A 113657-nucleotide genomic window follows, 5' to 3' on the forward strand; every position below is an offset into this window, starting at 1 on the left:
TATCTTAGCTAGTTAACATTCATAGTCCAGGCACGTCCTAAAAAAATCGAGCTGAACTTTCCAGTCATCAAGCTACATCCACAGGATGCAGGAACAATCACTTCATTAGCCTTTTGCAACAGCTTAGCTTTCAATAAGCTTCATGCTCTGAATAATCAAGACAGAAGTCAAAGCTCACTTCATCAGTTTAAAAACAACATACAAAAGTTTGCATACAGTGAGATTACCTCTAACTGGGTTTCTTCAAGCTGCAGTTTGCATCTTGGTTGCACATATACCACAATTCTTTATTTCTAGTATCCATGGTGGGAAAAGTAACTCTTCCTCCTCTCATATTCAAGATACAATTGTGCCTAGCACCATCTAAGTTCTTTTCTTAGCCACAAATTGTAATTATTCTCATGGAATGGGAAAGGAGAGAGGAAAATGAGCAAAGACATGTGGATTAATTCCACTTGTGGGTTTTAAACTGCTCTATTTTCAAAGTAAATAGGTATGGAACCACCTACAGTGCTAACGTGAAGTGCCCAGCACATTGATAGCTGCTTGCCAGGAATCACTTCTCACCAACACCTCACTGACATGTCAGCCCTAGGTGACATCACCTGCTTCAGAAGGGGCAGGAAGAACACAGTAAAAACCCAGTGGTCACACAACTTCAGTGAAGAAGTGGAGGACACTGAGGTGGCTAGTTTTGGCAGCTGATACTACAGACAACATTAGGTGGATTAATGAAACTAAAGAGCTTCATACCATTACCTAAAGCAAAACTGTCTATGGTAATACTTTAAAATAAGGCTTTTGTGGTATGGGGTTTAATGAAAAAAAAACAGGTACCTTCATGTAACAATTAAAGTGGATGGGCCTCAGATGACTACAGGAAGGAATCTTTGATGAACTACCTCACTGCATGTCTCAAAAAAAAGCTCAGGTGAAGGTTGGTGCAGGGCAGAGGAGTTGTTATCTCTGAGTGCTTTTACCTTCTCTGTGCTTCTGGTAGAATTTATCCTTTTGACATCTCCAGACAAGTTCCATCAGAGGATGCTTAAGACTCATGTAACTTCCTTATGGAGATGTAATATCATGGAATGTTAACACATCAAAGTGTGACTATATACAAAAAACCCAAAACCCACAAAACAAAACTAACACTCCTTACATTAATGATGTCTCTAAAGCAGGACAAACCACAGCCTTCTCCAGTTCCTACTGCTCTAAACAGCAATATTAAGGACTGTTAGAGCACCCCACTAAAAATTCATAAATACCTATAGGTGGCACAATTGTTTCTGCTGTTGAGAGAGTATTTTGCAGGGCAGAAGAGATGTTTGATCCTGAGAGTTGTCTCACATCCATGCCTGGGATAAAGCACTGGAGAACTCTTTGGCACAGTGCTCCACAGTTCTCCAAAAAGAGGCCTGAGAGAAGGAACAACAGCACTGAACAGTTTTGGGAAAGTGATAAAGGCATTCCCACTATCATCAGACTCCCCATCAAACCACATTGCCATCATTACTGTGGCTCTAGTTCTGTCATCTCTTTGAAAAATGAAGGAGCCTTGTACATCAGTCTTTCCAGTCCTACAGCCAGGATTACATCTAATGGATGTCTTTTTTAATTTCCCATGCCTCACTGACAGGATGAGAACAATTATTGTGTCTTGTTGATGTCCAAGTCAAACACTCAATTAACAGGCAGACTCAAATAACCCCATGTCTGGAAGAAAGTCCATTACATATTCCTCTTATATTTCCCACACAAGATACTGAGACTTGAACCAGAATATTCAGAGTATGCAGTAAATGAGTCAGAAGCAAATCTGAGGCTCAGAGCACCAAGACAGCAATGGTCAACTGCTTCTACACCAAAACACAAGGGCTCCCTGTGTTGTGGATATTACACCAGCTGGTTAAGTTGTGCTGTCAGCTGCACCCTGCCAAAGGCACTGCCTGTTTGCCATGCAGAATAATCTGACCTGTCCATGATGTCCACATTGCACAGTGGTAGCACCACACTGGCAGAGGCAGAGAGGTGCTCTCAAGTAGGTGGCTTCCAAAACCAACCACAGAGCAGACCAGGTGTGCTGAACTGAACTGGGAGCTCTAAAGTGCCAATCCCTGAGCATTATTGAAGAGTCATCTCCAGTTACTGGCCTGGCAAAGGCAAAAAAACTCTTCTATGAGTTTTTTTGCCCCTAGCTGACCAAGTGCTGAGGGCTGAGGGTGGGAATCTTGGGAAACCAAAGAAAACAATTTAACAATGTCAGTGATCATTTAAGATCACTCCAGATCTATTTTTCACAAATCTGACTTCAGGAGCCAACAGGGTTAATGGATTATACTTAAATGGTTTCTAAAGCCTGCAGAAGGCTGGAAGATCCAATTGGATTGAAGTGTCCAGGAACAAAGCATATCTTAAGAGACTGATCTCTACCCATTCTACCACTCTACCCAGGAGACCCAGCCCTGGCAAGTCCATAGCCAGAAAAAAACCCAGACCATATGGATCTGGTTTCTACAAAAGCCATGACTCAGAAGATGTAATTCCCTCCAAGTTACATTCCAGCACTGTTGCACAGGATTGAAATGCATTTTTGTCAAGGCAAAAGTACAAGGCAGAATAGTGGAAATGGCACATGATGCCTTGTGGCAGCCCAGAGCTGTGGAAAGGAATGAGAACCATGAAGTGTTTCCTCATACCAGGGACCTGACTGAGCGGGGTTGAGGTGGCACTGACCAATTTCTGTACCAAACAAGACAGGCAGGGCTAAGCATGTCTACAACATTTAACAAAGTCGTACAACAGCCTCTTGATGGAAGTTGGGTGTACCTGCCCCTGCTGCCAGGTTCAACTTCAGTTCTAATTGAAGTAGTTTAATGTGCTTTGTCTGAACTACTTCACATAAATACACACATACGCACAATCGGTAATTGAATAATTCTCTGTTTTCATGAATAATTCACATTCAAGATCACAAAAAACCAGGCCAGATCAGAATAACGATTGGCTTTGACTACAAAGGGTAATTCTGAGAGCTACTACATTCAAGCATGACCTAAGTATGGGTAATACAGTCGGTTCCTGTGGTTTTCAGCATCTGGGAATGTGAGAGAGGATTTTGGGGTTTGAGATTTGTTTCCAGTTCATTCACCATGTAAGTACAGCCACATTTAAATGGGAACTATATGTGAAACTTGATCTCACTGCCTCAAGCATACATTTCTTTCATCATTTCACACAGGGAGAGGTTCTTTACTCTGGGTAATGGAAATGACACTCCCACTCCCAGCACCTCCCTGACTCAAAAGAGTACAGGAGAAAGCACAAGCGAAGGGTCATTGCTGTTCAACAAGCCATCACTTACAGTATCACAGCAATCATCTGCAGCTGTGATATCCCAAGACTCTGGAACACTTACCACCAGAACTGGTCATTTAAGCTGTGTCTATCTAACCGGCCTAGACTGAAAACGTTATTTTGCTAATCTGGTTAGCTACCTGAAAACATTTTCAGACCAAAAAGATCCACTAGAGACTCAGATACCCCAATTAATCAATTCACGAACATCAAAACCAGGAGAGAAAACAGCAGCTAGAAAATTCTTCCTGTTTTTACTGAACTTGAAACCAGGTTTTTGTTCTGAAACAATCCAGATCTCCTCATTGGGCAGCCAAGACAACTGCAAAACTTACTCTCAAGTTCTTTGGTCTGAATATTTCCAATGCTGAAGTCGCCACAGCAATAAAGGCTGGGCTTCTTTCCCACTTCCTGTGGACTGGACATGGACCCAACAGTTTTTCTTGGATCACTTCACAAGATAGGTGCCTCTCTTTTCCGAAGTTAAGCTTGTATGAAATACATATTTCTAGAATTTAGAGGAAGTAGTGGTGAAGTCTCTTGAAACACTGGTTTAACCTCTGTTCTATTGCAAGTTCACTCTCAGTATATGAACTACACACAGCCAATTGGTTATAGTCCCAGGGGCAGGAGAATGACAGAGCAGACAGTATCTGCAAAGTAAAGATTTATTATTGACTTTGAAATGCACAGTGAAAGGCACAGAAAAGCTCTAGAAAAGGAAGTTTTGACTAGGTACTGGTGGGGAGGTGGGGGAATTCTTCACCACAAGAGGTGTCAGACACAGACAGGTTGGCCAGAAGGTTGTATCCTTTAAGACACAGAGGAGCTGACTGGGTGAGGTCCTGAGCAATTTGATCTAACTTTGAAGTCACCCCTGCTTTTGCAAAGGTTTAGACCAGGTGACCTGCCAAGGTCTGTTCCAACCCAAGAGAACAGCAAAAGTGGGAATGTTCAAAATGTGTGACTGAATCAGTATCATTACATACTGAGGAAGAAATCCCAAGTTATATAAGACAGCAAAATAACCAACCCTAGATGACTAAACAGCATACATAGAAAGAAAGCAAAAATCTATAAATTTGACTTAATGCAAAATTGAACAAGGAATTACTTCTGTAGTCCTGTATAATAAGATGAATATTCAGAAGACTAAAATGCCTCTGAGGATCACTTCCTGAAAACATTTACTTAATGCACTATTGGAATGCCTAACGAATAACACAGAAATAATGCACATCTCCAAGGCAATATATATATATGTACTCATCACTATCCTAAAAACCACAATCCAACCTTTGAAAATAAAAAAAAAAGGAGACTCGGAGAAAGGGGATGAAAATGAGACAGGACTTAACAAGAGGTAGAGGCCAAAAAGCTTTTCTAAAGAGTACAACAATGAAAAACATCAGTTATCAGAACTCCTAATGACATAAGATGCATTTAAAACTGAAGGAAATTCTGTCTTAGTATTTACTCCATGGGCAAGGAAACCAGTCATGATTGTTTCAGAGGCAGGTTACTGTCTATGCCCTGAACCAGTGCTATGACAATTACTTGGTTTGTTGTCAGAAGGAGCAGTTTGCTTTCATCTCAGAATTCAATTCTGATATGGAGCAGCATCACAAACCTGAATGGCCTGGCAAGGTAAGGGTCAGCTTACACTGCATGAAATGCAAGCAAAATGCTACAAAAACATCCTCCAAGATTCATAAAGAAAATAAATGAACAATGTAGTGTATTAGTTTTCATCTCAATGTCATAATTTCTAGTCTTTAGATAACCTATTAGTTATGTGTCGGTTTTGTTTTCTGCTTTAGAAACTTACTATATAACTACTTACTTATATAAGTACTATTTTGTTCAAAATACCAAACACCATGCTCATCACCTTCACATACCATAACTATGCCTAGCTGAACAATTCTCAATCATCAGTGGTTAGAGTAAGATGCAAACCTGAGAACTATTTACTTTAAAATGACTGTAAGAAATGCTATAATAGAACTGAGAGCAAACAGCACTCTGACACTGTGCAAGTTTTAAACTTTGCACATTCCTCTCTTACCCTAAATCTCTACTGTTTACAATTTAGTTCAAATCAGATACAAGGCTCCTAAAGCTACCAAAATTTATTCTGTAGCACTTGTTTTCCCAGATTCCTTCATTTGAAAGCATGAAGGAACAGTTAACGTAGTGAAGGAAAGCTTTGAGTTACTATTTCTTAGTTAATCTTCTGAAGCATATTTGCATCTCCTTACTTACCTTGAAGGGGAAAAATAGCAGAATAAATCTGCCAGTGTTCTGCTCATCTCTCTGAATGCGCTACATTACTTGAACAAACACAAGAAAGAATTAGAAAGTATCATCCTAATTTTGTTTCTAACTTGTAACACAGATTCTCTCTTTTGCTTACAGTAATACCTCAGATGAGAACTATTGCTGTGATAAAATGAAGAGCAACTGCCAAGCCCCTTTGAATGGAACTATCATAAAAATAACACTATTAAAATACAACTTAATACTGATAAAACAAACTGACAGTTTGAGACAACAGTAATAGTCATATGTACACACAGATAACTTTTTTGACTTTCAGTATCTGAAGAGACTCAAGATGACCTAATCAGACCTGGCACAGTGTAGTTATCTAAAGTTTGTATCATAATGTGTAATTTACTTCAACTCAGTTAAAAGGCACTGGTATTTCTCAATAAATGTCTTCAGACCAGCAAATGAAAAGAGATGGAGAACAGAACACTGCCTTTAGAGCATGCATAGGAAATTTATGCTAAATACACTGAGCACAGAACAGACAAAGGTCAATAAGAGAGCTTACCAATTCTCTTCAAAATATAGCTGATTTTTTTTCACTACCATGCAACTATTTGCTGTCAAGGTTAAATAAGACAGCAGTGGGGTTTTTTTCCCCTCCTACATCTGATCTGAACAGCAATAAATGCTGAGGAACTAAAGTGAGATTTCTACTGGAAACTATTAATAAATCTCATAATACGGGTGTGTAACACAATAAGGAAAAGGCAATGCTTTGGGTTTTTTTCAGAACAGGTTAAATAAAAATACATACAGAGGTTCTTAAAATTCTATCTGAAGACTCAAGTACAAGAGGACAGACTAGATGGAAAGGAATTAAGTATGTCAGTAACTGATAGAGCCAACTAATGTTCCTACTCAAAGCTGGTGTATGGAAGCACTATGCCTGTAAGTGGGGGACCACTGCTGGGTGACTACAGCTGAGCAGAGTTCTAAGGAAGATCACTTTTCAGCAGCTCTGGGAGCTCTGGTGACATGAGCTTCTGTGGTAAGAGAGGCTCTAGGATAACTCTGTGTGTTCTATGGCTATGCTTGAGAAGTGCTTAATATGACAGAACATTTGAAATGCCCACTGGTGCAGGGATTTTTTGCAGAAGTCCTGTGCTGCCCACCAACACAGCACAGCTGCTGGGCACATGCCATGGAGACATGGACAGGCTAAGCACAGCCCACTGCCCCTAAGTAGCCCCAGCTACCCACTATGGGACTGGCTGAGCTGAGGGGTTTGGAGCCAAACCCTCAGGGCTGCAGCCACTCTTGGGACTGCTGCTTCCCCTCCCCATACTTAGCAGGGAAGAACTGGCAATGTATAGGCTGGAAATCTGACTGCTCCTTCAGCTTGCTGGCAACTTGATACATGCATTTCAAGTTGTGCAATTATTTGTACTGCAGTTCTATGTGACCAACATGTAAAATGACTTGTTGAACTAAGAAGGGTAGAATCACAGTAACACTGAGGCCTGCCTACAAGTTTAGTTACCTCCCAAGGCATGGTACTTCAGTTTTGTTAACAGGATATCACAACAGGGATCATAAAAGTGGAAAATACAAAGTGAAAATTTTTGCGTGTTCAGTGATGTGCTGTGTGCATATAAAATCTGAAACAAATTAAGAAATTTTTAACATGTACAGGACTTTTGTACTGCATTTCTGATGCTCCTGCTTCTCACTCCATGAAAGCTTACCCAACTCTGATTTAGAGCTTCTTTGCTGGAAATGTTTTTAAAAGAATGTTTTGTGTTGGGGAAATTGTTTCTGAAGTAAAAGATACCACATTCTTAGGCACCACCACACACACATGCCCTAAAAATTGCTAGTTTGCTAAGATTAAAAAAAAAAAAGGTTGGCACTGTCACCCACCTTGTCCTCTTCATTGACCATAAGAAAGGAATAAATCTTCCACATAACCATTAAGATGAACTTTTTCCTTTTTTTTTTAAGTCATCTTGGAATACTTCAATATATTTCTCATAAATTACTTTCATAAATCCACTTCAATCTCATAAGATTTGCAGGGCTATCCAGACAAAGGGGTCAATAAAAGATAGTTAGATATTTGGATGTTTTATCTAATATGAAACCCACATTGTCTCATCCTATGTATTTTTAAAGTAGCAATGTAATAGTACAACTTTTTAACCTTTCCCCTGTATTCTGTACGAAAACTCTTGTGTACTGCTGCAGAAATAATGGAGATAACACTGACAACAGCAACTTGGGATAGTAAATCTAAAATGGCCTTAACAGCCAAATATAATTTCACACAACTTTTGCATGAGTCTAGGTTTAATTTGATTTACAGGACAGTTGGCCAAACAATGACATTTATCAAAAAATATCCTCTCCATTACGCAAATCTCATTTTTCTTTCCAAAAGAAAATTCAATGTATACTCTGAGCAGTCAGTGGCTCATTTTCAAGATCAGCCCACACAGATTTTTCTTAACAAAACAAAGCAATCCAGTTAAAAAATGCAGACCAATGTAATGACATAGTCATATTGCTTTTGGCTATGTTAACTTTAAAAACCATGCCAATTTCACTATTTTTCTTTAGGTTTTATTAGAAAAAAGCAGCAGATCAACATTACAATTCAGAGTCTAATCTAAATATGCACTTGACAATGAAGCACATCTGAATATGAAGTGAAAAAGGATTCCAGAAAATCTTCAGTTTTGCCAATCTTCTACCCAAATCATATATCTTTTCTTCTGGCTTTCTGATGACTGAAATCAAACAAGGAACAAAAGATTTATTGCTATGAAAACAAAACTGCAGTACAGTAGTAGAAGTCTTGGGCGCTAAAGCATACTGAAGTTAACTTAATCTCAAAGTGTACTTAAATCTTTTGTTTGGCCATGAAAGTCCATAAGCTGACTGACCCAAGTATAAATTGAAATGGCAGGTCTGGGAAAAAAAAGAGTTAGACAGCATGTTAACCTCCAGTTTTCAGACAGTAATAAAAAGATACAATTGCAACAGCCAAGAAATTAAAATTAAAAGGAAAGTGAATCTGACATTCAAGAGCTCAATTTATTCTTATGCTCATTTTGTTTGCGCCCAAAATAATTTTAGACTCACCAGGACAAAAAAAAGTATTTATGGACTATCACACAATTGAAAAAGAGAAACAATTGCCTTTTGACTTGGTTATTTTCCCCCACTGAGGTATAAAATCTACATATAAATTTGATACTTCACTATAACAAATTGTACTTTTCATAGTTCTGATTTAGTTTCATTAAACCCTGTTCACTTTTTGCTTTTAAACCACAGAATTCTTATGCCATGATACTGAATCTGGTTTGCAGCTCTCTCTTTCATTTATTTGTGGATCTATATTTAGTAGTCTGGTTACCACTGCTAACCAGGAAAAAAAGAATTCTTGAAACTTTCTTCATTACAACAGCACTTTCAGCAGATGTTACTGATGTGCAAGCAAACTAAAACGATATGTAGCTCTTCAGAGAGACTATTTCATTGATTATGTTTCCACTGTCCAAATGTTCTCTAAATTATTTGCTGGAAGAAACTCTTTCGATCTTGTAAACATCAGTGGGCACAGTTTCACTGCTATGTGTGGTAGTTTCACATCCTTATACAGGAAGGCTGGTTCACAGATACTGAGAAGCTGCAGGAGTTCTAACAGCTGAGGAGCTGTGGATTCTGCCGAGCAGAAGTTTCTCCTGTTGCTACTTAACAGCGTAGCCAAAGTATCAGCCGAGGTAGCCCAGTCAATCCTTGCTCTTCTCCTGAACCTCTCAGAATATTTCTGGAAGGGTGACGTTGCGGAGCAGCCACTGCTGGGAGCGGCTGCCGGTGCAGTCTCTGATGCTGGGTACCTGGCTGTCCTCTTCCGTGGCTTTGTCCAGGCACTGGTTACTGTTCACATGCAACAGGGTTAATTTCTTGAAGAGAAAATAAAAAGAAATTAGCTTTATAAAAGTCACCAGACATAAGGTAACCAAAAAATTTCTAGTTGGCATCAAAACTTTTCCATAGGCAAGTAAAACCTAGACAAGACCCCGTGGTTACTGACTACAGAGCAGATCCCTATGCTAAAAACACTTCAATATGCTATATGACATTGTAGACACTAAAAGCAGTGCTTTATGAAAACCAAAACAGTCTTAACTTGTAAATTATGTTCTTTGTCAAGCAACATCCACCATTCTTTAAAGACAGGGCTACAGATATTTGAAGAGTTAGAAATTACAGGTTGGTAAGATATACAACTTCAGTTATTAGTTATAATAGTAGCTTTTATCAGATCAGAATGAACACATTGAATATCTTTTCAAAAGTACTTTTTTTTTCCTCAGCTGGGGACACAATACTGACCTTCACTATGTTCTTTCAGCACTTTTTGGGCTCTTTTTTAGAAGTATGTTCTTTAATGAAAAGTACGAGCAACTTCACATAAGCGTATATCTTTTGCAATACCTACTAATCCCCCTTATGCAATCTTTGGTAAACCACTCCATCTACACCTCAGCACTATCCTCATGGAGAAGAGATCCTCAGAAGCTGCATTTCCTGCCACTGTTCTACAGATACTCCTCAGTGCACCAACTTGCCTACACTACCACAGGCATTACTACCTGTATTTCTTCTCTCATTCAGCAGCTCAGCCAGGACACTAGAATGATTGAAAAGTCGTGGCCTTACGTGCACACTCAGCTAAGGGTAATTAAAAAAATCAAATTCAAAAACCTGAGCACATCAATCTCCTGCACTCATAGGGGTGCTGAAGAATGAAGGAGGGAGTTGAACAGAGGAAGAAAGAAAAAAAAACCACAGAAAAAAAATCACTAGCTATGTGGGCAGGAGTTCTTTTTAAGTGCCCTATAACTTTTTTTGTGCTTTATTAGCCAGCTTTCAGTTATGCTCTGAAGATTATGCCTGGATTTTCTACTGACAAAATAAAGAGAATAAACAAATATAACCAAATTTATGGCTGAGGATCAACATAGGAGAACTCTGTGACAATCACTGCAAGACAGATTATTGTGTTTAAGTGTCTAAAGATGCATTTTTATTATCACTGATAAGGTAGAAACCTAATGAAAAGCACTTGCTCTTTGGTAAATCACTGTAGGTGGTAATATTATTTATATTATCTGCTTAAATCAGGCAAACTAACTACATTAAAACCAAGACTGAATGGTTCCCAAGATTAACTTAATCCTGCAAGCCTTCAACTTTCTTCAGTGTCCTATCAACAATTGCCAGCAATGTGCAGAAATCCTAGCAGAGATCCATTGTCTTCCACATTAACTGCCATCCTAATCACAAAATCATCATTCTCACATATTTGCTCTTGGTCTAAAAGGATGCAGGCTTTGTTAATACCTCAGCTACTGAAGTCTACAGCAAGTGTATTTAGTCAGAAATAACCCCCACCTTGCTTTTTAATTAGTGAAATGATTTTTAGTAGCTAAATATCTGAAAGTTCTTTTTAAAAATAGTCACTGCAAATATTGGCAAGATTCTTCATCCACAAATTGTCTCAGAACTGTCTTTTGGAATAACTAATATTAAATTAACAATATGAGAGCTACTTTTTTCCTAACTATCCATCAAGTCAGAGCATTACTCAATCACAAAATCATTTCTAGAGCTGGCAAATCAAATTAATGATGAATTGATCACTGGAAAATGATTTCTAGATCTGGCAGTTCCATATGAACTTCAAAGTAAATTTGAACTTTATGTAGAAGAAAGAACATGATTTAAGTAAAGGTGTTTTAAGCATCTATACCTTAGACATAACATGATTAGAAACGTAAAATCACCTTTACCGGTTTCCAATGCTCATTTTTTACTTGGAAATGCATTTCCTTTTAACTTTGTGCAAGACAAAATACTGAGTGCTAAATTTGTCACCACATCATTACTCTTACCTTTTATTGCTCCAATAGATACCTGCAATACTTCTCCATTTTTGATCTGATTGTTACACAACACTACACTATCAGATAATATTTCTCCACAGCGTCGCAAAGCATTTGCAAAATGTTCTTCCAAAAGCTCCTTCAAACTCACCAGGTAATTAAATTAACACAGATGTCCACTGTGTGACTACATAGTGAATTAGTAACAGAGGAACCACAATCCTGACTTTGTTTCTGATTTTGTCTGTCCAATAGTGGTCCACACTGGAATATGTCGCTCTGCAGGCTCATGTAAAAGCCAAAGTTGGCTCATTTTACAGTCAAAAGTCCTTAGAAGACTTACCACTGGATCATATTCCCAAAGCTGATTTCCTTTTAGATGGTGGCACTTGAGCATCGTGACTGGGCCGTTAAGTTTGGATACATCTAAACACAAATCATCTGTTCGAATTTCTTTGTTGGCAGTATATGAGAAAACCTAGAGAGAGAATGAATGAGAGGAATTGAAAAAGAACTGCTTCAACCAAAAGATTCCCGGAGTGAGGGGAAAGGGTAACATTTGTGCATTACTTCATTTATTCCCACTATTTTTTTAATTTGCTTTCTGTTCCCTTTATTATAGTGAGGCATGGAAAGATTTTTAAAAATTTTGGGGGGAACAGATATAAACACAATCACAAGCTGTTCAGTCAAAACAGACTTTTTTTGAATTGAAGAATGCTTGCTGTGAAGGAACAGGAGAATCCCCAAACAGAGGTAATCTCTGTTTATGTGAAAACAATTAATCAGAATCATTAAGAAAGTAGAACAAAAAACCAGATGAAACATAAATCCCACAACTGACACACAGAAAAAGATATATTAAAAATATATTTCAGGCACAGGCATGTTTGCTTTTGTTTTTTTTTAAAGTAACAATGCCAATCAGGAATTCTAACCAGAATGCATTTCCAAAGAACCTACAGGTGGGGAAGTCTAGCTCATAGCAGTCTTTTCCTCCCATGATTTTGTTTTTGACTTTAAAGTTGATCTAAAATGTATTGCAATCAGGCCTGAAAAACATACAAGCAGAAATCAACACCAAATCTTCTCATGCATTTCCTCTTACAGGTATTTTCTTCATGAGGTTTTCCTTAGTATATTTTGAATATAACTATTTATAGATAACTATTAAGATAACTATTTCATCAAAAATAACTATTTTTGATGAAAACATCCAAGAATTGTCACAATAAGCAGTAGTGTCTCAAATAACTCAATACATTAAGAAAATTCCTTTTTAAAAATTGTCACCTGATTGCCACCCATTCCATGGCAGTTAAAAATTCCAACTTTCTCATTTTCTTTTCTTGCCATGTTATCCAGACATTGATTTGTCTCCACATTTCTTATCTAGGAGGGAAAAAAGAGCACATCACCAAAGGCTGATATTTTTAGAAGATAACTAGGTCCTTATCAAACCACAGTGGGCACCAGTTCTCTCCATGCACCAGAGGTTATGTGAAATAAATGACCCATATTAGCAATGAGGCATCACTGTCCAAACTCTCAAGCAAATGTTCAAGCTATCAGGTTACAGAACCATGATTGTTTCTTTGCTTTCTTCGGGGGATCCTTCCACTTTGGAGGCACTTTTTGCTCAAAGATTCAGCTACAACAGAATGGACACAATCGAGTCTGCAGCCCAAAACCTTCAAAAGTATCAATCCCTATATCACTATATAGTAAGCAGGCATGAATATCAAGTCTCTTGATAGTCATGAAGAAGCACACTCTGCTAAAAATGTTTCTTTTAAAATCAACAGTACCAAATAACTCTACAGAAAACTTGATATTTAGTTCAACATGACTTGTAGAGGAGAGGGTGCCTACTTATTTAGGACAGCATCATCTGTTAAAATGGTTAAAGAAAAAAGAGAAATGCTCAGCAAGGCTTAGGATCACAAGAATTTGCTGGTCGCTGGTGAGGGTTCTGGGGGAAAAGTTCAGAACAGCTTTTAGGCAAAGACCTTGCTTGACCTAGTATAGCTTTCAAGCAAAACTTCACTTGTACTCTATACAGAGAACGTTATACAGAAAGTTACGCACAACTACATTTCTGAAGGAATATTTCTAAACCCATTTATATGACATTTTGTAATGTAGTAGAAAAAAAAGGAAAAAATTCAAATTACAGTACTGCATACCAAAGTTCAGTTGTCTGCCCCACTGAGAAGCCAGATTTGTCACTCTACGTGGAACAGAAACACAGGTGCAAGATACTTGAACTTTGCTGGAGACAACTTGCATGCACTACTCAGTTCAAAACACAAGTTACTGCACAATGTACTTTACATAGGGAAGATGAATATGAAAGATGAAATCTTACCTCTCCCAGAGAAAAGTAATGGCGTGGGATTTGGGAATCAGGATAAACATTCTCCAGGTACCAGGAGAAAGGCTTGCACTGGAGCTTGCGCCTGAGGCCAAGTCGTGATGATATGTCCCCATAATCAACTTTAGTAACTCCTGAAAAAAACCAAGTTGTATTCAATGTCTGCCAATAAATACCATTTAACAATAAGAAAATCTATCAGTATAATTTACTACTTCCATGAAAGACTTTCTCTTTAAAAAGTCATCTCTATTCAAAGGGAGTTTTGCTTAATATAGCATTATGAACATGTCTGTCGAGACCCATGACTTATTTTTCCACAACAGCTGGAATCACTCCATCTGGGCTGTGCATGACAATTTCTTACCTGTGGTTTGTGGAACAATTTGAGTGTAGTTGCTAACTAAGTTAATAGAGGAGCAAGGCTGAAACCTTTTTAGTAACTAATGCCATTCTATCCCCAGTGGTAACTGGAGTGCGTTATCTATGCAGCATAACACAGCAGTCTCCTTCTGTGGAGCAAGCAGAATTCCAATTTAATTTATTTCTGTAAGCCAGGTACCACCTGCTGGACTCTTCATCATCTATCTAACTGCATAAGGAAGCAGGCAGAAAGCAGCCTTCAAACACAGCACTAAACCTTAAATAATTCAGCATTTGTTCAATATAACCGCAACATTTGCAGGAAGTATGCTCACCATTATGACTATTATCATTTTTTTGTGGTAGTTCGCTTGCCTTTTTATTCCTTTGCTCCTCATTTATCAAAGTGCTCCTTCTTCCTGTACCTTCCCACTCCTTTATGGTTGCTTTAATTCCCTCTGAAAATTAATTTGTGCAAGTCCCATCCACAGAAGGGTTGAGGATAGTGTGCATGAAGAGTAGATATTTTTGCTTCACCCAAATGCAGCACTTTTGTAATTAATATTCCAATAATAATAATAATCGTAATAATAATAATAATTAGTAGGATAATTTCTACTTTTCAAGTATTATGTCTTTTTTTTTTTGTTTCCCACACCATGCTCCATATCACACAGGTCAAATGCAGTACACTACCAAAAAACCCAAAGCAAAAAAATAGAATAAAAATTGGCCCCAGCAATTTAAATTCCTCTAACAGACTACAAATATGGCTCAGCTGGCCACCACACTACAGACCTCCAGCTGCACACATTTTTCAGAAATCTCGCCACCTGGAGGACTGCGAGTTACCTTGAAAATTCTTGACCTTGGAAAGAGTTTGAGACATTTCTAAGCTGGCATACTGTGTGTTAAATGGACTTGCCAGCAGATGGTGTCTTTCTACTCAATTGAGACAGATAATTGGATCAAACTTTAGCTAACTGTCTGTAAATGCCAATGAAAAACATAATATTTCAGAAAGAAAAAAATGTTAGCCAGGTTTTTAGAATTTTTTTTTTTAATGAAAGACTTTATTTTAATAAATATATTGGAAAGCTATACTGGTAAGAGAATGAAAGCAAAGGAAATCTTGTTTGTATAGAATCCCAGAAAACTTCTGTCTGGGCTTTCAAGTCATAGAAGAAATCCCAGAACCGAAAAATACAAGACAAATTTTAAAAAACCAAAAAAACAAAAAACCAAGCCACAGAATGCTGCTCTATCTTCATGACAGCAAATATTTGCTCTACAAGAAAGCAATACTCTCTCAAAAGCTAATTCAGGAACAGAAAGGTTCCAACCACAGCTAAGAACCGGATTCTTCGTTTTTCAGTGATAAAAAAGCAGCTGATGGATGAAAGAGTTATCATGCCCTCTCACAACAACTTTACAAACAACATCCAACAACACTCAAAACGTACTCAGGTTGCTACACTGACCTCCCAAAACCAGCACTGTTAAGGCTTTGTCACATCACTGGCAATAAGAATTAAAGTCACATCTATAAATAATTAAATGTAAAGTGAGACTTAATAGCATACAAGCAAGCTGTTTCTTAAAGTAGTTTTAAATGTCACCACACAACAAAAAGTGTCAGCTGATTTTTCTCTTACATTGTATTCCATTAAACCATTTTTATTCAGAAAGGTTTTCAAAAAAATCCTCTCTGAAGTCAGATGTGCACCAAACCATACACAAAGACTACAATTAGCAGCAGGTTAGCAGATGGACTGAAGAGCAGAACAGTTAGAGTTGCCCTTGGGGTGTCCTCCAGTAAGGCTGAATTATTCTGTTTCCAAGATTTTTGGTACCTTATCAATAGTACGCTAGGCCACCTTAAGTATTTCTCTCCAGTGCAGTGCCAGTTACTTATGGGGAATTTCTTTTGGGGAAAAAACATTGGAAGAAAGCAAGGAAAACTGCAGCAAAGTATAGAGCATACTAAAAATTAGGTACAGGTTTAAATCATTATTTCCTCCACATACCAGTAAAATTTATATGTATACCACAACAGTGACATATAAGCTTCTAGGGGCTTTGGACATTTGTTCAAAGGCTCAGCTAAAAAACAAAAACCAAACTGCAAAATGTAAATTAGATCAGATTTCCTCTGAGGAGACAATTATGCCAGATTCCAAAGGAATCGTGAGGAAGACAGTCATGGCCACTTGTTTTTTCAAACCTTTTGTCCATTAAAAAAAAATATTAGGAAAGACTCATATAACCACAGAATAGTTTGGGTTGTAACGGACCTCAGGATCATCTCATTCCAATCCCTCTACCATGGGCAGGGACACCTTCTTCTACACCAGACTGCTCAAAGATGCATCTAACCTGACCTTGAACATTTTCAGAGATGGGGTATCCACATCACACAAATCAGGAGTAGTATTTAAGAGATCTTGCTACTGTCATCTTTATTTGACCATAACTATATTTTTCCACAACCTCCCTGTCCCTAACTCTAGTTACATCTAAAAGTTTGGGTCTCCCTGATGATTCTATTTATCACACAGCTTGCTGTTAGCTGTGGGACAATCACATGGGTTTTTTTCCACACACATCCTTAAAGACATAATCTAAATATTTTAATATTTTTAAAAATATAATACATAAAATATTGGTAATGCAAAAAAACATCTACTTCAAATCATCCAGCCACACCAGCACCAGCCATGTTGCAACAGTTGTGCCATCCTCAAACTTTAAAGAGCTGAAGATTTCCTTGCCCAAGTTTAATGTGTGGCAATATATTTATGCTAAACTCCTTTGAAAAAAAATAGCATGTTGTTATCATCATGATTATAAATTGCTCAGTCATTTGCAAAAGCAGAGTATGAAAACTATTTCATCTAAATCTAGCCTTCTGATAAAAATAATATAACTTGTTTTTATTTAGTATTATGAAACTCTATAAGCAATAATAATTTAAAACCAATTTGTATAGCTACATTCTTTGCATTCTCAATCAATGCTAATAGGGACTGGTATCTGAACACAAAACCACATAGAAACATTTAGTTTATACTTTGAACACAGGCTTAGCTACACTGCAAGATGTGGACTCAGTCCCTCCTCTGTCCTCCCTATCAACCATAAATAATTTTTTCCATTTCCAGTCTCTACATACTGAACCTTGACCTGCTGTGCCTGGCTAGAGGCCAGGGCATGCAGTGATGAGATATGAGGTCTACAGACCCAGTTTTCAGGATAATGAACCCTGTCCCTGTCTAGGTGACTCCTGCTTAGGTAATTCCACAGTGCTGTCTATCCAGGCTTTATGCCAGCCCACTTAGTCCCAGGACAATACACCTCCCGGGTACATCCCAAAATATATCTCAGAATACACCCTTTGGGGCAAAGCTGACCAGCCTAATACTTCTGAGCTGCTGCTGCTGCCAAAGGGGCAGCTTTCCCTTGCTCACCTTCAGACTCCTGCTGTACCTCCCATGCTGACAGATGCTAACTTAACCCCGGGGAGCCAGCCCACAGGAGAAACACGCCTGAGAAACCCAAAAAGTCCCAGAAGCAGCTGATGCAGATGAAGGATTAGCAGGTGAGGGGAGATGAAGCCCTATTACCTTCCCTACACCTGCCATGAAAAGCAAGGTAGTCCCCTCACAGCAAGCTGTGAGACAGACATCAACATCTCGTGAAGCCTCCTCATCCTGGACAATACAGCCCTAAGCTTTTAGGCTGGAGAAAGTGATGAATGACCAGCACTAGAAATAAAGTGGCAGAGTCCACAGAAAGAATGACTGGAGCCAGGAAACAGATTATTCACATGCTGGATTTGTTTTCTGAAAGCTGAAGAGCAAATAGTCTGGGAAACAGGGCCCTGGTGTAAGACATGACTGCAAGGAAAGCCAGGAGCTCACGAGAAACGCCTGCAGCCAGTGCCTGTACTGCTGGGGAGAGGAGCTGCTGCCTGCAAAGGGACAGGCTTCATTCTGGCCAAGCAGCAGCTGCAACAAGTTCCTGCCCAGCCTCCATCTGTACCTAACCACTCCTAAGCAGACAGGTGGCTTCTAAAATTCACACGAGCTTAGTACAGACAAGTAGCAGTTTCTATTGGATCATACTTATAAAAGAAGGAAAGGATTTCAGGCTTACTTTTCAAGAGGGCAGCTTTCCATTTAACTACATTGTATCAATAGTAAAAAGTCTCTTGAGTTCCTATCATTCAAGCAGCAAGACATTTTTTTCCCAACACAGATTACATGAAGTGGGAAAGCTACCTGAGAATCTTACATTTGCTTTCCTGAATGAATCCCTCTGTGATTCACTATCTTAGGGGAAGAGGAAAGAAAATATAAAGGAGGAAACAAGTGTGTCTTGTTAGCTAGGCTCAGTGATGCTTGTCAGTATATTATCTCCTCCAAAATCCAATTTTTTGCATCCATATTAACTAGTGAGAAAAATCCTAGGTGCACAGAGGATTGCTTGTTTTCCTCATTCATCTGCACCAAAGGCTTGCAAACCAGCATCAGCCTAAGTATCCTCAGCTTGCTCCTTGCAAGGGCTTGTGACACTGTCACAGTAATACTGAAAGTACACATTTGTACCAGCAAACAGTTTCACAGGCTGCACACTGTGTTCTGCCTGAAGATTACTACACCAGCACTCTGTAAGAACTATACATTTAAATTTTTATATTAGAAGGATATCTGGAAAAGCTAAGTGAGCCAAGCTAGCAGAGATTCACTAAACAACTAGGAGAGTTCCTAAACAACTAAGGGACTTACTGAGACCTGTACTGATGCTATTTGCTGTCAATGGGCAAAGTCACACTCTGCAACACTCAGCTAAAATTGGAGATTTCAGAATAACAAGAATAAGCTGCTTGTGAACTTCCCAAAATGGTAATCCTTGTTAGTTGATATCTACTGGCTCTCACAACTTGTGTGGATTTGGGAGGGTGAGAGGCATGAGTAGATCCGAGTACATTTGTGTGTTCCTTCTCTGAACAACAGGTTTTCATCAGAGCTAAAGAATAACCCACAGTACTGGGCATTCTCCTCACAGCCTCAGGCAACAAATCAATTTCAGAATAACCCAACTTGTTCAGATACAATATTATCCTGTTCTCAAGACACTTGAAAATTCTGGCATCGAACCAGTGCACGGTCACGGGGACACAAACGGGAGCGTGTGACAGGGGGCAGGTGCAGATGTTCTCAGAGCAGCTTGGCCAGAGCACATCCCTATCCAACAATCACTCAGGCCATTAGCATACAAATTATGCAGACATGCATCTTTTGAAAGGAAACAAAATATACAGTGCAATTACAGATAACTGCTTAACTTACTTTCACCGTTTCAGAATTTTTACTGTCTTTGGGGAATGCATGCATATTCTACAGTACTGCAGTGCTATGAAAGTCATCTCAAAAAAACCCAATCCTACAAAATTCAGAGAGTGTAACTTCTTTTGTAGCTTACACTTACCTCACAAAATGAAAGGCATACAGAGGTGATATACAAAGTAACAGAGCCTCATCACAGCTTATCAGTAACTTGCATTTTTAAAGGAACCTGATTATTTTTTATAATTAGGTCTTCCTGTAACTTGGTACCTTTTAAAATCTAGTTTGACATGGATGCATAAGAGCAATCTTTACCAAAAAAGACTGCACCTATTTATACACAACTTTTCTGAATATTTCTACATGTTCATGTTTGAATTCATAATGCTGTATTAATTACACAACAGGGCAATAACAATAAGTTCTTAGCTTCTGATTTGCACCTAAAAAGCTTTGAATAGTAGCAAGACTCTTTTTTAAATTAGAAGTCTTACACAGCCTCATTTGAGTAAAGCATTCTTTTAAGACAAAACCACCATGAAGCTGCGCTGTCAGTTGCTTCCACAAGTGTCTGTAAAACCCATTATCTAAAATTTGACACTGTTCAGACTCATACTACATTGTGTTACAGCTTTTAAATGTCAACAGTAATGCAGGTTTAATAAGCAGGTCATAAGGAAATACTACTTTTAAAGAAATTTCTTTGGAAAAGCAGATGTGGTATATAAAAATACCACTTAATACATAAAGTCTAATGGCTCAAGTATTTAGAAAGGTTGGCTTTTGCTACCTGAAGTTTGTCTTTTTATGTAACAACAAAAATAACCTGTAGTTGAAAGTAATACTTCAATATTTCCCAGGCTTCCTTTCCTTTCCTGAATTTTTTGCAGAAAATCTGATTTTACGGGAAATTTTCCCACATATTTTACATCCTCTTGTTTTGCTAACAGCCACATAAAGAAGCAATAATAAATATCGTCACAGTCAATTATATTGGCAACTTGCCCCTATACTCTAGATAGTGAAATACAAATTCACTTTTGCCACTCCTCCTTCTGGGTTTCACTTAAATCACTTCTGATGTATTCAGCATGGAATGCCTACAACATGGGAGCCAGAGCCCAAAATTCAGCACATTGCAATATGACTTTGGATGGCTAATTTTCAGCACTACAACTGAGCTCTTTGATGTTCCACTGAGCTTCAATTCTATTGCACAGGAAGCTCATTCATAAATCATGTTCATGTTAAAAAACAAGCAAACAAAAACCCCTTCAGGGCATATCTCTGGCTAACAAAATTATTTTTCAATTAAGACCTTACTTTTTGTACACCTTAAGTGAGTTCTGTCTTAACAAACTTCAAAGCAATAACATTCTTATACAAATACTCATGTTATTTCCCAGTAGTAGCAATATTTTAATTCTAAATAAGCATTTCTCATAACCAAAGACCTGCTCACCTGGGGAAATAATGTAGAAAAAGTTTTTGAATTCATCCATCCAGACTTCTGCGAGCCGCCTGTTATTTTTGTTGATTATCTGCCCTGTACCCCCTGGGAAAGTGTACGGTGTTGCTTTCCTGAACACATGCCCAACATGCGAACAAGTTACAATTTCCAAAGTGCCACCACACTGCCAGATCTGGAAGCAACAGAACAATTATTGTTAAAAAAAGCTCCAAAACATTAATCACTTGCCTCTGTTCAAGGTGGGGAAACAACATTAGCTGAGGTCTAGAACAAATGCACACTGCATGGAAGAGAACTGCATGTTTTTTCCTGCTAGACTGCTAAAGATGCTCACAAACCCAAGCAAGGCAGCATATGAAAGTACTTCAACCCATGGAGCAATACCACATCAGCCAGAGATTACTTTAAAGAACGGGGCAAGCTGACCCCTTCCTGACAAAGGAAGGAAAAGGCTCACATGAATCACAGGAACTACCAGGTGTCTAAACTAGTCCATTATAAAATAGAATCTCCACGAAAAAAAACCCACACACTTCCCAAGTCTCTGAAAATACTTTCAGTTTTATCTTGGATCTTGAAAAATAGCAGATTCAGAAAGCTGAAGTACTTCAGAATTCCCACCTATGTACTTTCTGCTGACAAATAAAATTCAAGGAAATGGTGCCATTTGGTAGGAACGAAAATGAGAATACCACCGGTTAGGTCCACAACCAAACAAATCCATGAAATCATGAAGTTAGTAAAGAGCAAGAAGACAGGGTTTGTAACAGAGGTGCTCACATGTCATTGGCACATTAAACGATGCACTGACAACATCACCCTTAACTGCTGCTCTCAACAGCTTTTCTACCTGAATTCCTTTCAACACACAAACATTCATTCTTCAGAATAACAATCTTAATCTTTTAATCACAAAGCTATACCAACAATTCATCATGCACTTTTTTACTGGCAGATACAGTCTTTTTGTATCTCTGCGGGAGGAATTTAACAGGGAAGGGGTGTGCCAGCTGCAACAGAAGAGGACACTGGTGCAGGTGGCAGATCTGTGTTTTACAGAACTCCAGGTGCACTGTCCTGATTAATAAACTAATGATTAATAAAGCCCAGCAGAGTTTTACCTACCCTGAAGGAAATTTCTAAGTTTTCTCCACCCCAAATATCCATTCCAGCATCATATGTTCCAATTTCCTGAAAGTAATCTCTGTCTATTGAAAAAAGGCCTCCTGCCATTGTAGGTGTCCTGGGGGGAGAAAAAAAAAATCACATTGGTCACTGTAAAAACATGCTGAGATACATTTCACACTTACACTGACAAAGTAGCTGTTTATTTCCCAAGTTCCTAGCATATTCCTTCTCAGTAAGCTTCCCTTCAAACTCTGCTACTGTTGGTGTAGCTGCTAGCTCAAATTTTTTCAGAGATGGAATTAGGTAGCTGCAATTCTCCTTATCTTCTCACTTCAAACTGGTGTCAGGATAGAGAAACAGTCCCTAGAAAGCTGCTGTCATTCCTGAGAAAGACTTCTGCCTCCAATGCCGGTAACTCATAAAAAGGAAACCAGTTTCACACAGGAAAATTTTACTTCAGGCTACTGTTCCTGAAAGAGTTTTGGGAGGCCATTAATCAGCCTGCTTGCTTTCACTTTTATTGCTTCATACAAGAAAATTGTACGGTCAAGGTTGCATCCAGATTTTCCTTACAGATTCCTTATTGCTACAAAAAAATAAAACTCTGCTAGTAGTTTCTCAGAGCTTTAGAAACATCTCCCAAATTTCAACTTTTTTAGACAACAAACATACAAAAAGTAAATTACATGTTAAGCCAATGACATAACTATGTCATTTTGTAGTTCAGTTATTTACACTTTTAGCATAAATGATTTTATATTACTAGCTGTTATCCTGAAATGTCTAGGGCTTTTTCTGAAAGACACTTTAAATACAAGCTAGGTCACAAGCTAACTAAAAACTTATGTCTTTACCCCTGCTAAAAGGAAACAGAGGGAAGAGAATAAAGAGGTCTGAGAAGACCTCTTAATTTCTTAAACTAAAGACAAACAAAAACAACAAAAACCAGCAAAGGCTGGATCCTGAGCTTTATTGTAAGTAAATAATGCCCAGCATTCAGAAAAGTAAGGACAGAAAATATAAGTTTGCAACTGTCAGAAGTTACACATTACACACAAGCTATCTTCCTCATTACTTTTGTTATAAACCTACATGACATCCAAGTATAAATTTACCTCCCATCCCACCTTTTAAGACTTAAAGTTTGCATATAAATGCACATACACCAATATATATACATGCATATACCACAAAAAAAAATCAATGCATGTTTACAAAATATAGTTTGCTTTGTTATAATAAAAGATAAAAACAAGGTTGAATTAAAAAAAAAGAAAAAAAGCTGTATTAAAATCTTGTGCATCATTATAAGTGTTACCTGAAAACCAGTAATTCTCCAGTAATTAACATAGAACTGAAAAATATTTTCAAAGTGACAAAGTGATTGATTCCTTTACTTCTACCAAAAGTTAGTGACAACCAATCCATGCAAGAACTGCTATGTTGTTCCTTCAATCAGACAAAAAAGATGCTACAACGTTTGACTAAGTACTTAACAACCTGAAGTGCTTACTTTTGAGTTTATAATAAAAACCAGATATCAGACAAAGATCTGAAACAATTTAATAATTTCTCATTACCTAACAGGGAGGGTTCGGTCTCCTTTCCGTCGGTCCATCTCTCTTTGAGGAACAGGGTACCAACGAAAATTCAATTTCCAGTTGAATCCACCATAGGTCATGTCAGAACCTGCCATATATTCGAAGGTGTCATCACTGATTACATCAATGATGGGACACACTACTGTCCTCCTAGGAAAAGGAAAGAAGCAAAATTATTAAATTTTAAACTAATACAATCTATTACTCAAAAAGGTAAAGAAGATGTTTGGTTTTTTTTAATTATTGTTTTTACACATACAGTTGAAATTTTTATACCATCTCTCAACAACATTATTCAATAAATTATTAACAGGAAACATACTAAAATTCTGTCTTGATAATTGTAAATCTGATACAATTTTGGCTGTGCCAGATCTTTTTTTTAAGCATATTTGCATTATTACCAGTAATAAATATTCATCCTCCGCAGACAGAAATAAGGATCCCAACTTTATCATTGCTACATAGTGATTAGATAGAAAACAAGAGGTTCTTGTTTCTAGTTGAGTGGTAAAAGTAACTTGCATATTTTGAAATTAAAACATGGATATTAACTCTGGGTAAGTATTTTTATACATCCTCAGGACTAAGAGATGACAGTAATTGTTAACAATATACAACTACTGCATCACAGTTGACACAAAGTGTCCTTGTCATCTGCTGTCCTGACACTATTAACATACATATTCACAGAAACCAATTCTAATCATCTTAAAGACACTTAAGTAACCATGCTCAAAGCAGGCCTCTTCTCATGGGAAGCTCTGTAAAAAGATTCAGAGGCTGCTTGTATGAAACTGAATTCAAAGGACTTAAGTGGAGATATTTGCACAAATTGTAACAATGTATGTATTGTAGTCTCACAAAACCTGATTAATGACAACAAAGTTTACTTTGTCTTTGCACAGTGCTGAACAAAGATTCTTCATTATTTGTAGCTTACTCATCATGTAACACTACGTTTTGTAACATCAAATTTCAAGTGCGATTTTTATCTATAACAATAAAAAACTAGGGATCTTCAGCACCATATTTTATTCTATTTAATGTGTAGACTACTAACAGCCTAGTGCACAACTACAGCTACTGTTCAGATGTAGGGATATTTTATAAAGCAGACAATTCTCTCACCTTCATCCCCAATACAATTTCCATCATGTATATAAGTGTAGATCAGCATGATTCTAGTAATTATTCTAACTTTAGAATATACATTCCAGAAGACCAAGACACAGCCCAGATTTCCACAATCAAAACCATTATGTAATAAAGAAATCACAATGAGAGCCTGAAAACAGTTCTTGTTCACAATGGTAGTGCTACATGAAATCAGGGCTTGATTCCTTTCTTGAGAATATCTACCCAATTCATGAAGGAATAGGCCAAGCTGCAGACTGAAGACCCCAATTTTCCCTAATTCCTCAATTTCATTCATTGCTCCCACTATTTAACACATTATTCCATGCATCCCAATATAGACTTCACTTGAAACAGAGTTTTACTTTTAAAAGTTTAACTGAATTAGCCTTTTATCCTTACACCAATGACAATTTATTCAGCTCTTCAGAAAGTAGATATTTGCTTGTAGGCTATTTTGTAATACTTGGAAAATTTCGTAAGTGAAAAAACCAAAGATGAGTGAATAGATGGATAATTACCTGTCAGCTTTGATCCTTGCCAGCAGAGGTTCAAGCCAGCCTACTGTACATTCACAATGAGCATCTAAGAAGGTGATGACCTGGCCTTTAGAAGCAGCAGCCCCCTTTAATCTTGCTCTAATCAATCCAGAACGCTGTTCCATTCGAATCACATGAACAGGTACTTTTAATTTTTTCACATAACTCTCCAGTGGTCTTTTCAAGAAGTCTGTAAAGAATGATCAAAACTGTTAGTTATGTAGTTCAGCTTTTTTTTTTTTTATGGAGAGACTTGAATCAAGATACATTTCCCCTGTTCTTGTCTATCCTTTTTCTACTTTCTCAGCTAGTTTCTTCTACATTTCACAATACTCCTTTCCACATCTCCCAAGTGTTTCACTCCATAGCACAGAAAGTTCTTGCTCTTCTTTATTTCTTAATTATGGAAAACCCAAAAAGGAAGAGAGGGTTGGACACTTAGACAAAACCAAGATGGGATTCACAAGTATTTACAGCAGAGATGTGACACTTATTTTCAACAACATGCATAAGTGCTCTTGGACTTCTCTACCAAGGAAATACAGAAATGTTTTGACTAGCTGAATATAATGAATTGCCTCCTACAGTAATGCAGATAATTTCTTTGTGAGAAGTTTAAAACACAATCAAACTGATTTTTCTATTGTGCTTTCTCTAGGATTTTCTGGTTAATATTTTTTATATAAGATTATCACTGTAACAGCTAAAAAAATATATAGTGAGCTACACATAAATGAGAATCTGTAACACCAACAAATCTCAACGTAGCACAAATTATGAAGAACAAGTTATTCAAAATACAGCAGTCAGTTACTATACACCCAGAGACTCAAAATTACTTGTACTGCAAAGAGCTATTGGGTTGTGATGATTGATATCAAAGGAAGAACAAAGAAGTGAAGGAGAATGCAATGGACAGTCACAGAAACAGATTTCTGCAATAACTCGCAGTTTCAAAATGTGTAAAAAAGGCCAAATAGTCTTACTGCTCAGCTATGGAATATTAGATTGTACACTCAAAGCACATGGGAGTTGAAAATTGTACCACAACAATGCATGGCCTGCAGTAGGATTTCACATAAGGTAAAAAGTACCTCATACAAAAATAAGTGTGACACTGGAGGGGTCGGGGGGAAGCTCAGCATGAACTCTTAGTGACTCTTTTACAAACCTCAAGAAGGAGGGTTGACTTGAAGGTGATTACCATTCCTTACCACTTCTCCAGATGAATGAGTTCTAATTGCCTTCTCATGTTTTTCTGTGCATTGTTGGACTGCCACTAAAACCCACAGAAACAAATTCTGACGTGTCTTGAAAGCTAAACTGCGCTAAAAGTACATATGAGTTTAAAACATCTAAATATTTGTCTCCAGAGAAACTCAAAGCAACTTAATTCTTACTTTGCATATGAACAGAGACTCAAATTATTACATATTTCTTAGTACCAACCAAGTGTGCATGTCAGAACATTTTGCAAGGCTTTTGAGGTGGAGCACAGAGATCATGACTGAGTCTGCAGCGAATATAGTCTCATCTCTTTACAGTGTATCTTTCCAAAGCCACTAATTTAAAAGAACTATTATCATGGCTATGTTTATAGCTTTAATGTACACATGATGTACACAGAGAGAGTGTGCAGCATATCTCTCTGTGCTCATGAGCAAGTCACACAAATCAATATTTCTCTGCACATCTCAGATGTAATACTGATAAGCTTTTAAAGTAGTTCCATTCACTTTAAACTTAAATGAATTAATATGGCCTGTGACATTGGTTCTTGAATGTAGTTACATTAACAGAATGGCAAAATTCTGGCAGAGGGAAGAGAGAAAGATTGCACTAATACAACTGCACTGTCAAGAACTTGCATAAAACACAAACTTACATATAGAAAGTCATGCTCAATATATTGCATATGAAAATCTTGAGCCCTACCTACATTTTATGGGTAAAGTATTTAAAATGTCAATTTATCAAGTACTTTTAACTTCTTTTTCTCTAAGAAAGAATCAGAGATGTGTGCAGTGTTTTCACTACAGAGGGAAAAAGGTCAAGAACAGTCCTTCTCTCATGTTTAACCATGTCCATAAGAACATTCTTATGAACTATCACCTTGTTCAAAACTGCAGAAGGGACTATTCCCAGGAATAAAACATTGTGACAGACCTCCTGTAACTGTATCCTTAAAATACCACTAGAACTCCAGCAAAATATGTAGAAAAGATAAAGCTTGATCCCTCATCCCTATAAAAGCATAGTAAATAATTCAGGCATCCAGATTTCTGAAGTTCCTCTGCTACCAGCAGTTAGGGTAAAACGTTCAAATCTAAGCAGCTATTTTCCCTCCAGAACACCGTCTCTAAGAGCAATACACATCCCTTACAAATTGCTCCCTTTGTTCAAGTAGCAGGAAACTAGCTTTTTTGATTAGTCATGCATCCAGAAACTAGTAATAGTTTTTTATAAGGAAGACTTGATTTTTTCCCTTAGAGAAAAAAACCCCAAATATTTGCATAATCTTTTAATGAATGTAATACAGTTTGGCCTACAGGAAACATCAGGATAAAGCCATGAAGATGACTTTTTATACAAACCTATTGGTCATACTAAATTCTATACTGAACACTAAGATGAGAAGTTTTATGCATTACCAAGTCAGCTGCTTATAAATGACCCAGGATTAGAGCTGACTAATTTTTTAGCATTGCTTCATATACTTCATAACAGAGTGAGGTTTGATAATATTTTTTTAAAAACCAAACACCTCTACAGTACTTCTAATTTAGAACATTAAGAATTCACGTAGTTTCATAGGTATAACTATAACTCTTTGTGGTGGATATTCTTTTCAAGCCTTTTCTCTGTCAAAAGGGAGCATAGTTTTACCTAGGACTGAGCATCTTTTGTGGAAGTAGCAGAACTAAGGAAGACAAAAGAGCAAATATATTCAGTTCAAGTCAACTAAGTGTATTAGTTGAAAAATATTTTGCCAATTCTATTATCAAGTCACACTGATATAAATATAAATGAAAAATTAGGTTTCAACCCTTTTTTTAAATTAAACTACAATAAAACACAGGTTTATCATTTTAATAAGCATGCAAACATGTTTTCTTAAGAAGTATGAATATTGTAGTAAGTACTGTTGGCAGGATTTAGTTGCAGTCACATTGCTTTGACCTGCATCTCTGTAGCTAAGTTCTGTGGATGTGGTCTCTCCCAGTGCCACGCTTGGCTACTGGGTGCTGACCTAGTCAGAAGTAGCAGCTAATCATGATTTCTCCTGTTAACTGTTTCAAACTAGTTACCAAAGATCAATACTTCAAAATTCAAATCGCAGTTCTGATCAGTAACTAGAGAACAATTTTACAGATATGTCTTGTTTCTCCAGTGTTTTTCTTTTGGGTGTAAATAAATGCATGCTATTATGCAAATTCATTCTTCTAAGAGCATGACACTAGCAGGTACAAAGTGTGCTTCAGGCAGACTGAAAGCTTACTTTATTCCAATTAAAATGACTCTGATGTTAGAATTCAACATACAATACTCAGGCTGAACATTGTATTTTTCTGGAAAAGTACGCTGGTTTAATTCAACACAAACAGAATGCTTAAGTAGCAAACACAAACCCTTCACATCTTCAGGCATCGTACCCTTCTGTTTTGTTTAAAGTAAAAGCATGCTTGATGGAACCATAACAAGCTCTTGGAAAACAGAAATAACCTCTCTCAGTAATTGTTGAAAATAACAACAAATAGAAGATGCCTAAGTGATCTGAAATGAAGATCACAGGCTTCAAAAAGAAATGCTGGAACAGGTTCAGTAACAGCACCAAAGAAAGTATGAAATGCTCTATCTTTCAGCATGGAATTAAGTTAATATGTTTTCACTACCAAACCCAGAAAGAGATAATTTATCTAGAGAAAGCCACTTGCTTTTTTAAGTGGACTAAAATTCTATGATTCATAGTGAGGACATCTTATTGCTACATTGAAATTGATTTTTTTCTAAAACAGAAACTGAAGAGGCAAAACATAAGTAATATGATGTCTACATATTCTAATATTAGCTTGCTCTTTATTTCTAGGTCACACTGAAAGCTGACCGGTCACAAATAATAATTAGCACTGATTTGAATTAGTGCTAAGAACTATTTTGATAAATAAAATGTAGAATTTTTACATAAAGGTTAAAAACTACAACAAATCAAGAAGTATAATTACAAATTACCCACAAGTGCAAAAAGCAAAAATTTGATGTTGTGCCTTTGTAAAAGCAAAAGTTGATCGTGCCTCTCATTTAATCTGGAACACGTTTCTGTGGCACTTTGCATAGGCATTTCGCCTCTGCTGCTGGAATGTAATTGTATATAATGCTTCTGTTCTTTCTTCCAAATTGTACTGGAATTAGCTGAAGCACTTAGAGTTGGGTAAAAAAGGAAAAGAAAAGCAAGTGAGGGTGCCCAAGAGAGGAAAGGAGCAGAGACAAGTGAAGACACAGCCCAAGTGTGTGTGCTGTGCTTCCCCAGGAAAGCAGAGCGGTGCGAGATCAGCTTGGTGGGATCTGTCCATGCTCCACAGGCAGCTGCACCCCACACGGACCCAGCCAACCAGCCAGACATCATGCACACACACAGAACCTGGGGGCAGCTCAGTATGTTTGCTACCACCTTAGTGGTAGAGCAAGAATCCCCTTCTAATGCTCTTCAGCTACAAAAGCTCCCCTTAACCATGGTAAGTTCTTAACTATCCTAAAACCTCCCCTTACACTGTAAGCCATGTATCATGGGGTTACTTGGGGCAAATCCAGCTCCTCTCTTCATACACACAGACCTTGGGCAGATCTTGTCACCTGGACAACAGTCAGACATCTTACCATGAAGCTGGAATTACCATAGGCAGCAAAACATGAATTTTGCATCACTAGAATGAGAAGCAACAGGCTGAGATGTCAGCATGCTGTAAAACCCTTCTATGTCTTACACATGGGAATTCCTTCTGATACAGGCAACAGCCTACAACTGATGACTGTCAACTTTTTCTCTAGTGGCCAACTACATTGGTTCCAGTAGAAAACTTTCAAAATGGAGGAAAAAAAAGGTGGATCAATATAAAAATATAGACATGTTTTATTTAGTAAACCTGTATTACCCTCTCTCACCTCCATTTGCCAACACAAGAAAAAAAAGTACTTCATAACCCATACCATCAAGAAATATTAAGTAAAGAACAAGACAAATATCAACTATTAACCAAAATTAAATGTTAAGTATTATATAGAATATTATTTTTATTTTGAATATACTGCAATTAAAAATACTATGAAGATTAAAATCTAAATAATATTATTATATTTTACAAAAAAATCAGCTTCAAGTTTTGCTTATTACGCATGGCAAGTGTCATTCTGTAGTATGGAGTTTTCATCTGGAGCACTACTTATTAAGAAATGGAACCTCCTGCAGCACAGAAACTGAATTTTAACTTCCCATGAACTGAATAATCAAAATTGATCCCTTTGAAGACCAAGTCTAACGGTGGCAATGACAGTAAATTTAAATGTGTGCAACAAACAGAGCTGCCTTTGCTATTATTCACCAGGTGATTCAAGTATTAAATGCCCTCAAGCTGTATGAATGTGATCAAATTCTAAATGCAAAACACTAAAACTGTAGCAAAACACAAAGTCCATGCTGCCAACAGAAAAGTAAGCAGACAGATGAAGTTACACCAGCTATCAGTGCAGAATGATCCATCTGTATTTCAAAATAAGCATTGCTCCCTCTGCCTTCCCCTGCCCCAGGTGCTGTGTTTTGCTAAGGAGGGCTAAGCCCACATCAAGGATGTCGGAACCCAGGAAATTCCTCTGGCTGCCCTGGAGGACTTGAGACCCTGACAGGGGGCTCAGAGACCTTGGCACAGTGACCAAGACCCCTGTGCCTTTGATCTTGACTCATGGAAAAAAATCACCAACCTTATATGAGGAATTACAAGCCATGAACGTTTAATTACAATGATAGTGAATTTATCATAGGGTGAGAATGTAGAATTTTGCGGTTTTTAGAATGGGGGTTCAAGAGGCAAGATGGAGGAATCTGGGTGTGTCCAGTCTTTCTCCTTCTTCTTCTTGGCCTCAATCTGCTGCTGTGATGGTGGCATTTTGGATTGGTTTACAGTAGAAACACATGGTCTAACATGGGTGATAGGTATTAGGTATTATATTGGGAAATATAATAGTATTTACCATATTATTATGGTAAATAATGTACACGTAGTTTTTAGTATAAAAACATAACACTGCCCCAAAGGCAGCCAGTGTGCCTCAACTCAACCTGCCAGACAGACCTGCGGTGGGTCGGAGTAAGAAATAGATAAGAAATAATAAACTGTAAGCAAGCACAGGCCCTGCAATGGCCCCGTGGTGAACAGAGACCTAAGGATAGGAAATGCCAAGTCATCGTGAATAGCTAGAAGCCCCTCTCTTCCACCTTTGGACTCCTGCTTATCTCTCTGTAAGCCTATAGGTCACTTCTCCTTTAACCCCTGCTACTGGACAATTTCTGATCCCCTTGTATCCTATATAGTAGGCTGTTTTATCCTAGTCTGGTTAGAAGAGCTGTCACTGGAACCTTCAGAGACCACCCAATAAAGACATCACTGGAATGCCAAACTGCCTTCTCCTCTCTCCCCTGCGTCTGCCTGCCTAGGCACCTAGCAAGCTAAGAGCTGAAATCACAATGAGCTGATAATCACTAAAGAGCTGATATCACTTAAGCATGCTAGGTTGCCAGAGGCTGAGAACTGCTTGAGTATTCCAGCAGTCTATCCCATAAGAGGACTGAGCTATCTGGACCCGTGCAGCCTGCTTGGGGGCAAACTTGAACCCAGCAGGAGGCTGCATAAATAAACAACCTTGAGAACGAGAACAAAAGAATCCTGACTCCTTCAACTGCCAGGCTGGGAAAAGAGACTTGTACGCATCTCGGAGTCACTCTGCCCAGCAGAGATCTTGAGACAAGCCAGCCTCAGTTTTGGAAGCACAAGGAGCAGCAGGTTGGGCACGGGCGCCGTCCTTACCTCTCTCGCTGGCATCGTCGACGAGCACGATCTCCTCGAGCATGTGCCGCGGGGAGCGGTTGATGACGCTGTGCACCGTGCGCAGCAGCGTGCTCCACGCCTCATTGTGGAACACAATCACCACGCTTCGTCGTGGGAAGGTTGTCTGCGTACACCTTCGTTTTACACCTGCAAACCAAGGTAAAGCAGGTATTTGGTAAAGGTCAAGCCTTCTGTTAGAGCTGCAAGTCTGAGGTTTGCCTCTTGAGGATCGCTAGTAACATCCCAGATATATCAATTTTATGCAGTGTGTGACAAAGGAGCACACAGTGTACAATTTACACCTGCTCAAAATGCTCAAGTTAAAAGAGAATTATATTCACTTTCCAAAGTTAGCATGGAAAATCATAGGTTTACCTCTCCTAACAGCATATATAGGGCATTTATGTAAACTATGGACATACACTTCAAGTAACCCCACATGGCCACCCCGCACCCCAAATTTTTACATTCTGCAATGCTATTTTGAAACAAATGATGTTTTCATTATCTTCTAGAAAAATCAATACACTGTACACAAAGTACTGATCACACTTCTGAAAAAATTCCAATTCTGCTCTAAAAAATAACCACACAACTACAAGTGTTCTCTGAACAGATCTGCTCCTCCTGCACATTTAAAATGACAATGTTACTTATGTAAGGTTTGATGTTATTAATCTTTTAAGAATCCAAATTAAGGAGACTATATGCAGATCTCAAACAAAAGAAAAACACCGAGATGGAAAAAGAAATATATTCAACAGAGCTCCATTCCAACAAAAAAGCTTTTATTAGATCCCAAATTGTTGAGTCAGTTCACTGTAATGTAACCTGATCTAAATGCTACAATATATTAACGAGCATTCATGACTATCATTCTAACAGCAGCACTGTCCAAGGGCTTGAGAAGCACAGAGTGCATATCCTCTACCCTAAATATCCAAAAGCAGTGCTTAAGGAGCAGCCTGCCAACACAACAGACCACGGTGTCAGCATCCAGTACCATGCCAAACAGTGACACAAGGAATGTCAGCCAGAACTAGGCTCCCAACATCAATATTTTACTAGCTGGATAACTCATTTAGCCAGAGCTCTTCTCACAGCAAACCAGCATTTCAGCTCTGAGGTGGTGACAAAAGCACAGCATGCACAGACTTTTCAGAAAGGATCAGTAAGTACAGGTGCAAATGAAGAAATACCTGGAAGGGCTTCTGTGAAACCATTTCTGGGAATTGAAGCAGTTGGATCAGGCACTATCTGCCTTCAATATTAAGCCTACTTATTATACAACGATGCCAAATTTAATTATTCATCACACTGAACTGAACATTATAAAATCTTTATGGAAAGCTCCCATATATCCCTATGTTATCCTGATTTATTTCACATGTTAAAAAAAACCAAACTTGCAAAGCATGCCAGCTGAAAAAGCTACTTCTTTGGTATACCTTGAAAAATAAAATAGCTTTTCACAAAAACACAATGAATTTCAGATGAAAAATTCAATCATAAGCCAAATAATTTTATTGCCATGTTTGCCATTTGTTCAGTCTACTTTGATACTTTAAACCCAAAATGTTTTATTCCTTCTGCTGCACTGCTCCCTAGACCAGAAAACAAGTTTCTGATTGTAGACCTTCATCTACAATAGTAATACAAATCTACCAATTGCTCCTCTATTTTTTGGAAGAATATTTGTAAAAAAGTTGAGAGAAGCCTGTTAGCAGTTCTCTATGAAAAGAAGTAACAATGTGTCATTCACCAGGAATATCATGCTGAGATAGCCACAGGATCTACTATTGTAGTATGAAATCTCTCATCTTCAGCCTTAGCTTTTATCATGGTTTTACAGAAGATTTTATTTTACTGAGCTCAAATCAATGAGCTGCTATAAACATCAGCCAAGTGATCAGGGCCTACAATGTTTATACAGCATTGCACTGTCTGAAGCATAACTATATCAAAACATTTGAAATCTGTCGTTGAGGGGAAGCTTTTTAGCTCTAACAGGAAAGCTTAGCTATATCTGTACAAATTGCTATGAATACACACAAATAAAGCCTCCTGTTTTGAATTTGGAAAACACTGCTAACTCCTTCTGCCCCAGGAATATATTGCTGCAGAACATAAGACAAATAAAACAGAACACTTGATGCCCATGATTAGACATAAGCGTTCTAAGGAAACCTCATGTTTTATTCTATTAACAAACATTTAAATTAAGAATTCTTTTGTCTTTCATTTGAAAACAAATTACCCCAGAAAGGAGTACTATAGAATTTTAAATAAAGCATTAGATTCAACCAAGTTATGCAACATTAGAAGCAGAATAAAACCATGAGGGGCATGACACACAGGCTATGAATTAAGGACAATTTGAATTTTAATGAGCTACTAATACATTATGTTCCTTTTGTTGGATCATGCCTCAAACTGTTTTAAAATTGAGTGCATAACATTAGGAAGGCATACCATCCCCAGTAATTTAACGAAGACTCCAAACAGCAGCTGAGAATGTCTACTTCTCATGGAATGCATCATCCTTCCTTTAATCTACAGCATTCACTGTAGATTATGCAAGCTCTCAACTAATGTGACTCCATATATTATTTAGATTGTGGAAACTTCCCAAAAACATCATATATTTTAAATACAGAGACAGAAAAAAAATAGCCCAGATTGTTAAAATACAGAGTAATGGCATTTGTCTTCCCAAGTCACTTTACAGGTGATGGAGCCCTGCTTCCCTGGAGATGGCTGAACACCTGCCTGCCCAAGGGCAGTGGTGCATGAATTCTTGCACCACTTTTGTTGCCACACATGTGGCTTCTGCTTTCCTGATTAAACTGAATATCTCAACCCATAGTTTTTCACTTCTACCCTTTTGATTCTCTCCCTCAGCACACTGTGGGGGCAGTGAGCAAGTGGCCGCATGGGGCTTAGTTGCCAGTCGGGGTCAAATCACAACAGAAATAAAGTGGAAAATTACATAGGAAATAGAATTAAAAGTATCAAAGATTTTTAATGCCCCATCAAAATCAGATGCGAGAAAAAAAAATTAATTTTAGTACCAGGCTTTTTAAAGCTGATTTACAAAAACACCACTATAAAGACATGACTCTGCCTCTGCAGACCTTTGTAAGGTGCTCACACTTACTCTTCACAGAATTTTATCTTTTTGCAATCTTGCATCACACATTCAGAATATTGAGTACTGCATTCTGGTCTGAGGTCTTCAACATAAGAAGGACATGCACTTGTTGAAGCAAGTCCAGAGGAAAGCCACAAAGATGTCTGAGGGCACCTCTCCTACGCTGACAGGCAGGAAGAGCTGGGGTTGTTCAGCCTGGAGAAGAGAAGGTTCTGGATAGACCTTATAGCACCTTCCAGAACCTAGAGCAGGTAAAAATGAACAGGAGAGGGGCTTCTTACAAGAGTCTGTAATGACATGACAAGGGAGAATGGCTTTAAACTGAAATAGGGCCAGTTTAGATTAGATATTAGGAATAAATCCTTTACTGTGAGGGTGATGAGACACTGGAACAAGTTGCCCAGGTTGTGGGTGACCCTGGGAAGTGTTCACAGCCAGGCTGGATGGGACTTTCAGCAATCCAGTCTAGGAGAAAGTGTCCAGAGCAGAGGGACTGGAACTCGATGATCTTTAAGGTTCCTTTCAACCCAAACCGTACTGTTCCATGATTCTATGAGAATAGTTTGGCCCAGTTCATTACAACTACATACTTAGTCCACACCTCCTCAAGAACACAGGGCAGTGTTAGAAGCCAGAGTACTTTATAACTTGAAATCAAATTTAATGGACTAAAAGCAAAGAAAGGTGGACAGATCCTAGCATTTATCTGTAACACTGCTAAAGAAGAACAATGACAGCAAAATAAATACAAGTTGTGCCTGACAACCTGTAGCCAGAATCCAAAGTTTTAAGTCCATTACAAAAGCTTTTTAAATGAAAGGCTAAAAGCTACTATTTTTGTTTGGCTTGTCCATTATTGTGACTCTTTGTGAAGGTAATCTTAATCTTTCCCAGAAGCTTTGCAGGTTTTACATGGGAAGATGTTCAGACAAAAAACTGGAGAGAATTTTATTCAGTGGACTAAGTATAACCACTTGAAAACTACCTGATGCTACTTCAAATGCATCTGAAGAGCCTCTGAATAAACTGCTTTCCTACATTCTCTTTCAACCCAGAGTACAAATAGTCCACAGGAGACATTACAAAAATAACCAGAAGAGACAACAAGCACGGCAATTATGTCCAAATAAAATTAAGCCATTAAATCTAAGAGTTTAATTGTTGCTTCAGCACAAACTTGCAGGCAAAGAAGACAACTTTTCATTTTGTACTTTCTACAACAGCACAACCATGCATGCTCAATCCTTCTCCACATCTGACAGAACTGGAAGCTTCTCTTCTCTCATACAGTGAGGGAATAAGGGAACAAATGTACTTCATCACTGCAAGGGCAGAAGAAATCTATGAGATGATCCTACAAGATGCTTCAATTGAATTCATCAGAAGGTGAAATTCTTCTGATACCTATCTGATCTCCTCAGTGTCCAATCAGAGATAGAAAAGCTACTCACTCTGGCCACAGTCAGGCATGCAGAGACTCCAGAAACTTGGGACAACACCTGTGCTGTCCTCATGCTGCCTCTCTCATTTACTGTTGGGTCTTTGACAAATATTCCAAATATGACATTAGAAAAACCCTGCAACTGTGCAGCCATCTTATTACAGAATAGCACTTGGCATTTTATCAATAATTTAAAATTGCATTCATGGATCAATTTACTTAGAAATTATTCCTGAAACCCAAGATTGAGTGCTACGTGTGTAATGTTGGCAAGTCTTGAAAGGCAGATATTTACAATGTTAGTAGTGATCTCTGCACACCCTTCAAAGGCATACTAAATCATTCCTGAAAGAGAAAAATAAGGATTTACTATTTGGATAGTTCTTAAATACCTTTTCATAGACTGAAAAAAAAAATCACATCCCAAACAAAGCTACAAGCAGGGAAGAGATCTTATAGGAAATCAGTTACACACTACCATAATGCTTATGCAGCAAGATACAATGAAGAAAACCTCATTCACTGAGGCAAAATATGAAATAAATTTTAGATAATTTTCTAGGAAGATGAAGCCATAACTATAATCTGCATTAGAAATAAATGCTAAATTTCTAAAGTACAACAGGGCAGATTTCTACCCCTTCCGATGCTGCCAACATGTTATTCTCCAAAGAGGAGAAACAAGAGAATAAGATGCACATTGGAACTTTTTTTTTAATATGGATGGTTCAAAGCAAGGCCACTGATACTTACCTAATAATGAAAATTAACAGAGTCAGACACTACCTGAGCTATGACTTGCTCTACTTCTTTCCAGTTTTATTCCCTATTCCACCAGCCTTTCAAAGGAACAAGCCATGAGCAATAATTTACAATGGCTCAAAAACATTAACAGCAGTAAAACATGTATGCAGTCCTTGTTTTCTAGCCCAGTGCACACAGCCCAGAGCACTCTGATAAAGGACAGAGATGGAACACAAGTAGAAGTGTCTCCTGTGCACTGAGCAGCTCAGTTGGGAAATCCCAGTGGAGCTCAGATTGGTGCTTGTATGTGCAGCATGATAACACAGTGCCAATGCATTTTTGAAAGCTGAACTAGCAACAGATTGGGGCAGGAAGGGAAGCACATTTAGTCATCTTACAAATTTAATACAATCTTTCATCTTGGATACTACAAACAACAGTTATAAGTAAAAACTGCAGTTATAAATAAACTGCATCTCAGGACTTAAATTTGACAATGACACATAGGAATAATCCAAGTCTTGCTGAAAATCAGGTTAGAGCTGAAGTATTGAGGAAATACTACACAGCACAGCCTCTGTAATAAATTTGTTTAATATTACTGATGCAGTACAAACAACTCACATTTCAGTATTAAAATACTTTGAGAGTCTCTGGAAAGTAAGCATCAGTATCCTTTGACTTGAAAGTACACATTTATTTTCCTTTGAGGTTACAAAAGTTAATTCCAGATCGATAGAAAACAAAATCAGAAAATCTGAACTCCCCTCATGAAACTTCAGGTTTAATTACTGATAGCTGATGAATATCACTGCAGTGCTATAAAATGTCAGTATTCCATTGCTTACCTGTTCATATGCTTTAAGTTATAGCCTGCAATAAAGTTAATGTTACAGAGCTGAGGCACAGCTATGCCCAACAAGAAACCTCCTCTCTACTTAAATACAGGTGAAAACAAGTTTTGAAATAAGACTCTGAGAGTCACCCTGAAGCTGCTGAGACTGACCTATATTTCCATCAAGGGAGAAGGCCCTGTAGCAGGGTGTCAGAGAAAAAGTCAAAACAACACATCAAGAACCACCAGGACTCAAGTCGTGGTGTTTTTCTGGTAAACACTGACTTAGCCTAGTCTTTCCTGGATCACAGAATAACACAATGTTGGAAAGGACCCACAAAGATCAAGGAGTATAAGCAGCAGCCTCATAATATCATTTAAGAGGGGGAGCTAATAAATCTGCTTTTTCTATAAATTTTAAGAATACTCCAAAGTCCTAAATTGAAGACAATCAAGCTGGATAAATATCTGATTTTCATATAGAAGCAATACAGCTAAAAGGACTAAAAGTAATTCTTCTGAGAGATATAGGATCACTAGCTGTTGTAACATGCCAAACCACATTTCACTACTCAGATTTTGCATACCACCACGCCTTTAACTTGCAACTGAACAAAGAGAAAGCACTGCAGATAAGGTTGCAACAAAACTTCACACTACCCTGAATCTGCTTCTTCCAATCAAATCAGAACAATTCCTTTTAGGAAGAGAATTCTTTTCTGTAATTCAGAATTCTTTTCTGTAATTCATATCACAACTTCAATTATTCCTTCTGAACAGGTGCCCTGGATGCAGGCAAATCCCTTATCCTTATTTAAACATTTTAACACAGCCTGCTTAATATCTGCCTTCAATAGTATTACATAATTTACCTGACATCAAGAGTATGAAATTTTCCTTTCTTCTGATCTCAAAGATTTGGATATAAGAAAGGTCGCATTATCTCATGAGTCAAGTAGAAATCTTCTTAAACCCTGAAAACAAAATCCAAAATGGTTCTTAAAACCATTGTGGTTACAGAATTCAAGCAGAACTTCACAAAAATAATACTATTTTCCTTATCCTGAAAGCGATCACAGAAAAGCTTCTCTTGACAGAAGTAAAACCAATTCTGTCCTCAGAGAGTGAAATTGAACCTAGATCTCTAGACCAATTATTTTCCATACCTGACCTAACAATCTGAATAAATTTCAGGATATGGTAGCTCATCCAAAATGGATGAGCACGAATAAGAAGATGGCAATTAAGAATGAGACTGCCAAGTGTTTGTGCACATATACATCCATCCATCTATCTATCCATCTATCTATCTATCCATCTATCCATCCATCTATCCATCCATCTATCTATCTATCTATCTATCTATCTATCTATCTATCTATCTATCTATCTATCTATCTATCTATCTATCTATCTATCTATCTGTGAGTATAGTGTAACTCCCTCCCACCACAAAAAGACAAAAAAAACCAAAGCAGTTTACAGGAAGTAAGCTGATTTTTAATGCTATTTTTTTCCCCTCTAAGCTTTCTCTAGGGAAAAGGTTTATAGGGAATTTCTTTCAGCTAACTCACTAAATCAATATGAGCAAGAACAATTCCAAACATTGATTCTGCAAGGGGCCAGTAACAAGCTATAGGCACCACAAAAGCCAGATGAAAAAACATTCCTGCTTGAAATAATGGTAAAGTCTTTAATACCTCACATGCATTCAGACTTCCATGACATTGCTGAAAGTTACACTGATGGTGATGAGGTCAGCAGATTTCTTTACAGATGCCAGGTTAATTAACAGCCTGGATTTCTAGCTTAAGTCAAAAGCTCCTGAGTCTTCCACCACTTATGTTGACAACATTACTCTTTTTTTATTGTCTTTACATTACTACGACCTGAGCTAAATGATTACCCAAAGTTCACAAAGTATATCACAATTTATGGAGCTTAAATCCCCATGGCCTTATGGGGATTTTAATGCTCAGGTTCTATAAGAAAGCTTTTCTCCCCACCACATTCCACATAATCCAGTGCAACTGTGGGCTGCTGCCAAAAGCAATAAACCCACCTTTTGTCATTACAGTTTTGTCCCATCCCCCTCTTTCCACCAGATCTGGCAGTCATATGCCTGCTGTGTGTGTTTCTCCAGTTTGCTGAATCAACAAACTATACTTTTTTCCACTTTTTGGTGTCCATCCAGTCAGTGAACATCCAGGCCACACAATAATCAGATTAGTATCAACAGAAGTGATGAGAAAACATCTTTCATCTGCAGTCCACATTTATACCAAATTATATGTAGTATAAAACTACCCCTTAGCTAATCTCCTAAATTAAATAAATAAGTAGAGAGCACACTTTCACAAGCCTCATATAGAAGCAAATACCTTGAGTGCTGTCTTTTAAAAAACCCATGAAATATCACACTTGAGTCCCAAGACTACACACTTGCACATGTGCCTTCATTTGTTTTACTATGAATAGTTCTACTCAAGCTATTTTCCTCACATTGAGATTGTGTTAATTTTATGGATGTGTTATATTTTGATTCAACTATAGTATTCTAAAGTATAGAGCAAATAAATTTGCTTTGAGAAGCTAAAATTCTGAATTCCAGTATATTGTCACATGCATATGTCCTACTTAAAATCAACATTGCATTTTTAAAGCACAGATATGAAAACCACATTGTGGTAACTGAAAAAAAAATATTGTATAATCTAATTAACAGTGCTGAAATCTAAATTCTGTTCTTTCCAACCAAAGATATGACAGAATCAGTCAGAATTACTATTTTACTAGATTTACTCAGAGAGAAGACCAGCATAATTGTCATAAACTCCACAACATAGATATAACATAGAAGAATGGCTTTTAACTCAGAAAATTGTCTACTTCCTTCCAATTGAGGAAGCAAGCTTGGCAGCAGAACTGAGAAGGGTAGTTTGATCCAGAAAAAAACCCTTCAAAAATAACACTCTGACAACATTAATGTGCCAGTCACACATGAAGATATCAGAGATATGCACTTTTCTTTTTTCCATGAAGTGGCTGAAGTTGTAATTTGTATGGATTTAAACACAGTTGACTCAAAATATGTAGGGTCATCTGGCTAAAAACTCTGATTACATCTTAACATGATTTATAGCACTCAAAATACCAGCACACCTACCTTCCTGAGTACAGAGAGTTTGAGAAAATGATAGTTAAAAGATCCAAGACTCTCTGCAGAACTAAATAGGTATAATAAGACGCCTGATACGCTTAATTCCGGCAAAATTATACCAATTGGAAAAAAGGAAAAGGAAGATCTTTTATGCCAAATTGCACAGAACCTGTAGCCTTGGAAAAAGGGTTGTTGAGGGATCAGCAAGGAGCGTTGATATTCCTGCTTGCTGCAGGTCTGCTTGGGGAAGCCCACCACCAATCCAAGAAACATCAACCTGCAAATATGACACCCTGCTAGCACGGCATCACCAGCTCCAGCGGGGACCAGAGCCTACAAGAACACAAAATCATTCTGCCACAGCTATGCCTTCATTGTTTGAAGACTTGATTGCTTGTGCCTGGAAAAAAAAGTGTTTGAAGCAGCTCTTTTCAAGAGAAAAAAAATCTCAGAATTTGGTTTAAACTCCCACAACAGGGAACAAATGTCTACTTAAAAGTTTTATATATTCCACAAATTGCTAACTAATGAGTTCAGGCTGCAAAGCTCAGCCTTAGAACACAATACTCATTCTCCATTTTGCAAAGCAGTTTCTGAAGTCACCTCCAACAGCACTAAGAGCCAAACCAAGTCATACAACATGTGCAAATTTCATGCTTTCAACCCCCTACTTTCCAGCCTGAACACCAATCTAAGGCACACAGGCACAGCTGAACATGTACCTTACTCACAGGCACCTATTTTATTCATTGCCTCCCTCATCTCCAGCAAAATCAAGGCAAGACACCAGTGTTCCTGATCATCCATCTTTTACTCTCTGCTGTCATGTCAAGCCCACAGCTGCATATTTTCCTGGCAACTGCGAATCAACTCCCACTTTGATTCACAGGCTAGAATAAGACATGCTTGCAAGAATAATTCTATTAACAACTTCAAACCAATCTGGTATGCACAGCTGCTTCTTCCCCTGCAACAGCTTTCCTCCAGAGTTTGTAGCCTTGTCCATCATATTAGTTTATTATACTAACATGTCCCAGTCCAGATTCAAGGAAGTATCCAGGCTAAAAAAAAATTCTTCTGGTTTAGCTTTTTCTGTTGAGCAACTCAGCTGGGAAAAAGAGAAGTAGAGCATGTTCCTGGTTACAGACACAAAGTGACCAGCAATTCAGGCACACGTCAATGATTTTATAGGTGTCTGTGTGCATCAGTAGTTGTGTGCCAAATAATAAAAATAGACCTGTAAATACAGCTGGGGCACACTTGGCAGAGCAGAGATGCCAACTTCTGTAGATGTCTTGTACTGAGGAGTTCCCTTAGCTGGAGAAGTGCCTAGAAGTTATTAAAGAAGCTCACGATTTTGTTCTTCTAGTAAGGGAACAAAATTTCTTGGCCAAAACAGAAACATGGTGCCCAGAGTGAATCATCTGCAGAGATTAACCTATGAGGACTCCAGGACCAACATACTTGTTTTTGCACAGGTGATTAGGGTTTGGCAGAACTAGAAACTAATTGAAGGATGAAGCAGTCTACTTCAAAAACTGCTCCCCAGCTGACATGTTGTGCCATTCCCATTAAATACATGTGGCAAATTGGTCCTGGCACTCTTAATTCTACCAGCTTTCCAATGATTAACTGCTAGGCAAAACCTCTGCAGGCTTCTGTACTTCAGAAAAACTGACATGCTGGAGAATTAGAGGACTTGAAATAATCACTTCTTCCCGCCACACCACATTAAAGGAAGCAACCCACAAAACTTGTGAAGAAAATAATTACATGGTTGAACAGCTAAGCGTGCCTTTGAACATATCCTGCTTTTTCAAAACCTTGATTGAAAGTGCTACTGACAGCTGTGCTGTAGGCACATAAATGTGGTAAGGAATGATTAAAAATTACCCATTCTCCTTCTCCACAAACTATTTCCATATTACCAGGGACATAGAACAAATTATAACAGAAGTAATTCCACTAATGCAGCAGAGAGTGTTTCTGACTTTGGAGTGTTTTGACTAATCAGAAAAATAGTTTCATCAGACACACACAACACGAGAGTGTATTTATAGTGTTCACAATTCTGAAAATGGTTACAGCATTCTCAAAGAGTAATACTGATCCACTCATACAGATTAAGACACCCTTGCATTATAAACACAGTATTGTTCTCAAAGTTGACAGAGAAAGGTTAACATTCTCCATGACTTCTTAATTACCATGACCTTATAAAGTACACATTGAAAAGATGACAAATGGAAGAGATTTTTGGGAAGCGTTTTTCTCTCAAAAACTACTAAAAACTCATACACACATAAATGTTAAAATTTTGGCAGGAATTTACAAGAACAGAAACAAACAACTCTGTCCTGAGACTATACTTAAAATTTTATACCAAGATTCCACTTTCAAACACCGAGTATAGTGAGAGTGTTGTACCCAGAAAAAATGGAAAAGAAAAGCAAATGCAACACTACAAAACTTATAGCACATGTCTCACTGTGAAACACAATAACTGCAGAGCATAGCCAAATGTGAAAGACAAAAATTTCTATTTAGCTAAACTGGATTTTGAAATAGCAATTTCAATTGCCTGCAAACTTGAGTGATGCTTAGGTAATAATTTTTTAATAGTTTATAACAATTTCTTTTTCCATTTTTGTCTAATTCAAAGTCTAGACCTCACAAATGTTACAATTAAGTCAACTTTTTAGAGCCTCAAAAGTATGTTTCCAAATTTGAAAATCGATTAAAAATTAAAATACATTATTTCAATCTTGTGAAATCATATTTTGAAAAATATGCCTTCATTATTAGTAACACCAGCAATGCATCAAGAACACCAGCCCTACCAGGAACTCACAGAATCACTTTCATCACAACAGATGAAGGCATCTACAAACCAGTTCTTTATTACTCATTAAAAATGAAAAGCAGCAAGAGCTTCATCTCACTCTGCTAATATTACCTTCTGACAGAGGAGATGAAAACAATTCATCCAGGAGCTAGGCCTTGTATATACAGCAGCAAAGCAGAGCTTCTAAAGAAATTATTCTTGCAAGAAGGTAATGTAGATAATTAGGAAAATTTTGTTTCATAAGTCTTATTCAACCCAAATGCCCCTTTCATAAAGAAGAGGGGTTGAGGCGGGGGGTGTCATCATCTATCCTGTCATAGTCCCAGGAGAGTAAAGCAATCTTATTTTTTGTTAAAACAAGGCTACAATTTTCTTTTTAATTACTTATGACTCAAATAGCTCTGAAAGGATCAATATTCTAGAGGCAAGATCAAAATAAAACCAGATGGATATTAAAAAACATTATAATGCAATCTAAATGAGCCTTTGCACATTTCATTAGGTAAGAAAATTTTTGAAGTATTTCTCATCACCCAATCTCTTTTAGTTTATATAATGCAGGATTTTAGTCTGCCTCATTACAAGCAATGCATGAATTTTTCAAAAAACTGATTTTTTCCTGAAATGCCGATGCCTAAGTTAACTTTCCTTCAGCCAAATTAATTTCCATTCCCTGAACAGGCTTCATACTTGTAATCAGATTCAAAGTTAAATAACACTGAAGAAAACTGGTTTCAGTTGGTCCATCTTATTTTACTAATAAGTATCTTATAAACAGGAAATCCTCCGTTTGCTTGAACAGTAATATCTTAGAGACCTGCACTGTTGTTTTGGATTAGTCTTCACACATTTTTAATTTAAAGAGAGTACATTTTTAATACAACATAAAGTACTTACCCTTCTAACCTGACATCAGGTAAAGATCTGTTGAGTGCAATCATTTCACTTGCCATTAAATTAAATTGATTTATTTTAAACATTTCTTTCATTTTCTCTTGCTCTTCTTTTGGAATGACCACAGGCTTCCCCATCTCTCCAGGTCCTTCATGTGGTTTTTGCATGGGTTCTGGAACTTTGAAAAAATAAAATGTTACTAACTCCTTTTAAGCTTGTTTTTGTTTGTTTATAAATTAATTTACACTGTAGGAGTGCTCACATTTAGAACAGTCCTAAACCCACCAGGTTTTGAAAGTGAAAACAAATCTTCACATTTGGGAGTTTAACAGAAATAGTTAAGTGCTCTTCTTACACACCACAATTCATGTAAAAAACCAATAAGGATTTATTCCTATCCACCATTACATCATAATTGACTTTATAAAGTTCCTGTAAAGGAAAATTCAACGTTTCCAGAAAGCCTGCATGTGCAAAAAAATCTGGGATATAAATGAGGGGAGACCTCATTGCAGTCTGCAACTTCTTCACGACGGGAAGAGGAGGGGCAAACGCTGATGTCTTCTCTATTGAGGCAGTGACAGGACCCAAGGGAATGGCCTGAAGTTGTGTCTGGGGAGGTTTAGATTTTATATTAGAAAATGTTTTCCATCCAGAGGGTGTCAGGGCACTGGAACAGGCGCCCCAGGGAAATGGTCACAGCACCAGCCTGACAGATTTCAAGAAGTCTTTGAACAAGAGTGTCAAGCACAGGTGGGACTCTCAGGGTGTCCTATGCAGGGCCAGTTGGTGGACTCAATTACCCTGATGGGACCCTTCCAACTCAGCTTATTCTGTGACTCAGTGATAAATAATGTCCCAGAACAGTAAAGGTTCAATTAAAGTAAAAGCGTAGTTTTACATCTATTTCCACATTTTTATTTTGACAGAATGACATTGGAAGCAACAGTTTGGAAACAATTTCTGTTGTTTGTACTAATGTTATTTTTATGCAACAAAATTACATTTTGAAGTTTAACATCAATACTCAAAACAGTAACAATACACATCCTGTACCCAAAGAAATTTAAAAATCAAATATCTAATCAAACTGAAGAGGAAAAATGGGAGAAAAGGAATTCAGACCCTTGAATTATTTCAGGGTTTTAAACCAAATATGTAAAAAAATCAGAACAGTTTTTAAAAAGTTACACTTCTCTTTACAAGCACCATTCACTTTTCTCCCAAACAGAAACGCTCAAATACTGAATTTGAGCTCTATTACTGCTTTACAAATTCAGCAAAAGTTTTAATTAAAAAAATAACAATTTAAGATCTAAACAGAGGAATAGAAAGTATTTAAAAAAAAAGACACCAAATCCCCAAGAACCAAGCCTAGCTTCAAATTATCTTTAATTTGCATCTAGGATAGCACAGTGTAATTAAACCTTAGGCAGGGAGTAAACAGGCACATAAAGAATAAAAAGAAAATTTTTAAAAAAGTCCTGAGCCTTCCATCCTTGCTGAAACACTAAGACTTAAATATATATTACTAATAAATGAGGCTTTTTGCTGGTCTGCGTTTAGTGCTAACAGGGAACAAGCACAACGTGCTCCTTGAGAAACTTTCATTTTCAAGTACCTGAAGCAATTGCAGTAGTTGCATTCACACAGGAGCATTTAGCAGAGAAAATCCTCCCATCCTCCTCCCATCACAAGGGTGCTTTCTTTTAACCAAACTCCCCTTGATGGCCAGTTGAGCTATAAAACCCTAGAAGCTGCCAGCCAGCCACTCATCCAGTGAAAATGGATGGAGTAAGTGTGTTCCAGCAGATCCTGAGCAGATGGGCCGAGGTGCTCGCTCCAGCCACAGGCTAAGCTGAGCAAGCAGTCTGCTTTGCATGTCTGCCTCTTCAGAAGGTATGGCTGGAACCTGCATCAAAACTTGCTGACTTGCAATTGCATAACCTTTTCAACTAGAATTTGTGCCTTCCGGGGGGTAATTAACTTAAAATTATGGTATACAATAAAGTAATTATTTGGGCTTAATTTTATACATTCAGCATGGTATTATTATCTGGGCTATGACAGCAACTTTTGTTAAATGTGTAGCAATGAGTACCATAAGTTCACTTAGAAAGTGATTTAACAATGGGTGTTCCACATAACTAAAACAATTAAAAAAGCCCTATCAGAATACAGTTGTATGCAGTATGTTTTTCAGAGTTCTGAAGAGCAAGTGTCTTAATACTAAATAACCTATTTAAAAGAAAAAAATAATTTCCTGTTTCATTTACACTTCCAGTTCTTTCTTAACTTTCACTAAACCAGTTAAACTGAATAGCTAAATCAGCCAAAAGCTCTTCTCTCAGATTTGCAGATCTTCCTGTTAAGATGAGAGTTTAGCACATCAGTGACTTGGATACTGGTGTACAAGTCCCACAAATTCATCAGTTGAATTTTTAAATTTCATTAGTAAATACATGCCGCTTGATTACACATTTTACCTCAGTACCTCATTCTCCTTGCAGAAAAATCCAGCAACAACTAACTAGATCCAGATATTTTGTGCAACTCACTAAATGCAGACAGTCAAGCTGGGGCACAGGCAGGGCAATGACTTTCCAAGAAAAGTTAACCATCAGAAGATGTTCTCTCAAGTTTCTGAGAACCATCTTCTCTTGGGTTTTTTTATAGTTATCTGTTTTCCCACAGAAGCGCGTAGGTTTCACACAAGCACCAATCAACAACGTTCTCCCAAAATTACTAATAAAGACATTGTTAAGAATTAAAAACCACAGTGCTCTTTTGTCAGTTAAATACAGGAAAAAAATTCCTTTGAAGGACTCTATGTACTGATGGCATTCTTCTAACAAACAGAAATGAAATTTATAGCTACAGGTTTCAGAACTAAATGAATGACTGAATCACCACCTGATTAAATAAGAAACCTAGTAATGTATTTCCAGTTATTTCTTATTTGTATCAGCAAATCATTAGTTTCAAAGAAGGCTTGATCTCTTCCAGATCTTCATTTAAAAATCAGGAACTCTTTATTTCTGTGGACTAGAAATTTCTTTTTACCAGAGAAAATGCCTGATGAAAACCATATAATTCAAAATCTAAGACCATCTAAAGCCACGAAAAAGCGGTGGATTCTTCTGGTGAGATGTCTTTAGAGCCCACATAAACAGACCAATGCAAAATCCAGTCACCTTTGAAGGCATCACCATAATTACAAGTAGCTGTTTGGACAGGTAAAAGTTCAGAGAGGTTCTGCCTCTTACACACACCTCAACCTTAATACAACAAGACTGTTTTATGACAAATGGTTCGCATTTTCAATAATTAAATCTTGAAATTGCTCACTTTTCTTCTTAGGATTTTTTCATGCAGATGAGATTATTCAGAACCAAGACACAATTTAGAGATTCCATCTTTACCAGAGCTCAGGTCTTGATTAGCAATTGACAAAAATGGCTGGTCCTAGTTTAAGTTTGTCATTGCTCCAGGAAGAGTTTAAATAGCAAGGAGCTGAGATTCCATGACTCTTGCAATTCACCAGTCCTAATTTTGAAAGATTCCCCAGCACCCAGGGCTTCTAATCATTACACAAGGGGAATGCACCTTGAGGTCAGAAGAAAAAAGGGAAAGAGGATGAATCTGAAAGTTTATTTAGAAACCACATCAAGTGCCAAAGCTGGAAGTTTTTTTTTGCAATCAGATCTTTAGGAAGCCTATAACTGGGGGTAAAGAGTGACTCATTTCGTCTCCATTTAAGTCAAGACCTGAGGGATGACATTCAGGGTTCTTACACAGAAATAAGACAGAACTACATAAAAAAAAACCCTTTATTACCTTATTAGTAAAACCACGCTACCACCTAGGTATATCTTGTTTACAAGAATGGTCCCTAATTGTACTGTTAGAGAACAGCTTGAACCCTCTCTTTAAGTCTGGAACTTGTTTACATTTATTAAGCAAGCTCTGTTCCAGGCTGTGAAATCTAAATTGCAATGCCAATCCCCAAATGAAAACAATACTGCTCAAGTAACTATCCTATGAATATTAGATTTGGAAAAAAATACTACATGGATGATGCTTACTAAAGGTTAAGTGATTTTCTTTCCAATTCACAGCAACATCTAAACTTACATCAGCCACCTTCCATAGACAACAATTAATTACTCTTTGTGGGTTTTACTGAGTAATCCTCAGGAATTACAAACAGGGAGCCACCACCCAGAAGATGTGGCAATAGGAAGAACACGTGTGGTGTCTTGGATAAGGGGTGTGCACCATCCACGTCAGAGGAGGTGAGGCAGCCTCAGAGCTGAGCACTGGGAGAGGGCTTCTCCCAGTTTTCTCCCAACCCCTCTGGGGTGGTCATGGCCGGGAGAAGAAAGAGCAGCAATATCAGTCAGCACAAGCACAGGCTCCTCCCAGCTCAGGGATTGCTGCTGGAAACAACACCACTGAGTGTTCTGATCCCAGCTCCCCAGCTTACCTGGTGAAGCCACTGGAGATGTCTTCTGCCATGGTGGAGGGGGTGGGCCACCATGGCAGTGGTGGCAGCAAAGGTTAAGTCCACAGACAAACCATCCCACACAACTACAGTCACTGGATTTCAACTATCCCTCCCCTCTGGTATACTCCTAGTTACTCAGTCTTGTACTCTCCAGACTCCATGCCAGGCCCCCTTTTCCCAAGGCACCTCCACCTCAGTGGTCCTCCTACTTGGCTAGTGGCCTGTCCCTTTTCTACCTCACCTTTTGGCTCCTCAACTCCACACCTGTGTCACTTCAACTCCCAGCCTTTAATCTCTGTCAGAGCAGACACCAAGGCTTCTATCTCACTCACCTTACAGTTCCTCATAACCACGTACACTGAGTTTTCCACAGCTGCACATTCCTTTACTATTCCTTTACTATTACTGATTTAAGATGATGGTATCTTATGCCATCAATACCAATGAGAAAGAGCCCAAAGACAATTTTGGCTATGGCTCTTGCCTAATTCTATAAAAATAAAATCCTTCCATTTTCTGTATTAAAGACCCATGAAAAACATCCTTCAAACTCCATGAAAGCCCAAACTTTCCAAAGCTGTCCACAAAATCCTTTGCTCCTGCTGAAATAGCTAAAGGATGATTTTTCCAGCTGGACAAGCACAACTGGAATAAACATAAACTCTTCAGAAAAACTAACTCCTATGTTGAGTAAGTTCATCAAATGCCATGGAATTCTTCCATGAATTGCAAAGAGAAGCTATAAAGCAGAGTGACATGGACAAGAGGATATTAAATTCAGAACACTAGCATAATTTATGCTGAGTCAAGGAAACTAATTCAATTATGGAAATTAAAAGCAGAGGAAAAATGAAGTGAAAAAGCAGATTTTGATAAAAGCTTCACAGACAAAATAGCCTCAATGTTATCTGAGATGACTCCAGGCACCATGAGCAGGAGTAAACCCACTAGAGATTCCAAATCAGTAAACTACTGGAACAAGTAAAAATATCTATGATCAGGCATGCAGCTTGGTTAAAAGGAAATGTCACAGGGTCAACCAAGGTTTCTAGCAGACCTATTCCTGCACCTTACTACAAATCAGCTGTTAAAAAAAAAACCCAACCAAAAAAAAAAAAAAAAAAACCAACCCAGAAAAAAACCCCCACCCCCAAACAAGAAAATGTACAAAGCTATATAAAGCTATATACAAGGTTTTGTTTGTTTACCAGGTTTTTTTTGTTTACCACCCAAATATAAGATATTAAAAATGTATTAAGAATCTTAACACACACAGGTTTGGGTAAAGGTCAGAATGAAGGCTGTACTCAACTAAGTAAAATTAGTGTTGCATAGGGAAAGTCGTAATACTAATCTGTCAAAACTGAAGACTTTCTCTCACCTGAAGGTTCCCACAATGACTTCATATGTAAAGTCATCTGAAATTTCAACATTATCAATATATCACACTAAGTTGATAGATATTGACTTCACCTGCTGTTTTCTGGCATAAGTTATCTGCTTCATGGGAAGCCAAAAACTGGATCTATTCCTACATAACACCACATCAGTCATTGTCTTACCACGTAAGAATTTCCAAACTTCTGGAGGAAAAAAAAATAAAAGGACAAAAAAAGACAGTTCCAGTAGAACACATACTTTCTACATGAGCCTAATTAATTTTCTTGCCACTTTGCTTTCCTTTTACTGAAAAAGAAACTCAAAAAATTCAATGCCAGCAATGGAAAATTTAAGTTAGTTCTGCAAAATTCAGGTGGATTAGAGCCCCTTTAAAATGTTCATATGCAGCTGTGAAACCAGGAGTCCAGAGGTGCTCAGCACAGAAATTCTACATTCCATACAGTGCTCTCTGTGGAGACTTATTGGCTTGTTTTCATCACAGGGAAAGAAAACAAGTAAACCAAATCTGACACTTCTTAAATATCTCCCCAGTGTTACTCTGTAACAGAGCAACATTATTCTTAAAATACTTCTGAAAATTTCCCAGAAAGGTCAAGGTTCACACCAGATGTCAACAGGTGAAAAAGTTTTTTGTGATGGAAAGCAATAACCTTGAGTATAATTAACCAATTGGACTTAACAATTAGCATCACTGAAAAGGTTTCCAACATCAGCAGTGAAACACAGACACAGCCTTTTCAGAGAGAGAGACAACAAACTACAGAATTAGATGCTTCACTAACAAACTGGAGGTGGCAGCTGCCTGCAGTTCTAAATGCATACACTGAGACATTATAGGGATGAGAAATCTCCCTGCACCAGTCTTTTCTCCCATGTGATCAACTATGCTAACTTCCCAAAAATAACATTGGCAACATCAATAGTAGTGCTGTCAAAAAAGCCCAAAACAAAACAATCTCACATTCAGCTCATCTAATTGGCACTCAAAAACTTAAGATGGTAATAACAAAACTGAAAGCTTATCTGAAAACCTTTAGTATTGAATAATACAGCCCTTCAAAGTTATCTAGATAAGCATGCACTCATATTTGTCACTTTTACATTCAAGTTCATTCTATTATCATAAACCTTACAATATTTACTGTGCCTTATTGCTAGAGTCTTTGTCCAAACTTTGGGTTAGGTGGGTTGTACGGCAGGGGGTGTTTTTCAGTTTGGTTCGTTGAAGTCTTTTTCAGCAGAGGCAGGCAGACAAGTGAGCTTGGTTGCTGGTTTGGTTTGTTTTACTGGAAGGTCTAATGAAGTTAATAGTGCCTTTGCTTCCTCACTCATGGAAATTTAAAATATGCTTTAGACTGCATTAACATGGTTTAGATTTCTGCACTTCTTGTTGCATAGCTTTTTAGGGTTATTTCATGCATTAGTGCTTAAAATTCTACATCTTAAGTGTTTTAAGTCTGCAACATACATCTCAGGCAACATGGTTATTCCCTAGTCATTCAAAGAAACACAATATTCTGTGACTCCTAAATGCTGACACAATGCTACATTGTTGAAGGAAAAAAATCCCAAATCTTTAAAAAGAGTGCAATTTTAAAGGAGCATAGTTTAAAGAATACTTAGGCAGAAAACTTACCATCTCCAGCTGGCAGGCCTCGTTCCTTTTTTTCATCACATTTATTGCATTCACTGAAGTACAGCAATAGAAACATATCCAGAAGGACCCAAACCAAAGAGGTGGCAAGGACCACCTTGCAATATGCAAATTTTTTCATGGCACTTTAAGTCAAATACAAAAATAAAAAAGTATAAATAAAAATATCAACAGGGCTTTTTTAATCCAGTTTGAGAGACAATGTTCTATATCTGGAAAAAAAAAGAAAAAGAAAAAGAAGTCATTTACCTGAGATGCTAAATGCAGAAATTTTAACTCCATTTTAAAGGTAACAATTTCATTATCTTATGATGTATGCAAGAAAATTAATGTCCTCTGCATTTCAGTGAGATAAGAGAATGGGGTCAGTTTTAGCAGCATTATTCCAATCCTTTATGAGGTTAACACTCATCACCTGAAACATCAAAATGAGTGACCAAAACAGAATCCTCTGCTGAGCCACTGGAAAAGAAGGTAGGCATATCCAGTGGCACGAAAAGAAGCTCTCTGGATCCTCCAGAAACCAGGCCAATCCAAATGAATGAATGAAAACCAGGAACATCTTGGGGAAGTAGGGTATCACTCTCTACTGTGTGACTCCCATGGCTAATATTTCTCATGCTTCTCCCATGTAGCACACACTGACATTCTGGGTCCATCACTAGGAATGCTGGCCTACAAATGCCAGGATTTTACACAGGGTCTAATTGCCTATTACACAAGTTTCACAAAGACAAATGCTTTGCACTTCCAGCAAACCAAAACCAAACATCCCTTTTGGTAAAACAGAACAGTAGGCAAGGTTAACAAAGTACCCATGAGCCACCAGGATCATTTACTAGTATTCAAAGCTAAAGTTAGCAAGTCTGACACTTAAATTGCCTTTATTAGCTTAATGTTTGATTATAGAGCAAACCTCTATATATTTTTTCAATGTGTATACATTACAATTTTAGAATGACAACCTTTGAAATTTTCTTTTGCCCTACTCAAATTACAGATTTTGTTACAAAGGCTGCATATTTCCATGACTAGTAGGGCAGAATCAAGAACAGCTTTCAGCTTCCTCACACTGAAATAGGAAGGGTTTAATTTTTAATTATTTTTTTAACCACTACTGACATATTTCAACTCAAAGTACTCCTGAAATGTTTACCAGTGGGAACAGAATACCAGTTAAAACCAGAATTGTAGATACTCTTCACACAAAAAATGAAGGGAATTAAATAAGAAGACTCTAAAGACATGCTAGGATTTTACAAATTACATACACTAAGATTTTCTTAAATGCTTTCAGTGAAAACTGAAGAATTTATTGAAAAGAGAACTTTAATCACAAGCCTTTGTGCTGGTTTGGACTGCTGTAGAGTCAATTTCCTTCACTGCGACCAGTAGAGGCCATGTTTTGGATTTGTGCTGGAAACAGCATTGATAATTCAGGGATGTTTTTGTCACTGCTAATCAGTGCTTACACACTGCTGAGGCCTTTTCTGCTTTTCACCCCACCCCACCAGTGAGGAGGCTGGGAGTGCACAAGAAACTGGAAGAGAACACAGCAGGGACAGCTGACCTCAACTGACTAAAAAGATATTCCATATCATGTAAAGCTCAGTATATAAAGCTGAGGCAAGAAAAATGAAGGAGGGGATGTTTGGAGTGATGGCTTTTGCTTTCCCAAGCAATTGCTGCATGTGATGGAGCCCTGCTCTCCCGGGGGGGATGGCTGAACATCTACTTGTCCATGGGAAATGGTGAATAAACTCCTTGTTTTGTTTTACTTGTTTGTGCAGCTCTTGCTTTAACTCAACTCATTTTTCATTTTTATTCGTCCCATTTTCTCCTCCATCCCATTGGGGTGGTGGGGAGTGAGTGAGTGGCTGCTGCATGGGGCTTGGATGCCAGCTGGGGTTAAAGCACATTCAGTTGTGACTACACAAACACCTCATTAAAGGTCTGCATCGTTAAGACTGCATTTCCTTTACTATTTCATTGCCATAATCTGACCCCTGCCTCCTCTCATCCTTCTTAAGGGAAAATACCATGACATCCCTTTTTTAAATACAGCTTATTTCTTCTTATTGGCAGCAGACACATTCCTATCTCCCTGTACTCCTTTACACTGAAGCCACACAGCTCTGGATGGCACAGCAACAGAGGAGCCTGTGGCCTTCCACTTGTACAAGGCTAGAAGGGTGTACAACCCTCTGCTTCCTGCAGAGGTTCGTATCAAATGCCAAGAATGAATTATTTTTGGGATCTCAGCTTGCATCTATATAGTTTTGGTGTACAGGGATGACTGTTAAAAATTAGGAACTGCAGAAGTATCTGTAAATAACAACCTGATGATAAAGTAACAGATGAAATTGCCACAAGGAAACATTAAGTGACATACATGATGAAAAAACTACAGGGGTTGTTCAGTTGGAAGTTTTTTGGTTGGTTTTTTTCGGTGTTTTTTTTTTTAATAGATAGGAGGATAGACCTGAACTGTGGATCTTGGGACCTGTACTATGAAATTCTGTAAAACCATCAGTAGCAGTGAAAGAAAAATAAATTTGTTACAGACTATGTAGAAAACGGAAACCAAACCACCACTACTCCATTACACAGTATCTGCTCTCTCATCTTGAGTGCTGTGTGAACATCCAGTCTTATAATTTCAAAAAGGATATAGAAAGATTAGAAGGAATAACTGAGAAGTGCAAAAGGATGAATACAACAAAGAAAAGCTTTATTATAGGATGAAAGTAGCATTTTTCCTGGCTGGAAACAATGTAACCTAAATCAAGTGGCAGGTCTATAAAATCAAAAGCTGTATGGAGATGGTAAATAGAGATCAAGTGTTGCCTTTTACTTCTTATATTGGCAGAAATCAAGTGAATTTAGCAGCAAGAGGTTAAAATCCAGAAAAGGAATTTATTCACTACAGTGTGCAGTCATCCAGGGGAGCTGCCTGCCACCATCCCCTGCCAGCACTGCAAGTCTCTTCATCAACTAATAAATGCCAAGTCCTCACCCCTACTTCGGTCAGTCCCTGACTGTGAACCTCAAGTCACTGCATTCCAGGAGAGTACAGCAAGGAAGTATCATTCCAGTTTCCACTATTCTCTGCCCTAGATATGCACATCAACCACTGGCAGAAACAAATACTGTATACAGACAAAATTTGTCTGACATAGTGCATGACTGCCTTTAAACTATTCATACAATAGGTTTCTTCTGGTCCAATCCAGACACCATAGAAATGATTTGGCAAAGAATGAAGACACGCCACCACCCTGCTTGTTCTTAAAGAACACAAATGCTAATAAAATACATGTTTTGAAAGAAAACTCTACCAATTCTTTTAATTTCACACTTCTTGAAGTTCAGACTTGTGAGACATTAGGCCATAAAGCAGTGTAAAATCCACAGGAGAACAGTGCTTTGGGGTCCTCAAATTAGCAAGACACAGGAGAACCACAATCTAGACTTGCCGCTCTATATCAAGCGCTTTAGAATGTATAGCCTGGCAGTATATCTGCCTCTAACAAAAGAAAATTCCTTTGTCAGTTCACTGAAATGTCAAAAAGACACTTTGTGAACCCTTTGAACCCTTTGAGCGTTTGGAGAAGTGATGAAAATACAGCTATGCAAAAGTTCAACACACAGTTTTCCATTGATAAGGCCCTTCCCTGTGCCTTGAGATGAAGGCTCTCATTCCCTTGGGCAGTCTATCATCTCACGAATTACACTGCATTTTTACCACTGCTTCTATGACAGCACTCCCCTGTCTGCTTCCTCAGCACAGCAGTGAAGCAGAGGGGCCCAGAAACTCTTGATGAAGCAATTGCTCTTAGCATACCAGAGTCTTAAGCCAGAGCTCTGGGAACAGGGCTCCGCCATCCAGGGCTTGGTTCCTCCCTCTGCTGCTGGAGACGCGCTGGTGGCCTCAACCACAGGAGGAACATTCTGCCTGTGTGCTGCTTCTTCAGTGGAAGAGGCTAAGGAGCAAAGTGAGCAAGGATGAACAGCAGGTAGGTACATCTCCATAGAGACCTTGAAGTGCCATGAGTCTGTGCCCCATGATGCAAAAAAAAAAAGAAGAGACAGCTAAGCATTGCACTCAAAGGATAAGTGGATGGAAACTCCCAAAATGGAGGCTGAGAGAGACAAATCCAGGAAATTGTGGCAACAGAAGGAAAGCCTGCAGATGTGCCCTTCCACAACAATTATCCTGCCTGGGATGCTGTTGAAAGATTGATGAATAAGCCTGAGTAACATTTCCTGAGCACTTGAGGAGGTTCTCATATAATCCAGGAGTACAAGTTGGAACAAAGCAAAAGCAGCAACAAGTATGGCACTTTAAGGATAGCAAAAAAATTACAAAATTTTAAAAAGGCTGAGAATAATGCAGATCCAGTGCTCAGCATGCAAAGGCTAAGATATTCAATGCCTTTTTCAGCTCCTTTGTTATTGGAGGCAGAATCTGCAAGAGTGAAACTTCACATGCAGGACACAGACTAGTTCAGGGATCTCTTAAACCACTTGGGCATGCGCAATTCCATGGCACCAGAAGGGTGGCATGGAGGGTGCTGAAGGAGCAGGCTGATCTTACTGCAGGGCCGTTCTCTATCATCTGTGAAACATCTGAAATGGTGATCCAGAGATTCCCAATCCTCAAGATTAGGAAAAAAGTTATCATCAAGTAGGAAAGGAGATTCTGGAGAACCATCTGCTAAGTCAGTCTCACTTCAGTCCTTGCAAAGATTATGTAAGAAATCTTACATACAAACACACAAAACTCAACACCAAACCAAAAAACAAGCAACAAAATAAAGCAAACCCAATCGCAACCAGATCACCACAACACAAAAACTAAAAGGGAAACAGGCAGTACATATACATCAAAGTCGTACCATACTTGAACAATTTGGCAACTCACTTCAAGGAGAGCATTGGTTTGGTGAACAAGGGAAGAGCAGTGAATGGTGTTTGCATTAACTTCAACAGGGACTGTGACAGTCTTCCAGAGTACTTTTTCAGAACTTAGTGAGATTTAATCTAAAGAAGTGGGTTATCAGGGGGGTGGACTGCTAGTTGGACCACCAGGATTCTGACCAGCCATACAAAGTTCAGCTGACAGACAACCACTGGTGACATGTCTCTGAGGCCAAAGCTGGAGCTGACACTTGATAGTGTCTTTACTGAGAAGCTGAGGGACAGGACTGAAAGCACGCTCAGAAGGTTGCTGGTGACACCCAGCTGGGCTGGAGCACGCAGGCAATAGCCTGAAAGACCATGCAGGAATGGATCTGGGTGGCCAATTCAAGGGACATTCAAAGGCTAGAAAAACAGGCAGGTTAAAACCTCAAATATTCAGTAACTAAAAAGTACAAATTCCTGTTCTTAAAGGTCAAGTTGGATGAAGCCCTGAGCAACCTGATCTAGCTGGTAGCATGCCTTCCCATGGCAGGGGCTTGGAACTAGAATATGACCTTTTAAGTTCCTTCCAACTCAAATCATCTTATGATTCTACAAGTATTATCTATATAGGCTGGGTAGTACCATGCTAGGAAGCTGTTCTGCAAGAAGAAACATTTGGAGCCCGAGAGCAAATTCAAAATTAATCAGCAGTGTGTTCTTACGGCAAAGAAAGTCAATTGCATCTACAAACCAGCCTAGCAACCACAAAATAATCCCCAAATGCATAGACTTAAAAATTGCATTTACCTACAGAGTAATGTAATAGAATTGAAGATTTTTGCAAAACCAAGTATTTTTCATCCCTTCAAAATACTGGACTATAGATTACAAAACCCTTATACTATGGAAGAAAAAGGAGTATTAAAAGCACCTTGGAAAAGGTACGAACAAAGGTTGTACTTTATCAAGAATAAAGTGAAAAGAGGAAAAATGGGTACATTCAAGCCTTGTTATTTCTGAAGGTCAAGTGAATTTTTCTTCCCCGTGACAAAATGCATGATACATTTGACACTACAGGAAAAGGTCATCTTTAAAATTACTGCTCATATAAAGAACATTGTTTCACTTAACAACCTCTTTTACAAACACAGTTGGCATGGGAAAGAAAACGTACTCTTTTTCAGTATAGCACACAAATACTCAGTCATTTTTATCTTTGGATCAACTTTATCTCTGTTTATACCAGTGATCAGTCTTCAATATGACTTTGTGGCAGACTTGACAAAGGACTTCATTGCTGTTATTCAACTAAATCAGGATTCTACAGTGGATGCAGCACATAACCAGACAAAGCTGATGTAAAATTTGTTTTCCAGAATTTCAGATATGAACAAACAGTAGCTGGCACAAAATAAGGGCTCATCAAAATTCTGACACAACATTTACTATATTTAAGCTATTAATATCAATTTATACCAAATGAAAAATGATTAACTGAACAGCATCTAAGGAAAGATTGATGGCCTACACAAAACTGAATTTTCAGCTTCTCAGTCTACTTAGTAATGAGGGAGAAAAATTGGCATACTGTAAGGTAACATATTAGGCATGTGTATGGATTTTTGAGTAAATTTCTAAAAAATGGAGCCAACACAAATTGTTGCGAGCATTGTCTACAGCTCTGTATCTCTAAACTATTAGTGAGCCCAATCCCATTGGTTACATTCATATTTGAAAACGGAAGTCATGCCAACACTACAATCAGGTTCCAGATCTACTTTTGCTGCTGTGCTGATGTGTTTTGTTTTGTTATTTTTTTTCTTTTTTACTGGCCCATGCCCTAAATTGGTTCTCATGCTTGTTTGCAGAGAGCTCCTTACCATCAGAACATCAGTAAACAGGTTGGTTTGAGGATAAACAAAGCACTACCTTTCAATGCTATGAAAGCAAGTGACAAAAAAACCATTTAAAATAGGTCAGCCCATCACCTGTGGAAAACAGATTATTTTTCATCTTTTTCACAGTAACAGAAATGCACCCAGTAAATTTCAACAGGCAAAAATAATACTAAAGAGTTTTAGGATGCCAGTAGTCTTCTTCTCAGAAGTTAATATAAGAGAAGAATATTTCATGGGGCTATGCTCATTTGATGGATTTTGAAAGGTTTTATTATTCATCTGTTCAGTACAATTCAGCAAGTAAGTTCTGAGGATGTGATGAGAGAAAGCAGATCATGCTAGTCTGAAAACAATTCGTTAAAAGCAAAACTGCACTTCAGAAATATCTGAGAAATGTAGGTCAGTACAATAAATTTCTATCCTTCTCTCTCTGAGTAGGAAGACTACACTTTGAATTCATCAGAAGCAATTTTTTAATTCATAAGTCAATTTTTTAATTGACCATTTGAAAAAAACATCACTTATGTTTCTAAAAATGGTGGGCCTTGGAATAAAGGCAGAATAACAAACATAGAAGTGGCTGACTACAGCTGAGAAACAAGGATGAACTTCATACACAAAGGCAGAAGCTATTGGTTCATGCCTCCTTTCCTACAAATTAACAGAATGCATTATACTTACAAAAGTAGAAGCTCTTGTGAGGTTGAAATCTCTCATCACATAGAAAAGCAATACCAAAAATGGAACAACAGTTATGCACTCCAACTACAACACTGTCAAACTGCTTACAGCTATATGGAATTACGTGACTGTGTACTTGAACCTCTGATTCTCCCTATTCAGAATCACAGAATCATAGAATACTTCAGCTAGGAAGGGACCTTCTTACTCAAGTAGTCTTTACTTAACCTCTAAACTTTTAAGATTAGTTCTAAATACTTTTGCATAGTAAGGAAATAACATTTCTGAATTGAAAAGATTGGCTTTTATAAAGTTTGGTTTTTAAAACAAGTTCTTACAGTTAATGCAAGAATTGAAAATGCAATGTTATTTTGGTACCTATAGTTGTCAGAAACAACTATAGTCATTGAACTTCTGAAAACAGTTTATAATTTCACAAATCTGCGCTTAATGGTTTCTCAAATGAGCTTGTAAAAATGCCAAATTCCCTCAATACAGCATTTTTGAGAATGGAACAAAAGATTATTTACACAACTGCTCAAATGAAAACCTTTGAAAACACTTAAATTACACTTTTTCCCAGTCATAATCAGACCCATTTAGATTGACTTTATGAAAGCCCTGTCTTGCTTGCAGGAAGAAACTACAGTGGGCAAGGTTTCAAAGGACCAGAAGAACAATATTTTAATCAAATAATAAAAGTTTAAACCAATTCAATGCACAGATTTTGGATTTACATTCTTTTTTTCACAGCAATTTCTGCTATGCAAGAAAAGGAATAAATTGATCCAGGAGGGAGATGAAATATTCCTTATCAGAATATCACTGTAAATATTGCAAGAGCTCAAGAGGATAGCTAAAATTTGGAAATTAAGAACACAATAAAAGTACAAAGACCACTGCTGTCATATAACCAGCTGAGATTCACTAGATGTCTATTCTATGACTTTGAAGTAGATTTCAAATGTCTGAGGCAACAACTTCATTTCTCTGTTGTTCCACAGGTTGCATAAAAATTATCTAAAACCAGACATCTCATTCAGGGATTCTTCACACATTCCTATTTCCTCAACTGCTCTAAAATTTAAAATATACTTCTATTATGTCCAGTGAGAAATCAAATTACATTACTTAATATTGCCAATCTGATAACAAAAAAACAACTATACACCTTTTTACAGAACTGCTTCAGTTTTGGAGCAGATCATTAGATCAGGTTAACTGCAACACATAAGAAAATGAATACACAGATATATAACACCCTGAAGCAAAGAGAAGTAGGTGTTTGCATGGGCATAAGTTATTGGCTGTTGTTACAGTCCTGGCAGGTAAGTTCAAATCACTGCTATTCAAATCTTTTCCCTCTCAGACTGAACCACAGAACTGCCTCTCATGACAGGTGCAGAATAGGTAATCCTTTTTGGAAAGCAGATTTATAAGTCAAGAGACAGTTATTTCTTTTCCTAAAACAACTTCAGTCTTAAATTGGGTTACTGACACCTCAGATGCTGACAGAGAGCAAACATTCCTCTTCCAAGTCAGAGCTACTATGCATGCACACTCTGGGAGGGCGACTGAGGGTGCTTGACTAAGAGAAACAGCCAGCTGGAGAAAACAGGCAGTATTTTCATCACTGAGTATCAGAGGCAGCACGAAGACAATGAGCAATTCATGAGTGAAAAGCTTTTGTAGTTAACAGCAGCAAGAGATGATTTAAATACTGAGCTCATAAAGCCTTGACATGCAATAATTAATGGCTGAAGATGCATCAGTAAGACCTATCTGAGCCTTCTGCTACCCTTCACAGCAGCCTGGAAGGCTGAAGTGGACTAGAACCACTGGAATAGTTTTTCTTTTTGGAAGACTCACAGATGGTGACCCAGCATTTAGCTTTTTCAGCACAGCAACACCCCTGCCAATCAGCATCCCAGAGCTATAAACTGACTCCAGTTTTTAATAACTCCCTGAAGAGCTGTGTTAGCTGGACTTTCAACCCCAACACTACAGGACTTTTAGAGAAAAATTGAGGTCACATCAACACAGGTGTTCTAGGTGAGGACCTCCATTTCCTCAAGAAAAACAATCTGTCATGTGAGGTACAGGCTGTGCAAGTTTACCATTACTCAGAAGAAACAGCTTAAAACTAAGTAATTTTAGGCTCCCTGATGGATCTAAATGGTCTTTAAAGAAATTAAAAGCTGAACTACCCAAAATTTATATTGCCGTGGAGTAGTGTCACAGTAGCAGAGATTAGGCTATTAGTACACTATTAGCTGTCTGCAAGGAAAAGCTGTAAACAGCCTAAACATGTTTTAGGCTCTCAGTCTTGTGACAGGATGTAACACAGTGTGATGGCTTCTAGCCCAAAGCAGCATCACCTGGCCTTACAAGGCATAGATTCCCTAAGAAACAAAGCATGTAAGCAGTCAAGGATTTCCAATAATCAAAAATTCATACATTTCCAAAAATTCTTTTAAATAACTTGGCAAGTGTCATTTGAGCTGTAAGTAGAATAGGCTACCTGATAGGACTTTTTTTAAAGTTAAATTTCTTTCTGAAAAAAAATTAATTTAGTATTGTGAGCCAGCTTCTTTTGCACTAGATTAGACTATGTGGAAGTAAAACCACAGTAAGGTGTTTCATGTTCTCAATTCTCATATTTTCCGTCTTCCTTTACAATGTTTCTGCATGGTTCAGAAAATCAAACTGACTTCCAAAATGTTTTAAAAGTTCAACATTAAAATGTCCAACAAACTCAGAATTTACCAGCTGAGACAGAGCTAAAATGGATACTATACTTATCAATAGGTCGCTCTTCAAACAAATGTGTCAAATAATAGAATTTTCTGCAGACTTTACTTTCTTCAGTCTGCACATGTCAACACTCAAAAATGTCAGGTAGCATTTGCTTTTGAAGTATTTTGAGGAAATAAGAAAATTCTTCTCGAAAACAGTGATGAGCACAGACAAAAGGGTCTCAAATTCCCTCTCTATTCTGCTATTAAGTTAGAAGAGAAGAAAACTAGAAACTCAGATGTCAGTATGAAAGAATTACAAACTTCAAGCAGAAATCCTTTGCTACTTGAAGGTCAGGTGAATTCACCATCACAAAACTAGCTACATATTTTTCATAGACAAAAACTTGCAGGCTCTGAACAATAAAATTTATAAATCTTACACAAGATATCCACGACACCTTCCTTGTATGTTGTAAGAAATTATTAAATCTTTCAAGCCAAGTCTCAAATGTTCAAAAATATCAAATCTCCATAAAGCTTCTGATTATTTTTTAGGTATGTATCAAAGCCACAAGCTAGAGTGGAATAAAATTGCTCATTAATTCTTCAAACACTTTTAAAGATGGCAGAAAATTACACAGGAAAATAGTCATCATTAAGGATGAATCACCAATGGGCAAGAATTTGATTTAAAGAAAAACAGAGTAAGCTAATTAGAGAAAAAATATTATAGAGGAGACTTCTGGAAACATTGGGTAAATTGCAGTCAATAGATTCAATCATCCTTTTGTGAGTAAGTGCAGAAACCTCTAATCCTGAAAACTTTCTACTGTAGATGAAAAATCCAGCAGGAAAGATCGAAAAAATACCAAATAACTTTGAAGAACATTTTTTCTCTGCCTTCAGCATATGTGAAAAATATTTAAAATAGTGTTTTAGAAGAAAAGCTTTGAAATAAGCACAGGTAAAGAAAAATTCATCATACATGCTGGGGCTATAGGGTGTTTATCATAGAGAAGCTGGCTGAATTCTGCCTAAAGTAACAGCAGAACTTGCTGAAAAATCAAATGCAGATATCAAGTTAAAAACTGCTGAACGGATAACACGTGTGACTAATGGTGAAGACTTGAAGAATTAGGATATATAATTTGAAAACATATGGGTGACAATCACTTAACACACGGTGGGTTCTACCCCCACAAGGAAAATGAAGAATGATATTTCAAGTAGAATGAAGAATGGCAAAGAATTCAAACAAGTTAACAAGCTACCTCCCATTCCTTTAAAAGTGCCACTGCAGATAGTTTAAAATAAAAATTGAAAAGTACTACACCTTGTCATGTCTAGGGAAATACCCAAATTTTAACCAAAATAAGTCAGCACTTTTGCAGGGCTAAACACTTTTTGAAATATAGAGAAAACATCAGATCTCCGTCAACAAAAGTCTAACAACAACAACAACAACCCAAACAAAACAAAAAAAAAAACCCCATGCAGGTGTTTCTCTTTCTCTAGAAAGAAAAGACGGATCAGATATGGAGAAAAAAAGAAAAGCTATCACTGTCAAATTTTGGGATACATTAAAATTTTGCAAAGCTTCCCCCAAAAACTTGTGCTCCTTTCCACAGGCAAATAAAAAGCCTACCTAGAGAGCAAAAAGGCAGTATTTATAGAGAAAGGCAATGTAGCTTTTAAGCATACAATCCCAGCTAAGCTTATTCTCACATCACAAAGCTGTGTGCTCAGCAGGTAGCTTCTGCTGCTAACAACTGTTCTGTGCTTAATTAACACACACAGTATTGCACTAAACATTAGATTCTTCACATCCATTCATCCCTCTCCCTCTTAGACTCACTTGTTTTAGAGGCAGCTTTTCTTAATTCTGTATTTTCAGAGATCACTGACAACAAAAATTTGAAAAATGCCACACTTTTATGTCCTTTGTTTTAATTGTTAATCCATGCAAATGTACACATGGTATAAAAAGAACAACTATGAGATTTTCTTCAAACATGAGATTCATCAATTTTTCCATGTAAAGTTTATTTCTAAAATAGGCAATATCCAAATTTTGGGTTCTATACTGAAGAGGGAAACAAGAAGAAAAGAACTCTCAAATAAAAAGCTAAAAAGGCAGAATAATAAATGCAGAGTTCTGGAAATCCTTTAGAACTTGAGAACACTTTCAAGACTGGACAAGACAAGAAGAAACTGATAGGGAGAAGTTGCTAGAATAGTTTTCAAGCAGACTTTTATTGCAATGGCTCTTCTTCAGGACTGGAGTCCTGGATCTTTGTCCATGTGGAATCTTGGTCTTAAGCACTGGTACTGGTATCTCCACAGGAACTGAGTCTAAACTCTAGAATTCAGACTTCAGGTGAGCTACAGAGGTTTATACACTGACATCACAAGAGAATTCACAGAGGTATCAGTACTGCCCATTTTGAGCAAAGCCTTGCAAAGGGGCTGGTTTCACACTGAGACATTCTCACCACAGTGTTCTACTCTCCCTTCCCTTTTCAGTACCTTTTTCCCTTTGCTGTTCAAGCAAGCAAACTATCCCTAACTCTGGCAGGGAGCAGCCATGACCAATTCAGGTCCCTGCAAGCAGATGCCCCCTCCAACCCCATTGCTCTTACGCTGCATCTCCTAGTTTGCTGCCATACCAACAAAAATCAAGATAACAGGTAATGTACAGACAGGATGGAAAATGATCTACTACTGCTGGACTCAACACTCTAAAAGAAGAGAAGAAAGTGACAGAAGAACCCACATACCTAAGAAATATAAAGCAGCCCATATGATTTAAAAAGTCTGGGGCACACAGTATCCACCCATCCAATAAATCTGTATCTGTAACTGTAAAAGTGGATAAATATGGGCTAAATCAGAGATTTTAATTGATCATGCACATACGTCTCCCCAGCTTTCAACTTCATTAAAAAAAAAATAAACTTTACATTCAAGGTAACATTTGGTCAAAAGCAGCACTACAGAAACTGAGTTCCACCGAAATAAAAGTCCTATTTTGTTAACAGCTTCAAAAATCTGCACTTTTTTTTTAAAAAGAACAAACTGATCATGCTTTGAGTTCATATATGGGAGAAAATACTAAAAAAGCAAAAATCAATAAAACTTTTAAAAAACAGTTTTCACTTAGGCCATGGAAATTATTTAAACAAGGTAATTTTCAAAAGAAAATGCTAAATTTTCATTGTTCTGTAAGAAATGCTTTTCAAACATTGCTGCATTTTATTTCTTGAATATTTTTTCTTTCTTAAATATTTCTTAGAAAAAAAATTGTCAGATTGTCTCACACACTAAACTTCAAGACCATACTCTTAAAGCTAGTGACTCCAAAACCTGTTTTTCGTCTGGCCTAACTTGTACATTTTCATCCTAGTTTGACAAATTTAAATAAAATAGCCATATCATGATATATAAAATGCATCAGTAAGGTAAAAAAGTAAATAAAATTTAGAATTTTTTATTTGTTGTGCTGTACAGCAGTCCAGAGAAGTCTGAAGAGTGGGATATGCAATTTGAGGCAGAAAGATTATTTTGTGGAAGAGTTCACTTGTTTCCCCAGTTACCTATAAGTGTGATGATAACAATTTTCTGCATAGTTGCATAGGGAGAAAAATCAGCAGAACATTCAGGAAGGCAGGTATGCATCAGACATCAGTGATGTGCTTAAATTTCTTCAGTACTTTGGTGCTTATTACTTTGCCTTTTTTTTTCCCCAGAAACTGTCAGACACTTCATGAAAATACGGCTAGTGTATTTAATTTGACATCAAATGATTTTGGAAGGTATAAAGCTTGTAGCAACTTGAGCTGTTTTACGATTCAAAATTAATTCCTGACTAGAAGCCAAGAGACAAACAGGTCACCATAAAAAAGGTCAATCTGTCAGACAATATTAAAGAAAGGAATGTGATGGAGCTGTTTTGGAAATTCAACTATATAATAGCTGAAAATCACAGAATTTGAGAAATAAAATCACTGCTAAAATTTAAATTAAATCAGAGATCAGATATTTTTTTAAAACATCTTCAAAACTTCTGTGCTCCAAGATAATTGAAATTACTCTTAAATACATTTCCTGAAATATTTTACCTTCTCTGAAAGCTCTAGAATCTTTACAAGGAAAGACAGTATAGATACCTTAGAAGCCAGACCATGGTTAAAGATTTATCAGCACACTATTACTGTCTAAGTAACTGCTACTCCAACACACCTGCCTTCTGCTCTGCCAGCAAAAATCTACACAGCAACAAAGAAACATAATCAGAGAACTGACACAGCTGAAAAAGAACCAAGAACAATTGTGTTTATTCACCCACATCAGCCTCTCAGTGTAGACTCAAGCCAATCGGGTATTCTCTCCAAAAGAAGTTATTTCTACTCAAATCTGTGATCTCATTAAACTCAACATTAGTCACAACCACAGAAGAGGTGATTGGGCCACCAGGAAAAAAAATTAGTGAAGATAGCACTTGAGTGGACAAAAGAAGTAAACCCAGAAGTAAAAAAACCACTCTACTTTTTTTTTACCCTAGATTTTTTTTTTCTTATCAGCCTCTACTACTAAAGAGTATTAGGTAGTAATTTTGGATATACTTTTTCCTCTCCACTAAACTGATACTTTAGTTCCAGTTATACCTCTGAAGGACTGAATTTAAGACTACATGTTAGATCTTTTGAGGTTGACTGGAAAAGGACCCACTCAAACATGAAACACACTTTTCCCATTTTGCAATGCTGAACCTGAATTTCAGAATTGGACCCAAAGAATCCTTCAGAACTCAGTCTGTGAAAACTAACCTATGAAAACTGCTAACAGGTTTCAGGAAAGAAAAAAATCAGGATGAAAAATTAGCACAAAATGTCAATACCAATGACTCCAAGTGCAGGACACCATTTAACACACTAAATACAACTGCACTGGTTAAACTTTTCTGCCAAAGGAAACGGACCTGTCACACAACATCTTTGCCTGTCCATCCCATTAAACTTTGGTTCTCCATCTTGCTTCAATCAAGCTTAAAAAAAGCGTTGGAGAAGCACACAGAGAGGAGGCTTCAGGAGTGCTCAGTTGTTAAACACCTCACTGCACAGCCAATGACTACACAGTGGTGGTTTAATAAATCATCTCTTGTCTGACAAGGATGCTTTAAGGGTACTGTGCTTGTTGTAGAAACACAGAAAATAAAACTCAGGCTTTCTTAGGTCATCTGGATGGAAAGTGGACCTGAATTCCAGTTCACTGGACTAAATAATTCTTTTCAAGATATTCTGAGAGGGTAAAGGTGAATTTAGGAAAACTAACAATGAGGTCCTTTATCCACTTGGACACTATGTTTCCCAATACTCACCACAGTAACAGTTTAATTAGGTCTGCACTAATATCTAAAGGGATTCTTATGGAAACTTGTTTAATAGCTGCAGAAAACTGAACTGGTCCAACAGGATATGGAAGGAACAGTAAAATATGGAATATGCATGCAGACTATTGACCCTGGCTGGATTCCAGGTGCCCACCAAATTCACTGTCCCATCTCTCCTCAGCTGGACAATGGAAAGAAAATATAACAAAGGGTTTGTGAGTCAAGATAAGGGCAGGGAGAATCTCTCACTATAACATGCAAAACAGACTCAAGATGGAGAAACAGTTCAGTTCATTACCAATCAAATCAGAGTAGGATGAGAAATAAAGCCAAATCTTTAAAAAACTTTCCTCATGCCCCTCCCATCTTCCCAGGCTCAACTTCTCTCCCAGTTTTCTTAACTTTCTCCTCCCCCTAGCAGCACACGGGAACGAGGGTTAATATCAGCTCATCACATCCTGGCTCTGCCTCTCCTCCACAGAGGGAAGATTACTCACATTACTCCCCTGCTCCCACAGGAAGCAGTCCTTGACAAACTTCTCCAACTTGAGTCCTTCCCATGTGCTGCAGTTCTTCATGAACTGCTCCAGCATGGCTCCCTTCCATAGGGTGCAGCCCTTCAGGAACACGGCTCTAGCATGGGTCTCCTGTACAGTATCCCAGAGACTCCACCTCTGCCAGTGATGGGCTCAGCCTTGGCCAGTGGCCGGTCCCTCTGGGAGATAACTGCCATTGGTTCCATTGGACACGGGAAGTTTCTAGCAGCTTCCCAGAGAAGATGTGTCTAAGTAAGTCACTAGCAAAACCTTGCCGCACAAACCCAGTGCAATCCAGTGACAAAGCACAAGCGCAGTCATTAAGTGGTCCCTCTGCTCTGAAACATACCCAGAGCAGACAGACCTGACCAAAGCACCAAAAATTCCTGGAACACATTTTGTACTCACCTTCTCTGCAGGTCTACAGCCATCTGGATGGTCCAGTAGCACTGGTGGCAAAATCCTGACACATTGCTGCAGAGCACCTGTGGCAGGAACCGTACGGCAACAGACTGGCCTAGGCCATTCCAACATGAACGTAGAAGCAAAAGAGGTATTCCACCAGAAAGGTCTTAAGGCTGTCCTAGAGGAAAAACAGAAATTCAGATAAGTTCCTAGCTCAGTTCTGGCAGAGCTTGAGGTGCAAGGGGAAGAAAGTTTCCCATTTAAGATTTCAAACTCTAAAATCCCATGCAAGGGAAAAGGAGTCAAAGACTGTTTCTAAAAAGAGGCAGTGAACTGTGCTTGTGAGGAAAACAACATATGCAGGGAAGAGTGGAGAGGTGGAACAAGTCATCAACATTTTTTAGCCTTCCAGATGATATGATTTAAGTGGGAGGACTGCCTGTCCTCCCAAATAAGCTGTTATCTATTTTTGAGTTCTATATATGTCGTTCTCTATCCAATCATGAATACTTAGCACAACAAACTATGAATTGTTCTCAATAAGGCAAGAAAACAGCCTCCTCAAAAACAGCACACATTCACATGAGCAGCTCCCCAGATGATCACTCTTTTGGACTAAATCTTCCTATACATATTCTAGTTTATAGATGTAGGGGGTTTTACATTCTTTCATCTCTCGCCCACAAGTTAAACATTAGCATTTATAATGACAGCTTTTGGAAAAAAAAGGTGTTATTACAGTAACACAGACTTGACGCTTAAGAAGCAACGTTTTTTCACTTCTAGAAAAAAAAAGTGACACCTGAAAAATGATGCCTGAGCCTTTCCAAGGCTTATCCATTAAAACTGTAGCAATACTGAATGAATTCCTTCAAATTTCTGCCTTTGCCCAGTTAACACAGCAATGTCTGAAGAAAATTCTAAACAGGTGAAAACTAAAGAATGTGTCTTAACATTCAAGAGAGATTTGTTCAATTTTTAACGCAATTGAAATTTGTCTACACTTGGGTAATATTTGCCATATATTATTCCAGCTTGTATCTTGCACTTGCCATATTATATCTGAACCTACTAAGCTAGTCAAGTTTCTTGCTCTGACTGTTTAAACTGTTACCTCTGGGTATCTGTCCAGGTGAAAAACTTTGCACAAAGGAGGGAAAAAAAAAAAAGTTGCTGATACTATGGTAACACAACACTATGGAGAAAGCATATGGCAAGGAAGGTTAAGATTGGCAATGATAGAAAAGGTGTTTGTCAGCCACCTAATTATTAATTATTACCCCAATACTGAAGCAGATAAAACTAATGCAATACTTGGCAGTTTCCCTTTTTTTTTGCATACCAAAGTAGAACGGGAAAATGTTTTGGCTTAAAGTCTGACTATTAATAGAACTGGCTAAAGAGCTCCTTGAAATGATACCAATTTGTACCAAATCTGAAAAAAACAAGGAAGTTTCAACGGCCAGCAAAATAGACACATCCAGCAGGAAACCTAACATAAATAATGTTTGTTTCTTTTCTGAACAGGTTAATATAAGAGATCATGACATCATTCTGAAGAGACCCAACCTCCTTTATCAAAGCAAATTAGTTGTTGCCTTCAAGAGGTTAAACAGATTTCCATGATATATCTGACTAGGCTCTACACATTGCACTGTAACATGCAATACACCCACACAAAAAAAAAAAAAAAGAGTGTTGCTTATGTTAAATTAGCCTTTTGTGTAGCACTTTTCTTCACTAAAACACAGGTGCCTTACAGAGGTGTGTGGAGAACACGATCCATTTTTACTGCTGGGTAAACAGGTCTGTTACTGGCCAAGTGGCTGGCAAGTCTGGGAGCAAATTTTCTTCTACCTGCCTTAAAGTTTAAACTGAAGTATCTCCTTCCACATCTGTCTGGTTAGATGAAGATCCTTACTTTAGTGATTTTGCTAATTTATATATTTTTTCAAAGGATCCTAAGATTCTTTGCTCAGTGCTGTCCAGACACCATCCTTATAAAACACAAAACCAGAAGCCAAACAGTGAGAGGAGGGCACACAGGGAATGGCCCACCTTGCCATTAGTAAGCAAGGCACAGCTACCAAGGGCAGATGTTCACTTATTTGTAGCGAGCTTCCACACACTTAAAAGCTTATTATTTCCCTTGATCTTTTCTTTGGATTACAAAAATGCCAATTCAATCATTCCTTCTGCACACAGCACCTTTTCTAAATTATCAGTCATTACACTCCTGAGACAAATTAAGTGTGCCTACATCTTTCTTGAAGTACACTGGCCAAAACAGATACAATACTTGAATTTCACAATATAGAACAAAGCAAAAGGTTCAACTCCTCATCTTCCAGATTATACCACCAATTAGTCATGCCAATACATACACACACTTCTTCTTTGTCAACCATACTGCAGTGTCGGCTCTCATTTTACAATCCATGGCGAGGAATGGAGTGGCAGGCGAAACTTAACAGATGTTCTCCATATTTTATTTTGACCTAAATATAAAGCATTCAACTTATTCTTCTAAATCAAATCCTATTCTTCCAGGTCATCTTTCCAACATTTAAAATTTTTCTGAACTGCCATCCCACCTTTGTGTAACTGCATTTATTCCCAAACACATCTTTAGATTTCATAACCAAGCGCTAATTAGCCAGTATGAACAAGAACAGTTAGTTGAAACAATTTTACAAAATCCCATACAATATGTTTTCCTTGCTACTAAAGAGAACTACTGGAAAACCTCTGGCTACTGCTAACCTAATGAGTTTACACATATCCTAAAATAGCATTTTTTATCTAGGCCGTATTTCCTTAGTTTGCTCTCTAACAGTATCACATGTGGCTTTCTCCACTCCACAAGCTTCCTGTTAGAGGATACTACATTGCCTTGATTATGCATTTCTGATCTTCACAGAATCATAGAATGGTTCGGATTGGAAGGAACCTTAAAGACCATCCAGTTCCAGCCCCTCACCACAGGAAGGGACACCTTCCACCAGAACAGGTTGCTGAAGCCCCATCCAATCTGGCCTTGAAAACTTCCAGGGACTGGACATCCATAACATCCCTGGGCAACCAGTTCTCATGCCTCACGACCCTCACAACAAAGTTCTTTTTATATCTAATCTGTATCTACCCTCTTTCAGCAGTTACCCATTATCCTACAATTATCTGTCCTTGTAAAAATCCCCTCCCCAACTCTCTTTTAGCTCCCTTTAGGTACTGGAAGGTCTAAGGTCTCCCTGGAGCCCTCTCTTCTCCAGGCACAAATCTCTCAGCATGTCTGCACAGGAGACGTGCTCCAGCCCTCTGACCATCTTGGTGTCCCTGTTCTGGACTCATTCCATCAGGTGCCCATGGTTTCTTTGCTGGAGGCCCAGAGCTGGGCACTGCACTGCCTCTGGGCTCTCACCAGAGCAGAGCAGAGGGGCAGAGTCCCCCACCCCCTTGCCCTGCTGCCCACACTGCTTTGGAAGCAGCCCAGGGCATGCTCATCCTTCTGGGCCGTAAGTGCACATTGCTGGGTCATGTAGAGCTTCTCATCCACTAAAAAAAACAACACCCACCTAACCTGCATTCGCACCCCAGGCCAATTCCCCATCCCCCCACCTCCTGCTCACATACAGGGCAGGATGGTATGGAATGTCTTTTTGGCCAGTTTGGCTCAGCTGAACCAGCCATGCTCCCTCCCAGCTTTTTGCACACCCCCTCACCATCAAGAGCATGAGGCACTAAAAATTCCTTGCCTTGGAGTAGGTCCTACTTAGCAACAACTAAAACATCAGTGTGTTATCAACATCATACTGAATCCAAAACACAACTCTGTACCAGCTACTAAGAAGAAAATTAATTCTATCACAGCCAAAACCAGGACATCACTTAAAAATGAAGAAATGTTTATTTGAAGCTTATTTAAACCTAAACAAATTTTAGCCAATCTAAAATGCTGACCAGATTCACAGCCACAATGTTTGTAGAGTGCAAAATATAACTGTCTCATATTCAAGAAAGTGGCTAAACTGAATAGTCTCAATATTTGCATTCCTATTATGCAGAGGACTTTCTTCTGATACATTTAATGTTTAAAACTGCAACAGTCATGCAGAGCTATCTATGCCCAATGAAATACCTATCCCTACTTGTCACACTCCACTTACCACTTTCACCTCTTCCAAAATATGATACCAATTGACTTTATGATTTTTTAGCCATGCATTACATTTCTAGTCTGTGCAGTCAATTTCTTTTGTATTCAGTGAAACACCTCCCTACACACGCAAAATCACGTGCCATAAAATATGGAGTCAACTCCATTGCATCAACTTTTTTTTCTACCAACTCATTACAGTGATATAACCCCACACAAGGTCAGAAAAACCAGTGCAAGAGACTGAACAGAAAAGCATTAAATTATTAGGGTGCCATTAAACTCTGAAGAAAACAGATTTGTAACACTGAGAAAACCACATCGTCTTCCTGTTATTCCTAAGTGACCAAAAATACATAAAAAACCCAGAGTACAACAAAACAACCACAGATTTGTTTCATAAGTCTCCATGGCTTTATCTTATACAGAAAGACAGCAAGGGTGAAAAATCATTTGAGTAAATCTTTCTTAAGGGAGACAGTAAGATTCATAGGCATCATTTACAACAGAAGCAGCAAAACCATAAAGACAGCTATTATGTTGAACAGCTGTTAAGTACACACTGCTATCATATTATCTCGCCAAAACTTAGGAAAAAACTGTCAAGGTAACAGTGGCTTTGATCAGACTGACATCTAAAATGCATGTCATTGCTTTTCTTGGCCTTCACTAACAGGTTGTTCACCAACCAAGCAATGATTCTGACACACACAGCCATGCAAACTATGCAGCAGCACCTTCTTCTCACAGCTCTCCTGCTGCCCATGGGGACAGGGACTCAAAGCAGCACAAGCCAACACAAGCAGTGTATGAAAGGGACCAAAAGTGATTGAACTCGCAGAGGTATTTTGAAGTAAATATGATTTTTAGAAGTCAACTGTAAAATACACCCCAACCAGTACCCCCAAATCAAGACTACTGAAAAGCTCTATTTCATGTTGGTTGAGAGCACTACACTGATGGAAAGCACCAGAAAAAAACCAAAAATACAGGACAGTCTACTGCTCTCACCAGTGAAGTCTATACTGTCATATTCAGCATCATTACTGTATGTCTTTGGACTGTAAGAAATAGCTTTTTCATAATATAAACTACCTACACAGAATTGTTCAACTCGTCCAAAAAAATAAAATAAAATAAATAAAGAAAAACCTATCTTTCATAACCTCACAACTGCTCTCCAGAAAGACAAAAAACCCAAGTTATTCAAAAATCAGGAGAAGCACTGCAGGTTTATAAAGATGATAGAAATCTTTCTTAACTATCACGATTCAAAAACATTAGTAAGGCAATCAGCAAAACCAGTTTATTTTGATAGCATAAACTTACATCAGCTTTAAGTAGGAGCACAGAGCATCAATCCAGACATGCTTGCTTCCAGTGGGACTATCAACAAAGAGTTGTGTGTTGACTGCTGCGAGCTGGCAAACACCCTTTGCACCTTCTCTTCAGCCACCAGGAAACACTACCCTCATTGTTTCACAAGTATGCAAAGCAACCAGTGCTGGTGTATATGGAGGATGTGAGCCACAGTGAAAAATGCATTAGACACCTCTCAGCCCCTTCAGCTGACAAAACATTCACTATGAAGGAATCCAGAAGCCAAAAAAAAAATTAATGTTTGTGTCAACTAAAGTGTTTTGTTTGCATTTGTTTGTTTATAAAGAGTGGGTAGCGTAGTTTTCCAGTAATGTTTCCATTGTAATAGGCTATGAAAACAAAGACTGAGCTGTACTTTGCTCTAAAAATTCCACTTTCCTATCCAATTTTAACTGCAGTCTTGTCCTCTCACCCCTTGCTGGGAAGAGCTCAGGTGGGACCAGCAGCAGATGCCCATCCCTGCCACTGCAGACAACACATTTCCTGTGCAAAGAGCACTGACTTTGGACCTCACATGCAACTCTTCACCACAAGTTACGCGAAGCTCAGGAGACATCAGATGGTTATCACTCACTCTAACAGATCAAGTCATCTCTCCAAAAAACACGAGTATGGCAGCAGCCTCAGACCCAGCAGCAGCAACCAGGCAGGATCACTGGCCCCTCCAGGGCTAAAACCAGCAGAACTCCACCTACACGTGTGTGTGCATAGCCATGTACACAATGTGAATTTCTCCACTTAGTTCTTCTAAATGTAGCTCAGTTTCCATTTTCAGAATACTGCTCTTTGCTAGAAAATGTGTGCATAATATTAACACTGGCAAATGCATTAACAAGGGCCCCTTCAGCTGAGAAAGATGGGACTTTCACATTTCCTAGTCTTCCCCAACTCATGAGAAAAGACTAAATGTTTCCAGACCTACTGAGTAAAAACATCCTATTTAATAATGAATGCAAAATAGCTAAATACATAACTACATTAAAATCAATGACAGCTGCCCTCATAAATTTTACATTCTGTAAAATTGCATGCCCTATGATCGATGTTTTTTTCAACAGCATGCAGAGGGCTTCAGGAGAGCTGCCTGCTTTATTCCAGTTTTAATATTCAAATGAATAATCTGTAACCTCCCTTTCTCTGACCTGATGCAAACACTCAGACAGTAGTAAAGCTTACAAGTGTGGATGGCATGGGAGAACAGAGTTTATGGGAAAAAAATGTATATGAGTTATTCCCATATCCATTTTATTAATTTCCACTGATAATTACTAATGGGACTACAGAGTGAAATAACTACAAATATTTCCCATTACCTCAGAGATGATCAGAGGGATCCAAAGTTGCAGACATTCAAATATACAGTCTTAATGGTGCTTAAAGAACCACAACCTCTGCCTTCCATGGGCCAAGAAACCAGTTCTCAAGTGTTAACAACTGCAAGATAATAAAGTTACAGCAACTCTATCCTACATGCAGAGAAAGAGAACTGAATTGTTCTACTTCTAATCAAAGGCTTAGATTTTTTGGGTTCACACACACAGAGTATTATAGCAGGAATGATAGCACATTACTTAAGAGTGAGAAAAGTGGGACGGGGAGGTAACTAAGCAAGATCCTAAGACTTGCCATTCACAAGAGGCATTACTTAAAATAAATCAACCAGTAAATTTGCAAAAGCAAATGTCACATTTACACAATGCTTCTCAACATTTACAAAGGGCATCAAAGATATTAATATTTTCTCACAAAGATAATAAACAAAGTGCTAAGTGGTAGAAAATCCCCAAAGTAAAACCACTGCACCGCACATCTAATTATGTCTCTGGACACTGAGAAATCATTTCTTCCAGCACTCTGGCATGAGACAGACCACTGTCTATTCAGCTCTATAGCTTCATTGCAAAAGAAATATAAATATTGGAGTTCTAAATTAAATCATTTGTGGCTGTACACAAAGCTAAAAAAGGCTGTTTATATATTTACCAACTTAGGAACCAAATGAAACTATAAAAAACCCCTCACAAATCTAACAGGAAGTAGTTTCTTGCACTATGTAATTAGCACTTGTTAATCAAAGAGGAAAATGAGAAAATTGTATTCTTGTCCACAAGCTTTTACTAAGTCTTAAATCATCACACATTACAATATTAGCCCCCAGTAAGTAACTGAAATCTTAGAGACAGCTGTTTAAGAGGTGAACAAGCACATCATAACTCCAAAGTCCAAAATAACACATTGCTTATGAGGAGGACTTTAACTCAGGGAACAGATAAGTTTACAGTACACAAAAGTAAACCTTTAGAAAAAAAAATTACCCTAGGGCACAGAATACAGACAACCTCCCCCAGAAAAAAAAAAAAAGAAAAAGAAAAAAGTCTGGCCTAGGGACTCAGTCCTTTGAAAATATTAATGTTCTATTTAAAAACAAAATTTTGTGGTGAGGGAAATAAATAGTGAAGAGGGAATGGTTTTCTGCCTTCTGCCAGATTTAAAGCTTTTCAGTAAAACTGTCTGTCAGTGTCAACAGGAGAAAACATACCCAAACCAACAAACTGCTTGGCTGAGCATATGTCTTCATGCACAAATACTAACCCTCCCACAGAAATTCTAGTTTCGGATATATGCATCTGCCTCCAGGCAAAGCTCTGCTGCTTGCAACAGTATCTGAAATTTGGCTGAGCTGACAAATGACTATCATTTCTCACTTGCAAGAGTAGCAAGATCACTTTAAACAACAGCAGCAACAAAATATTCCATTCTTCTAAGTAAAATGAAGAAGGCAAACTTCTTCTGGCTTCAGGTGAGATAATGGTCCCTAATTGAGGAAGTTTTGTTTACCATGGAGGAACACAGGAAGCATTACGTTATCAAGTTTCCAAAACAATGGATTCAGTTAGTAACACCGATCCCAATTTTTTTCTTGTCCCTTTTTTGTAAAGTCAGTAACTACTTTCAGGTAGTTGAAACAGCATTCTGAGAGCCATTAACACTGTCAAAACAAGGGTGAGGAAACTGCGACAATAACCCAATGAATTAGCTTTTCTAAAAAAAGCACTGCTGTTTTAATGCAGCCTTTGGCAATGCAGCAATTCAGCCCACAGTTTCCCAAATCATGCTGCAAACCTTCAGGTTTCTTCCTAGAAATATCCCATTTCATTTGATTTACTAATTGCTGAGTCAGTCAGCTGTTTGCAGCATCTTTCTTTTTACAAGCACAAACCCAAAAGATATTTCAGTATGCAGAAAACAAGGTATAGACTTTACAAATACATCATGCTTAAAAGAAGTGGGGAAAAAAAGGCAAGAAAGCTGAAAATCAGCACTGCAGCTCAAGGACTGCATAATGACACCCCTTAGTCCCTAAGCATTTGCTCTATCCCCACACTCCTCTCTGATAACATCACAGTCACAGATTCAGAGCTAATTCAGCACAGAAATAAACTGCAATCGAGAAATTTTTGCAATCTATTTCACAATATTTGCCTAAGCAAGGGAAGGAATTCCCAGGAAAAGACTTTACTTCTGCAGCAGGGGCAGACACATGACGCTAACAACGTAATTTTTAAATTTTGAGAGTTGCCGCTTTTACACTAAATCTCAACATGTCTATTATGTGGTACCTCTATCTTCTATTCTGTCCAACTCTGTAGTGGTTTTCAGTTATTCTTTATCAATTTTCCACCTCAATTTTGCCAGCTCCTGAGCAGCTGGGCCACAAACATTGTTAATTACATCATAACATCATGAGGAAAGGATTATTAATCTGATATTTGGCAGAATGCTTCAGGGAATGAGAAACATTCATTACTGGAAATCTCCACCAGTTATTCAGATATGAATTTGACCATTTAGCATTTTCAATAACTGGAAAGACATGAATTAGTTGCTTCCCTTAACACCAGATTCAGGATTGAGGAATAATTCTTGCTCGAATTTTCCAGTAAGAGATGAAACAGGAATCTTCTATATAGAGGCTCATCCTAGTATACATCAAAATCTAGGTAGCAATATGAAGACAAGCAGAATGTTGAAGTTTCTAATCAGCCCCTATAATTACTTAAGATAAAATAGTGCAACACACAGGCTAGGCACCCACTATGCTGAAGGAGAGTCATGATATTGAAAACTATCACTTACAGAAGAATAAAATCGGAACTTTTAATTTTATGAGTGGGTCTGCTATGCTACAGAACATTTCAGCATGCATCAAAATGAAAGAAGGCACCTTTTAAAAATACAATTAAATGAAAAGCAATAAAAAATTTATCATATTACTTTTGTTCAGTCAACACTGAATTCCTTTGGACACACAGGAAAAATTTTGGAAGCACTATACTGTCTTAAACCACTTAACCCAAAATGATTAACTTTCATGCAGCAAAGCAAGCAGGGAGCTCTCAATACTTCTGCCAACCTCATGACAGACCAAAACAAAGCCTCCCCACCCATTCAGCTCTCAGCGCAACTGTTTGTCAAAGTTATGTGCTTTGCAAATGACTCCTCAACATTCCTCCTCAGGTGGAAAGTATCAACTAACTTTTCCATATAGGTTAGGAAATCTACTGTGCTATTTAAAGACTCAAATTCAACTCATCGCTAGTAACTAAACTACAGAAAGCAGTGCCAGCTAAAACAGCATTTCTAAAACCTTCCTCTGCAACTGAAAACCTCAGGCTTGCAAATTCCTCCCTGTGAGGCTCCCACCAAATAAGACCATTCATTCGTCAAAATATCTGAGCTGGGTTTACATGATGATAGATGAAAATTTAACTTCAAAATACTTTGATATAAAATTAAGAATCAAATTATAAGTAGTAGTTCAAGTGCTTCATCAGCTTCGAAAGAATAGCAAGTGCTGAGAATGGGTATTTGCTTTGCAAGCTGAAGTGTTCTCCAGACCAAGAATGTTCAAACCAGTGATTTGTCAGCATTGCTCTTACATTTGTAGCAAAAAGTGTTGCACACTTCCAGAAAGCAAGCTCTAAATAAACTCTAAATAAAAATATGATGACTTAAATACAATCATTTCAGCAAAAGCCTTATCAGCCTTCCATATTAATGGAAAAATTACATACAGAATGGAAAATTAAATTTGATTTTCCAAACCATAATGACATTCTGCTAATTCATCAAGAATGAATATGGCAAAAAAGTTTGTAAAAGACTTACAGTTCAATGTTATCTTCAGCATATGAATGTAAAAGAAAATTACAAATATTTAAAGAACATGTACATCTAACTTTTTATATATGGTCCACAGTTTGGAATACCATGTAACTTTTTGCTCAAGAGACATCATGTTTTATCCAAATACAGATACTGTCTTTCCCACCTCCCCAACAATTATTCCAGCACATCCCAGGACTATATTGGTGTGCCCCATGCACTAAATTAAAGCAGAGAATATGACTACTCTATATTTTACTGGGGCATATAAACCCATCCCAGATCTTGCAAAGATCCCACTGGTATTTTCCTGGAAACTAAATCCTATGTCAAGGGTAAATTTTGCCTTAGTCAGAGTCCAGAGGGACAAGAAGGAAGAAGGTCAAACTGATTTTTTTCCTATATGAAATTGGCTGAACAGGCAAACCATGCTAGTCAGAACTTTTATCTGTCAATAGGTAAATTGTTTTCAATCAACCCTTCCACATTCCCTTCACAGTTCTGGATTTGCCATCTCTTTTACTAATTACCTTCCTATACCTTTGTAACTTCACTATTTGAAAGAAGAAGTAGTGAAATATTATTTAGCCATTGAAATATTTTGTTATCTTCTAGAGCAACACATTTTATTCTGTCTTGCCAACTTTTCTGTTCCCTTTTCCTACAGGTTTTATGTTGCCCAGCACCTGTCTGACTTTATTTTGAGCTCCTGATGAACCTGCCAAAGCCTCTGATTCTGACAGAATGCAAACTACTTTTACCTGCTAAAAGATGCTCGGTAGCATCACTCTTGCCATCCAATCCCAATTCTCCTCAATCTCAAAAATTTGCTGTTTGAGGCAATATACTTCTGCAATAGTTCTCCATACAGCAATGTCTCATTATCAGATTTTTTTTAAAGCAGGAGGCCTAGCCTTTAACTATTTATGAGGTACACACTTACCAAAATAATTCCAAGCTGAGGAGCCAACAGTACAGTTTTTCAATATTGTGACCCAGTGATTTACTTATAATGCTTTGGAAAGTATGTCAGTGACCCATGAACATCACCAGAATGGCAGGAAATTCGAGTATAGCAGGATGATTTATATTACATGCAATTTGGAATTTTTTTGCTAACATGTAGAGTAACCTCTGTCAGAAAGACCAAGATAAACATATAATTCAGATACCATTACCAAGAGATCAAAAAATAGATACAATTCACCTTAAGACAACCTATACTTTTTCTTAGGGTTTAGTAATTTCAAGGCTTGATGTAACCAACTCCTTTCATGATTACACTGGTTTGTGCCAAGAAAGTTGTTATTATTTATTACAAGTACAAAAAGCAGATAATTCAGGTAAAAACTGGAATGAAATTATAGGTGACAGCAATGTTAAAAATCTGTCCATTCTTACACTAACATTTCACTTTAGTAACAGTCAAGTCTTTAAAATCATATCACCTACTAGCATTCATTCAGAAAAGTCAAGAATATTGTTTATTAGAGCAAGGTATATAAGGTATTGTTTATAAGAGTAAGGTACCCAGTTTGATTTTAGTGCAGGAAATATTAGCACAAAGACAGTAAATTAGGATTCTTTCTTTCCTTTTCCTCATGCAATTCAGAAAGCAAATAACCTGGGTTATCACTCTCCTTAATTACATCAGCTCGCATACTTTATATGTGTGAACAATACATTAATCTTCTCATCTAGTCTGCTCTCCCGTGCTCCTCTTTGGTTTTCCAACAGAGGAACAGGAGATGTCATACTTACTAAATAGTCACTTTATCAGCTAATTGTCTCTTCTACAAGCAGCTTTCAACTATTCCCATTAAGAATAAAAGATACAAAAATAACTCTTTCCATAAATTCAGACCAAACAGTTCCTAAGCAAACTGTGGAAATTTTGTTGCAGGGAGAAGAAACATGATCAACCATCCATTAATGTAAGTCGAGCAGTTTAACTTTTACCACTGTGCTCTTCTAATAAACTGCCCTGTAGCAGCATCTGGATACTTTTTTCATAATTTAAAAGGACCAGCTGCAGTACCAGCCACAGCACACTGGAAACAAAAAATAAAAAAAGACTGACAGAATGTTGATGCTTAGAAATAAATTGTGGTCTATCTGTAAACAGATCTTGTTAAAACAATTTATCCTGTCTTGTGGAAAGCAGAACTTTTGGGTTTGTCTCCCACAGACAACAATAACCTCAGCACCTTGCTGCTGCTGCCTCTTACAAGCTCTCCTTTACTTCTCCACCTCCAAAATGTCCATTCCCCTCACAATACTAAGACATCTTCCCTATGCCTCTTAATTACCAAATCATCAGTGGGTATCAGATGGCTAGGGTTTGTTCCAAGGTTCAGGTATCCCATCTGGCCAGTCAAAAGCAAGGCTCACTGCTGAACTGGCAGGCTACAAAACAACAGGTAAATGTTGAGTTGTCTTTTTTCAATTTTCTCCAGAATTGTGTCAATTTAATATTTTGGGGGTTTTTGCCCATCAGGTATTACTACAAGCCATCAACAAATTGGAGCAGGATGGTGGTGGGGGCACAGGGTAAGAATAAGGGAGGGCTGAGGGTGAACAGAGCAGGAGATCAAACTGTCCTGAAAAGGAAACTCTTCCTCTCCAGCCAAAATGATTTTTGTTGTCTGACTGGGGCAATCTTCAAGTAAAAACACTATTAGCTTTCACAAAAAGGAGTACCACATTTCAGTGTCACCACACTTGACATAGGATCAGAAACCAGGCAGACAAACTGGGAACAGAATCCCAGCCAGTGGTGGTACACCCAGGGAAATGCCCCTCCCATCACTTAAGTTTGGATATTTGATCCATACATATGCAGGCAAAGCCAAAAGTTTTCAAGTTTTGTGTATTCACTTTTTGTGTTTTAAAGTTTTGTCCTTACCTTTCCTCTCTCTTGAAAGAGCAATAAAAAATAAATTATTTATACATCTTAAGCTTTCTTTTTGAAGCTGAACAGAAAACAATATTTCCTCCATAAACCTTCATTTACAGTGGACACAAAGATTTTCAGACATATACACAGTTTTAACACAAAAGTGTTTTAAAATTTCCCTAGTCTACATACAGTTGACTTCGTAAGCTTGGAGGCTTTTCATTTATGTTCCTCCATAAACATTCAAGCTTCTATGATTTTTTTTGGCTTTTTACCCATCCATCTGAAACAAATCCCTTCTGGAAAAGGAAGATAATTCTTCAACAAGTATGCATGAGACTGGCTAAACTTCTCCAGTTCCAGCCACCACCAAAAGAGCTAAACTCCTTTCCTCAAAAACTAAGACTTGGAAATGGAAGTTTTAAACACAGTGTTTGTCAGTTGGGCCATTGTGATGATTTCCTTTTCAATAAGCCTGACCATAACTAGACTTCAATCTACTTCAAATACACCAGTCTTCATTTTGCTCTTAAAGCCTTGTCTCACTTCCCTGACATATCCTAGTTTTACCTTTTAGGTAACAGTTTAATAAATTGTTAAAACATAAAGAAACTCATTAAGCTATTCAAACTACATTGAAACATCTTTAGAAAATTAAATTATGTCAATAATAACTCACATGTGAAGGAAAAAAAAAGACCTTACATCTTTTCTGGATACTCTCCAAGCACCAGTACAGTAAAATGAACATTCTCAGTTAGCTGACTTTGAGGTAATTTCCTTTTTTTTTTAAATTTAAATTCTTGAGTTACACTAAAAGTGATGATTTTCTGGAAAACACTGAGCTTCAGTTTCAGACAGCCAGATCTCTAAGAAATGTGAAACCATGTATCAAAACCCCCAAATTACTCTATTATTTTGACTTCCTTTGGATACATTTCTCCACTCTCGTTCTTGAATCATTACCATGTTCTTCTGAATAAAATTAATGATTCACCCAACCACTCATCACACACCCAGAGAAATGGAAGAAATGGAGAAATCACAAATCATGGAAACCTAAGGTGGTGTGCTACAACAATAATTGATATAAGCTGTTTTAAACTAACAATTAGCCAGCATTTTACAAGTGACAGATAAAGATGCAAACAGTCTCTTAGAATAATGAAAAATTCCTCTTGGGTTTGCTCCACAGAAATATCCCACACAGCTCATCCCTGCCGACGGAAGCGGTAGTGAATCATAGCAGTAAAAGATGGTTTGGTTGTCAGAAAGTTAGTTTCAAATATTTTTACAGTCACAGAGTTGAAAATGTAGCTATGAAGATTGCAAGGTCAAACATCTGATTTGGAAATAAGTGCCTGATGTGCATGGTATTTAACTCTTCTGCACAGAAGTGGTCATAAAGACAGTTTGTTCACCTTAAAAATCATTCCATTGTGGATTCTTTGATTAAAAATGCTCATGATCCAAACTAGCAGATTAGTGCAAACTACTGACCACAACTCACTGCTATCCAACTCTACTGTAAATAACATGAGGTATACTATAAAAAAAACCAATAAAAGGCATTGTTTTACTGACAGAAAGCAAGATGTTTTATGAAGTTTTCCATACAGAGGAAAATGTGGTTAAAAAAGGAGTCCTTAGATGCCTCTCAAATATACATAACACTCGCAAAATATAGAGAAACCATTGTTTCAAGCTCTTAGAAGCTCCTACTGTGTTTGGGAAAGAACAATTTGGGGAGAGGAATGAATAGTCATAATAGTCTAAAACTGCATAAGAAAGCTTTGATATGATCCAAAGCAAGAAAATTACATATTGTTGTACTTTCATGAATCGGATCCCAGCTGAGATTGGGTCAATTGGTTTCTTGCACACAGCAGATTTCAAGCATTAACTGCCTGCAGAAGAGTGATTAGTTTTCCTGGACATGGAAAGACAGAATAAAAGATGTGATTTGACAGCGCTGCAAGATCCAAAAGCAACTAAAAGAAAGAAACACGAGGAGGAAAGGAAAGAAGATAAATAACATCTAGTAACAAGGGGGTTGGTTTAATGGTTTCTATAGGGTTTCTTTTTTTAAAGATTTAACAAATTCAATACACAAGATTACTTTGTTTCCTGTGGGCATTGGTTACCGTAATTTTTTTTAATTAACTACTGCAGGTATAAAGATTTTATGATTTAGAACTGCAGCACAAAATTAGATACAGAATTTGTCAAGTATATTTTGCTAGAGAAAAAAGTTTTGTGCTGAGTCTGCATACATAATGTATTAATTACTTTAAAATGTTTTAACCAGCTCTGGTTGCTCACTAGACTCCTTGAATTCTTCATGCTTTCTAAACACTCTTTTTCATTTGATGACATGACACCATAGCAGAATAATGTGAATAATATTATGAAATAGCATTTGAATATGTAAAAGCAAAAAAAAAAAAAAAGCTGTATCACATGCCTTTCAATTATCCAAGTTCAGATTTTCTTCAGATGCTCTGATGTACCACAATTAAATATCTTCCAACTGCACTCTTGCAAGAGTTGATGGATTGCTTAATATTTTCTGCAGGAGTCCGTGAGTGTCACTGGGCAGTCATGGTACCAATGCTTTTCTCTTCTTCAACATTTTGTACAACAACAAAGTTAAAATACAAGCAGTATTTTAACTACCAACACACAACTTTAGACTTGATAAAATATTAATGCAGCTCCCAGCAATTCAATGAATCTATTCACAGCCAAACATCAAATACAAATTTTAGAGCACACAAAAACCTATAATGAAGACTATTTTTTTCTAAAGCTATACTAAGAACAATTTTAAGTCCTCATAACATCAGTTGTTTTGAAGGCTAGATTATCAGCCATTTACTTCTGGAACTCTGCATAGATCAACATCATCCTTAAGGGCAGCTTAGGCTACACAATTTCAAATTATTTTATTCCAGTGTCCATAAAATCTGTGATATCACACATAAAACCAATTTGATGCTCAAAATAACCCAAAAAACAACAAACTAAAATATTTTTGATAAGTATGCAATCTAACATAGCAGCAGCTGCCACACTCTGATCTGTTTTAGCGGGGAACTTGACAAAGAATGAAGAATTCCTGAGCATCCCTCATGTCACATGGTTCTCCCTGTTCACTTCAGTGCCCAATTAAACCACAGTAGAAGTTGCAGGAAAGGGAGCACTGAGCAGTTTGGAGTTGTTTTCTCACAGCTATCTCAGACCACTTTTCCAAAAGGTTGCCAGGCTGTTCTTCTAGGAGGGCAGATAATTAGATTAAAGCTAAGTCTGAAGCAAATGTATGTTTAACTTACTGGACTTTCCTATCTGTAACCCTGCTTATACACACACAGCACTAGAGCAAGGAACAAGCCCCAGTAAGAATCTAAAGTCCTTTCAAAGACTCTAAGATGGTACAGAGTGTATTTTTGACCTGCATTAGGGCTCATGGAGGTGGTAGTGTGCTTTTCTACTTCCTAAAGTTATGGAACAACTTTCTATTTTTCATGCCATTTCTGAGACTTTCAGTTCACAAAAATAAGCCTCAAAATCAAATATTTAGAAACATCAGCCTGAAGAAGTTCTTCAGCTATATAACCATTCTTTGCAGACAGAGGGCCTTAAGGGATGACTTTCTTTTTTCTTGAAATATGTATTTCAAATAAATCATAGCACCTCTGCTGCACCTTAGGAAGCTTAATATTTGTTGTATGATGTGTACACATCCACACTATCTCCAGAATTTGAAAACAAAACAAGTTTACTAAACTATTACTAATTTAAGTACCCAGCTTTCTAAAACTTCTAATCAGCAAGCCCTGAAGAAAAAATTGGAAGAGTACATTGGAAAAGGGATGAACAAAGTTACACACTGCTAGCAGGGGTGGGGGTTTTCTTTGCTATTCTAAGTAGAGCTGTTATTCAAGTATCTCTTTGGGACTGCTCTGGTGTGCCCTCTTCAACCATTTTTCAAAGATAAGGATAGCAGATATTTGATTAATTCACATGACACTATAGACAGTAGCCTTAAAAACCACAAAGTCATCTAAAAAAAACAAGTTATGTGCAGATGCATACTTAATTTCTTGATGGCAAACTCACAAACTGGACATCCAAATTAATATTCTAATCAGGACAAACAGAAATAATTACTAACAGAAGTATTGTCTGGAAACAGTAGTTAAAGCTGAGTTTTGCACCTAAAATTTGGTTTCAGCTTCTGTGTTTGAAAAGTGTATCAATCCCAATTACCCTAAGTATGTAATGAACTGAAAATTAAATAAATCCATTAGTTTAATTTTAACCTAAATGAGTCCTTAAAGATACTTTAAAAGTGCTCCATCAGTGAATGTTCTCAATTGAATGTATTTAAGGCAGAAACATAATGAACAGGATATGCACATAAGAGCCTGGGCTGCTCTTAATGCTAAATTATTCATAGTCGTAATCAAACTGATGAATATCACAGAGTGAAAAGACAACTCTGATCAATCTTAATTTTTTGCCCACAACTAATATGCTTTTGGGCCATCAGAAGATTTGGAAGCCTATTTTACATGGGGTATGTTTACTCTTTTAAAAAAATTAACATCTAGTAAAGTTAAGAACTGACCTCATGAAATGACATCTACTTGTTACCCATCTGCTTGTTGGGTTGGGGTGAGAGGCAGCTTTATGCTTGATCTTAGTCCTTGCTCACCCTGGCCATGGTAGTTAAACTCATTTTTGAACGTTGTTGTGGAGACATCTGGTCAAGGCAGGGGATTCTCCTGCTCTTGGGCAGCCTCACCTTGATCACTGTGTTCAGTTTTGGGCACCACAATACAAGAAACACATAGAACTATTAGAGAATGTCCAAAGGAGGCCAACAAAGATGGTGAAGGGCTTGAAGGAAGCTGAAAGAGAAGCAGCTGAAATCACTTGGTCTGATCAACCTGGAAGAGACTGAGGAGAGACCTCACCATGGTTACAAATTTCTCATGAGGGGAAGAGGAGGGGAAGACACTGATCTCATCTCTGTGGTGATCAGCCACAGGACCTGAGGGAGTGGCCTGAAGTTGTGTCTGGGAAGGTCTGGGTTGGACAAGAGGAAAAGGTTCTTCACACAGACAGTGGTCAGGCACTGGAAGTGCCTGGGTTCCCCAGAGGAGTGGTCAACCAGCCTGACAAGGTTCTAGAAGTGTTTGGACAAGGTGTGACTCCTGGGGACGGTCCTGTGCAGGGACAGGAGTCGGACTCAAAGATCTTTGTGGGTCCTTTCCAACTCAGCATATTCTGCAATTCAAACCAATACTAAATACCTCCTTGTCTTTATAGACAGACATAGTCATTTGATCAATTTTTCATTCTGTTTTTCAGTCAGCTTCACCATTCAGGTATCTAATAAGAATTTTCAAATCTCTCTATATATACCAGTATTCTGTTACCAGTATTCCCATCTTCCCCTGGTTTGTTCCTCACAGACATCTGACAAACAAATAAAAAACACCAAAACAAACCAAACAAACAAACCCTTAAAAAAAAAAAAAGGGTAAACTCAAAAGCCCAACCAACCCCAAAATTTGTTTCCTTCTCCCTGGAAGAATCCTCTGTCATTATCACCTTCCTTTTAATTGTCAGCGCAATTCTGGTTATCATTTGCAATTTGCACTAAAGCACCGCTAGCATACTGAGAGAAGGTTTAAAAGGCATGAAAAAGAGATAGGATAACAATAACCCGTGGCTAAGGAAAAGTAAACAGATCGGGATTCAAGTTCTTCAGGTTCTATTGGCCTTTCTCATGTGGTGCCTGTAAAATCAGACCAGTATTCCTGCCTCCTGTCAAACTACTTATTGAGAGATATGTATGTGCTCTGTTATTTTCATCATTCCTGTGGCTGACAGGAAGCACCAGCTGAAATTCTGGAGTCTATTCTAATGCACTGTAAAAATGAAAAGTCAAAGAACATGACATACCCTCTCCCTTGCCTGTAACAAGTTTTCACAAGCAACTTAGATGCTGAATATCATTCTGACTCAATTGTTCCACATAACCAGGATGACAAAGTTTGTCCTATGACCTCATCTATGCATCAAGAACTCTGTTACAGGAAGATATATTGGAACTCAACATGAAAATAGTACTGCATCCCATTACAAAGAAATATTTGCACAACACTAAGACTTCATCTACAGTGAAGAAATCCTATTTAAAAAAATATAATTCCTAGAGATTCAACCACTTGCACACTTTAACCAATATTGGTACCAGTGAAAACAAAGTAAAATTTTCAAAAAAATTTACAATATTACACTGGCTTGCAATTTACAGGACAAAGTCTTATAAAGTAAGATGAGGATTAAGGAACAAAAGAGCAGTTCACACATTCTGCCTCCAAAGGATGTTAAGGTTCTTTCAGCTAGACAGCAAAACACTGAACTGGATTATCTGTTGGATAAGTTTTCTAAAAGAGTAAAGTTTCTAAAAGTTGATACCAGCATGGCACAAGAAAAAAAAGTATGAAAACACTTCCCTCCTTAAATAAGATTCCTACCTGTATATTTCTCTTAAATGGTAGTCTGACAATAGAGCTGAAACTATCAATGAGAGTTGCTGTGGTCATTAAACACTGATTCCAATGAAATGGCACCATTACAAACCTCTTACTCTCAAGGATAACTTTTTAGTTCCAAAGAAATGAAACTGACCACTCTAATGCCAAAATAAAATACTGTAGGAAAAAGAAAAAAACTGGTTTGAAGTCTATTCATAGTCAATTGCCATACCACAGTTTACCGCTTAAGGAGAGGAGAAAGAAAAAAAAAAACCAAAACAACAAAAACATGGTTTTTATTCGCAAGGGTTTTTAATAGTTGAAAATAAAGCTCTGGATCACTAAAACAAGATCGGCAAATGGTATCAAAAGCCAGTTTAGGAAGACTAACTTGCCAAGGGTACCTTTTCTAAACTAACCAAGTCTCCAAGCACATGTGCTTTCAATGACAACTGAGGTTATGAGCTAAACACACCTTTTCCATGCTGGCTGTTCAGATCCACTGGTCAAAGACAGGAGGAATCAAAATCGCTTTTCCTGTAAGGGACTACAAACCAGCACTCAGCAAGATGCATAGTGAAGGGCTTTAGAATTCAAGCTGATTCTCTTTTGTGGGTTATAAAAAGACCTTAATGTGAACCCAATGGTAATAATGCCTCCAAGAGTTGGGAATTCCTACAACAGCACATGTATGAGATAATTTATGCAGTGCTCAAAGTCACAAGCTTCCAATTTGCCAAAAGTAAATGCCCCTAAAGAACCTTCATATTTCATACTGCAAAACTGTATTTAAGTAATCAAAAAGTGAATAATAGAGCAGTTAGCCAGCTCTTTAATACATTAGCTAAAAGTATATCAATTCCATTGATTTTTACAATGGGCTGATTTCACATAATGGATTAAGCTCTCTAGAAAGACTGTAAAGGGGAAAAAATGCTTTGCCAGAATTAGCGGAAGATGGTGTCAAAGTGCTTTTATGACAAGCATGCAGTTAAAACATTTTATTTGGGGATACTAAATTTAGAGTACTTCTGTCAGGAATAGACCTGGTGCTAACAGTTGAGTAAAAGCCATGATTTCAACACTGAAGATATATTTTCAATATTTCTGTCATGTTTTCTTTTAAGTATTTTATTCCTAGCTAAGAAGCAGGAAGTTTGAACTAGGAATATGTAATCAAACTTGGAACACAACAAAAGGTTAACAGCAGGATGCTTCAAGGATCCACAAAGCTAGCAACATTTAAAAGCACTAATTAATGACCTGGAAAAAAAAGCAGAAAAGTTAATAGTTATATAGGTTGATCAAGTACTTAAGTCCAAAAATACAACCAACTGGAAGTTAAACAACCATGGCGTACAGGTAATACACTGGCAGATAAAAGTCAATGTTAATAAATGCAGAAGAAGTGTCACTGAAAGTTAAATAATTACTAGTATGGTCAGCAACCTTCTAAATTAAGTAGGCCTAGTACAAACAAGAGGATTACAAGCATCCCTGTGGAACTCAGGGAAGATGTCTGCTCAATATGAGAACCTCGCTGCTGATAATTAAAAGTATCAAGATTCAAAAGCAGCAGTGGCAAGCACTAGCAAAACTGCCTTCATATAAAACTACTGCTTCATTCTTAATGATGACCTGAAAAAGGTTGCTGCAGCATTATACTAGGTAAAGAATTAGAAATCCAGCAGAAAGGGTCAGAAGACAAAGAATGAAAAAACACAGTTATAAGAAGACTAAATGTAAACAGAAAGGAAATAATTTACACCTCAAAAATTAAGATGCTGCTCAGTGAAAGCAGGAAATATACAGTCCAGAGATACTCTTTTTTGATACAATGCATAATTGAATATTCACTTCTGTCTAGTGCATCTTTATAATAAGTAATCTATCACTATTCAAAGGAAGACAGAAAAAATTGTTTGGGATGAAGAACATCCCATGTAATGATCCAAGCCTACTTCTATTAAGTATTGGTGCAAGACACATACCATGACAGAAGTATTCAACATTTACCTTCTTTAACACTTCTTGTATCTGCCATGAGTTATTCAACCAGATGAACTCCAGATAAACTCCAGTGTCCCAATTTCAATACTAAATCAACATGTTGACCCTTCAAAGGAGGAGGGGGGGCACCAAAACCACCTCCTTCCAAACAAACTTTAAAAATCAAAGAGCAACACAGAAAAGCAAATGATGCACTATAAGGCCTGAAGGATAGCATAACATGCTTCCAGATTTTGGTTTTGAATTTAAGGCAGATAAAAGAACTCCAAAATTCTTAATGAAGTGATTGGTTAAGTATGAAACAGCACCATTTTAAACAGCACTATTACAGCTATTAAAAGGTATTTTAATGTACCTTACACACAAAAAATCAATTTATTTGAATTTGTGAGTGATTTCTTTTCTTTATAAGCACTGACAGCTCCTTATCCAGCTCAGCTTGAGTTTAGAGATGGTCCCTGCACTTCCATGAGAAGACATCTAAAGACACAGGCTGGGGAAGACTGCAGAGCCAAAGACCATACCATCATGGTCCTGTGAATCAAACTTTTGTGCTACGTGGACACCATATGCCCTAAAATGAAAAAAACCAAAACCTACTAGAAATATAAGATGTAAAATCTGTCAAGAATCTCTTGTCTCTTGAACAAAACATGATGCAAATTGCATTCAAAGGGTTTAAATATTTGGAAGTACTTTATTTTTAGATGCGTGTCCCTGGAGCTACTTTTTGTTCACTGACCAAAGACAAAGATAACACTCCTTTTGTGAAAGAATACAGAAAAATATTTTAAAAGTTTATCAGCTAACATATGGGTTATCAACACATATGCAACAATGCAAGGACAGCAGGATACTATTTACCTAATTCAGCAATTCAGTATTGAAATTTATTCTAAATTACCTCCATTCTTTTTCTGTACAACTTATTCCTGAACTCATTCGAACAAATTCACTTTGAGATGATGAGTGGGGAGGAATAAATTTTTGTATAAAAGTGAAACAGTACCACCTCACCACTAGGCTAAGAAATGACTGTCACATGGTGTTTTCAAAGCATTTTCACGACTTTCATTAGTGTCTTTGAATTCTGAGCAGACAGACATCATCCAGTAAACATCCATGTACCGTCCTTATCACCTTGATATCAAGGATGACTCGTGTGTGGTGTCCTTGCCAGGTAATGTTTGTATCATTTTTCCGAGGATGACCATGCTGCCACAATTTCCCTACTGACAATAACTGTCTCAGGTTTACATTCTTGTTTCACAAGTAAGCCTGAGAAAATGCAGCAAACAAATTCAAAGTGCTAGCAATACAACTTTAAAAAAAGCCCAGCATCACAGGAGGACACAGACACAATTCCAAGTCACAGAAAATGATGAAGCTGGCACTAGAAAGTCAAGTGCTATCTTCAAGATAAGTAATTCTTTGTATTTACAAGAAAAACAAGTTCTGTAGTGCTCCAAGTGTTCAGGGTAGCATGATCTTCTCTGTCTTTGCAAAGGAACGAAGTTGAGAGCAGCAAGCTATAATAATACATGGTTAGTTACATAGTTTTGGTTTGCACAGCTGTTGGCTATGCTCATTTACAGTTCATGTAGTGCCAACATCATTTATATAAACCGAGGAGGCTGTTTCACTCCTGTTCATCGCCATAAAAGTTATTTCTCTCAGCAGCTGCTGCACAAAAATCAGTTTCTATTTCAGTATCTCACGCTCTAAGTTCACGAAGTGGCAGGTTCCAGAATCTACTAAAAACAAGCGGGACCTAAAGAAACTTGCCCATGCTCCATAATGTAAGAGGGGGCGGAGGTAGAGGGGGCAGAAGACACGCACTTCTGCTTTCCTAGAGTGGAAGGAGGTAGTAACCCTCTGTTAACACGGCCAAAGTCACATGAAAACCAAGTTCCTTTAGGCAACCAATTAGAATGAGAGCTTCCCCGAGTCTCTTCAGCTTTATGAATTAAAATACAATAAAATAAGGCTGATCCGGAGCCCAGCAGATAAGATAAACTCTAAAATATTAGTCACATGTTACATAATAATGTAACATCAACTGAACGAACTTGATGTGACAGCGGTGAAGAGGTAGAGCCGACGATGGTGCCCTGGTACTCCCCCCTGCACACACACACACGCACAAACAGCCACGCTGCCGGAGGCTGCTGACACACAGCGGCTCCGACCCCTGGAAGCAGCAACAGGAAGTCCCCAGCCCTACAACCCTCTCCGCGGCAAGAGCACCTCGCGGAGCCGCCGGAAGGCAGCCGCAGGCTGTGTGTGCCCGTCCCCGGCGCCGGCTGCCTCCGAGCGGCCACCGCGGCGGGGTCACTCCGCTCGGAGGAAGCGGCGGTCGGCCGAGGCGGCAGCTCTCCCGCAGGCGGCCGGAGAGGGAAGAAGCCCGGCGCTGCCTGAACTTGGAGCTTCCCTTCCCCCGAGCCCCAGCGCGGCCGGGAGTGGGGCGGGGGAAAGCGGAACCCGAGGCGCCCGCAGCCCACACTCACCTCGGCCCTCCTCTCCGTCGCTGCGGGGCGGACGTCGGGGAGAGGCGAGGGGCGCCGCCAGCCCCGCCGCTGCCGCCCCGGTCACCGGGCGCCCGAGCACAAGAGTCCCGCAGGGTAAATCCTCCGGGCGGCGGCGGGGACGGGCACACACGCCGCTCGTCGCAGCGGCCGCTGCCTCGCACCAAGTTGAGGCGCGGCCGCCGCTGCCGCTGCACTGCCGGGCTGCCGGCGGCCGCCGCTACGGCCCCGGAGAGCCGGCGCCTCCGCTCGCCGCCTCGCTCCGCGGCCGGGGAGCAGCGCTGCACCGCCGCCGCCTCGGCCCCCTCTTCCTGCGGCTGCTGGGAGCCGCGCTCCGGGCGCAGCAGCGCGGTCACACGGAGCCCCGCGGAGGAGCCGCCGCCTCCCTGGGAGCCTCGGAGCCCGCAGCTGCAGCCCCCCGGCGGCGCCCGCTCCGCATGCCCCGCGCTCCGCCGCTCCCGCTGCTGCCGCCGGCGGCGGCGCTCCCGCCCGCTCTCCCGCGCACCACCGCTGCCGCCCGAGCCCCGCTCAGCGCCGCGTCTCCATCGCCGGCGGCAGCGGCGGCGGCGGCGGCGGCGCGGAGAGGCGGGATCAGGGAAGGGGCGGCGACCGCCCCGCGCGGCCCCGCTCCGCCCCGCCGCTGTCCCGGATGTGCGGGGGTCGCCGTGGCGGGGATGTCGCTACCCAGGGCGGGAGTCGCTGTCGCGGGCGTGCGGGGGCCCGACGCCGGCGGGAACCGCTGCCCAGCCCGGCGCAGCTAAGCTGGCGGGCGCCGGTGTCTCCGGTGCCAGCCTGCCCCGGGCGAGGGCGGCTGCCGGCTCTGGCGGGCTCTAGTGCAACACGCATCGACCCGGGGGTCCCTGACCGAAGGCCGAGCGGCGCTTCGAGCGCAGCCCTGTGGGCTGCGGGTGCTTGGCTGCCAGCCGGGTGGCGGCTCTCCGGGGTGTGCAGGCTTTGTACCGGGGAGCAGGTGTGGTGTTTCCCTGTGTCATCCCTGCTGCGCTGGCACCTGCTGCACCGCTCCTAACGTGTGCTTCTAAAGCAGGTCTGATCGGCGGGGATGAGCCGGAACCGCGTGGCACCGGCTCGTCTTTGCTACGCCTTGTGGTAGGGGTCAGCAGCAGCTCCCAGCTCCTTGCTGGGCCACGGCTTTGGCAGTTTGTGTGCCGGCAACGTGGTGCCCCAGCAGCGATGTTGGGACGAATAGCTGAAACAAATGTTGCATTGGATCATTAGGCTGCAACAAGACTCTTCTTAGCAGTGGCCCCTGGCTAAGGAAGCATCAAAATGTCACATACCTGCCCTAGTACTACGTTTGTATTCTAAGATTATTCCATACAACTAGAAAATTACTTCACACAGAACAAGATATATTCTGCCACCTAAATTCTGCAAAGTGCTTTATCTTCTCCCCAATCTTAAATTCAGCTTTTTAAAGTTTATAGATCAAAGTTTGTATGTCCCCTTTAGAAAGTCTAACTCACAAAGTTTTAGTGAAGAAAACACTGGGTTTCCTTGACGACTGAATCTTAAGTCTCTGAAATGATATATAACTTTAAAGAGGTATTTGTTTACAGAATCCAAAAATCATGCTGTGTTCATTATAAACATTTTTAACAAGTTTCTTGGCAAAAACCCTATATTCAAAATAGGACTTAAACAGGGAAAGGAAAAAAAAGTGTGCAGACAAAGTTAGGTGAATGCTGAGCACATGTCATACTGATGCCTCATCATTTTTAGGGGGACATTGCTGCTGCGTCCATTTATTTCTCCCTTTAAAGACCTTTCAGTTCAGTCACTGTCTGGTTCTAGCCCTTTATCCACAACACACTTGAAGTTGTGGTGTTTTCATTTTATTTAACCTTAACAGTTAATTTTTATTGTGGTACTTGCTCTTGCTGCCCTCCAAAGTAACCTAGACCTTTTTAAAGGCACTTAGGTTTTCCAGCCATTCATTTGGGATGATTTTTCTTCAGACAAAACCATGGAGTTCAGAATCCTCATGTACCCACAGATCTGTTGATGATGAGCATTTAGTTTGTGAGGTAGCATACAGGACTCTGTTTCTCCATATAATTTGATGTATATTTTGAAGCTATTTCAGGCCCAGCCTCTTTAAGCAGGACAGTGCAGGCAGCAGCACGGTGCTTGCATTTGAAGTTCATCTGCCTTTTCTCCCCTCACTGGGGAAGAGTCAAAAGTGCAGGATGGATTCCTGAGAAGATCAGGGTGCACTGAGAATTCGACTAAAAGAGGATTTGACAAATATTGACTGAAACAGTTTGAATAAAAAAAAACGTATTGGAAAATGCCTGAAGGTGTAGTCAGGTGACAGAGTAAACATTCCTGTGAAAATACCAAGGTAGCCAATGCATAAACAGTAGGACAAGGAGGCATTCTTTGCCCAGTGGAGGGCTCTCACATATGTTCACCTTCCGTGAGCTGAATGGGATTCCTTGTGCGCTTAAACAACTTAAATGTTTGAGCTTTGCTGCATTGCTCAGCTGATACATCCAGCAGGGTGTGCATTGACAGGTAGCTTCCCTGTGAGAGGTAATGCACACAGGAGCTGTCGAGCTGCCTTCATTTAGCATTTATAGGCTGGGCACTAAATATGTGTGTGCTTATACACAGACAGATAATACAAGAAGTGTCAGGCTTTCCTGTTGAAAAAAGTGTTAAATTCACACTATTTTTTATGACCTATTGTATGCAAGCAGATTAACAGTTGTTCTGTTATGATTGATGGTGCCATAGGATGTATCCCAAGTTCCTCTGGTGGAATGTCTTTATGACACCTCAATTAACTATTCTATTGCATTGCTGCCAAGTCCAGGAAACTCACTTAGCAGAAATGCTATTCATTTCATGAAAAGAAAAAGTCAATGGGAGATGTCTAGATACAGCCAGAAAGACTTTAGGAAGTGACATGAATTCACTAAACTCTCTATATAAAAAGATGTAATTTTGAAGTGAACATTCAAAAATGCAGTCTATAATTTAAGGGCTATGTTTATTGCAGTTGTATTTAGAGAATTATACTGAGATTCAGGTTTATGGATTGTGGAGCACTACTAAGTCAACTTTGTAAAATTACTATTGGAGGGATCTTTTACAACATGTGCATCTTTTAAGTCATGAGAACACATAAATACTTTTTAAAAATCTTTGTGATGGTTTGTAATTATAGTCAATGCTAGGCCTTTGACTTCATGAGACTCTCAAATTCCTCTAACATACAGACTGCAGAATTGCCTGGAAGGAAGAAAGAAAAAACTTTGATTATTTTTTCTTACTTTGGTTACATGTTTGCCCAAGCTGTGCCACTCCTTTCATGTGCCCAGAACCCCATAAAACACCAGGTCTAAGGGAAACAGTAGAGGAGAGGAGCCCCTCCCTGCCCCGTGTAATTTGTACTACACCAGGCACTAATGGGATAGTTCCCTGCACAGGTCTCCATCCTGGCTGCAGCCCACCAACAGCTGCAGGGGGGTGAATTGACCATGACAAATGCCAAAGCTGCCAGATGAGGAGCTGAAGTTCAGGCTATCTACAAGGTAAAGGGAAGCATCAGTGACTAGATCCCACAGGCAAGGCACATGTAACTATAATACACATCAGCAGTATGACTTAATGTCCTGAGGACTACAGCCAGGAGTAGTCTTGCCAAAGAATCCTCACAGAACTGGGATTAAAATACTCCCTAGCTGAAGGAGGTTACAGTGCCAGGGTTTGGCAGTTTGCTGCATCTGAGGCAGCATCCCATTTGAACTGAATGCAAACAGGCAGTACCTTAGTGGAGGTCATTTTGCACTCATTCAGTATTTAAATGGTACTTAGAAACCTTAGAAATAAAACATACACTTATGTGCCAGATACAGTCCGCTTTTTCAAAAGGAAGAAATATGTAAATAGTGTCTTCACATCAAATTTGGGGAAGTGTTTGTCTCACCAGAGCTAATTACCAATGAGGATAATGGCATTTATTGTTGAGGTTGTTACAAAGGTTGTCATAAACTAACTTCATTATAGCAAAAGTTGAACTGTATTTGCATTATTTCTACTGCATCATCTTTGCTTTACAAGCTGTCTGAAATAGATTTTCTTGGAAGGTCTCCAACAAAGCATTCTCTTTGGGGCTACTAACTGCAAATAAGATTAAAGTTTAATATGTCTGGTAATCAGTTTTCTTTTAAAGAGTGCAATCTGATTTCTTATGGTCAGTTGGGATCCCACACATCCTCATCTCCTCTGTTTTTCAACATGCTGCTTTCAATAACCCAAAAAAGAGGAACTTGCCAACAGATGTCCTTTCACCACTTTTCCTGAAATGGAGAACCATCTGAGAGGCACTCATACACGGCTTCTACTCCAGAATCCCAGGTTCCTGTCTTCTAAATGGAACTTTTTTTTTTTCCCTTGAGCCTGAGCAAGAACAAAGTGCTTTGTGCCCTCCATTTGTTCCCATGACATGCAGTGAATAAAAGTGGGTAAATCTCCTTTGCTCAAAACCAAACAACAGGAGGAGGTAATCTCTATACTCCTCACTCAGATCATTGATTTGCTCCAAAAGAACTGTGACTATACTGAGTGGAATTTTCTTGATATCAATTAAAACATCCCTTGGGGCAAATGGTAGAAAGAGAGAGCACCACAAAAACTTGTCAGTCTTTCATGAACCCAGTCCTACCTCCCAGCTGGATCTGATCTCACTCGACTTTTAAGGATGGAAGGAGGGAGCAGCTGTGATCTGTGCTGACACCCAGAGGGAGGGTAAGAACACTGTCTCACCTCCCAAGGTGAGGAGTACAAAGGTCCCAGCACTCTCACTTCCCATGAATGCACAGCCCTTGTCTGCTTTGCTCCTTTGCTGGGAAGGACTAGAGAGAGAACAGGTGTCCTTCACAGAATTCCTTCCCCTGTATTGGACTGGAACTAGGATACTGCCCTGTAAGTGAGGAGAAAATACAGGACAGAAAAACAGTGAGACTGGACCTGCAAAACTGGACTGAGTAAGCCTAGCCCTAAAGATATCATGTGGGATTGACAACCCAATAATTATTAAATCATTTGGCACCATGTGCAAGCTGCATAGCAGCCACATGGCACTCCTGACATCTATGTGGCAATATTGTACCACGGAAGAGTCAGGAGTTGCAGGAGACCATGAATCATTAAGTAAAGCTTTTGATAAAACAGCATACTGGTGGTGACTTCTGCATTTTTTTTCAATATTCCTAAAACTCATCTTGACTGATACTATACCTTTCCTATTGGGCCTACTGGAGGAAACCACCAGAGGATAACATCTTCAGACTGTTAGTTCCTCATTGGGGGATAGTTTCTCACATCCTAGCCCTTCAATTATTATTTTTTTTTAAATCTCCTATTGAGCAAGTTGCCCATGGAGGTTGAGGAGCCTTCCTTACTGGAGATATTCAAGAACTACCTGGACACAATTCCATGCTGTGTGCTCTAGAATGATCCTGCTTGAGCGAGGAGGTTAAACCAGATGACTCACTATGATCCCTTCCAAAAAACCCATTCTGTGATGAAAATGAGCTTTCAGGTAAGATAACATCAGAGCATATCGGTATATTCATCAGTTCGGTTGTCAGATGTCCAAGAGGATTTAAACCAAGTTTGCCAAAGCAGGACGTTACTTCTAGGTATAAACAATTCAAAGAATGTAAATACCAGTTTTCAAAACATTATCAAAAGGTTTTGGCAGGTATGAAACTGCTTCCATTTCCATCTACATTAAACCTAGAACATATTCATTGCTCTTACACAGGCTGTTGTTATTCCATATGTGGTAAGTTGTTTTGATACTTATTTTTAAGTTCTGTATCAGGAAAAAAAGGTGAGTCCTGTTTTTCTAGCACATTTCTGTCACAGCAATGTTTCAATATATTACAAAACACTTGATCCACAGCTACAAAATGTGGATGTTCAAAAGACAAAAAAAAAAAAGCCTATTAGGTTTCATTCAAATACACATGTGACCAAAAGGACTGAAGATTTATCACAAACAGCTCTAGCCTATACAAAGTCGTCCCATTCTGGAAGAAATATGAATGTGCTTTCTTTCAAGAAAAATAGAGGCAGCCTGAGGGCAACATAAAGGTATAGTAAACTTCTAAAAGATGAAGTCTCTATTTTATTTTTTACCACAATAACTTTATGTTATGGATAAACAAAGACAAGATATAATTTTATGCAGCCATTTGAAAGTTCATAAGCCTGGCTAAAGCTTTTCAGGAGCAGCCTTAAAAAACAACAGTAAAACTAGCAATAAATAAGTTTGCCTGATACACTGTCTCATCTAGAGGATAGTAAGGCCGGTCTAACACCACCAGCTCTCCCTGCAGATGGGATCCCAGTGTTCCTATTTCAGCAGGATGTTTTTGTCACTGACTTAAAAATAATAAGCGATTAAAGAGAGAGCAGACACTAAATGTTTTCACATAAAAGCCTGTCACAGATTTCTCACCCAAATGCTTCCATCTATCCTTCACTATTTACCATCACTGTTCACACAGCGGGTCAGCAGTATAATTTTTTTGCCAAAAGTGAAACAAGGCAATTTTGTAGGGAATGCTTGAGGCCACTTGGAAACCAATTGCTTGAAGGAGACGGTACCTTCTGAAAAGGGACTGTTAAAGCAGCACCTGAGGCTTCAACTTTGTACCTCAATGGCTCCTTTAATAAACAGGCTCTGTTTATCACATACAGAAGAGCAAAGGAGAGGAAATGGGCTTCCCACAGACAGGTCTGCAAGGCAAAGCTACCCTCTGCTTCACACATCATGGATTAAGCAGAACAAAAAGGCTGAATTCATCAGTGTAGAGATACACTGCATCATTAAACTATGCCTTCAGTGACAACTGAATAGTCCATTTGCCTTCAGCAGCTTTCTAGTGAAGGCAATGATTGGAACTTAATAAACAGTTGTGTTAGAAAAACACTATTTGTTATAGATATGGCTTGTTAAACACAAGCAGCAGAAGAAAGCAGGAACATTGTTTGGTGGGCTTTTTTTGTTACAAGCACCAGAAGAAATTACTGACAGATAAAGGAACTGGACTGATGTGATAAAAATACACTACTTACCACTCAATTTTCAGGTAGAATAAGCCCTTAAGATGTATTTGGTAAGTCTTCCATTAGTCTGGTATTCCTAAAGTATGCATTAAGTAGCATTCCAACATGTTATTTTCAGTAAAGTACTCCACCCCTCATCTAGATTCCAGTTTGATGTCTCAACTGGGTTTTTAAAATGATTAACACCCACAGCAATTCAATAATTTCATTACATTTACCTTTTACCTAAATGGCACTGCAAGTGAGCTACACCAGCACCAATGGATGGTTTGGGACAGACCAAAGGTGTGTCTAACTTTGTATCATCTCTGACATCTGCCAAAATGAGTACCCTGGAAAAGATTAAGAAGGCCACTTCAAACACATGGTGACACTTCCCCAGCTTCCAGACAAACTTGGGTTTCCTTCCTCTTTTCAACACAAAGGCGATTTGCTGTTCACTTGTTTTCTACAACTTGTAGGAGTCTGCAGAGGCAATAACCCTGAATACAATCCTTAGTTAGGTCTCTCCTTAAGTACATGCCTAATTGAAATGTACTAACAATATGCAATTGCTGCAGGTGAGCTTTGTAGACAAGCAAGCTGCTGGCAAAAACAAATGGCAAACATCACCTCCATATCTTAATTCAGTTTCTCCATTGTGATCATTCCTAGACCATGGGAATTCACATACCTCCCCTAGGGGTTTGATTTCTGGGAACAGTGGATATCAATGTGGGTCAAATAATTTATTCAAAGTATAAAGATGTTTTTCTGTATAACCAAGAAATAACCCATCACTCAGATTTCCTTGTTATCAATTTTCAAGAATTAGGAAAATGTCTAAAGTTTTACTGCTCCATTCTTCTTATTAAATCCTCCTACTCCACAATATCAAGGTATATACAAGTATAAAATATTTGGCTCAGGATATGTTAAAGTGATAAGGGCATTCTAACATGTTTCCTTCTGTCTTGTTGTGTAGCAATGCTCTTTGATCTTAGTACATTCACTGCCTCCCTTCCAGGCTTGCACTGATTTTAGACAAGGTGGATGCAAATCCCTCCACCTGGAGCTATTTTAATGCTTACTGCCCAATTCTTAAATCCTGTACAGGAACAGAGTGCACTGTGGCTCAGCATAAACCCAGGATGGAGGGATTAGAGAAAAAAAAATCCAGCACCTCAAGGCAGTACTTGGCAGCTGCTGTTTCAGCCTTAGAGCTACAGCAGCTGCTACAGCCAAAACAGCAGTGCTTGGCACAGACAAAATAAGGGAGGTTTGCCTGATGTGCTTCTTCCCTTGTGGAAGAAAGGAAGCCAGGCAAAAACTTTGTGGCTTGCCTGCATTTTTTTAACTCATCCTTTACATGATGCAAACAGTTCTACCTGGAGAGTAAACTTGTGGATCCAAGAGAAAGGCTATGTTTTCATCCCTATTACACAATACAGCCACAGAAACCTCTCCTATATTCCCCGCAGGTAAATATTATGCTAAATTAAAAATAAACCACATTATTTTCAGAAATTATATATTAAATAGTTATATATCTCATACATTAAAATTACATAGCAGAAATCCTAGAGGTGGACAGTAAGAAAGATCCTTTCCTCAAATGTAACAAACATGGAGACTGTGCAAACAATGAACTATACTTTTAGGAAATGGTGAGAAAAAGATTGAGCATATAGTCTAGAACCAATAGAGCAGCATTAATGTATTTAATTCTATATGAATCTATTTTCATAGCTTTCTTTTCCTCCAGTCTTTTCCAGAAAAAGGTTTAACTCTCCAGAGTGCCATTTGTGAGACAGCTTCCCATAAAGCAAGAGGGAAAAGTCTATGAGCTTTCTAGTATAATAAGCGAGTAGCAGATGTGTGTGAGTACAGCTCAGTAAGTAGGTATTTCCAGAGAGCTTAGATAAAGTGCTTAATATGATACCCAAATATCACAAGTCCCAGTGGGATAGTGAAGCTTGCTATGGAAAAGAGACAATGGAAGAAAGTCAAAGACAGTGCAGGAATATGACCTTTTTGAACCGTTTCAAAATCCAACAGCCTTTGTGTGAACTTGTCAGTCTGATGCAGTCAACAGAATGATGAAGCACAGACTGTGGCCATGGAAGGTAAAATAGTACCTGCTCAGGGTTATTAACTGCATTCCAACTGTCCTGTACTAATTCTGGGGTTAACCATCAGAGCCAGGAGCAAGCACAATTTTATAATTTCTGAAGTATGGTTTTAAAGTTGCACCTTTGCATCTAAAAAAAGTCTAGCTTTTTGCTACTCATCTGAATGCACACAAGATCTGAGTTTTATTAAATATTGAAGCATTGGTACCGGTCAGTGCAGGCACTAGGTAAGTAAACATGCACATCCCCCATGCTTTTAACCTAAGGTTCTCACAGCTTTTGCAGATGCAGCTGCCTCAGCTCCATTCCCTTTAGACAGACAGCTACACTTGCACCAAGGCCAGGAGGCACCACACGGAATCCTAACTGCACTGCAGGTGACCCTGTAATGCAGGGTGCAACCCTGTGACCTCCCTCCCTGCTTCTTGGGAGGCAAACTGGGGTCTTGCCTCAGGCCGCAAAGCAAGTCAATGACATAGCGCAAAAAGGATTCAAGGTCTCCCCCTGCCTCCCATTCCTGGGCTCCGTATATTAAGTCATGCCTCTGTTTTATCACATGCATCTCACTTTTCATTACAATGTATCACTGTGTAGCAGTTTTAACAATTAAACTTACTTTATGATTTTAAGTATCCTTCTTTGGATAAAGAGAAAAGCATTTTCTTCTAAAACACACTCCCATCTTGAAATGTAAGTGTTAAATCTCTAGCTGAAATACTATTTATGGTCTGCATAGTTATTCTTTCAGGGTATGACATCATCTTCAGCACATGCATAGCCCAGAACATGTAAATTATTCTTCCTGAAAATTCCTTTCATTACTCTCAGACTGTTAAACATCACCCAGTGGCAAATTTGTGACTGATGTCTCTTGTCTGAAATTGATTTGCATGCTTATTTCTTTCGTTAACTCACTGGGGTCTCTTACCTTTTGTGTCTACAACAGAACAAAGGATGTAAATATTTTAGGATTGAGAGAATAAATTATTCTAGCCCATTTGCCATTTTCTAAACCTGTATTTATTTACTTCTTAAAAATGACTTCTTTTTTTTCTTGCAAAAAATACTTTTTTCACACAGTTACACATCCTCTGGTATTATCTCAGATACAAAATACTATTTTCTACCCAACCTTTGATGTAGGACTTCAGCCTCATCTGCAGCCAACTTCTGCCCATGGCTACTCTCCCTGACTTTGCAAACGAGTGACCTTTTGAAGTCAACACTGTTTCGTTCATTCAGTATCACTAGTCCAACTAGCTGAACATTATCAGGATGATCTGAGGCCTCTGAAAGCAAAAGGTTTAATCAGAGCCCCTCATTCAGTCTTTGGAAGTATTCTTCAGAAAGACAATACAGGCTTAAAATTGATTTCTTGCAGGACCTGTGAGTGGCTGCTGCAGAGAATAAGGAGATAGCACAGATAGGAGTCCCATGAGGAAAATCACCTTAACCTGAAGAACACTGGAATTCCCAAAAGCTGAATGGTGATGAAAGCAATTATCTGAAAATATAGGCAGTGTTTTGATATTTTCACTATTGCCTTTTCTTCATGGTTTTTGGAGCTGTTTTTATCCTAGTTCCAGTAGTAAAGCCAGCCCTGCAGCTTTGCTGCTATCAGCTAAGCAAGTGTCCAGTATTACCCTTTAGTTATGGTGGATCAGGCCCTTAATCTGAACAGTACTGTCTGTAATGAATCAAAAAACCTCCAGGGCATTCTCCTGTGTATGGCACATCTATTTGCTTCCATGTAAAACATGCTTTTTAGTCACAAGTGCTGTGCTGCTTCTAATATCCAAACAATGATAAACTCCTGGTCACATATTCAAACAGAGCAGGAAATACCTTTCTTTCTAAATTTTTTCCCCTATGCTGTCAGTCAACCAGAGTTTTCATTTTTATTAAATGGGCAGACTCGCCTTCTCTCATGTGTCCAGTAAAAGCAACCTGCTCTAGTGGAAGGTGTCTCTGCCCATGGTACAGGGATTGGAACTAGCTGATCTTTAAGGTCTTTTCCAACCCAAACCAGTCTGTGACTCTATTTTTTTTTTGTTTGGACTCTCATAGTTGATCATCTTGCTACCAAACAACATACCCTGATCTTCTAACTAGTGCCTTTATTAGGATTGTTGTGCTAGAGACACTTCCCTATTCAAATTCAAACAAATTTTTGGACATATACAGATACAGAGGTAAAGAACGGAAATGGACACAACTGATTATTCTTCTATTTGAAAACAAGTTTTCCTGGTGTTCTAGACAGATGGAGAGGAAAAAATATAGTACTTAATGAGGTGGGACATATTGTACTTCTTGACAGTACTGCTGAGCCAGAATACCATTTTTTAACATGAAACCAATGCAGTAAATAATGTGCCTTTCAATACAGATTTAAAGTAAAAACCAATACAAAAACCAAATCATCTCACCTAATTTTCTCATAACATAATGGCTTTATTGCCTATATTTGTATTTATTACTGTTCCCTCTTTCTCCCATTTCCTACTCCACTCTTTTTTTCTCAGAAGAGAACAGATGCTAGCAGAGTAACCCTCAAGATAAAAATACCTAAGAAACCATGCACAATTTCCCATTAATTCTTTCAAAGCATGGACCTAGAGGAGTACACTCCTGAACTGCAGCCTCATAACCGAGATCTGATCAGTGTGGGACATAGTTTTACACTGCTAGAATAGAAATGCTGCTCTAACTGTATGAAAAAGTTTACAAAGTTTATAAACTTGCAAAGTTTCAGAAATTCTCTGCTGGCAAGGTTAAATTACCCCCTGCTCTGAAAGCAATGATTGAAACCATCTGTGAAGAAAAAAAAATGAGGTGTCAATTATCTAGAATGACCTTGTGCTTTACATACAGCCACAGCAATTCTACTGAGCCAATCCAGCCTGTAGAAAACTTATTTTATGCATGTGATCTGGGAAGCATGAAGAGAAGAAGGCTCATCCAGGGCCTCTGCAGTCATTTGGAAGAATGTTGTTAGCTGGAATGGAGTTCAAAGGACTCTGATGGGTAAAAGCAGGTATCTTTGGCTGCCAGTATCAGAGTTAACAAAAGCTGGGATCTTCTACACTTACACCCAGCTGAAGAGAAGCCAAAGTTACCTTGACTATCAACATTCATCAGTAGGTTGGAATCTTACCATCCAAGATCTACAATCCTTCCTCTCTCAAAAGCCACAAAGATGGCAAAAATGAGATGAGGCCTGGAGCAGCACTCAAAAACATAGCTTTTGAAATTTCAGAAAGCCAACTCAAATTCCTTAAATGTGATTTTGGAATAATTCTAATTTAATTGTTGTGTTTTGCCTCAGAGTTTTTGTGCCTATGTGTTTCAATTAACATTTTCAAGCCAAAACCTAAAAGCATTTTGCTGTAAGTAACAGTAGAAGCTAATGTAAAATCTAATGGAGATTGTTCTTACCATTGAATAAGGCACAAAGGAAAATAAGAGCCCCAAAGAATTTACCATCTAAGGGCTCATTAAATTCAATGGGACTACTTCCAAGATCAAATGAACACTTCTGGGCTGAGTATTTGTGAGATCAGTTTCATACTGCAGATGTAAGATACAAAACTTCCCCTTGAGACTGGAGAATAATTATGCATAACAGGAGGCATGTACTCACTTACTGTACTCTACAGCAAAGTTTAATGATAATAGGAGAGCCCTCTGTCATCTTCTTATACACACTCACTCATACCTCCACATATGTGTTTATCTGGATGTTTTATCTTTTTTTAAATATATAATTGTGTCTGGGTATGTGATGTCCAATCACATAATATTGAAGTATATTATACTTATATTTATATTATATTTATACTTACATCTATATCTATATCTATATCTATATATATCATTGTTTATATCTATATTTATATTTCTATATTTATAAAACTCCAATCTATCACTGCTGTACGGCATACAGTGTAATAAGAATTTGTAAGCTAAGAAAGCAAGGGGCCAGTTAGAAACAAAGTCTTTCATTCAGGTTGCAACTTCATCCTCATAAGACATTAGAGCTCCCACTCCGGTTTTAAAGAGATATCATCTCATTAAGTACATGAAGTAACTCCTCTTTCTGCAGGAATTCTAGTTTCAGCTATGGTCAATGCAGAGCTTTCCTCTGCTTCCAAGAGGAGTCAGACCAGGCCTTGCTCCACCCAAACAGAAATCACACAGACAAGGCTATGGTGTCCCTTCTGATACAGGAGTTACATATTTTAAAGCAGTAGATATTTCATGATCACCAATAAAGGAAAAACACTTCAAACAACACAAAACCCAAACCCCACCAATCAAGTTTATTTCTTCCATGCATTGTTCCAGATGTAGAAAAAATTCCCTCTTTTTAACCTCATGTGCAATTTTAAACAATCAGAATCATACGAAAGTGGGAAAGTGGACATTGACTTTGGGACTAGGCAGGTTAACATTATGGCAAAATTTAAGAATTTAAACCTTAAAACTACAAGGGATTTTGATCTGCAGGAAAACACTTACCTCTTGCCAGGCTGCTCAAACTAGTTTCTGGTATTCATACTAAGCTCCTACACGGTAACATTTCTGAAATACAATGAACTTGTATCTTTTTAATCAGGAGATTGAAAACTGCCTACCTGCCTACAAAATCATCATTGCTTCATCAGTAAAATCACATCCTATGTTGCTCTCATTTAATCAAAAGCCAGTCTTCCTAAGTTAGAAAACAGAAGTGGCATATTGGCATTAGCTAACACCAACATTAAACAAATAAAAATAAACTAATAGCTCATTCAAAAATTAAAGCAAGAATGGAAAGGAAAAAAAATAATTAGAGTAGACTCTTTTCTCCAAGAAACATAAAAAAACACCACCAATTTTCAACAAGCATTGGCAAAGCACACATTTAGAAAATCACTTAAGATTTCATCATGGCAAAAGCAGGATAGCATCAATATTTTAGCTTCTGTAACATCTGTTTACAGTCAAGAATTTTTTCTGAAGTACTATAAATTGGCAATTGTTTATGTACAGTAATGGACTCAATTACTCCTACCCTAGATTATGCAATAAGCATATTCAGTAACTGAGATAATTAAGCAGCACATATATACTCCAAGCTACAGCACAGCCTTGACAGCATTAATTCTGCAAAATCAGAAGACATGCACACATTGCAATGTCATTTATTTGCACTTCATTTTTCACTACTTCGTCCTTCACTGTTCTCTTCTGTAATGCTAATGTACCATTGCCTTGCAAATAATTAAAATTATGGTCTGACCACATGCAGTTTGAGGAAATTAATGTGTGACCTTCAACACTACACAGAAACACATACATGCTAGAAAACAAGGTTATGTAGCATTAGGGAAACCACTATGCAAACTTATGCACATTTTAAAAGTCAATACACCAACCAAAATTTTAAGACACCTTTTGATTGCACAAAGATGTGTGTGTTAGATCTATACATTACAGAAATATACTGTTGGGGTTCTTTTTAAGTATCCCTCAAAGTCTCAGCTGAACCACCATAATTTGTCTCCAAGTTTTAAATCTGTCAGAAATATTCTCCTATTAATTTTTCATTCTTTTTTTTCTAGCCAGACACTTAAGTTGCTGATAGTTGCCTTTGAAGGCCTAAACCTCCTTAAATTTCCTAAATCCATGGCAGAACAAAAATGCTTCACATCACCAAACTCGCATTATCTAACATCTCTTAGAACTTACTAATTGGGAGAGACTGAATGTCACTGCAGATTAATGCACCTCCTTTCAGTATGAGCACCTGAGTTGAATCTAATCTGCACAAAAGTGACTAAAAATCAATCTAATCTGACAGTGGTGAAATTATTATGTATAATTATATGCATTCTCAGATCCTTAGCTGGAGAAGACAAATTCCTTAAAACACTTCAAGAGAGGAATTTAAATGTTTGTAGGGTTTATTTTCATTTTTTTTAATAAAAAGCCATGCAGATAACATTTTCAATCAGAAAAGATGAAAGGTGATCAAGACAATATCTTCTGTTTATATCAGCCCTCAGTATTTGCTACAGGAAACAACACATTCCCATGCCAGAAGTGTGCTGGAGGAAGGAAGGAATTGGGGGAAGGGAAAAACCTTGAAAAGTACTCAGATGCATCATTTTTAATTACCTGAAAATATGCATTACATTTTTAATGATGGGCTCTTTTCCATTAAAGGGGCAGAGATCTTAGCTCGCTCATATAATGACATAATCAGCAACATTTCCTGTTGGCAAAGGACTGTATATATCCACCTAATACAGGCAAGTAAATTCAGCCTTTTTACCAAATCCAGAGCAATGGACATGATCAGTAGAGCATAACCCTGATTTGAAGCTACTTTTCCTTTTTCCTCCTTCAGTTTGCTGTGTGATATTCAACAACAAATTAGAAAATATAAAAGACAATACATCTATTTTTGTCAATGTCAGCAATAACACAACACCAAACAGTATTGAGAAAAAAAAAGTAGTTTGTTTCAATAGGCATGATTAGTACTGAAAAGATTTAAATTGTTTTGCAAATTTTTTATTGTACAACATGACATATTCAACAGCACTCAGCTAACAATGATCTTCATCAAAATCTTCCTTCAAGCAGTAAAATGCATCCATTTATAATGCCAGTATTAAAAAAGTTAAGATAGAAATGATTAAATCATTGTATTCTGAGCATTAAAAAGCACAGAAAGGCCATGTGTCAGAACTTGGAATGTGACAGTGTGACTAAACCAACAAATTTGCATTTGGTGAGTAGAAAAGCTTCTCATGTCCAAGATAATCACATTGTTTGCTACTACTGTCTTAATTTTATTCCCAAAGGCACACAGGCAGTGGAAATCCAGATGATACAATCTATCAGGATTTCCAGAAGGCTTAGGGAAGCTAAGGACCTACCAAAAATAATGAAGGTTCTTGCACAGACGAAGAATTTTTCAAAAATAGAATAAAATCACCAACAAGAGTTAGGGAACAGTCCTCACAGAAATCTACCCTGGGACTCATGCTGCTTGTTGTATTTATAAGAAAGCCAGAAAAGGAGCAGGAGAATAATGCTTTCCAAATTTCAAATAAACAATGAGCTGACCAGTATTACTCAGGAAAAGGGACCTTGAGGTTAGGACAGCAGATTATGGAAATATAAGCTTAGTGCTCAACAACAACATCACAAAAAGAAAGAAATCACTTACTTGAAAAGGAATTGAGAATAAAACAAAGAACATCTTTTTACTACCTATACAGTGACTGCATCTTAACTTTTATATGACTTTTGTGCCCTCCATCTGAAAGGATGTAGAGCTCAACATGTTCCAAAGACAGCAACAAGGAAAATCCAAGCATCAACTGCCATATAATAAATAGCTATGCCAGCTAGAACTTTTGAATCAAGACACAAAAATGTTTAAGAATGAATAAGGTAGAGGTTGATAAAGTCTTCAGCTGCAACAAAAGGGATGAGTCTATAACATCTGTCTAAAAGAATGAGAGCCAACAAGCACCAAATGAAGCTAAAAGAGGGTCAAGTTCAAGACCAAGAGAAAGGTTTTGACATAGATGATGGAGATGTAAGAGCTTCTGGTTGTGGAATACCATGAACACCAAAAGCTCAGACTTGTTCAAGGGGCACCAGATAAATTCAAGGAACTGAAATCTAACAAAAGCTACTAAATACACAGGAACCATCTACAGAAAAAGTATCACCCTGTGTAGTCGCCCTGCTTGTACAGTATTCCCCGTACATCTGCTTTCAGCTCCCACTGGGATGGTGCACTGGGTTAAACACTCTGACCCCGTCCAGCCAGCCTCACATTCTCACTGCTCCGTGTGAAAGCACATGCCTTTAACGAATAACCATGGAACTGACAGAATCACAGAAAACAGAACTGCAAAAATTCTTGAGAGGTCATCTAATCTACTCTCCTGTCTCTGGGTAGAATCAGATGTGCATGATCTTTCGTGGCAGATGTCTAACCTGTTTTTCAAAACCTTCAAAAGCAAGCTATTCTAGTGTGAAGCAGCCCTTCTCTGAAAAAAAGTTCTTTGTAATACAACCTGAATCTTCCTTACTGCAAAGTTAATCCTTTTATTTGTTCATTGTTACAGGCACAGAGAGAGATGGTCCCTCCCCTTTTGCAGTGGCTTGTCATATTCTTGGACTTCTCTACCAAAACCTCAAAAGAAAACCCAAGCACTCTCAAACTGTTGTCACCTTATCACTGAGAGAAAAAACCAAGCACTGTTCTTTGCAAATATTAAAATTCCTCTACATATTCCCACTTGAGTGCATCAGAGAAAGTAACAAAAGAGATTCTTCTAGTAGGGACATTATTATTAAAACAAATAAACAACCAAACAAAAACAAGCAAAAACCAAAACAAACAAAACCAAAACCCACACAAACACAAATAAAACCCACAAACACAAACCCAAAAATGTGTGAAGTCTATTTAGTATCTAAAGAATGGCCTATAGCACATAATAAATTGAGTTAATCTACAACAGGCATGGAGAACAGCTCTTCCTTTCCTGCTGGAACCTCCTCCAGTCCCCTGCTCCTCCTTATCCTTATGTTACATAGACAACCCAAATTCTCAACCACTTTTCATAGACTGCACTCCCTAGACCTCAGAGGATCCTCTTCTTCTCTTCAAGACAGGAGAGATTTGGAGAGAGCCCAGAGGTGTAATGTCCAAAGCCAGACATGGCATTCAAATTGAGCCTAAGCAAAGCTTTGACAAGCGAAGGGAATACTGTGTGTGCCTTGCAGGCTTCCTGCTCGTGTGACGTGTGTGTTCCAGGGCTCTGCAATCCCGCTGATTCATAGCCAGCTCATAAATCAGCCAGGCTCTGCAATGCCTTCTACTGCAATTGTTATCCACTCCTTTTTACCCCAGCCCATGATTTATAGAGTTCCAATAATTTTCTTTTTTTTTCCTTCTCACAGAACAGTTTCTACTAAAGAAGAGACAACCTTTTTAGGAATTTTAGCTTTGCACTGATGCTAAGCACTAACAATTTACTTCTTCTGGTCACTTCACATGAACTGTAAGGATTTTCCAGGATCAACAGGTGAGACTTTTAAAATTACTGGATGTAGAAATTTCAGTCCAAATTTGTGCTGTCCGTGCTGATTTATTTACCTATATATCTTTTTTTAAGACCAAAAAAAGAGAAGCTCAGAAACATTTTCTCAAAGTTCTAATCTTATGCTCCAACTGGGCTCTTCTTGAGTATCTGCACATTTAATTAGGGCTTTTTTGTCCATCCAATCATCTGGTTTGCACAGTAGCAACTCAGAGCAGACACGGGGTGCAGTCTGACTAGTTCTGCACACACCAGAGTAGTTCATCTAGCACTTGAAGTCCTAGCTTCCTAGCTAGCATTTAGGAAAAAACCGAGTGAGACTGACAAACAACCACCACGAGTCAAGATGTCATCAAGCAGATGTCAGACCTTGGTTGAATTCTGCACCTTCACCTTTTGAGTTTTTTTCTTGTGTTGAGAATTAATAGTGAGAAAATCAAGTAACATCCACAGATTGCCCTCTAACAGTTAGAGACACTGTTGGCATTACAGACTTACTCAAATTTGTATCCCAATTGCAATAAAAATAGCAGAGGCTTAATGTACAGGCAAATTCAAAGTTACTATAGAATTAAGAGCACTATAGCACCAGAAGACTTGCTGCAACAAGCAGAGATGCATGAGCTAATACCTCTGAGCAATTTATTCAGTGACTTCAACCCCTGTTCTGGTAATGAATTCAATAGGACAGTTTTATTTCTGTGAATTTATTCCTTAGAATTATTAATAAATTAATTATATAGCCATGCTCAATCTCCAGATTGCTTGCAAACTAATAGCCATCCTACCAAGATTTTATGTTCATAAATCAGATTACT

At 38.3% G+C, this 113657-nt stretch overlaps 1 protein-coding gene across 1 annotated transcript; it reads right to left on the reverse strand.

Moving 5' to 3' along the window:
• Positions 1 to 7959: 7959 nt before the first annotated feature.
• Positions 7960 to 94623, reverse strand: GALNT1 (polypeptide N-acetylgalactosaminyltransferase 1). Its single transcript, XM_030963588.1, is given in 14 exon segments — positions 7960 to 9599; positions 11929 to 12063; positions 12879 to 12977; positions 13954 to 14093; positions 21133 to 21313; positions 22267 to 22384; positions 23850 to 24020; positions 25529 to 25736; positions 32623 to 32749; positions 32751 to 32790; positions 45717 to 45891; positions 53258 to 53487; positions 69831 to 70000; positions 94491 to 94623. Coding segments are annotated over 12 exon segments (1680 nt in total). The 5' UTR covers positions 53397 to 53487; positions 69831 to 70000; positions 94491 to 94623; the 3' UTR covers positions 7960 to 9452.
• Positions 94624 to 113657: the final 19034 nt, after the last annotated feature.

Source organism: Camarhynchus parvulus, chromosome 2 (assembly GCF_901933205.1).
Source record: "Camarhynchus parvulus chromosome 2, STF_HiC, whole genome shotgun sequence".
Classification (NCBI taxonomy): domain Eukaryota; kingdom Metazoa; phylum Chordata; class Aves; order Passeriformes; family Thraupidae; genus Camarhynchus; species Camarhynchus parvulus.